The sequence below is a fragment of the Diaphorina citri genome, unplaced genomic scaffold, assembly GCF_000475195.1.
Source record: "Diaphorina citri unplaced genomic scaffold, Diaci psyllid genome assembly version 1.1 scaffold4, whole genome shotgun sequence".
Lineage (NCBI taxonomy): Eukaryota > Metazoa > Arthropoda > Insecta > Hemiptera > Psyllidae > Diaphorina > Diaphorina citri.
Genome location: NW_007377443.1, coordinates 419990 through 532851, shown reverse-complemented (window position 1 = coordinate 532851; position 112862 = coordinate 419990). Strand labels below are relative to the sequence as shown.

General features: G+C 38.8%; 6 protein-coding genes and 1 long non-coding RNA gene across 8 annotated transcripts; 6 read left to right on the top strand and 1 right to left on the bottom strand.

The window, feature by feature from the left end:
• The first annotated feature begins 3923 nt into the window (after window positions 1-3923).
• LOC113470654 (serine/threonine-protein kinase MARK1-like) lies at window positions 3924-5366 on the top strand. The gene is made up of 3 exons (XM_026829277.1): window positions 3924-4063; window positions 4466-4574; window positions 4979-5366. Exons 1-3 carry the CDS (start codon window positions 3981-3983, stop codon window positions 5180-5182), a joined length of 396 nt encoding a protein of 131 aa, XP_026685078.1. The 5' UTR covers window positions 3924-3980; the 3' UTR covers window positions 5183-5366.
• Window positions 5367-6794: 1428 nt separating this feature from the next.
• On the top strand, window positions 6795-80541 carry LOC103522333 (dynein beta chain, ciliary-like). The gene is made up of 89 exons (XM_026829949.1): window positions 6795-6806; window positions 7085-7258; window positions 7830-7992; window positions 8255-8407; window positions 8869-9080; window positions 9519-9616; window positions 9923-10073; window positions 10462-10746; window positions 12277-12522; window positions 12974-13110; window positions 13519-13637; window positions 14470-14522; window positions 15028-15125; window positions 15611-15696; window positions 16566-16777; window positions 17215-17277; window positions 17858-17980; window positions 18245-18481; window positions 18808-18849; window positions 19707-19943; window positions 20361-20471; window positions 20931-21085; window positions 21375-21553; window positions 22000-22292; window positions 22774-22911; window positions 29849-29929; window positions 30318-30512; window positions 31093-31262; window positions 31671-32030; window positions 32436-32488; window positions 32947-33151; window positions 33535-33695; window positions 34278-34547; window positions 37058-37257; window positions 37687-37716; window positions 38134-38235; window positions 38635-38859; window positions 39242-39468; window positions 39811-39957; window positions 46390-46624; window positions 46970-47142; window positions 47388-47526; window positions 47881-48015; window positions 48590-48852; window positions 49481-49682; window positions 51551-51775; window positions 52086-52296; window positions 52646-52773; window positions 53182-53330; window positions 53759-53860; window positions 54362-54536; window positions 55010-55171; window positions 55643-55710; window positions 56212-56517; window positions 56842-56969; window positions 57690-57802; window positions 58470-58663; window positions 59610-59709; window positions 59763-59777; window positions 60762-60961; window positions 61569-61725; window positions 62372-62560; window positions 63153-63317; window positions 64305-64538; window positions 65079-65205; window positions 65649-65782; window positions 66279-66410; window positions 66855-67011; window positions 67291-67433; window positions 67942-68111; window positions 68768-68906; window positions 69106-69186; window positions 69433-69494; window positions 69657-69842; window positions 70412-70616; window positions 71183-71488; window positions 72055-72225; window positions 73994-74155; window positions 74445-74563; window positions 75031-75343; window positions 75476-75659; window positions 76607-76786; window positions 76907-77089; window positions 77642-77877; window positions 78173-78355; window positions 78728-78901; window positions 79286-79434; window positions 79848-79980; window positions 80248-80541. The coding sequence occupies exons 1-89, from the start codon at window positions 6795-6797 to the stop codon at window positions 80407-80409; spliced, it is 14562 nt and encodes a 4853-aa protein (XP_026685750.1). The 3' UTR covers window positions 80410-80541.
• Window positions 42398-44291, top strand: LOC103520358 (dynein heavy chain 17, axonemal-like). The gene is made up of 4 exons (XM_008485471.3): window positions 42398-42573; window positions 42996-43131; window positions 43486-43620; window positions 44025-44291. Exons 1-4 carry the CDS (start codon window positions 42464-42466, stop codon window positions 44289-44291), a joined length of 648 nt encoding a protein of 215 aa, XP_008483693.1. The 5' UTR covers window positions 42398-42463.
• A 607-nt stretch (window positions 80542-81148) lies between the features above and the next one.
• On the bottom strand, window positions 81149-85748 carry LOC103522240 (serine/threonine-protein phosphatase 2A activator-like). Its single transcript, XM_026829887.1, has 7 exons — window positions 85543-85748; window positions 84875-85092; window positions 84362-84486; window positions 84187-84296; window positions 83508-83638; window positions 83116-83155; window positions 81149-82747 (listed from the first exon to the last, which is right to left on the bottom strand). Exons 1-7 carry the CDS (start codon window positions 85720-85722, stop codon window positions 82451-82453), a joined length of 1101 nt encoding a protein of 366 aa, XP_026685688.1. The 5' UTR covers window positions 85723-85748; the 3' UTR covers window positions 81149-82450.
• Window positions 85749-85921: 173 nt separating this feature from the next.
• Window positions 85922-96161, top strand: LOC103522144 (manganese-transporting ATPase 13A1). Its single transcript, XM_008487281.2, has 15 exons — window positions 85922-86258; window positions 86725-86878; window positions 87348-87503; window positions 87919-88101; window positions 88558-88695; window positions 89114-89240; window positions 89643-89797; window positions 90726-90901; window positions 91320-91556; window positions 91971-92187; window positions 92618-92806; window positions 94379-94503; window positions 95143-95338; window positions 95472-95668; window positions 96014-96161. The coding sequence occupies exons 1-15, from the start codon at window positions 85962-85964 to the stop codon at window positions 96158-96160; spliced, it is 2694 nt and encodes an 897-aa protein (XP_008485503.1). The 5' UTR covers window positions 85922-85961; the 3' UTR covers window position 96161.
• Window positions 96162-98697: 2536 nt separating this feature from the next.
• On the top strand, window positions 98698-102038 carry LOC103522051 (zinc finger protein 33B-like). 2 transcript variants are annotated; one of them, XM_008487190.2, is made up of 3 exons: window positions 98698-98963; window positions 99520-100482; window positions 100619-102038. In XM_008487190.2, exons 2-3 carry the CDS (start codon window positions 99573-99575, stop codon window positions 101518-101520), a joined length of 1812 nt encoding a protein of 603 aa, XP_008485412.2. In that variant the 5' UTR covers window positions 98698-98963; window positions 99520-99572; the 3' UTR covers window positions 101521-102038. The 2 variants fall into 2 exon arrangements, with proteins under 2 accessions (XP_008485412.2, XP_026687686.1); XM_026831885.1 differs by having other exon boundaries at window positions 99520-100490; window positions 100627-102038.
• A 4100-nt stretch (window positions 102039-106138) lies between these two features.
• LOC113470638 lies at window positions 106139-111028 on the top strand. The gene is made up of 2 exons (XR_003393623.1): window positions 106139-106198; window positions 110949-111028. It is a non-coding gene; the product is annotated as an uncharacterized LOC113470638 (long non-coding RNA).
• The last annotated feature ends 1834 nt before the right edge of the window (window positions 111029-112862 follow it).

The following is a 112862-nucleotide window of genomic DNA, read 5'->3' as shown; positions in this document are numbered from 1 at the left end:
GAGAAAATCGCGTTTGAAGTTCGAAAAGGTAATACCTTAGCACATGAGTTGGTTTACAAAAACTCGTGTAACTCCGTGAAAAAAGGATCTATCAATATGATTCTTTCTGTGTTCGACGCAGAACAATATTGCTGATGCAAAAATGCAATAATCGGAAAAAGGGGCGAAAGTCGGCCTTCGCCCGTTTTTCGATCACCCTCTCAATTTACTTTACAATAGATTAGGGTGGAGAGTTGAGCGATATTGTAGTGAATGTCCGCCTCTGTGGAGAGATCCTATTCGAGACTTAGAGGTACTGGGTTTTCTTGATAAATTACATTGCTATGGTCCATGATAAAGATGGCAAATGGAGAGTTTTGGCTGCAATTCTAAAGTAATAAACTATGATAGAATAGAAGGAAACGCGAAAAAAGTAGGAATTCTGACGACAGTCTGAGCGTGGGTGGCGAAAAAATCTAGAGATCTACGTCCCCAGCTTTTCCGCCACACACGATCTGACTGTGAGACTGCGGTCTGTTGGACCAGTAGGATGGTCTGAGCGTGAGTAGCGGCCAAAACAGACTAACCCTGACGTAGGAATACATAAATAGGTAGGTAGTTGCTCTTACCTCTTTATTTTACTTGCTTACTTTCCGTGTCCGGTACAAAACATAAATTCTCAAATCTTGTATTTCCAGAATTCCGCAACTTGGATAGCAGCTTAGTTTGCCAGGAGTAGATCATTGTGGGTGCATGTGATGAGATGTGCAGTATAGTGCTTTAAAATCGATTCACCAGAAAAGGGGTACAAATTGTCCCCAATTTTTTCAGCGGTGGCCGAAGCCCGCGAAATCCACGGCTATCTGAAGCCGTTGAAACAGCAAATGGACAAAGTGGAGGGTGCAGACTTCAACGAAATGGAACCCTTCCTCTCTCCAATGATGCATACAGTATGTCTAGTGTGGGCCAACTGCAAGTACTATCAGGGGTACAAATAGTTTGAGGTCACGAAATCCTCGTCAAGCCCGTTTTGCGTTACTTTCGATTTAGTTCATTTTTAAGCCCTTCAACTGACTGACGTCAATCGGTAGGCGATTCCGCGACCCGCGTTATTAAAAGTTGCGCAACTCCACTTATTAATGTTCGAGGGGCCCCAATGGCAAGTAAATTATATGGGTCGCGTGTATTTATTACCTACATCGAGAAAGTTTGCAAGATTGTCAAACGATAAGCGAAATAAGCGCCCGCCCGGGTTTTGCTGTCGATTACCTACTCTCAAAGAACCGTTCAAATTTAAACGATAACGGCCCGTTTACAGTTTACACACGACACGACTTTTACTTTCTTTTCAAATGGCAACCGACAACCGACCTTTTAACGGTTGACTAAAGATCGATCACATAAAAAAAATCACCTCATTATCAGAAATAATCAGATCACATAAAAAAAATCGCCTCATGATCGGATCCTGATCATATGATCAACCAATCAAAAAAAGAAATCTAGGTAGACAAAAGCATACAGGCTGTGTATTTTTAAAATTTGTTTTTTTTTTTTTTTTTTTTTTTTTTTTTTTTTTTTTTTTTTTTTTTAATCACACGATATATACATGCTGCATGGACAATCACGTTGATTTAGATTACGAGAATTTGTATTAAAACCCCTGCCCCTTTTTTCTGACCCATATTTCTTAAAAGCCTTTGGTTTGGAGGGGAAAAATTGGGAATAGAAAATGCAGAAGTGCAAGCTTGAGATGCAGAAGGTGCTAGGTTCAATTCCTATTGAGGGAAAAACTGGAGGGTCCAATTAAGGATCCCCATTTGTGTTGAGTTGAGAAAAATAATGTTCTTTCTATTGTACTCAGCTACTAAGTGGCTAAATGTTATCTTCGTGGTTGTCCATTTTCTGTCTTTCTGCCAATGAAAACAGGATTCAATTACGTAGATTTTATTTATTTTTTTGCTCTTTTTGATTTTCTTAAAGCTTTAATTTGTTGAGAAACAAAGGTTAGGTACATGGTCTTCAGTCATCCTAATAGGTCAAATAATATGAAACTCTGAACATTAGTCGGTCTGGCTTCCAAATTTAATCCCTGAAATGAGAGTCGGTTTGTCTATTGCACAGAGATATTTTTCTTACGGGTATGTGTGTGACCCCCCTCCCTGTGTATCTGTCGGATTTGTGTGCAGTTTTGCAAAAGTATAAAATTTTGTATCGAAATTTTCTTTTAAAAAGAAAGATGAAAAAAATAAGGAATCGAAAATATCCTTATTTTAACTCTCTTTTTTCTCTTACTTGAAGTAAGAAATAGTCACTAGTAAAAATGCATGCAAAGAAAAGTAAATGAAAGAAAAGAGGTTGTACTGAGTAAGTTTTGTCAAAACACTGAAAATTCTCGTGATGTTTTTTCCTTTGTCAAATGAAATGTGCGAGTCAGTGAGCAAGTCAGAGGCATTAAATTATGTGATAGCAATCTTGACTCCTGCCCTGACTCTCTAACTCTAAAACATTTGATGTTAGGATGTGACTCACTTGTATGCAAAGTGAAAACAAAATTGCCAGTAAGTGTCGATGCAAGTGATTTTTTTTTTCTGTAAATTAGTTTTTATCTCTCCTGACGACCAGATTTTCAATTTCTCTTCCTCCTATCCTTAGTTGTTTTTAAAAAATATATTGAGGTAGTTTAAAAACAAAATTATACAGAAATCCTAAACAATACGCCTTACATTGTACATACTTACAATTGATTTTAATTATTATTATTTTAGTTTACAAACAAATATATCAAACAAGCCGCTTATATACACCATGTTTTAATATTTTATTTTAAAAAGGGAAAATTTGTAACTTGAATTTAGATGGAAAAGTGGTTATACCTCTTGTGATCAGTAGAGCAAGATGTACCATTTGGTTTGGTAGCAGAACTTTTGCTTAAGAAAGTGTATTTCATGGAAATTTAATTGTACATTTTAATAATCTGATTTGGTGTAATGGATTCCTTTTTCGTATAAATTGCATTGTTAAGTACTTATGAGGACAAGGAAAATTTAAAAGGAAGTTGATATGGAAAAAATCTATGAGGTATCTGGGTACTGAATTATGTAGTTTCTTGTATGCCTCTACAGCGGGACATATAATTAAAAGGAAGTTGATATGGAAAAAATCTATGAGGTATCTGGGTACTGAATTATGTAGTTTCTTGTATGCCTCTACAGCGGGACATATATGAATGGAGAATAATTATTTTTGATTCTTGTGTGATGAGTGATGAGGTGTACGTACATACAAATAACGTCTTCAGTTTGGATGTGCTAAACCACACTAGTTAGGTATGTCCTAAAAAAAAACACTAATTAGGTATGTCCTAAAAAAACGAGAAGCCGTTTGTAATATGTAGGTACTATGAGCGATTGAAATCTTTTTATAACTATACATACTATTAATTTTGGCCGTATAAAGGCATGAAACTTCTCCGATTTCTTTTCTTTTTTTGTAAAAGAGGTAACCGGTATTTTTTTGTTTTGTTGTAAATTTACAAATTTCATTACTCTATTACTAAAACCAGAAGAAAAACTCCTTTTGTAAAGTAAAAAAAAAAAAAACGAAAATATTTATTTAAAAAATAAACGATTATAAATATTGAGAAATATAAATTATTTCAATAAACTCTGTATGAGTAAGTAGTCTTTTATTTACCTATTCCATTTTTTTTGAAACAGCCCCTTAACTGCTAAGTGGTCATATCGGGCTTTTCTGCCTCGTCATTTCGCTGTAGTTACTACAAGCTACTCACATCTACCTCACCCAACTTGAGTGGGTCTGAAAAAATGTGAATGGAAAGTGGAAAAAAAATTTTTTTCCCAAAAAGGGGTTTTTTTTTTTTTTTTTTTTTTTTTTTTTTTTTTTTAATTTCATTGAGCAATTGAGCATAAATCGCTTGGAGTCAACAGACTTTTTCTTTATTTTTTCTTATTTGCTTTTATTTCTCAATTATTTATTTTATGTTGTGTTTATTTATTATTTCTTTATGCTTTGTTTTCAGGCCTATGGCAATGGAACCAGTGCCCAAACATAATGTAGTTAGGTACGTTTTTATTTCGTTTTCTTTTTAGTTTAATTTCGTTTTTTCTCCATTTTAAGTTTCCTTTGATTTTTTTCGTTTATTTTAATTTCAATGCTAATTTGAGAAAGACTTCTTCCCAGTTTTTTAGGAATCTATTACTAAGTAGTTTGGTATTTATAACTTTAGGAAAACTGAAAATATTTATCGTAGACATTGGTATTATTTTTTAAAGAATCTCGGGATTTTCTTTCTATCTCTTTTTTTAAAATGAATTTTATTCATCTAAGCGCACAGCAGTGTGGCAGGCCAAGTTCTAGTTAAATAATTACTAAATACCTGTCAATCGAAATACAGATCTCACAGATCTTTCAGTTCAATTTATGTTGTTTTTATATTTACATGGACGTCTCCTATACATTTCAGTAATGCTGTCAACGATGATCAGGTGAAGCCACGTTCACTTAGATTCACTTGGAGTATGAAAACTACATCATCCCGGGATCCCAACGAAATTAGGGCCGAAATCAGAAAGGTAAAGTTCTATACAATGAACAATTCGATTTTCAAGGTGTTTTTTTTTCCAAGAGGTTTAATAGAGGGAACTGTAACTGCTAAGGTCTTATCGTCCTGAAAGCGAAAAGAGAAGGAAGACACGATAGTAGAAAGCCAGCCGTTCCGATATCGAACCTTTTCCGTTCAGGATAAAATTCGCCCGTCTTTAAAAAATCTCTCAATATTGACGGTTCGCCTTGCACACGGGAGACCCGGGTTCGATTCCCGGCGAGGTCAAAAAATTTGTATAATGTAAACGATTGATTCCGTGACTGACTGTTGCGGGGCCCACTCACCCTCGTGAGGAAAATGAAAGTTGTGATATGATAACACAAAGAAACGGCATTCATTCATATTGACGGTTGTGTGTCCTATTCTATCCAGGTGCTAGACGCCAACAATTGTGATTACGAGCAGAGGGAGAGGTTCCTGCTACTGTGTGTGCATGGGGATCCGAACACGGACTCTTTGGTTCAGTGGGAAATAGAAGTGTGCAAGCTACCACGTCTCTCACTCAACGGTGTACGCTTTAAACGCATATCAGGTGAGTGGGTGCTAGTAGGAATTTTTTTGTGTTATAGGTTCTAGAATTTTTTTCCTAGAAGGAGTGATCAAGGACTTTTTTGAACTTTGGAATTAACTCCGACAAATACTAAAGCCCTCCATTGGTCAGAAAGGTCTATTAGGGTTCGAAAAACTATACAGTAAATTTTCCTATTAAGTCAAATATTCCTGTAAATTTCCATCTATGCTTGAAAATTCCATTTTGTGTGACATTGTCCTTGAGCATGTCAACCATTTGCGGTCACGTCATCCGACCTAAAAACCGACACATTTGACGGGCAATTCGTCTGGCAACACTGCCACTGTGGCAGCTTGAGGGTGTGTTTATGAACAGGGCTGAGATGAGCTCGGACGACGTGAGATAACTGTTCCGGCGGCAATTTTTAAAATTCATTTTATATTTATTTTTGTTTGCTTTGTAATTTGCTTGTTTTTAATAGCTAATATAAATGAAAAGTATAATATAAACGTGCAATCTAAAGATAAAAATTAAAAAATGAATTCAGATTGTACAAGTTGCGGAAAAAAAATCAAAAATTCGAATTTCCCGCCAACTTTACACGCAAAAAGGCCGATGATGGCCTACGATGGCCCTGTTCATAACCACGGCCTCATTGGTTGATAAATCAAGAGGAGAAATGTAGTAGAGAGGGGAAGTTTTTTCACTTCTCCAAGTTGCAAACGTTCGTTGATAACGAAGGGCGGGTAATTCAAATTTCAAAGTTGTAATGGGAAGTTTTTTCACTTCTCCAAGTTGCAAACGTTCGTTGATAACGAAGGGCGGGTAATTCAAATTTCAAAGTTGTAATAAGTTGCAAGCTTGCAAGTTGCAATGAAAAAGGGGAAAAAATGAAATTTGGAATCTTGTCGAATATTTTATTATTTTCATGTCAAAAGATCATATCATATCGAAAATCCTGTCTGTTTCTTAAAAAGTAACCACTTAACCAGAAGAAGGGAGTACTTTTTCGGAGGTAAGCATGGTCCCTGCCAAAACCCTGAAATCTTGACTGCAATGTTGCTAGGAAACCAGATTGTTTAGTCAATTTCATTTTTCAAGTACAAGAAGAACGTAATTTTCGTCTTATTTCGTTGTACTCTTCGAAAATGAAGCCTCAGGTAAGTGAGTGATGAGATCTTTTTTAATTCAAATACTTCACCTAGTTCTTATCTTCAATTGAGAAACAGCTAAAACCAACTTTATCTGATTCTTTTTGTAAGTAGAAGTAGACTACAGATTAATAATACCAAAAGGATCTGTAACATGTAATATTCTGATGTGTCTTTCTGCAAATGTAGGTAAGGTCCTGGTTAAAAAATATCCCTCTGACACCCCCTCATACAGCTTTTGAAGGATAACTAAAGATTACAGTAGAAAGCTTAGGAGCTAGTGGTAGTACCAATGGAGTTAAGCCTGGCTGGCCTCAGACTTAGGAATTCTTTGGTAGATGTGCCAGTTCCTGATAAATCACTGAAGGAATGTCATCCTGTTTGTCAAAATATTCTATGTGTTGAGTAAAAAGTGAGCTACTGGGGAAGGTTATTTATGGAACAGGCTTTTGATTTAAATCCCACATTCCACCAAAAAAAGCAAGGTGGCTTACATTTTCGTCTTATTTCGTTGTACTCTTCGAAAATGAAGCCTCAGGTAAGTGAGTGATGAGATCTTTTTTAATTCAAATACTTCACCTAATTCTTATCTTCAATTGAGAAACAGCTAAAACCAACATTATCTGATTCTTTTTGTGGGAGGTTTCTTCTGAAGAGGTACACTGAGCAGTTGTATACGTTGTACACATGTACATACATAGCGTTACATCCAAAGCACATAGGTACATATTACAATTTTATATTTATTGATTGAACAAAGGGAGATTCAAGTTTCAACTCGATGATTAAATCAATATCTTTTATTTCTGGACTCAGGTGTTTGTGCCCATGCTATCCAACCCGTACGTACACAAGAACTGGCCATCCATGGTGGTAACAGATGTAAAGAAGCATGTGACAGACTTGAAGAATTCCGTGAATCAAGTGCGAGGCCTCCTTAATGGTCAAACCCTTCTCCCAATGCCCGATGGAGTTGAAAAAGTGGATGAGGTAACGTGAATCAAGTGCGAGGCCTCCTTAATGGTCAAACCCTTCTCCCAATGCCCGATGGAGTTGAAAAAGTGGATGAGGTAAGTACTTAAAAACTATTCGAGGTTTCATAGAGGGAGCTGTAACAACGGAGGATTAATGTGTCGGAATTGAAGAGAGAAGGATCAACAACGCTTGAGTTTCATGTGGGACATGAATCCTACCGTAAGAGCGATTCTGGTGAAATTGATTCTGTACGCAAAAGGTTAAAAACTATTCGAGGTTTCATAGAGGGAGCTGTAACAACGGAGGATTAATGTGTCGAAATTGAAGAGAGAAGGACAGGATAGGAGAAAGCCATCCGTTCCGAAAACCAATCTTATTTGTTTAGGACGGAAATCAAACCCGCGACCTAGCGCTTAGAAGGCAGATGCGCTACTTTTCAAGCTAGCATAGATTTAAATAGAATAGAATAGAATATACCTTGTTTATCCTGGCAGAAGTTTTTTGAGTAAAATTATCATTTTCATCTCAACTTTTATCCGATTTTTCTTCAACTTTAAGGAAAAAATTTATTCTTTGTCCAAACAAGGTGGAGAAGAGAATCATAGCCAGCAAAGGGGAGGACGTCAACCTACATTTGAAGAGTGCCATAGAGGGAGCTGTCATCAAATGGGCAACTCAGATCAATGATGTTATTCAGGAACAGTCCTCTATTGCATTCAATGGGGGTGTGAATCCCACACCGAACTTTGGTAAGTACTGCTGATCAATAGAGGTATATCCTTGTCTTGCTTACGTTACTTATTTTCTGTGTCCGTTACCCTGAACTTGTTAATTTGTTCAAATAAGACAAAAAAAAAAAAAAAAAAAAAAAAAAAAAAAAAACACAACAAAGCAAGAAGGAGGGGAGATGAAAATATATCATGAAATCAGACGAAATCAAAAAGCACGAGACAAAAAAAGCCCCATTTCTCATAAAAATAAATAAATAAATAAATAATCCATTGCTTTCAGAAATACAATTTTGGTCAAACCGGCTGAAGAATTTGGAATCTATCTACGATCAGTTGAGAGATGAGAGGGTTAAGAAGATGGCATCCATATTGGAGCACACTGACAGTGCTTACTTTCCTTGCTTCAAGAGTGTTTTCAAAAATGTTGTTGGAGGTAAGATTCAATATAGTAGATATTCCTTCAAATAGGGGGGGGGGGAATCGGACCAAAACAAAAACCTTTTTCATCGTTTTACGGTTTTATCTTCCGGACTTTTTCGAAGGAGCTCTTCTATCCGATCAATTTCATTCACTGGATTCAGTTCATCACTATGTTGCACATTGCATACTTAATAATATCCTCAGGCGTTCATAAAAAAGTTGATTTTTTTCATGTTCCAGCGTTGTATTGATTGCATAGCAATGAAAAACTGCTACATTAGAGTATTGCGGTCTGTGTCATAGCATGCCCATCTCGTAGTATACCTCTCATCAGATGAGCGAGAAGAAACTTTCTTTAATTGAAATATTTTTAAACGAAAAACGAGCACAAATGTTCTGTCGAACCCGGACTTTCTGAATGGCACTGGTCTATTTTTGATGTCCCTTTTTCTATACTGTCCCCAATTTTTTCAGCGGTGGCCGAAGCCCGCGAAATCCACGGCTATCTGAAGCCGTTGAAACAGCAAATGGACAAAGTGGAGGGTGCAGACTTCAACGAAATGGAACCCTTCCTCTCTCCAATGATGCATACAGTATGTCTAGTGTGGGCCAACTGCAAGTACTATCAGGTCTCCAGCAAGATCATTGTACTCATGAAGGAGATTAACAACATGCTTGTTGAATTGGTAAGGCAAACATACTACAGGGGACAAATTCTCGGGCTATGAACTATTTTGAAAATTGAACAACTTCTTAAATAAAGCTGATAAATTAATTCTGTTTTGATAGAAAGATAGGAAAAGAACGGAGGTCTGGTACTCGCAGCTCAAGATTGGAAAATCATATCACGGAGATGGTGGCCTTCTTGCTAATTCGAAAATGACCCTGTATTTACTATACATGTGCAATGAGTGACTTAGTAATATAAAGGAACTACTCTTTTTAGTGAACGAAAAGGAAAACAGGATTAGGAGAAAGACAGCCGTTCCGAGAACGAAACTTGTAATGCTCATCCGGGGGAGGGAATCGAAGCCGTGACCTAGTGCTTACTAGACAGGACCACCTCCTTCCAGGCAGGCTGGCTATTTTGTTCATGACCTTATGAGTAATCTTCTGAATTACAGGCGTGCAAATATTTGGACCCAGCTACAATATTCGAGGGAGAAATGAGCGAGACATTACCTAAAGTCACGGAAACCATTAGGACTCTGAAGAAATTCAAGTAAGTTCAAATTAAATAGGAGTTTTTTAATGTTTACATTTTCTTTTCTTCAAGAGATTTGATGGAGGAGACTGTAACAACGGATGTCTTATCGTCCCGAATTTGAAGAGAATAATCTTTATTTTACTCGTAATTGTACATAGAACAGTATATCTGTGTGGTACAATAAACAGAAAAGGAGGACAGGATAGGAGAAAGCTAGCCTTTTAAAGTTCGCTTCACGGGAATTGAACCCACGATTTTATATTTTCAAAGAAAAAACAGTGATGATAATAATAAAAAACTAAACTTGGCATCACATTGCAGGCTTGTGTTTGAATATTGTCGGGCCAATCTGTCTTCCTATTTCAACTGCAAGAACTTGGGCCCTGAGGAGTGCCCCGTTCTGTGGCATTTCCATCAGAAGTTGATATTCCAGCGATATGATGCCTTCATTGAGCGACTTGAAGTTATTGAGGTGAGGATGGGTTTCACCAACCTTCTTCTTAGCCATTAACAGCTCTGTTAGGCCTATACAAATCAAATGGAGCTTAAAGGCTGTTAGCTTAACAGGCCTTCTTTTTCTTCTCCTTTTCCCGTGTACAGACGGAGTCGACGTTTTTCGTCAGCCTCTCAATCAGCCCTAACTAGGGCGAATGCTTTGGACTGACGTTTGGTTTTGGCTACAAATTTTACGAGTGGATCCCTTCGCACTCAACCTTTGTCATTTCTTTACCAAGGGAAATTCCGGTTGGTATACTCCCTGTTTAAAGTCCCCCAGCCAGACTAACCTGGTCTACTCCCTGTTTAACGTCCCCCAGCCAGCCAGAATTTGAAGAAACCTTTTATTTGCAATTATTTCCCAGGTTTTCTTCAAGACAGCTCTCGAGTACGGAAAATTAGAAAAGGTAGAGATTGGAGGTCTCATGGGCCGCATACTGGGTGGTCAAGTCTCCGAGATTTACGAGGAATATGTAGGGTGTCTCAACGCGTTCGCTTCCATATCCTACGACCCGTCAGATCCGGATGATCCTTCGTTTCTGAATGACTACGCCAAGTTTTCCGATCAGATCTTGGACATGGATAGGAGACTGGCGTCGGCTCTGAGCTTGGCGTTCGACGACTGCAATGATCTGGAACACATCGCTAAGGTAAGGAGAAAAACATGAAAAATAAGGAATTTCCCCGCTTAATACACTTATTAGGCTAAATTTTGTGACTTGGCTTGGACTCGAACCACCAACCTCGAGATCCGAAGTCCACTGCGCTAACCACTACACCACTTAGAAAAGATACATAAATAGAATAGAAATAAACAGTCTAAACATACAAACCTCCATGTACCACACTAAGCTTACACACCGTAGTTTTCGGGTTCAATTACCGTCGGAGTCGAAGTTTTTCAGCTCTTTGCTTGGTTTTTGGGGTACACTCAGCCTCATGAATAGCTCCTTAATCAAGTAGAAACCAGTGGCGATATTACTAATGTAAAAAAACTACTGAAAATGAAAATCGATTTCAAAGGAAGTACTTCATTAACCCACTGACTATTAAATCCACAAGTCGTTTCTATATTTTTCTACACCTGCGCTTGAATTTGTAATATGTGCACGGACATCAATTTTACATCCTATTGTTAGGATATCTATATCTTTCACTAACGACGAGAGTAGAATTTTGATAATGAGTATAATTTTATGTAGATAGGTAGGTATATTTTATCTAGGTACCTATGTGTAGAACTGTAGAGTCGGTCTACTCTGAAAGTAATGAGAAAACAATCGCGTTCTAAAACGCTTTGTTTGTGAAATATGGAGACAAAATTTTGCATAATAAATCTTACAGTCAAACAGTCATTAAGCTAGAATAGGAGGTAATCGTAGATAGTGTGTCCCAAAACCCAGTCTAGTTGACTTGGAAGGTCTCTCTGAAGCGCTAAGTCGCGGGTTCGATTTCCGCTCGAGGCAAGCTTTATCCTAAACAGATAAGGTTCGCTGTCGGAACGGCTAGCAGCCTGGCTTTCTCCTATCCTGTTTTTCATTTCTCTTCGATTTGCGGGACGATAAACCTCTGATGTTACAGTTCCCTCTATCAAAACAAAACTCTTCATTAAAATAATAATAATAATAATAATAATAATAATAATAATAATAATAATAATAATAATAATAATAATAATAATAATAATAAATGATAATGATAATAATTAATCGATCCTAATTCCTATCCTGACCTAATCTAATACACTCCTATCCTAAATTCCTCTCCTATCCCTTACAGCTGGTTCGCCATCATTAATGGGACCTCTGGATGACGAGTACATACAGGATCTCCTCACTACTGATCATGTCTCCCTTGCTCCTGCCCCTCCTTATCCTACCTATAAGGAGTGCAGTGAGCGACTCCTTGGACCTCCGAAGAGAAAGAAGCGACGCCTGAGTGAGCATCTACTTAGGTTCTGGGAGCTTATTTCTAAAAAAAATACGACTCTTTTAGGTTATAGCTCTCTAATACAACCCTATAACCTAATCTGAGCGACGCATGAGTAAGCATCTACTTAGGTTCTGGGAGCTTGAAAAATTCGACTCTTTTAGTTTCAAGCTTAATAAGCCCTGGATAGGGGTAATTTTTGAGTCACTTCCATAGGTCTGATTAACTTGAAACTTGGTAAACTCACGTAGACAGATGTATCTTGCATGATATTTCTCATTGCTTGTTTTGTTGACTTGGTTTCTATCTACAGAGAATCCGGGGACAAGATAGGGGAGAAACTAAACGACCTCCTAGTGTGTCTGAGCTCACTGGACAAGCAGCTGTTTGAGCAATGGAAGGCAGACTTGCCGGACACTTGTGAGCAGTGCTTGAACCAGCCTCTGTTCATAGTACAGCCAGAGACACATCAGCTCAATGTTAACTTTGATAAGAAGGTCGGTACTAAAAAAAAAAAATCGGACATTTTGTCTGGCTAGGGGACATTAAACAGGGAGTATACCAGCCTGAATTTCCCTTGCTAAAGAAATAGCAAAGGTCGAGTGCGAAGGGCATCCACTCGTAAAATTTGTAACCAAAACCAGATGTCAGCCCAAACCCTGGTTAGGGCTGAGAGGCTGATGAAAATCCCCGACCCTGTCTGTACTCGGGAAAAGGCGAAGAAAAAGAAGGAGGCAATTGCGTACTGTTGGCATTTCCCGACTTCACTCAGGCTGGGTAAGGTCATTGTGAGTAGGCGGGTAGTTTTGTCGTCGAATGGAGGGTAAAACCCCTATCACTAAAGACCTTAGCAGTTATACAGTGACGTCAAGCCGCCCCTATCAAACAAAATCAAAAGAATCAACTGATTAATTCTAATACTAAGTTCTTTTTCACTGTTGATTATAGTTGGAGGCTGTGTTACGGGAACTCCGCTATTTAAATCTCCTCGGTAGAGATGATATCCCACAGGAAGGCAAGGATTTGTTCGAACGAATAGAAGAACTCAACAAGTTCTTTGTCTATCTCAAACTAACCGTGGATTGGTAAGTAATGGTGATTTTATACTGTACAAAATTGAGAAGACCTTGTTCATCCTGCTGGAACATAAGATGAAAAGTCCCCTTATCCTCGTAGTCTAACCCGGATCCAACACATTTAATATGAAAAAACCAAAGGGTTATTTTTTACCCGAAGAACAAGCTACTACCATTATTTCAGTTCAATTCTCAAATAATGTTGTGGGCTGGAATTGAATCCGCACCTTTCTGTTAACCAGACGAGTGCCCTAACCACTACGCCATATTAGACACAAATGAAGTCTTTTTCTACAATTTAAAATTGTTTGAAAGCAAAATCATCAGCATAACCAGCAATCGTTCCCGCAAGTATTTTGAAATGTTTTAGGTTTTCAGTAATATTGGAGCTTTTTAAGCTTTCTGTATTTTCCTCAGGTACAATGAAATTCGAAAGCACAGTCGTGAAGAAGAGTTTAAATTGATAGAACCAGAAATCTTGGCCATAGATGAATTGATTGATGATTGTCAGGAGAACATCACATGGAATTCACCAGGTAAAAACCCCCCTTGGTAGCTCGGAAAGTAGCGCGTTTGCCTTGTACGCACTAGGTCGTGGGTTTGATTGTTACCGGGGGCGAACTTTATCCCAAATGTCCCAAACCGAACTAAAGATTATGCTTGTACCTAATTTTCTATGAACGCCGTGTAACTATGTTTGAGTATGCAATGTGCAACATGTTAAAATTAGTGGAGAAGACAAGTTTACTCTTTTCATCATGGGAAACATGGAGGTTGCGCGTTCGATCGGGTCGGTGTCCTAAACAGAAAAGGTTCGTTCTCGGAACAGTTGGCTTTTTCCTATCCTTTCCTCTTTCTGCCTTCGATTTCGGACGACAAGAGCTCCGTTGGTATAGCTTCCTCTATCTTGTCTTTTTTAATTTTTATATTACTTTCTTTCTTTCTTTTTCTCTTCGACTTAAGGGGGTTTCTAGACCTCGGTAGTTTTTTTAGACAATATTTTTTACCTTAAAAATTAAAATAATAATAATAAAACGAAATAATAACAATATTAACGGCAATGAAAGAAAGAAGACTGAAGTATGCAGGACACATATGTAGCAAGAATGGGGGAAGATAGAATACCTAGGAGAGTGATGCTGGAAAATGTCGGTGGGCGAAGATCAAAGGGAAGGTCGAAACTCAGATGGATAGATAACATCAAGGAAGATATAACAGAGATGGGGTTGGATCCGGAGACATGGACGGATGCAGTTCAGGACAGACTCAATTGGAGAGGCAGTATTGAGCAGACTTATGGTCGTCTGGGCCCTGGTCACGGATAAGTGAGTAAGTATTAACGGCAATTTCTATATAACTCTATTTCAGACGCTTGGGACTACATCTGCAGAATTCGTGACGTGGTACAAGTGATGTCAGAAGTACTATCAGGTCTCCAGCAAGATCATTGTACTCATGAAGGAGATTAACAACATGCTTGTTGAATTGGTAAGGCAAACATACTACAGGGGACAAATTCTCGGGCTATGAACTATTTTGAAAATTGAACAACTTCTTAAAGAAAGCTGATAAATTAATTCTGTTTTGATAGAAAGATAGGAAAAGAACGGAGGTCTGGTACTCGCAGCTCAAGATTGGAAAATCATATCACGGAGATGGTGGCCTTCTTGCTAATTCGAAAATGACCCTGTATTTACTATACATGTGCAATGAGTGACTTAGTAATATAAAGGAACTACTCTTTTTAGTGAACGAAAAGGAAAACAGGATTAGGAGAAAGACAGCCGTTCCGAGAACGAAACTTGTAATGCTCATCCGGGGGAGGGAATCGAAGCCGTGACCTAGTGCTTACTAGACAGGACCACCTCCTTCCAGGCAGGCTGGCTATTTTGTTCATGACCTTATGAGTAATCTTCTGAATTACAGGCGTGCAAATATTTGGACCCAGCTACAATATTCGAGGGAGAAATGAGCGAGACATTACCTAAAGTCACGGAAACCATTAGGACTCTGAAGAAATTCAAGTAAGTTCAAATTAAATAGGAGTTTTTTAATGTTTACATTTTCTTTTCTTCAAGAGATTTGATGGAGGAGACTGTAACAACGGATATTTTACTTGCTTACTTTCCGTGTCCGGTACAAAACATAAATTCTCAAATCTTGTATTTCCAGAATTCCGCAACTTGGATAGCAGCTTGGTTTGCCAGGAGTAGATTATTGTGGGTGCATGTGATGAGATGTGCAGTATAGTGCTTTAAAATCGATTCACCAGAAAAGGGGTACAAATAGTTTGAGGTCACGAAATCCTCGTCAAGCAAAACAAGAAGGAGGGGAGATGAAAATATATCATGAAATTAGACGAAATCAAAAAGCACGAGACAAAAAAGCCCCATTTCTCATTAAAAAAAAAAAAAAATAAAATAAATAATCCATTTCTTTCAGAAATACAATTTTGGTCAAACCGGCTGAAGAATTTGGAATCTATCTACGATCAGTTGAGAGATGAGAGGGTTAAGAAGATGGCATCCATATTGGAGCACACTGACAGTGCTTACTTTCCTTGCTTCAAGAGTGTTTTCAAAAATGTTGTTGGAGGTAAGATTAAATATAGCAGATATTCCTTCAAATAGGGGAAAAAAGGGGGGGAATCGGACCAAAACAAAAACCTTTTTCATCGTTTTACGGTTTTATCTTCCGGACTTTTTCGAAGGAGCTCTTCTATCCGATCAATTTCATTCACGGGATTCAGTTCATCACTATGTTGCACATTGCATACTTAATAATATCCTCAGGCGTTCATAAAAAAAGTTGATTTTTTTTATGTTCCAGCGTTGTATTGATTGCATAGCAATGAAAAAACTGCTACATTAGAGTCCTGCGGTCTGTGTCATAGCATGCCCATCTCGTAGTATACTACCAAAACAAAAACCTTTTTCATCGTTTTACGGTTTTATCTTCCGGACTTTTTCGAAGGAGCTCTTCTATCCGATCAATTTCATTCACTGGATTCAGTTCATCACTATGTTGCACATTGCATACTTAATAATATCCTCAGGCGTTCATAAAAAAGTTGATTTTTTTCATGTTCCAGCGTTGTATTGATTGCATAGCAATGAAAAACTGCTACATTAGAGTATTGCGGTCTGTGTCATAGCATGCCCATCTCGTAGTATACCTCTCATCAGATGAGCGAGAAGAAACTTTCTTTAATTGAAATATTTTTAAACGAAAAACGAGCACAAATGTTCTGTCGAACCCGGACTTTCCGAATGGCACTGGTCTATTTTTGATGTCCCTTTTTCTATACTGTCCCCAAATCATCAGATGAGCGAGAAGAAACTTTCTTTAATTGAAATATTTTTAAACGAAAAACGAGCACAAATGTTCTGTCGAACCCGGACTTTCTGAATGGCACTGGTCTATTTTTGATGTCCCTTTTTCTATACTGTCCCCAATTTTTTCAGCGGTGGCCGAAGCCCGCGAAATCCACGGCTATCTGAAGCCGTTGAAACAGCAAATGGACAAAGTGGAGGGTGCAGACTTCAACGAAATGGAACCCTTCCTCTCTCCAATGATGCATACAGTATGTCTAGTGTGGGCCAACTGCAAGTACTATCAGGTCTCCAGCAAGATCATTGTACTCATGAAGGAGATTAACAACATGCTTGTTGAATTGGTAAGGCAAACATACTACAGGGGACAAATTCTCGGGCTATGAACTATTTTGAAAATTGAACAACTTCTTAAATAAAGCTGATAAATTAATTCTGTTTTGATAGAAAGATAGGAAAAGAACGGAGGTCTGGTACTCGCAGCTCAAGATTGGAAAATCATATCACGGAGATGGTGGCCTTCTTGCTAATTCGAAAATGACCCTGTATTTACTATACATGTGCAATGAGTGACTTAGTAATATAAAGGAACTACTCTTTTTAGTGAACGAGAAGGAAAACAGGATTAGGAGAAAGACAGCCGTTCCGAGAACGAAACTTGTAATGTTCATCCGGGGAGGGAATCGAACCCGTGACCTAGTGCTTACTAGACAGGACCACCTCCTTCCAGGCAGGCTGTCTATTTTGTTCATGACCTTATGAGTAATCTTCTGGATTACAGGCGTGCAAATATTTGGACCCAGCTACAATATTCGAGGGAGAAATGAGCGAGACATTACCGAAAGTCACTGAAACCATTAGGACTCTGAAGAAATTCAAGTAAGTTCAAATTAAATGGGAGTTTTTTTAATGTTTACATTTTCTTTTCTTCAAGAGATTTGATGGAGGAGACTGTAACAACGGAGGTCTTATCGTCCCGAATTTGAAGAGAATAATCTTTATTTTACTCGTAATTGTACATAGAACAGTATATCTGTGTGGTACAATAAACAGAAAAGGAGGACAGGATAGGAGAAAGCTAGGAGTTCCAAGAACGAACTTTTTCGGTTCTTGGAACGACTGGATTAATCTGTTTAGGATAAAGTTGGCTTCACGGGAATTGAACCCACGATTTTATATTTTTAAAGAAAAAACAGTGATGATGATAATAATAATGGTGGCTTACGTACAGCCTGATAGGACTTTATCCGATGTTTTTATATATATAGAGAAAATAAACTATCTACCTACCTCCCCACCTACTCTCTAGCACTTTTCTTTTCAGATTTATCAAATCTTTTCCTTTGTGAGAAAATGATAGCATACTGAGATACTCAGACTATTTCTCTACCTAAAATCTTGGTGAGTTTTTTCAACCCACCAAGATGGCAGATGAAGAGACCCCAGACATTGACCCCCGGCTCCAATTCATTTTGGGCTACTTGATGCGGTCCATGAAGTTTAAAATTGAAAAATGGCAGAAAATGTTGGTGACTGAAGAATACAAGGTGAGCAGAATTCTTATGTTGTAGGTACTTCGCACTTCAGTATTTACAAGTAGCTAGGTATACCTATTTATTATTACACCAATACCTTTGTACTGTTGGTTATTTACACCATCTCATCCAATCAACATTATTGGCTAATCAGCAGGTACAATAGGGTACAAACTATCTAAAAAAAAACCTAGATGTACCTACATATGTTCAAACTGCCCATTTTTGGGGGGGAAAAACCTCTGGTCTAAATTTCATAACCATCTCCCATTTCAGAAACCCATAAACGATTTCCTGGGCAAATCTCCAGTCAGAATGTTAATCATAACTCTGAGTACGTCAGGTGTACTACAAGCCATGTCCACATTTCCTTCCCAATGTAAGAACAAAAGTGCCTACTTTATCAAGAAAAAGCTGGATGAACCTGTATCAGATCAAAATGTTGAGGCCTCCATTATCTATGGAGACCTTTGTGCTAAGCCCATAGATCAACTGGCTGTGTTGACTGAAGAGGTAAACTTAAAATTAAATCACGAGTTATTTACTTATGGTAAAGCAGAACTTTTTCACAATACATTTGTAGATAATTACTGCATTACCAAGTCCCCATTTGCATCAATTCTCATTTTCCCTCATCTTTACTGGTTGTCACAGAGGGAGGTTTCTTACGAGTGGATCCCTTCGCACTCAACCTTTGTCATTTCTTTACCAAGGGAAATTCCGGTTGGTATACTCCCTGTTTAAAGTCCCCCAACCAGACTAAGCTGGTCTACTCCCTGTTTAACGTCCCCCAGCCAGCCAGAATTTGAAGAAACCTTTTATTTGCAATTGTTTCCCAGGTTTTCTTCAAGACAGCTCTCGAGTACGGAAAATTAGAAAAGGTAGAGATCGGGAGGTTTCTTCTGAAGAGGTACACTGAGCAGTTGTATACGTTGTACACATGTACATACATAGCGTTACATCCAAAGCACATAGGTAAATATTACAATTTTATATTTATTGATTGAACAAAGGGAGTAGGATTTGTTCGAACGAATAGAAGAACTCAACAAGTTCTTTGTCTATCTCAAACTAACCGTGGATTGGTAAGTAATGGTGATTTTATATAAACAAAATTGAGAAGACCTTGTTCATCCTGCTGGAACATAGGATGAAAAGTCCCCTTATCCTCGTAGTCTAACCCGGATCCAACACATTTAATATGGTTATTCTAATTTACTAACTTTTCAGTTTCTGGTGTTCTCGTGTTGACTCAGCACCTAACTGGGAAGTAGTGTGTCTTTTATCGTTCATCTGAGACCTCACGAGTCTAATATTATAGCAGTTGTTTCAATGCTACGAAATAATGGAATAGAATAGAATGGTTTTTGTATTTCAACATATTGTTTTCTTACAAGGTTGGCTTACATCTAAACTTATACAACTTTTACGTGTGATAAAAATGGCGTTGAAACACTTTCTTTTTTTTTTTAATCTGTTCTATCTCTATTTCCAGTCTGGTATACATTACGGATGAAATGTGTCACACGGACGTTTGTCAAAATATTCTATGTGTTGAGTAAAAAGTGAGCTACTGGGGAAGGTTATTTATGGAACAGGCTTTTGATTTAAATCCCACATCCCACCAAAAAAAGCAAGGTGGCTTATAGATTGGAGGTCTCATGGGCCGCATACTGGGTGGTCAAGTCTCCGAGATTTACGAGGAATATGTAGGGTGTCTCAACGCGTTCGCTTCCAGATTGGAGGTCTCATGGGCCGCATACTGGGTGGTCAAGTCTCCGAGATTTACGAGGAATATGTAGGGTGTCTCAACGCGTTCGCTTCGATATCCTACGACCCGTCAGATCCGGATGATCCTTCGTTTCTGAATGACTACGCCAAGTTTTCCGATCAGATCTTGGACATGGATAGGAGACTGGCGTCGGCTCTGAGCTTGGCGTTCGACGACTGCAATGATCTGGAACACATCGCTAAGGTAAGGAGAAAAACATGAAAAATAAGGAATTTCCCCGCTTAATACACTTATTAGGCTAAATTTTGTGACTTGGCTTGGACTCGAACCACCAACCTCGAGATCCGAAGTCCACTGCGCTAACCACTACACCACTTAGAAAAGATACATAAATAGAATAGAAATAAACAGTCTAAACATACAAACCTCCATGTACCACACTAAGCTTACACACCGTAGTTTTCGGGTTCAATTACCGTCGGAGTCGAAGTTTTTCAGCTCTTTGCTTGGTTTTTGGGGTACACTCAGCCTCATGAATAGCTCCTTAATCAAGTAGAAACCAGTGGCGATATTACTAATGTAAAAAAACTACTGAAAATGAAAATCGATTTCAAAGGAAGTACTTCATTAACCAAGAAAAATTGTGAATTTTGATTTCAGTTCCAGTTTGTGCTCGGCTCTCTGCTAGAAAGACCAGTGGTGGCGGGTGAGATTACACCCAAGTGTAGCAAGATATTCCGCATTACGAAACAAGAAGTTGAAACTTGTCAGGTAATGAAACTAGTAATTCAGTAAACTCACTGAGAGTGACATTACATTACATTGAAATGGAGATTTTTCTGACGAAATTCATGTGTACGGAGTCCAGTATTGCACCCATACTGAGAGTAAATGACTGACTGATCGAGTCCGAAATGAACAAATTTCCTTCGAGTTGAACATTTTCAAGACATTTAATAAAAATCGCATATTTAAATAGTTTGAGCTATAGGTTTTGCGCAACGAACAGTCAAACGGATTTAGGAAATGAATACAAAAACGTGTATTTTCTTTTTGAAACTTTCTTTGGTTGTTCGACCAGAAGCGATTTTTTTTTTTTTTTTTGCTTGAAATGCTTTTTTTTGAAACTTTTTTTGGTTTTTCGCCCAAAAGGGTTTTTTTTTTTTTTTTTTTTTTTTTTTTTCTTGAAATGCAGGGTGCTAAATGCAAATAATGGAACGTATATTTCAGAACATATTCGATACCCAAGTAGAGCATTACAATGAGACTGGATACATGATAGTAGATGCTTACTATCCCCCGGTAGCAGGGGCTCTGACTTGGATCAAGCGACTTTCACATCGAGTGTTGACTATCCAGCAGTTTAACAAAGTCGAAGAAAATTTGTAAGTATAGTGGAAGAGCCGTTTTTGAGTTATTTTTTACTATGCTACTAATACAAATTGTTTCTGGGTGAAAAGAGTGACCTTTTTCGAGCTTTTATTTTTTTTTCAAACTCTGGCCCTATAAAGGCCAAACCTTACATTTCTCGATCCTTGGCCCAAGGGAATTTTTATTTTTAATCTAAAGCAAGCTCAAACTCTTTTCAAGCTTAATAAGCCCTGGATAGGGGTAATTTTTGAGTCACTTCCATAGGTCTGATTAACTTGAAACTTGGTAAACTCACGTAGATAGATATATCTTGCATGATATTTCTCATTGCTTGTGGGACGTCTATGGAGCCGCCTCTGAGATGGGGAGTGAGGCGGCCCCCCTGCCCGATATATTGGAACATACGGAGGTGGCGGATATGGGGGAGAATGAGGATGATGCCTTGTCCGCTGTGCCTGGGATGCCGGATGAGTTTGATCAAGGTAAAGGCCCATTGTCCGATTTGTCGTTCGGAAAAAAATCGTGTCGTGTATATGTAAGTGGGAACACTCTGATTTAAATTACGTTGCCTACAAGGATATTTTGTGTTGTTCCGAAAATAAAAATCGTGTCGTGTATAAGTGGGAACATTTTCATTTAAATTACATTGCCTACAATTACATTATGTGTCGTTCGAAAAAAAATCGTGTCGTGTATAAGTGGGAACACACTGATTTAAATTACGTTGCCTACAAGGACTGCAAGGGCATTTTGTGTCCCGATATATTGGAACATACGGAGGTGGTGGATCTGGATATGGGGGAGAATGAGGTTTCCTTCCTTTCCTCCTGCCCCTATCTATCTTAATATAATCGTATCTTAATCTAATACAACCCTATAACCTAATCTCTTATAATCCTATCCTAAATTCCTCTCCTATCCCTTACAGCTGGTTCCCCATCATTAATGGGACCTCTGGATGACGAGTACATACAGGATCTCCTCACTACTGATCATGTCTCCCTTGCTCCTGCCCCTCCTTATCCTACCTATAAGGAGTGCAGTGAGCGACTCCTTGGACCTCCGAAGAGAAAGAAGCGACGCATGAGTAAGCATAAGACCTATCTGATGTTGCAGGAGCTACCGGACCGCTGGGCGAACACGAAGAAAATAGCGACCTCGGTGAAAACAGCGGCTCAGCCTCTCATAGCGGCCGAGGCTAGCAAGATAAGGAAACGAGTTGTGCTCTTTGATATAAGACAGAGCACTTACAGGTGAGATAAGCTTCAATTTATTGACGAGTACACTACAGAAAACTAGGTACATACCTATATTAGGACCAGTCACATTTCATATTCAAGAAGTTCCTCAGACAGACTTTCACAATGTTGTTTCAGGTACTATGATCATAAAAAAACACGTTGTTTGAATGTAGCGCATTTGCCTTTGTTTCAGGTTCGATTCCTGCCGGGCGAACTTTATTCCACACAAATAAGGTTCGCTCTCGGAACGACTAGCTTTCTCCCATCTTATCTTCGTTCTCTCTTCGTTTTCGGGATTAAGACCTTGCTCCGTAGTTACAGTTATAGTTTGATTCCCTCAGACCCATACCGAGCGTAGTTACAGTTATAGTTCGGTTCCCTATATCAAACCTCTTAAAAAAAAGAAAAAAAAAAATCTCGTGTTTTATCTAGAGAATTTCAAGCACAAATGTTTCTTCAAGTGGGAGTGTACAGACCCATACCGTGAGATAGACAAAGCCAGCACCGAAATGATAGAGATGGAAGACGTGCTCAATAAACTCATGGAACAGGCAGCTCTGTTTGAAATCAACAAACCTGACTTCAAAGCCTTGGCCAATGCTTTTTTGCATTTTTTTTTTTTTTTTTTTTTTTCAATTTCTTCAACTGTACTTCTATGTTCCAGCTACGTCATCCAAGACCCATGAATGTTTAACTTGCCTACGCATCTATCTAGAATACTCGACGCATTCATGCCACGGATATTTTTTCACACTGGAATTCCTCAATAGAAAACGTAATGATCTCATTGGTAGATACAGCAGAATACAGCCCAAACAAGTTTCTCTAGTTCTGAGGTGTTTGCATACCAGCCTATTATGTCTTTGTTTTGAGTTGATCAGTTTCTTTGTTTTAAACACAACATGTATGGTATAAAGCGGGCAATAAAATATGATTATAATGTTCCTTTTTTATGATCCTTTATTCACACATTGTCCTCTGGACTTATACTCAAGCACAATGGCGATACATAGGTTCAGTATAGGTACAGGTTTTCGGCCCATTGTTTTAACACCAGGTTTCAATATGATTGTGCCTAGTTAACTACCTAGGAAAATATCCTATAACGTCATCCCATATACAATAGCAGTCGCTATTTTCAAGACAAACAAAATTCACCGAAGATGATGAGCGGCAGAAAAGCTAATTTTCCAATCATTGCTAGCAGCATAATGGAACTTGGCCACAGAGAGACTATCTGACTAGACACTGGCACAACACGAGTATTGTTAGTCCCAGTTGGATACCCGTGGAAGGTAAGTAGTGGGTATAAGGTACTTATTAGTGAAATCAACCAAGTATGGCCTATAAAATGTAGCTCATAGTTCGCCAAATATAAATGAATAATTCACTACTCTAGAGGGGTTATTTCTGAGTTTTGTTTAGATCTAGGAGTAGGTCAGACTAAAATGTTTGGAGCTAGATATCCATTTCTAGATAATATTGGTTAGGAAATTTTGTCACTCATGTTCTTGTGAGTATTCAAAGGAAGTTAGGAAGTAGATAAATATGTCTGGTACCTCGAGGATCAGTTAACCACCATCAGACAACCACATAGTTACATATCTTCTGGTAAGTCTGTTATTTGCAATCTTGCGGTCGAATCGGATAACCACCACTAAGTTGGGAGAAATTTCGATCCAATCATTGATCTGAGAATCATTATCTGTGACAAGACGGCAGAATGACCATCCAGAAGTAACAACATCCGAGTGATTGTGTTGAGGATGCAGAAGGCAGAGTTGGGACAACGGAGAGTTTCATTTTGTTTACGAAAGACGGGTCCAAGCTAAAAGTAATAACAATAAAATTATAAACAAATTGAACTCCTGAAAATAAAACAAATATGTAGTCTATTATGTCTAATGTCTATAACAATATTTTACTCAAGATAAGTTTGATTAACCCAATGATTGTCTAGTATCCTTAGGTTTGAGTAATCAACTGTGTATCCTTTACTCGGAAAAGTATTATTCGAGTGTCATGATGACCGAAATGAATTCGACTTAAATGACCAAAGAATACGAACTGTTACAGAAACAAAATAATACCAATTGTTGCAGAAACAGAAATTAGAGGAAAACCGTTTTCCTCAATATTATTCCTGTTGAGGTTTTCTTCTAATCACCATCGATGATCAAGAGTTTTCTGATAGAACAATCAATGCAACAATGGTTAGATAATGTACCTACACACCTATACTTACCCTTTATCTAGATCTATTTAATATTATTGAAAAAAAAAATAGAGGATAACTACTTCAAATTACTGAAAATAAGAGAAATATAATGACTGTCAAGAGAAATTCGTATAAAAGTGAACCGACAAAAAGAAGAAATAGTATGATCATGTTGTCAATCATGCTGTGGACGTGATGCCAAAACCAACTGCAGATATACAAATGGAAGAATTGAATGAAGAAACTAAAGAAATCATTATGAGAAAATAAAGTATAAACCCAAGTGGCATACCTAACAAAACAACTTTGAAGATGTGAAATTGAAGATACTATAAGAGAAATAGAGACCAAATTGACGGTTCTAAGTCTGACAATAATTCGCCACTGGTGACCTGAAGTATCTTCTGAACAAAGTTACCATTTTCTTTTATTGTAATTTATATGCACCGAACAGTTATGAACAGCAAATAATGAATTTGAAAATTGAAGGGAAGATTGCTTTATAACGTAATTTTCTACAATGGTCTCTATTTTACACAAAGAATAGCCATACCGTACCAAGATGGTCGTAGGCAGTGAAACTCGCCATTGCGAATGGGTGCTGCATTGAACTTAACGGGTTCTAGAACTTCATGCTAGATATTACAGATAGGATCAAAAGATTCAATAGAACTATCGGAATACATTAAAAGTTGATCATATTCCACAAGATAAAACAATGAAACACAAATGGTTGTATCGGGATCTAAGAGTAATGTTCATATCCATGCTATGAAGTCCAAAGTCCATTCTCCAATTACAATAGATCTGATTGATAGCAAAAGTGTGTCTTGCTCCTTAACGGTAGATTCTCAAGTTCAAAATAATGCCAATATCAATTATTGGCACCTACCACACATTTTGGTAGTCCACGGGTCTATTTCATGTTCATTAGAAGCATCTGATATTTCAACAATGCCATTTATTTACTGGCATTGTTGAAATATCAGATGCTTCATGAGCTTATTTAGCTCATGAATCTTATAATTCCGTTATCCAAGATAGGAGGTAGGCAGGTAGGTATGTACCTCCATTATCATTTAAACTAAGTAATGTACCCTAGTGAACAGAGAACAAAGTGAAAAGAACCCTATGTAACAAGGATGCCCTAATAGCTTTCCTACATGCATGTCAGAAGACTCATGAGTGGAAGTTTACACTAAATTGCAATTGCAGCAATTACGTTCATTAGATCACAATTGGCAACTGCAGTATTACTTGGGTGGCATGTGAATCAGAAGTTTCAGCACATGTCCTGATTCAATAATGGATTTAATTGATTCGGAATTCGGATCCATTTATTGTTCACTAAGGCACTTCCTGTGGATTAGTCATTTGCTCATTGGCGTAACTGCGTAAGTGGTTCACAAGAACTGCTTGACAAGACGGTCATTACTTCTTGTACCGGTCATTACAGCATCACAGGTAATAGTGTGACAGTTAAACCTGTAGATGTTCTAATACTGTGTATGACACTGTGACATTACTTACTTCCAAGTAGGTGGGTACCTAGTACCTACTAGGATTATTTATCTCTCCAGTTCTTTCAGAACACACAAATATAACACAAGATACACACAAAATTAATAGTTGAGCTCGAAGGGGGATTTTGATAGTATTCGAGTTTGAATTGTCCTGGAATCAATTGGCTAAATCACTAATCTATGATCCATCGACCTGGGTCAAGAAGGCTTGAATTATTGGAACGGAAAGTGTCATATCCATGCTATGAAGTCCAAAGTCCATTCTCCAATTACAATAGATCTGATTGATAGCAAAAGTGTGTCTTGCTCCTTAACGGTATATTCTCAAGTTCAAGATAATGCCAATATCAATTATTGGCACCTACCACACATTTTGGTACTCCACGGGTCTATTTCATGTTCATTAGAAGCATCTGATATTTCAATAATGCCATTTATTTACTGGCATTGTTGAAATATCAGATGCTTCATGAGCTTATTTAGCTCATGAATCTTATAATTCCGTTATCCAAGATAGGAGGTAGGTATATACCTCCATTATCATTTAAACTAAGTAGGTAATGTACCCTAGTGAACAGAGAACAAAGTGAAAGGAGTCCCTAACAAGGATGTCCTAATAGCTTTCCTACATGCATGTCAGAAGACTCATAAGTGGGAGTTTACGCTAGTTGCAATTGCAGCAATTATGTCCATTAGATCACAATTGGCCACTGCAGTATTACTTGGGTGGCATATGAATCAGAAGTTCAGCACATGTCCTGATTCAATAATGGATTTAATTGATTCGGAATTCGGATCCATTTATTGTTCATTAAGGCACTTCCTGTTGATTAGTCATTTGTTTGGTCATTGGCATAACTGCGTAAGTGGTTCACAAGAACTGCTTGACAAGACGGTCATTACTTCTTGTACCGGTCATTACAGCATCACAGGTAATAGTGTGACAGTTAAACCTGTAGATGTTCTAATACTGTGTGTGACACTGTGATATTACTTACTTCCAAGTAGGTGGGTACCTAGTACCTACTAGGATTATTTTTATCTCTCCAGTTCTTTCAGAACACACAAATATAACACAAGATACACACAAAATTAATAGTTGAGCTCGAAGGGGGATTTTGATAGTATTCGAGTTTGAATTGTCCTGAAATCAATTGGCTAAATCACTAATCTATGATCCATCAACCTGGGTCAAGAAGGCTTGAATTGTTGGAACGGAAAGCAAACCCCAATTATTCCTGAAATGATACATGTATTATTGAATTAAATGATCATGAAGGAGGTAATCATCAAAAGAGTTGATCAGGCTGATCTTTGATCTCCCAGAAGATGCTCCCCATCCTACCTCCCACTCAGTTCGGCTGGTTAATAGAACACTACTCATATTACACAAATGAGGGAGTCTGTTGTTGTTGTTGTTGTTGTTGTTGTTGGTGTTGTTGTTGTTGTTGTTGTTGTTGTTGTTGTTGTTGTTGTTGTTGTTGTTGTTGTTGTTGTATTATTATTATTTTTTTACCAACCTTTTTTGTTGTTTACTAAAGTACATACCTACAGAAGTTAGGGAATACCTTATTATACCTCATCTTCTAACAACTCTTCTCTAACGGTTTTTCCTACCGATACAGAATAACACTTTGCAAAGTTATAGCAACATTAAATCGAAATGTCTTATAGCTGATAGCTCTTGTGTGTGATACCTATTATGGATTAGAGGTAGATACCTATTTCGACAAATTTTCTCCATGTCAAACTTCTACAGTCATGACATGTATGTAGGTTACATTGGGGTTTTTACATTTTAGTGATTTTAGAGTTCACAAAAAATATCCAAATAAGTGTTAACATAGTTTAGTCCACTAAGTGTATGTAGATTTTGCAAAAGGGGAGAGTGGATTAAGGCCAAATACAACAAGTAATTATACCTAGGTACTTATCACCAACCTACTCAAGAACAGCTATACACCTACACCTACATACCTACGTGAGAACATGACACATACTTCAAGTGTTAGTAATCTATTAGTAATGTTTGGGAATTTTGTCACATGTATGATTCATTTTGTGGAGGTTGAGTTATCACTATCACTAAGTCTTATCAGAATAGTATAGAGCTATATGTAGGCTATGGACTACCTATGTAGGTGTCTAATTTAATATCGTGTGCATTTTTTTATAGGCATCCAATATCAGTGACACCTAGGTATTACCTAACGAGAAAAAATACCTAGTTTTACTATATCGTCCTATAGGCAGATACATAGGTAGGTACATATGTAGCCAGGTACATAAGTAGTATTTCTACAAACAGCTCGTATCATGTGGGTATCTGGGACGGAAAAGTTAGGTAATCTAATTAAAATACTGAACAAAAGTTAGAAAGAAGTGACAAAATCAAAGATAACACAGGAGGAAAGGCAATTGTCATCAAATGTTCACATTATTGGTCGTCAAAACAAAGCAGAGAAACCTTGTGTCTTCGAGTATTGTCAACCAGTCAACCATGTTTGTGTTAGTGTTATCAAGTTGTCAAATTCATCAACATGATAAGGATGTTTGGAGACAATCTATTTAATGACATCGAGAAGGAATATCACATATCCATAGAAGTGGTAGGAACAAACCAAACAAGCACACCTTGAAATAATCTAGGAACGTCAACCAGTCAACCATGTTTGTGTTAGTGTTATCAAGTTGTCAAATTCATCAACATGATAAGGATGTTTGGAGACAATCTATTTAATAACATCGAGAAGGAATATCACATATCCATAGAAGTGGTAGGAACAAACCAAACAAGCACACCTTGAAATAATAACATTGTAAAGTAGGTAAATTGTGGTGATTACGAGTTGGCCTATTGTTGGTTTACTTGCAAATCATCCTCTGGAGAGATAGATAATAACTAATTTCTGCGTACATTTCTGTGCCTACATACAGTTCCGCGATTGTAAAACATTATTGAAGAGCTAAAAACGGTTGTGAACAGTTATATACTATAGATTTTCGTCTACATAGAGTGGGTGTAAGCTCATCAGCATTCATTTATACAAAACACTTTCTGTATCTCATGAGAGTGTTTCAATTGAAATAGGACACTTTTACCAAGAGTATAATAGACTTCACCCACATAACGAATACCCTACTGAGTGTAAGTGTTGGCTTCCTTGTTGAAGATTTCAAAACAGAGTAAGAATATCCAAGAATGACATCAACAACTTTACAAATAACAATAATAACCACAATTACAATGACCACAGAATTGAGAACTTAAAGATAATCCCAAGATAAGACTATGTAACAAAAGGTAACACCGCCAGGGTCACAATCAATATTTCAACTCCATTCAACTTTTGGATTAAGCAATTTGATTAGTTGGAAGGATAGATATCAACAAATCAGTTACTCCATCCAAAGTTTTTTTTTATTGACGAGGGAGGTCTTATCGTGCCGAAATCGAAGAGAGAAGGAAAACAGGATAGGAGAAAGGCAGTCGTTTCGAGAACGAACCTTATCTGTTCAGGACACTCTAAGAGGCTAGTATATAAAGTTTCCCCGGGTGAGAATCGAACCCGCAACATAGTGCTTACAAGGCAGTCGCTCTACCTTCCAAGCTAACTAGGCTGGCTAACCCACTGGACCTAAAATACCATACCTATTACCTAATGCCCTCTCTCTGTATTGGATCTTTATAGATATCAAGAAATCGAGGAGGCTGGTGATGAAATTCACGATCTACTGTGGCAGAATTACAAGCTGTATTTCCACATAGACATTTTGATTTTACATTGATTTCAGGATGATATACTAGAGAAATGCAAGGTGATTAATGAAATGATTCAACTCATTCTCTGCAGCGTACAAGGCGTATGTTCTAAAGTAAGTTAATATTTCAGAACTATTCAATTTGTTGTTGTTGTTGTTGTAATTCCGGACTGTTCAATTTAGGTCAGGCTGTTCAACCTTGGCTTGGATTGACTTTCATCGATATCCTCTTATGTTAGTACATATTTAATTTACGGTGAAATACACCTTTAATGTCCGATCTTATCACTGAGAGTTAACACAGTGTCAAGAGTTTTCTTTGACGTCAACGAATTGATTTCCCGGGCCATTGCTAATAGCATTCCCTACTGTATTCTTGTAAATTGTGTACAATGTTTAATGTTTTAAATAAAAACTGAATTGAATTGAATACAATACCTCCTCGATGTTATTTCAACACAATTGGTTTCTTTGACATTCTCTATTACCTTCATTATTTCAGGTGGTGGACTACACGGCAGAGTTTGAGCAGTACTCCTACCTGTGGTTAGATGACATGCAGGAGGTCCTGGATCAGTTCCTCACCTATGGCAGAACTTTGAACTCGGATGAGTTGGACACCATGGGGAAGGTGGGGGAGGACGGATTGCCCCTGCTCAAAGAGACGCCCCCCAACAATGACGCTTTCAGACAGAAGGTAACCTTTTTTTTCTTTTGGACAGGGGGAAATCTTCAAAAGACGCCCATTGCAAAACCTTTGCAATGGGGAGTGTGGGATTGATGTCCGGATACCGGGACATCCAGACCCACTAAAACCCAACCTCTCCCTCTTCCCAGAAGGTAACTTGAAGATTTTTTTTTTTTCTTTTTTAAGAGATAGAAGGAACGTCAACAAGAAAATAAAGGCGTGTCCGAACATAGTCGACCGGCCGTCGATCGAAGAGGTAAAACTATGTTGTCGAGGCAGTGTGGACGGTTCAGTCGACATCGATCAACGGCCGGTCGACTATGTGTGGACATACCTTAGGAGAGAATCGGGACAGGATATGAGAAAGTCAAGCTTTGCAGTAACGAACCTTATCTGTTTGGAAATTTTGGGATAAAGTTCACCCCGAACGGGAGTCGAAGCCACGACCTAGCGATTACAACAGTGACTATTTAGGTCAGTGATTCGACTGTTGTTTCTTTTCCTTCCCTTCTTTTTTCTAACATTGACTGTATATTTCTTTTTTTATTTATTTTTTTTTTTTTTTCCTCCCTCTTCTTTTTCCTATCAGATTGATCAATACGAAGCTCTATACAAAACAGTGAATGAAATAGAAGAGAGTAAGGTGTTTGATGAATGGCTGCTAGTAGATTTGAAACCGTTCAAATATTCCCTACTCAACGTTGTGTGTAAGTGGAGCATGCTGTTCAAGAAACACCTCATGGATTCCGTCATTAACAGGTAAACAGATTAGTTTTCATTGAAGATTTTCAGTTCGAATCCCACCAGGGACATTTAAAAGAAATTACCTATGGACTATGTAGAAAGGTTGTCTTCTATCACGGGAAACATATTTCTTCTGTTTTATAAAAAATGACAAAAGTTACCGTGGTCACTAACACAGGTAGAATATTTCATTATACACACCGGAGAACCTTCATTTTTGGATATGTTATAAAATCCATTAAACTAGTAAAAAAGTCACTTAAATGACAATATGTATCGTACTGTTTAACCATTATATTGATTTGATGAACCTTTCTCCGTTAGTTACATATATGTCTATGTTTAGATTGGAAAAGCAGTCAGTGTACGGAGGAATTAACAAGGTTTTATGTAACTCACACAAGTTCACTCGTACTCTTTCAGCCTCAACGAGTTGAAAGACTTCATCGAGGAGGCGGACAAAGGTCTGGCCACGCCCCTACACAAGGGTGACTACGAGGCCCTGGTTAAGATCATCACCTACCTCAAGAAGGTCCGGGATCGAACCCCGACCACGGACAATATGTTTGAACCCCTGGCTGCGATTATCCAGCTGCTGAAACTATATGATATAGAATTCCCGGAGGAGACCTATCTGATGTTGCAGGAGCTACCGGACCGCTGGGCGAACACGAAGAAAATAGCGACCTCGGTGAAAACAGCGGCTCAGCCTCTTATAGCGGCCGAGGCTAGCAAGATAAGGAAACGAGTTGTGCTGTTTGATATAAGACAGAGCACTTACAGGTGAGATGAGCTTCAATTTATTGACGAGTACACTACAGAAAACTAGGTACATACCTATATTAGGACCAGTCACATTTCATATTCAAGAAGTTCCTCAGACAGACTTTCACAGTGTTGTTTCAGGTACTATGATCATAAAAAAACACGTTGTTTGAATGTAGCGCATTTGCCTTTGTTTCGGCTTCGATTCCTGCCGGGCGAACTTTATTCCACACAAATAACGTTCGCTCTCGGAACGACTAGCTTTCTACCATCTTATCTTCGTTCTCTCTTCGTTTTCGGGATTAAGACCTTGCGAGCAAGTGGGAGTGTACAGACCCATACCGAGCGTAGTTACAGTTATAGTTCGGTTCCCTATATCAAACCTCTTAAAAAAAAGAAAAAAAAAAATCTCGTGTTTTACAGAGAGAATTTCAAGCACAAATGTTTCTTCAAGTGGGAGTGTACAGACCCATACCGTGAGATTCGAAGGAAAATCAACAGAATCTGTACAGAACGATCAGTCCAAATGAAAAAGAGCTTTCCAAATTCAAGACATTTGAAAACCTTTCCTTCTTATTATGCCTGAGGTGTGTCACTATTTAAGAACAAACTTCATCCTGTGTTGATGTTGATAATGGTTTTAAAGCTATCTTTATCACATACAACAATCACAAATGGTATTGTGCTTCTTCTGAAATAGTTGGTAACTTCGTCACCATTTCTATGTTGAGGTTTTCACTACTTTTCCTTGTGTCTTATGGTTATGGAAGGAAATTGGTGTTTCCAATTTCTTTCGTCAGAATTTCAAGGCATTTCAAAATCATTTGTTTATTTTCTGTTTAATAACAAGTTCTAAAACAGCTTTTGACTAACTTTCTGTAGATCCTTTGGCCCTTGGTTCACCAAAATATTAGTTAGTATCGAACTTTTGCAGTCTGCAGTAAGAATAGAATCAGATCTTTGTATGAAAGTACTCGGTATGTGATGTCAGAGCGGGTATCCAAAGCCAAAACAAACACGGAGCGTATCAGAGTTCTGGCAGAGACATGGAATGAGAAAGCTCTGTTCCGAAGGAAGGGGAGTGCTACCAAACCTGGCCTCCTTAATTTGGATAACCAGGATGAACTATGTAACAAAAGGTAACACCGCCAGGGTCACAATCAATATTTCAACTCCATTCAACTTTTGGATTAAGCAATTTGATTAGTTGGAAAGATAGATATCAACAAATCAGTTACTCCATCCAAAGTTTTTTTTTTATTGACGAGGGAGGTCTTATCGTGCCGAAATCGAAGAGAGAAGGAAAACAGGATAGGAGAAAGCCAGTCGTTTCGGGAACGAACCTTATCTGTTAAGGACACTCTAGGAGGCTAGTATATAAAGTTTTCCCCGGGTGAGAATCGAACCCGCAACATACTGCTTACAAGGCAGTCGCTCTACCTTCCAAGCTAACTAGGCTGGCTAACCCACTGGACCTAAAATACCATACCTAATGCCCTCTCTCTGTATTGGATCTTTATAGATATCAAGAAATCGAGGAGGCAGGTGATGAGATTCACGATCTACTGTGGCAGAATTACAAGCTGTATTTCCACATAGAAGACTCTGTTCACGAGAATATGGAAGAGGAGCAGACCATGGTGGAAGAAAAAGAGTCGGTAGCTCCCACCGCTGAACAAGAAGGTATGTAGGTTGTACCTACTTTTTTACTTCCTATTAAAACTAAAGTAATTATTTAAATCAAGTCCGCTTTCGCATTTCTTGAAAGCACATTCTTTTACAACCATGCCTATTCGGGAACGGACAAGTTTGATCTAAACATTTCCATTCTGGCCCTCATTCGAACCCAGCACACTACGGTTTCAGACCAGTCAACCACAAACTTGAGCTTTCTATTTAATACCCGCAGGTAACCTACCAGCTGAAAGCCCTGACCAAAATTATTCTATTTCAGTGTATTTTCTTATATTTTTCTTGCGTTTTCTATTCTATAATCTCTTACATAACTCTACAGGTAGAAACACACTACCGTCACGTCACGTGAACTCACATTGTGGCTATCAAATCACCGTCAATATTATGGGAAAACTTCAAACTACATCTTTCCGACTCCTCATGAGTTCACGTGACGTGATAGTAGTGTGTTTATTCCTTACGTCTCTCTTTTAATTGTTCATTCTTTTATGTATTTTCTTCTATTTCTCTTGCGTTTTCTATTCTATGTCTCTTAAATAACTCTTCATCTCTTGATCTATTGTTCACCAGAAGATGACGGTGGTGACAATTTCGACCGAGATGAGAGCGTGGATCTAGACATGGACAAGAAATCAGACGAGGATGATGAGCGTAAGAAACTCCTAAAGCCGCCCTCGGACGAGCCGATCGATATGGACGTCTATGGAGCCGCCTCTGAGATGGGGAGTGAGGCGGCCCCCCTGCCCGATATATTGGAACATACGGAGGTGGCGGATATTGGGGAGAATGAGGATGATGCCTTGTCCGCTGTGCCTGGGATGCCGGATGAGTTTGATCAAGGTAAAGGCCCGTTTCAACTTGTCGTTCCGAAAAAAATCGTGTCGTGTATAAGATTTAAATTACGTTGCCTACTGGCCATTCGGAAAAAAAAATTGGATAAAACTCACGACAAGTGGGAATGGGCCTCAAGATATTAATTTGTTGAAGACCCTTTTTAAACTGCCAGAGTGGACTTTTTTTACCAGCAGTTTCAACAAAGTCTTCACTTATTGGTTATAAGCCAGCCTAGTTAGCTTGACAGGTTAGATTCCCTCTCGGAGGCGAACTTTATCCATAACAGACATTGCTCGTTCTCTGAAAGCTTTCTCCTCTCTTGTCCTCCTTTCTTCGATTTCGGGACGCCAGAAAAAAAAAATTTAAAAAAAAAAAAAAAAAAAAAAAAAAAATGCAGAATCGTCAAGTCAAAACTTGAAGCTCACTTCACGCGTTCAGTTATTTGTGTCATGATTATAATAACCGTTTTATTTACATCCGATGTCATGTCATTATTAGGGTCATAATTTAATTGTCTCGCAATGTCAAATTGATTCCCACGATTTATTATTAGTGTTGTTATTGTCATTGTTATTATTTTGCGATAATTATAATTTTATTAGGAGCACTGCTGAGATGCGATTTAAGAAGAATAATGTGACGAAAAGGAAGACGAGAAGAAGAAGAAGAAGAAGAAGAAGAAGAAAAAGAAAAAGAAGAAGACACTAAATAAAGCCGGATGTGCAATTAACACGGTCTCCTTTTCTTCTTCTCCTCTCTCTTCTTTCTTCTTCTCTTTCGTCTTTTATAAGTCTTCTGATCATAATCATGTCGATTAATTTTATTTTCACAATAATTATGTTTACTTGTTTATCTCCTTATATTCAAGAAACAATGTTTTTTTGCATCCCGTGTAAAAAGTTGCGGCTATTAAGTGTTCTCATGTTGTTTCCTTCTTAGAAATCTCTTACAAAATAAACCGCTTGTTGACGTTCGAGGGAAGTGCGATTTCATTTATTTATTTTTTTGATTTTCATTTTTATATTAATTTAGATAACTGTTATTATTTTTGAAGTCTCTTGAGAAAACTGGAAGTGTGGACACGGTGTTTTTCAGTCCTAATTAACAAGATAATAAGACCAAGTCCACATGTTATCATATTATTACGAAGTCATTTGGGACAGGAAGTTGATTGTATTCAAATAAGACGGAGAACTGCATAAATAATTATGTTTATCGATTTGAAAAATTAAGAAAATAAAAATAAGGATGATGTGTTTAATTTAATTATTTGTTAATAGAGGGACAGTTTAATCAGTTTAATGTGTTGACTTCTCAGTTAAGTGTTTCATACTTAGGTAGTTTGTTAATAAAATTAATCTGCTGATGAGGTGATGAGTCAAAAATATCAAAAAAGAAAGTAAAAAATATTGGCTAAAAACACTCCTAATATTTTCTTTTTTGATATCTGAAAGGTAAACCCATCAGTAAATCCAACTGGATTATGAAATCGGGCTTAATTTAAGGTAGGTATTTGGCTAAAAACAGTGTGAACAGGAAATTAACCCGTATTTGTACTTACGGCTAGTTACCAGTTGATTCAATGGATGACCCAAGGACCCAGAAAGGGTCGATTGGGTCACCACAATTTCCAGTGTGGGATTGAAAACGGGTCTTACCTGAAAGCAGACAGAAAGGACAAGGTTTATGTTAGTCATCTCACTTAAAGAAGGTTCTTGAGGCAACGCCATAAGCTCAAAATTGGATATTGATCTAGTAATCAACAGTATTTTCACTTTATTAATAAACCATTTGTGCATTTCAATGGCAATAATTGGCAAATGTTAAATCACTCTCTAGTACCTAAAATGAAAGACATAGGACTGCTATCAATGACACATATAGAATATAGACCAGGTAATAAATCAATGGGTGTGGTGTCTGGAGTAGTAGCCTACTGCTGGAGTAAAGGGACTTTTCAGTCCTATGCGAGCAGTATAAATAAGCACTATTATTATTATTATTATTATTTCATCAGGACAAGACCCTTTTCAAACGTCCTCAAGATAAATATACAACAATCTCTATTTCCTCAACAATGGTTACTTCCAAGACGGATACATCTAGGCTTCTGTCTGCAGATATTCCACCTTCAGAGCCAAACACCTATGTATGATACAAATAGGTACAAACACCCCACGTCTTTCCTTAGAAGTTAATCACCCCGGATAAGTGGACTATACGGTTTCTATGCGACCATGACAGTAGCATCTCAAATATAAACATAAAACAAACAGTAAGTATTGTTTACAAACAATGATACAATGCTCCCATCCAAACCTATAAACACGGAAGTCTCCGTGTTGTATTGCAGAGATTTGCTAGTGTTGCATGGACCACAATAATAGTAGTAGCCTACTGCTGGAGTAAAGGGACTTTTCAGTCCTATGCGAGCAGTATAAATAAGTACTATTATTATTATACTATTATTATTATTTCCAGTCTGGTCTACATTACGGATGAAATGTGTCACACAGATTTCTCAAACAAGGCACCCCTATTCCGCGTCTCATTCTCTCTGGAAGAACCGGACCTGGTGTTTACTCCCACTCTCAACTTCAATGACGAAGCCGAAGAAGAAAGCCTATGCTCCCAGTTGAAGGAAATCATTGAGGACATAACAGATATGGGAGTGAAAATCAAACGCGTTGCTAAGCGGACTGAAAATACTTACAAGGTAAGTTATGCATAGAGATCCCAATAGTAATAGAGAGGGAACTGTAACAACTATACTATACTATTTTACTTAGGTTATTAAATTTATGAAAATGGATACTTCATAAATAACCTAAGTAAAATAGTATTTACAAAGGATGTCAAAATTAAATAAAGTCATTAATAGCAACTATACTATATTATTAAACCCATAAAATACACAAAACCTTCTTTATACTGTCATCCAAACAGGATAAACAAGGTATTCATTCCATTTCTGTCTCTAAATCGAAGAGAGGAGGACTGGACAAGAGAAAGCCAGCCGTTCCGAGAACGAACCTTATCTGTTTAGGTTAAATTTTGCCCGGGGCGGAATAGAATCAAGCGCTTACTAAGCAGGCGCACTTCTACACTAACTAGGGCATCTACCTCTCCTTGACCATTTTGATAGATGGAGAAGGTGTTGAAAGATTTCGACAAGGTAATATTTTGTGTCTTAGCAGTAGGAGATGATTGATGTATAACGCTAGAAGAATGTTAACGAAGCAAAGGTCAAAACGCATACACAGTTTCGTACTGAAACAGGCACTCAAAAATTCTTAGTCTTATTGGTGACCCCAACGGTCCAGCTTTCCAATCAATAATTTGAGGGACGTGTTCAATTGTAGCCGGTTGGGTGATAATAATAATGCAGGTGGTGACTGGCTTTCTTGGAACTGTTGATGGATGAGATGATAAATATCATTAGGAGTAGGTGTTAGGAGACAAACGATTTCTACTGTTGTAACTTTCCAACATGTATTTCAAGTCTAATTCCCTAGAACGCAAAGTCTCTAACTCTAATTCGTAATTCTATTGGTAGTGAGTTCTATTCTAACTTGTATTTTATCTACTCTAGGTTTGGTCTACTCTGGAGTTCGAATATGACATTCACGCTAGAACCAAGACTCCGTTGTTACGTTGTAGTGAGGAACTCATTGAGATGCTAGAAGAAAATCAAGTGAGTTTTCCCTCTCTTTTCCCCTCCTTCTGTCTCTCTCTCTCCTCTTTTTCTCCTCCTTCCATCTCTCTTCTCTCCCTCCCTCTCTCCTCTCCCTCCCTTTTTCCTCTCTCTCTCTCCTTCTCACTCTCTCCCTACAGACCCCATGGCCTACTACTGACCGAGTGGGTATCATACTAGGCGTGCACACCGGAGGTTCCCGGCTCGATTCCCGGTTAATCAAAGTTTTTTTTTTGTATTCTGTGCTTGGATTTCCATAAAAATTGTTTTAGCGGATTTAATGTCATAAAAAATGTGGAAAGGCTTACCTTTACCCCAAATAGTGATGATTTAATACTACCTTACCTTTACCCCAAATAGTGATGATTTAATAACCACATTTCATTTCTTTATCACCAGGTTCAACTGCAGAACATGGCAAGTTCCAAGTTCGTCGGTTATTTCCAGAAGGAAGTGAACGAGTGGCAGATCAAGCTGTCCAATGCAGATGCTGTCATCAGCATTTGGATCGAAGTGCAGAGAACTTGGCAGCATTTAGAAAGCATCTTCATTGGTTCGGATGATATACGACAGCAGCTGCCTGAGGATTCTAGGCGGTTTGATGCCACTGACAAGGCTTTTAGGGTAAGATAGGATTTTATTATAAACCTGCTTCGGTAACCCAGACTAGTTCGCTTGGAGGGTAAGTTCCTCGTACACAAAAAGTCCGCTCTAAGGCGTAGGTGGTGTAGGGGCAAACAGCCCCAAAAGTTGGGTTAAGCTTATACGAATCCAGCTTGGAGGGTAGCGCGCCTGCCTTGTAAGTGTTAAATCGCGGGTCCGATTTTCAGCCGGGGCGAACTTTATCCTAAACAGATATGGTTCGTTCTCGGTACGTTTGGCTTTCTAATATCCTGTTCTCCTTCTCTCTTCGATTTTTTCGGGACGTCCGTTGTTATCTTCCCTCCATCCAACTTTCTTTCTTCTTTCTCAAACATGATATTTAGAACGTTCATAACTTCCTCAGGCACTCGCTCAAGACATGCACAAAACTCCCAACGTAGTAATCGGCACCAACAAGCCTGGACTATACGAGAAGTTAGAGACCATACAGAAAGACCTAACCAAGTGCGAGAAAGCTTTGGCCCAATATTTGGAAACCAAGAAGCTGACTTATCCGAGATTTTACTTCGTGTCTTCCTCGGATCTACTGGATATTCTGGCGAATGGAAACAATCCAGAGGCGGTGTGCAAGTAAGTAAAAATCCAAGTAGGAAAAAGGGTCCCTTTTAAACAGGTTAGTCCAGTGGTAACGCGCTTGCTTGCCATGCAGAAGGTCCCGGGTTCGATGCCGACCATCGACAAAAATGTGCGCTCGTGTTGAGCCAGCACCTAATTGGGAAGTATTGTGACTATTGTGTCTCTTATCGCCCATCTGATGAGGGACATACTACGGGATGGACATGCTACGACACAGACCACAAGCGTTTAATGTAGCATATGTTTCATTGCTACGAAATAACGGCGGTGAAATAGGTAGGTACTCTTAAAAAAAAAATCCCTTTCTTCCCTCAACATTTACTTCCCCTATTTCAGGCACCTGACCAAACTGTATGATTCTCTGGCCAAACTCAAGTTCCGCCCAGGTAAGGATGGGAAGATCAATGTCAAGATAGCACAAGGCATGTATGCTAAGGATGGAGAGTATGTCGAGTTCAATGGAGATTGCGACTGTTCAGGACAGGCAAGTAATATCAGATCGTAAGCAGTATAAATAAGCACTATATATTTACCTACATATTTAGTTTGGCTGTCATTTGTTTGGTCTCCGGTCGGTGTCAAATGTGGACTCCCAATTTTATAAACTTGAAAATGTCCAATAAAGCCATTGAAACAAATTTCTAACCGTGAGATAGACAAAGCCAGCACCGAAATGATAGAGATGGAAGACGTGCTCAATAAACTCATGGAACAGGCAGCTCTGTTTGAAATTAACAAACCTGACTTCAAAGCCCTGGCCAACGCAAGGAAGGACTTGAAGATGGCTAAACTGATTTGGGATTACATTCTGGTCATCCAAGGTAAATCCCCAATTCAGTAGCTAAATCCCCATATTCATCATTTCATTCCGATGGATCTCCTAAAGGCCCATACCTATGGAAGTTTATACCCGAGATATAAGAAAATTTTGCAATGTGTTGAATATTAAATGCATAAAAAAATGGTCAAGCTCATTAATTTTCAATTTTTGCAAAATGGTGTTTAAAAAAAATTCTGGAACAAAGGAAAGTTAATGAAACCATGGCAGATATTGTATGTGTGTGTGTCTTCTACTTTTATTTTCAATTTGTTATGGTTTATTATTTCAGGCTGGATGTTGGATTGGAAGGAAACCTTGTGGAAGAAAATAGATTCGGAAGCTATGGATATGGAGCTCAAGAAATTTACCAAAGAGTTAAGAAGTAAGTCAAACCCCTTCACCTTCTTCTTCTCTCTCTCTCTCTCTCTCCTTCTCCCTCCCTCTCTTCCCAAAATATTCTCCCTTTGGAAAGAGGCTATAATAAAATACCTTTAAAGGACTAAAAATTAGGCCAATCAGTTATAAATCTTATGACAATATAATTACTTAAAATCTTACTTACTTACTCCGAGGTCTTCATAGATAGTGAGAGTCCCTGAGTTCTCACACCAGCCTTCTCCATTCTAGTCTGTCCTAGGTGTTGTTCTGCCAATCTTGTAGAATCCCCTCCTAGAAATTTTCCAGAGATATATATGTAAAAACCTTATTTTTATTGTTGTTATTTTCTACCCTCATCTCTTTCCCCCACAGCTCTCGACAAAGACCTGCGGAACTGGGACATCTTCCTTCAGCTAGAGAGCGAAATCAAGAACATGATTGCCGCTCTCAAAGCCGTCACTGAGCTGCAGAACCCCGCCATCCGAGACCGCCACTGGGAAGAGCTTATGTCCGTCACTAAAGTCAAGTTCAGCATTGACGACAGCACAACGCTCAAAGATCTACTCGACCTGGAACTGTACAAGTTTGAAGAGGAAGTAAAGACCATTGTGGACAAGAGTGTCAAGGAGCAACAGATGGAGAAGGTGTTGAAAGATTTCGACAAGGTAATATTTTGTGTCTTAGCAGTAGGAGATGATTGATGTATAACGCTAGAAGAATGTAAACGAAGCAAAGGTTAAAACGCATACACAGTTTCGTACTGAAACAGGCACTCAAAAATTACCGCTTGTACGAGTATCTAGGTCTTATTGGTGACCCCAACGGTCCAGCTTTCCAATCAATAATTTGAGGGACGTATTCAATTGTAGCCGGTTGGGTGATAATAATAATGCAGGTGGTGACTGGCGTTATTGGAACTGTTGATGGATGAGATGATAAATATCATTAGGAGTAGGTGTTAGGACACAAACGATTTCTACTGTTGTAACTTTCCAACTTGTATTTCAAGTCTAATTCCCTAGAACGCAAAGTCTCTAACTATAATTCGTAATTCTACTGGTAGTGAGTTCTATTTTAACTTGTATTTTATCTACTCTAGGTTTGGTCTACTCTGGAGTTCGAATATGACATTCACGCTAGAACCAAGACTCCGCTGTTACGTTGTAGTGAGGAACTCATTGAGATGCTAGAAGAAAATCAAGTGAGTTTTCCCTCTCTTTTCACCTCCTTCTGTCTCTCTCTCTCTCTCCTCTTTTCCTCCTTCTTCCATCTCTCTTCTCTCCCTCCCTCTCTCCTCTCTCCCTCCCTTTTTCCTAAAACTATTGAGAGGTAAATAGAAGCAATTCCTATGTCTGGAGAAGGTTTTTATTTTCTTAATGGTTTAATTTTAAAGGGTCCTTCTAAACAGATAGGGTTCGTTTTCGTTATCGAAAAGGCTGGTTTTCTCCTATCCCGTCTTCCTTAAAATTCACCAATCAAGTTGCTAAATGCATTAGTTTAAACTCAGAATATGGTGCTGGGTATTAATATAGGTACCTGGGTCAACACACGAAGATAAGTCTTACCTAAACATACTCTCCCCCTCAGTCCATGCTTTGTTTAATACGTATGTAGGTACATAGGTGGGTACCTACTTACCTTATCTAACTTTCTGGATTCTTGATCTAGATTTTATGAACTTTCATAGCTAATGACTTCGTTCCTCCCTGTTCCCTTTCTCAGATCAATCAACTGAATGCCCTCATAGTTCTATTGCTGGGAGAATTAACAGTTGGGGACAGACAAAAGATTATGACCATATGTACCATAGACGTTCACTCCAGAGATGTTGTAGCCAAGTTGATATTGCAGAAGATAGAATCCAGTGGTGCTTTCATGTGGCAGTCTCAGCTTAGACACAGGTATAGTAAAAACTTAGTAGCCTCCGTGGCCGAGTGGGTATCACACTAGGCTTGAAAATCAAAAGCCTCGCTTTCGATTCCCGGCGGAGTCAAAGTTTTTTCGGCTCTGTGCTTGGAGTTCGGGGTGCACTTAGCCTCGTGAGGACAATTGAGTAGTTACTTCAGTCGATTGGGGACCAGTGGCGGCATTACCAGTGTAAAATGATGATATTAGTAGATTAAAATTAATAGTAAAGGAAGCACTTAGTGATACCCACTAAAGTTGTGAAGAAATTCTCTGCTTTACCACAAAGATTCACGATTTGATAGTAAAGGAAGTACTGAGTAATGCTGGGATATCCACAAAAATTGTGAAGATGAGGTTCTTTGCTTTTCCACAAATAATTCATTGATTTTGATTGAAACTTATAAAAATGTTTCAGATGGGACAAAGAAGTGGGTGATTGTTTCGCGAACATTTGTGACGCGGAGTTCAAGTTTGATCATGAGTATCTTGGCTGTACACCACGTCTTGTTATTACACCTCTCACTGATAGGTGTTACATTACTTTGAGTCAGGTAAGACCTAATAGTTCCAATGACGGTAAGACTGCGCTTTGAATCTCGGTGGCGACATAAAATTTGGTCTTCATTTAAATTAGTAGCGACACAGGTTAGTTATGACTGTCTTGGACGTTCCTTTGGTCTTTGTCCATTATTCTTCCTTCAAATATTGAGTTGATAAAGTTATTGTGTCTGATGGGGCGATTAATCGATTTTGTAGTCCATAGGTATCATTTTTTTTAATGGCTTTCTTTTAAATGGCAGGGTTCTCCTGGAGTAGCTCTTCCACCAAACCATTATCATTCTCATTTGCGTAGGCAGTGTTTTAAATGCCTAGGCACCGTATTTTATTATGTTGTTTTATTGCAGAGTCTTCATTTGAACATGGGCGGTGCCCCTGCAGGCCCTGCTGGAACAGGCAAGACGGAAACTACTAAAGATCTGGGTAAAGCTATTGGCATTATGGTGTATGTGTTTAACTGTTCCGAACAGATGGATTATAGGGTAAGTGTAATCTCTATTGATCTCTTTCCCACCCCTCTCTTTCTCTCTCCCCTCCCTTTTCTCTCTCCCCTCTACTCTCTCTTTCTCTTTCTCTCTCTTCCCCTCAAACCTCCAGATTCTAACAACTCAGACTACTTAGGAGGAGGGAGATCATCTCAGTTTCCGAAAGGAAAATACACCTAAGGCCAGCCAATCTCTATTAGGTAGAACTGACAGGTACACCCGATCAGGTCCGTCTGTCAAGTCTACCTGATGAGCAGACACACTATAAGGTACACCTGACAGGCGGGCCTGACAGGTACACCTGATCAGGTCTACCTAATAGTGAGTGGCTGGCGTAAATTAAACGAAAAGTCATGGAGTTAAAACTTGTAACCTCACTCCGTTCGTTCCCTCCCCTCTAGTCTTGCGGTAACATCTACAAGGGCCTCGCTCAGACGGGAGCCTGGGGCTGTTTTGACGAGTTCAATCGGATCTCGGTAGAGGTACTATCTGTGGTAGCCGTACAGGTGAAGTCAGTGTTAGACTCGGTCAAAATGAGGAAGTCCCGGTTCAATTTCATGGGTGAAAATATCAAGCTGGTTACTACAGTGGGGATGTTTATTACCATGAATCCTGGGTATGCGGGCCGCGCTGAGCTACCTGAGAATTTGAAAGCTTTGTTCAGGTAAGAACTTGGCCTCGCCTGGTAAAGAGGAGGGCGTGGGTTCAATCCTAGCCTTGATAGATAATTTTGTACTGAAATATGAATTGAGAATCTAACTAGAATAATAGTGCATTCTCGGGCCTGCCTTGGTGGTGTAGTGGTCAAAACGCTCGCCTGGTAAACAGGAGGGCTTAGGTTCAATCCCAGCGGAGGTATGGAATTTTATCCTCAATATAATTTGAGAATTAAACCACAGTAATTGTAGTAGCCTACTGCTGGAGTAGAGGGACTTTTCAGTCCTATGCGAGCAGTATAAATAAGTACTATTATTATTCTTACTTACGTTCCGTGTTTTTATCAAGATAACTCATTTTCCAGACCTTGTGCCATGGTTGTACCCGACTTCGCTCTGATTTGCGAAATCATGTTGGTGTCAGAAGGTTTCCAAGAGGCACGTCTACTCTCTCGCAAATTCATCACTCTCTATTCTTTGTGTAAAGAGTTGCTATCCAAACAGGACCATTACGATTGGGGTCTGAGAGCCATCAAGTCTGTTTTGGTGGTGGCTGGCTCTTTGAAGGTAAGTTTTAGGCCAGCCATTCACTATCAGGTAGACTTGATCAGGTGTACCTGTCAGGTCTACCTGATAGTGAATGGCAAGCCCTATGTGATTGATCTGAGGGCTATCTTGTATAATAACACCACCTGCCTTTGTGGCGTAGTGGTCAAGACGATCGCCTGTTCGAACCCAGCCGACACATGAAATTTTAGCATTATTTATTTGAGAAAGTAACCACATGATAATGGAGTTCTAAGGGTTAGGTGGTAGAGAACGCCTCCGGCGTGGCGTTAACCTTAGAATTGGCTTACAGGGTGTCTACCAGACTGGAAAACCGGGAAAACCGGGAAAAGTCAGGGAATTTCATGGAGACTGGAAAAGTCAGGGAATTTCACGAAAAAGTGCCAAAAATCGAAAAAAGTCAGGGAATTTTTCAAAGCCTAAAAAAAGACAAAGAAAGATTTCAATTAAAAAAGTATGCAACCATGAAGGGGCAACATATAATCTCTCAAAAATTTCGCCTGCGGCGCTGAAATTTTGTCTCTTCATGAAAAAGTTTTGGGAATATTTCAAAGCCTATAAAACGAGAAAAGACTTTGGTCAGTAAAAAAAGTATGCAACCTTGAAGGAGCTACTTAAATTTTCTCGAAAAAAAATTTCGCCTGCGGCGTTGTCATTTTGTGTTCTATAGAAATGTATTGGGGGGATAACTATAGGCAATCTTGAAGGAGCTACTTAAATTTTCTCGAAAAAAATTTCGCCTGCGGCGCTGTCATTCTATGTTCTATAGAAATGTATTGGGGGGAATATCTATACTCGTCTTTTACACGTATTTAATTACATAAAAAACTGACACATGACAAGCTACAGGTTATATACTTACTGAAAAGTTTCGCCTGCGGCCCTGAAGATTACACCTTTGACAAGTCTGCTTCTCTTACTATTGTAGACCAAAATCTTCAAAAAATTCGCCTGCGGCGCCAAATTTTGTGTTTTTGAAGACTAAGTTTTTTAAAATTAGAGACCAAAATTTTCGCCTGTGGTCATAAAAAATTCAATTTCGTTAATTCTGGTTTCTATAAATTGTAGTTCCCAATTTTCAAAAATTTCGCCTGCGGCGCTGCTCATTTCCCCCTTTTTTGTGTTAACCTTCATCCCCCCAGGATTTGTGAATGTGTACACTGTATAATGACAAACTTCAGGTTCATGCTTTTTTAAAAAATTCTCCTGCGGAGTGAAGATTAGGATTTCGTGAATTTCTGAAGATTTTAGACCAAAATGTTCAAAAAATTTCGCCTGCGGCGCTGTTATTATATTCTATATTCTTATTATATTCTTAAAAAAATGCCAGTTCACTTATAGTAAATACCTATTAGGGGCCCAAAGCCAGATCAAAGAGAAATGGCTGTAGTAGTCTTGAGGTCATTATCTTGGTCAAAGGTCATTTATCTTGAAAAAATTTGGCCTGCGGCGCAGTTATTTCATGGTGCAAATGGAGGACTCAAGACCTTACCCTAGTCGGATAAAAAAGATTGAAGAAATTAACAGGCCTGAGCCATTGCTTGGTTGAGAACTGGCTGAATAACGTGACTGACTCCATGCGACGTACTGGTATACATTGTATGTCACTAGCAGTAGCTGCATATGATGAGAAGCCGAGAGAGCAGTGGCTATTCGACTATCCAGGACAGACTGCATTGTGTGGGACTCAGATTTGGTGGACCACAGAGGTCTCCATTTGTTTCGCCAGACTCGAGGAGGGGTATGAGAATGCGCTCAAAGATTATAACAAAAAGCAGGTAATTAAAACTATTGAGAGGTAAATAGAAGCAATTCCTATGTCTGGAGAAGGTTTTTATTTTCTTAATGGTTTAATTTTAAAGGGTCCTTCTGCTGGTTTTCTCCTATCCCGTCTTCCTTAAAATTCACCAATCAAGTTGCTAAATGCATTGGTTTAAACTCAGAATATGGTGCTGGGTATTAATATAGGTACCTGGGTCAACACACGAAGATTAGTCTTACCTAAACATACTCTCCCCCTCAGTCCATGCTTTGTTTAATACGTATGTAGGTACACAGGTGGGTACCTACTTACCTTATCTAACTTCCTGGATTCTTGATCTAGATTTTATGAACTTTCATAGTTCATCATAGGGTTTGCAGGCACGGGGAAGTCGTGTGTGTGGAAGACCCTATATAAGACCTATGTGAATGCTAAGAAGAAGCCCATGTATAATGACTTGGAACCGAAAGCTGTCACCAATGATGAACTGTTTGGCATCATTAATCCTTCGACGCGAGAGTGGAAAGATGGTAGGTATAGTGATAGTGGATTCTTGTTCATACCCATGACACTTATCAAGGAACTAGCGCTTCGCACAACTTTACCTTTAGCCACAGGTCGCTCAAATTTTGCAGACAGCTTCCATAGTTAATGATGATCAAAAGTGTTCGCTTTTGATGTTCGCTTAGGCCTTTAGATTTCAGCCAAAGTCGCTCGAACTTGGCATAGAGATTCGATAAATTATCTAGATCAAAAGTATCCTTGGGCCTTGTTTCCAGAAGTTACGGTTCATTGTTGGGTGATTGTTTCGCGAACATTTGTGACGCGGAGTTCAAGTTTGATCATGAGTATCTTGGCTGTACACCACGTCTTGTTATTACACCTCTCACTGATAGGTGTTACATTACTTTGAGTCAGGTAAGACCTAATAGTTCCAATGACGGTAAGACTGCGCTTTGAATCTCGGTGGCGACATAAAATTTGGTCTTCATTTAAATTAGTAGCGACACAGGTTAGTTATGACTGTCTTGGACGTTCCTTTGGTCTTTGTCCATTATTCTTCCTTCAAATATTGAGTTGATAAAGTTATTGTGTCTGATGGGGCGATTAATCGATTTTGTAGTCCATAGGTATCATTTTTTTTAATGGCTTTCTTTTAAATGGCAGGGTTCTCCTGGAGTAGCTCTTCCACCAAACCATTATCATTCTCATTTGCGTAGGCAGTGTTTTAAATGCCTAGGCACCGTATTTTATTATGTTGTTTTATTGCAGAGTCTTCATTTGAACATGGGCGGTGCCCCTGCAGGCCCTGCTGGAACAGGCAAGACGGAAACTACTAAAGATCTGGGTAAAGCTATTGGCATTATGGTGTATGTGTTTAACTGTTCCGAACAGATGGATTATAGGGTAAGTGTAATCTCTATTGATCTCTTTCCCACCCCTCTCTTTCTCTCTCCCCTCCCTTTTCTCTCTCCCCTCTACTCTCTCTTTCTCTTTCTCTCTCTTCCCCTCAAACCTCCAGATTCTAACAACTCAGACTACTTAGGAGGAGGGAGATCATCTCAGTTTCCGAAAGGAAAATACACCTAAGGCCAGCCAATCTCTATTAGGTAGAACTGACAGGTACACCCGATCAGGTCCGTCTGTCAAGTCTACCTGATGAGCAGACACACTATAAGGTACACCTGACAGGCGGGCCTGACAGGTACACCTGATCAGGTCTACCTAATAGTGAGTGGCTGGCGTAAATTAAACGAAAAGTCATGGAGTTAAAACTTGTAACCTCACTCCGTTCGTTCCCTCCCCTCTAGTCTTGCGGTAACATCTACAAGGGCCTCGCTCAGACGGGAGCCTGGGGCTGTTTTGACGAGTTCAATCGGATCTCGGTAGAGGTACTATCTGTGGTAGCCGTACAGGTGAAGTCAGTGTTAGACTCGGTCAAAATGAGGAAGTCCCGGTTCAATTTCATGGGTGAATCTAGTCTTGCGGTAACATCTACAAGGGCCTCGCTCAGACGGGAGCCTGGGGCTGTTTTGACGAGTTCAATCGGATCTCGGTAGAGGTGCTATCTGTGGTAGCCGTACAGGTCAAGTCAGTGTTGGACTCGGTCAAAATGAGGAAGTCCCGGTTCAATTTCATGGGTGAGAATATCAAGCTGGTTACTACAGTGGGGATGTTTATTACCATGAATCCTGGGTATGCGGGCCGCGCTGAGCTACCTGAGAATTTGAAAGCTTTGTTCAGGTAAGAACTTGGCCTCGCCTGGTAAAGAGGAGGGCGTGGGTTCAATCCTAGCCTTGATAGATAATTTTGTACTGAAATATGAATTGAGAATCTAACTAGAATAATAGTGCATTCTCGGTCCTGCCTCGGTGGTGTAGCGGTCAAAACGCTCGCTTGGTAAACAGGAGGGCTTAGGTTCAATCCCAGCGGAGGTATGGAGTTTTATCCTCAATATAATTTGAGAATTTAACCACAGTCATTGTAGTAGCCTACTGCTGGAGTAAAGGGACTTTTTAGTCCTATGCGAGTAGTAAAAATAAGCAGGGCGTGGGTTCAATCCTAGCCTTGATAGATAATTTTGTACTGAAATATGAATTGAGAATCTAACTAGAATAATAGTGCATTCTCGGGCCTGCCTTGGTGGTGTAGTGGTCAAAACGCTCGCCTGGTAAACAGGAGGGCTTAGGTTCAATCCCAGCGGAGGTATGGAATTTTATCCTCAATATAATTTGAGAATTAAACCACAGTAATTGTAGTAGCCTACTGCTGGAGTAGAGGGACTTTTCAGTCCTATGCGAGCAGTATAAATAAGTACTATTATTATTCTTACTTACGTTCCGTGTTTTTATCAAGATAACTCATTTTCCAGACCTTGTGCCATGGTTGTACCCGACTTCGCTCTGATTTGCGAAATCATGTTGGTGTCAGAAGGTTTCCAAGAGGCACGTCTACTCTCTCGCAAATTCATCACTCTCTATTCTTTGTGTAAAGAGTTGCTATCCAAACAGGACCATTACGATTGGGGTCTGAGAGCCATCAAGTCTGTTTTGGTGGTGGCTGGCTCTTTGAAGGTAAGTTTTAGGCCAGCCATTCACTATCAGGTAGACTTGATCAGGTGTACCTGTCAGGTCTACCTGATAGTGAATGGCAAGCCCTATGTGATTGATCTGAGGGCTATCTTGTATAATAACACCACCTGCCTTTGTGGCGTAGTGGTCAAGACGATCGCCTGTTCGAACCCAGCCGACACATGAAATTTTAGCATTATTTATTTGAGAAAGTAACCACATGATAATGGAGTTCTAAGGGTTAGGTGGTAGAGAACGCCTCCGGCGTGGCGTTAACCTTAGAATTGGCCTTTTTAAAGCTGTGATACCCACAAGGGTTTGTCCATTCAAAGTGAAAAAGCCACATATCTTGATAACCCGCAATGATGCCCACAAAGTTGTAAAAAGACTATCTGACTATTTACCACCTGAACCGCAGTCAACCATCGTGAGGACTTGTGCTTATTCTTTAAAAGCGGAGCGAACCCTTTGAAAATCTGCCAGCTAGCTAGGCTGGTCAGGGTTAGCTGTTCTCCTTCCTGTTTCTAGACCCACAGTTAGACAAATCTACTCTATGTCTCTCTCTAAAAAAAAAAAAAAAAATGAAATATATTTTTTCTTTATTCTGCCATCACCATTCGGCTACAGCTGAAGCCGCTAGAACAACAACAACACCACCCACAAATAATTCATGATTTGATTTCATGTATTCCACTCTCCTCAGGTATGAAATCTACTTCGTGTTCGCGTGCATTTGGGCGTTCGGATCGGCCACGTTCCAAGACCAGTTGGTAGACTGGCGTAACGAATTCTCCAAGTGGTGGATTAACGAGTTCAAATCCGTCAAGTTCCCGGCTACGGGGCCCGTGTTCAACTATTTCATTCATGAGGAAACCAAGAAGTTTTTGCCGTGGACGGATATGGTGTTGGAGTTTGAGCTGGACCCGGACATACCCCTGCAGTCCCAGATTGTGGACACGGCTGAAACGACCCGGGTCCGATACTTCATGAATCTGTTCATACCCAAAAGGTAAAACAAATGCGAATCGGGATTTGCTTGTGTGTTCTGTTGTATAAATGAGGTCTTCTCGTCCGGATTATTGAACATTAAACGGCCAGCCTAATTAACTTAGAGGGTAAGCGCTAGGCCGCGGATTTGATTCCTGCCCGGGGTGATTTTTATCCTGAACGGATAATGTTCGTTCTCGGAACGACTAGCTTTTTCCTTTCCTGTCTTCCTTCTCTCTGCGATTTCGGGACTTTAGCAGTTTACAGGTCCCTCTATCAAACTGAAATGTAGCTAATAGAAATTGAAAAAAACGATAAAGAATACATTATGTATTTTCTCTCCCCAGGAAACCAGTGATGTTAATCGGTAATGCGGGGTCCGGGAAAGGAGACTGGAAATTTTGAAAAATTGGACTGGAAAACCGGGAAAAGTCAGGGAATTTTATTTTTCCATTTTGGTAGACACCCTGGGCTTAGCTTCGTCTTAGAATCAGCCAAACTCCATACACAAAAAGCCCACTTTCAGGCTTAAGTGTAGAGGCGAACAGTCCTAAAAGTTGGGTTAAACTTACACGAATCTATGCTCTTAGAATCCAGCTTGAATAATCACTTACTATAATTGGTAAGTGATAAATCATTAGTAAGGGATGGGAAAAAAGTGCAAAAACGTTCAATCCAGCTTCCAAAAGGAATACTTCACTGCTACTGTTATACGCCTGTTCCCACTTTTCGTGAGTTTCATCCGATTTTCCCCCGCTGAATGTTCTGTAGGCAATGTAATTTAAATGAGAGTGTTCCCACATCACACGACACGATTTTTCCCCGAACAACAAATAGGAACGGGCCTAATTACCTTACCAACCTCGTCCACACTTGTTTCCTAGCGCGGAGACAGGCAACGTCCAGAAGATCAAGTCCTCATGCGTGCTTTGCGTGACTTTAACATACCCAAGATCATCACAGAGGATTTACAAGTGTTCATGGGACTTATTGGAGATCTGTTCCCCGCTCTGGATGTGCCTAGGAAGCGAGATATTGACTTTGAGAAGCAAGTTAGACAGGCAACTATCGATATGAAACTACAACCTGAGGACTCTTTTATACTAAAGGTAAAGAATAGAATAGAATATACCTTGTTTTTCCTGCTGGGATAGGTCTGCTGAGAAGAAGACTCTTCTTAATATGGAAATGGAAATTTTTGATGCAGATGACAGAGGCTCAATAAGGGAAAATGATAACAATTTGCTTTTTGTTTAACAAAATTAGTGTTGTGTCTATTCTTAAAACCTACCCAACTTAACATTTGTTAGAACCTAGCTATTTAGGACAAAGAGCGCTCCGGGTGGGAATCGAACCCGTGACCTAGCGCTTACAAGGGGCGCTACCTTCCAAACTAACTAGGCTGTGATTTCATTTCAGGTTGTACAACTGGTAGAGTTATTCGCCGTTCGTCACTCGGTGTTCATCATAGGGTTTGCAGGCACGGGGAAGTCGTGTGTGTGGAAGACCCTGTACAAGACCTATGTGAATGCTAAGAAGAAGCCCATGTACAATGACTTGGAGCCGAAAGCTGTCACCAATGATGAACTGTTTGGCATCATTAATCCTTCGACGCGAGAGTGGAAAGATGGTAGGTATAGTGCTAGTGGATTCTTGTTCATACCCATGACACTTATCAAGGAACTAGCACTTCGCACGACTTTACCTTTAGCCACAGGTCGCTCAAGTTTTGCAGACAGCTTCCATAATTAATGATGATCAAAAGTGTCCGCGGGCCGGACCTCGAGAAATGTCCGGTTCGGCCGCTATCTAACGCCAAATCTTTGAAAAAGCTCAAAAAGAGTTCGCAATGCTCAGGCCTTTAGATTTCAGCCAAAATCGCTCGAACTTGGCACAGAGATTCGATAAATTATCTAGATCAAAAGTATCCTTGGGCCCTGTTTCCAGAAGTTACGGTTCATTGAATTGTATGATTGCAGGACTATTCTCCTGTCTTATTAGAGAGCAGGCTCAATCTACCGGAGACGGACCCAAATGGATGGTCATGGATGGAGACATAGATCCAATGTGGATCGAATCTCTCAATACTGTCATGGATGATAATAAGGTAGATTTCAGCTACTGAAGGCCGGGGGCTACAAAGTAATAGTAATATTTGTGCTTCATTTATTATTAAATTTTGAAATAACATGACAATAAAAAAGTAAATTTAAACGTGTGACAGCACTACCACCAGTGCACCCAACCCCCCCAGGGCCAACAGAAGGACGCGTGGAGGATGAGGGTGTCCCCCTCATATCCCCCCCCCCACCCATCGACCCCAAAAGGGATGGGAAGACTAGAATTACCACACTAAAGAGTGAGTTTAAACTCTGTTTAAGTTTTAATCTCGGTTTAAGCAATCTGATTGGGTGTTTTTTATTTATTATTATTATTATTTTTTTTTTTTTAATTTTTAATAAATCAACCAATCAGATTGCTAAATCCGAGAGTTAAACTTACCGTTATTCTTTAGGTCCTCACTCTAGCTAGTAACGAGAGAATCGCCCTCACGCCTTCCATGCGGTTACTGTTCGAGATTTCCAATCTGAGGACCGCAACTCCCGCCACGGTATCCCGTGCTGGTATTTTATACATTAATCCACAAGATTTGGGATGGAACCCGTAAGTATAATCTAATTAGAAATCAATTCAATTATAATGTCTTTTTATAGGTTTAACGCTATACAGTAAAGCTGCCAAGGTTTTTAGTGACGGGGCTTGTACCTTCCATATGGTTACAAGTTGTTTGCCTCTTTATATCAACCTCACCCAGCCTTGAAGCCTGTTTACATTTGTCGTTCGGAAAAAAAATCGTGTCGTGTGTAGTGTGAACACTCTCATTTAAATTACATTGCCTACAGGACAAAAAAAAATCGAATGAAACTCACGACAAGTGGGAACAGGCTCTTCGTGGGGCCAGGAAAAGCCAGCAGCACGCCTTTGTTAATATAGTCACCCAACGTTGCTTAACCTCAGTGATACATTGAGGACTGGTGCATTCAACGTTCTACCTCCGGTGGCTCTAAAAGTTAGGGTTCCTTTTATTTCAGCTACGTACTGAGTTGGACAGATACTCGGGAGAGCGAGTCGGAGAAGAACATACTCATGGGTCTATTTGACAAATTAACACCGCGGACCTCGTACTACAACTAGCCATAGGAATGCATACCAAGCTAGCTCAGACATTCCTGCCCACAGCTGTCAAGTTCCATTATATTTGGAATCTGCGTGACTTGGACAATGTATTCCAGGTAATATGTTTTTGATTGATCGGAGCGAGATTTCTCACTGGTCAAGTTACCACAGGATTTAGTTTATGGGAGCATTGAGCTATTATTATTTAAGTCAACGCGACGATACAGCTTAACTCCATAGACAAAAAGCCCCCACTCTGAGGCTTAGGTGTAGGACCAAGAACCCTAAAGGATGAGTTAAGCTTCTACGAAGTCGAAGATAAAATGAGATCCAAGTTTTAACTTGGTGATATTGTATTTATTCTAACTAGGTATATATTTTTTCCCCTCCCAATGCTGAGTCCGACTTTGATGACATTTGATAGGTAAGAAGGTTTTCTACTAAAAAATTGCACTTTTTACATCGATCTCCTCAGATTTTCAACACAAAGGATTTTTTCTCAATGTTAGGTGAGAAAGTTACCACTGGAGTCTAGCTAGGCGATACTTTTCCACGTGTGTTGATTTTAACACCGCGGACCTCGTACTACAACTAGCCATAGGAATGCATACCAAGCTAGCTCAGACATTCCTGCCCACAGCTGTCAAGTTCCACTATATTTGGAATCTGCGTGACTTGGACAATGTATTCCAGGTAATATGTTTTTGATTGATCGGAGCGAGATTTCATTCTGGTCAAGTTACCACAGGATTTAGATTATGGGAGCATTGAGCTATAATTATGTAGTTTACCACGTTTTAAGTCAACGCGACGATAAAGCTTAACTCCATAGACAAAAAGCCCCCACTCCGAGGCTTAGGTGTAGGGGCCAAGAGCCCTAAAGGATGAGTTAAGCTTCTACGAAGTCGAAGATAAAATGAGATCCAAGTTTTAACTTGGTGATATTGTATTTATTCTAACTAGGTATATATTTTTTCCCCTCCCAATGCTGAGTCCGATTTTGATGACATTTCATAGGTAAGAAGGTTTTCTACTAAAAAAAAAATGCACTTTTTAAATCGATCTCCTCAGATTTTCAACACAAAGGATTTTTTCTCAATGTTAGGTGAGAAAGTTACCACTGGAGTCTAGCTAGACGATACTTTTCCACGTGTGTTGATTTATAGGGAATGTTATTTGCATCGGGTGATTGTGTACGGAGCAGCAGTCAGCTAGTCAGGCTCTGGATGCATGAAGCATCGCGTGTCTACGGAGACAAGATGGTAGATAAGAAGGACATTGAAACTTTCAACAAAATGCTTGTTGAAAATATAAAGAAGGTTTTCGCCGTAAGTAGATATTTTATTCTTTTTTTAAATACGAGTTCACCCCCCAAAAATAATACTTTCTTGTTGAAAATTGAACGCCAAAAACTGATTTCTAAAAAGATAATTACCAAAATCACATTTGAGCCCCTGCAGATTGTCTCATTTTGTCATAAAAATTTGATACCTTTCGCTTCTTAAACTATGAATATTTTCTTGGCGTTTAATTTTCAACACGAAATGTTCTTTTGAGGGATATCACTATTTTTTCATCAAAACTTTTTTTTTATCTTTGGATTTGTTAGTTCTGTGTTTTGAATGAAGTTCAGTGTTGAGCCTATTTACTCCTTATATTGGTGAGTACAGGTTTGTGGCGCAATATTAAACGAAATGGGAATTCAATTCTTTGAAAATGTCTGCTTTGACAAAATCATTTCTTTCCTTTCCCACATTGGAAAAAATAAGGGAATAAAATAGAATAAAATTTAGAATAAGATGTTATGCTCTCTACTGGAGTGTCTACTGGTACCTCCTAATATCACCAAGGATTGTCCTAAAGATTGGTAAGTCTTGTTTAATATACTACCTTCTGATCTTAGTCAGTCGAAATAAAGGATAAACAGATATCTTTATTCTACTCAGGAAACTCCTTGAGTGGGTATCACACTAGGGTCACTTTTTAAAGCTGTGATACCCACAAGGGTTTGTCCATTCAAAGTGAAAAAGCCACATATCTTGATAACCCGCAATGATGCCCACAAAGACTATCTGACTATTTACCACCTGAACCGCAGTCAACCATCGTGAGGACTTGTGCTTATTCTTTAAAAGCGGAGCGAACCCTTTGAAAATCTGCCAGCTAGCTAGGCTGGTCAGGGTTAGCTGTTCTCCTTCCTGTTTCTAGACCCACAGTTAGACAAATCTACTCTATGTCTCTAAAAAAAGAAATACGTTATTTCTTTATTCTGCCATCACCATTCGGCTACAGCTGAAGCCGCTAGAACAACAACAACACCACCCACAAATAATTCATGATTTGATTTCATGTATTCCACTCTCCTCAGGTATGAAATCTACTTCGTGTTCGCGTGCATTTGGGCGTTCGGATCGGCCACGTTCCAAGACCAGTTGGTAGACTGGCGTAACGAATTCTCCAAGTGGTGGATTAACGAGTTCAAATCCGTCAAGTTCCCGGCTACGGGGCCCGTGTTCAACTATTTCATTCATGAGGAAACCAAGAAGTTTTTGCCGTGGACGGATATGGTGTTGGAGTTTGAGCTGGACCCGGACATACCCCTGCAGTCCCAGATTGTGGACACGGCTGAAACGACCCGGGTCCGATACTTCATGAATCTGTTCATACCCAAAAGGTAAAACAAATGCGAATCGGGATTTGCTTGTGTGTTCTGTTGTATAAATGAGGTCTTCTCGTCCGGATTATTGAACATTAAACGGCCAGCCTAATTAACTTAGAGGGTAAGCGCTAGGCCGCGGATTTGATTCCTGCCCGGGGTGATTTTTATCCTGAACGGATAATGTTCGTTCTCGGAACGACTAGCTTTTTCCTTTCCTGTCTTCCTTCTCTCTGCGATTTCGGGACTTTAGCAGTTTACAGGTCCCTCTATCAAACTGAAATGTAGCTAATAGAAAGTGAAAAAACGATAAGGAATATATTATGTATTTTCTCTCCCCAGGAAACCAGTGATGTTAATCGGTAATGCGGGGTCCGGCAAATCCATTCTGATCAACAAGATGTTATCCTCTCTTCCTCCTGAGACGTATGCTTTGACATCTGTACCTTTCAACTTCTATACTTCGTCAGGTAAGTTATATCCGATTGATACTTGACCGAACCGAGAACCGATTGACCACTACACCATCTGCCTCGGTGGTGTAGTGGTCAAGACGATCGCCTGGTATACAGGAGGGCGTGGGTTCAATCCCAGCCAAGGCATGGAATTTCATTCTCAATATTATTTAAGAATTTGACTACAGTAATAGTAGTAGCCTACTGCTGGAGTAAAGGGACTGTTCAATTCTATGTGAACAGTATAAATAAGCACTCCTATTATATATAATATGTACTTCTAGAAATCGGTAAAAACTAAAAACCACTAATTTAGCAATTCATATGGAACTTCACAAAGTTACTGAATCCATCATACTTCGTCAGGTAAGTTATATCCGATTGATACTTGACCGAACCGAGAACCGATTGACCACTACACCATCTGCCTCGGTGGTGTAGTGATCAAGACGCTCGCCTGGTAAACAGGAGGGCGTGGGTTCAATCCCAGCCAAGGCATGGAATTTCATTCTCAATATTATTTGAGAATTTGACCACAGTAATAGTAGTAGCCTACTGCTGGAGTAAAGGGACTGTTCAATTCTATGCGAACAGTATAAATAAGCACTCCTATTATATATAATATGTACTTCTAGAAATCGGTAAAAACCACTAATTTAGCAATTCATATGGAACTTCACAAAGTTACTGAATCCATCTAACCACTAATTTAAAACAATATGATTTTTATTTCAGAAATGTTGCAGAAAGTCCTAGAGAAGCCGCTGGAAAAGAAAGCAGGCCGAAACTTTGGTCCCCCGGGCAACAAAACCATGATTTACTTTGTGGACGACATGAATATGCCAGAAGTAAGGAGCTCCATAGGAAACCTTTTATCTGACCCAACAGTTCACTCAAAACTAATTTATAGATTTTGAGTGCACTCAAAGCCAAGGCTTATATTTTGAGTGCACTAATAGCTAAGGTTCGAGTTTAAGTGCACTTCAAGCTAAGGTTCGAATTTGAGTGCACTGTTATTCTCGGTTTGTTCGTGGTATCCGTGGATTGTCCGCGTTGTATATTTATGTTTCTGCGGTTTGTTCGCGATATCTGTGGTTTTGGTCGCGGTATCCACGGTTTTTTATTTAGACTCCTGGGGTAAAGGGACTTTTCAGTCCTCTTCAGACAGGTTAAACAAGACATATCCTATTATCTCGTTTTCGGAAACCTTTTATCTGACCCAACAGTTCACTCAAAACTAATTTATAGATTTTGAGTGCACTCAAAGCCAAGGCTTATATTTTGAGTGCCTAATAGCTAAGGTTCGAGTTTGAGTGCACTGTTATCCTCGGTTTGTTCGTGGTGTCCGTGGATTGTTCGCGTTGTATATTTACTGTTTCTGCGGTTTGTTCGCGATATCTGTGGCTTTGGTCGCGGTATCCACAGTTTTTTGTTTAGACTCCTGGGGTAAAGGGACTTTTCAGTCCCCTTCGGACAGGTTAAACAAGACATATTCTATTATCTCGTTTTTCCAAGGTGGACGCCTATGGCACAGTGCAGCCTCACACTGTGATTCGTCAATACATGGACTACCAGCATTGGTATGACCGGCAGAAGTTAAGTCTGAAGGATATTCACAACATCATGTTTGTCTCAGCTATGAACCCTACATCAGGATCCTTCACTATTGAACCTCGACTGCAGAGACACTTCTATGTGTTTGCACTCAGGTAAGCATATGTTTGCTTCCCGGCTGTTCAACTTTTATGCTGGGTAAACCCGAAACCCTAGGTCCGTCCCAATATTTTTAGTCCATTCAATTCTATAATATTTTGTTAAGATAAATAAAATATATTTTTTTCTTTATTCTGCTATCACCATTCGGCTACAGCTGAAGCCGCTAAAACAACAACAACATCTTTGGTTAAAGAACCTTGAAAGTGGTTCTATTCTACTGGCGGACTTTGAATCCGGAGGTTGGTGTTTGCTTTTGGTTGGCACATTAAAAAGGATCCTTCACTATTGAACCTCGACTGCAGAGACACTTCTATGTGTTTGCACTCAGGTAAGCATATGTTTGCTTCCCGGCTGTTCAAGTTTTTTTATGCTGGGTAAAGCGAAACCCTAGGTCCGTCCCAATGTCTTCTTTAGTCCATTCTATTCTATTATATTTTGTTAAGATAAATAAAATGTATTTTTTCTTTATCCTGCTATCACCATTCGGCTACAGCTGAAGTCGCTAAAACAACAACAACAACAACAACAACATCTTTGGTTAAACAACCTTGGAAGTGGTTCTATTCTACTGACGGACTTTGAATCCGGTGGTTGGTGTTTGTTTTTGGTTGGCACATTGAAAAAATCCTTCTATGATCACTTTCCTTCTTGGCAAAATCGTAAATAACACCGTAAATAGTTAATACAGCTTACGCACCTCAATAACGTAAACATCCGTGTTACGAAATCGCTTTGCGAAATACATATTCCTAATTTGGCTATTTTTTCCACATTAAAAAAAAAATCCTTCTATGATCACTTTCCTTCTTGGCAAAATCGTAAATAACACCGTAAATAGTTAATACAGCTTTCGCACCTCAATAACGTAAACATCCGTATTACGAAATCGCTTTGCGAAATACATATTCCTAATTTGGCTATTTTTTTGCCCCCTCGTAGTTTCCCTGGTTCGGATGCCCTGTACCAGATCTACTATTCAATCCTATCCCAACATCTGGGCCAACCAGCTAACAAGTTCCCCGTATCTGTTATTAACACCGCATTTAGAATATTTTTGCGACAAAATTCTAATCCTCCTTATATTTCACACAGGCAGGTGTATTTGAGGTAAGACTGAACACCCTCTATCTGTGTGTGTGGCCTGTACATAATATGCTTCGACTTTTAGGTGTTCACACTCCCTCATTGTAAATATCATATCTTTCTTTTGTTCTATTATCATTGTTCAAAGAAATCATAAGTCTCTGAAATCATGCTGTCATGCCTATCTCTTGAACTATTTCTACCAATAATTCTATCTTTTAATTTAAACAGACATTAATGTACCTTCTAATATGAGATCAGTCCATCATGTTCTTGTATTTTCATTTGTCTAAATGTGATTTGTAGATTATCAAAATTATAATTATTTTTTGACCCATATTTTACTCATATAGGTAATATTTTTTCCATGTCAATTCTTTGTGTTGTCTTATCACCTTTTCTCTCTCTTGGTAACTTAGTAACTCTCTCTGTCTGTCGTTTGCAACCTCTTTAAAAGAACAATTTATAAAAACTCCCAGCAATTTAAAACACATTTTGTGTAAATAACTAAACAGCAGCATAAAATAGGCGTACGTTAACCCATCATGATTCTATTAGACCACATGTCTGATACAATGCACATGACTTCTGTTGTAAATATCCATTCTTTTATATGTAAAGCAGTCTTTCTGAATCTCGTAAGTATCTTTCATTACAGTTTTCGATTGTCCATGTCCTATATTTAAACTGATAACCAATGATAAGGGTAAAGTCGCTAATCAAGGCGGGAGGCCCGCGAACGTCAAGAGTTCGAAGCGCCGCCCGGCCTATATTAACACGAAATAGAGTTTCATGTTTTTCGGGATTTTCATATGGTCTCAGGAGCTAAAAAGGTTGTCTCACATGATAAAGTAAAAAAAAAAAAAAAAAAAAAAAAACGAGTTTATATGCGCGAAATTCTTCTTAACATTAAAGTTCTTTATTTGGAAAGGGAGTTTTTTTTTTTTTTTTTTTTAGATTAGGGCTTTTGAGGATAGGGTCTATCTATTAATCCCGTTTCTCATTTAGGAAATGCCCGAGAACGAATATATGGACAAACCGCTCATCTACTGTCACTTCGTAGAGTGTGTGGGAGATCCCAAGTATATGAAAATGCCAGACTGGGCCACCCTACACAAGATTCTATCTGAGACGATGACCTCTTATAATGAGATAGTAGCCTCTATGAACCTGGTACTGTTTGAAGATGCTATGTCTCATATCTGTAGGTAAGTGCTACCGAGAAAAATCAACTTGAAACGTTTCATCAATTTTCACAGCAAAAAAAAGAGGCCTTTTATTTTTATTACTGGTACACGTAACTCTAACTATAGACTCTTGAGTGGAAGGTAACTACCAAGCGAGGTTAACGCCGGAGGCCTTCTCTACCACCCTACCTTAGTTCTAAAGCGGTAAGAAAAATAAATTTTAGGTAAGTAACTCACACGTGTCTCAAGTCATGAAGCCAAAATGTCTACCCCCTCCCTCCACGCCACGTTTCTCATACTGTCTTGGTAGGTAGTAAAATCTATTGGTAGATTTGTTAGAGCTATTCTTTTAAACGACTTAGGTCCAGTTTTACTACCGTGGATTGTCTGAGGATTGAGTTCAATCCGAGGTTAACCTGCTTATTAAGTACAGGGGGTCTAGGTTTTCCTTGCCCTTGGGATCAATTTAATTTGAAGAAACCATTTACTGCTAAAAATTTGTCATGAAACAATAATCCTCGTTTCATCTCAATTCCGAGTTGGTAAATCACAGCATTAATAGGCCAGTCTCTCTCTCTCCCCCCCACCTCAGAACCGTTTTCGCCTTACTTCAAATATTGGTTTGCAGGATCAACCGTATCATGGAGGCACCACGAGGTAACGCCCTACTAGTCGGTGTAGGAGGAAGCGGTAAACAATCGCTGAGTAGATTATCAGCCTTTATATCAACCCTGGAACCATTCCAGATACAGCTGAAGAAGAATTACGGTATTCCTGATCTTAAGGTAAGAATGACAGCTGAAGAAGAATTACGGTATTCCTGATCTAAAGGTAAGAATGAATCGGTCTACTCGCGGTGTAAAGGGGTTCTTTAGAATGTTCAACTGAATCCTATTCGTCATAAATAACGGTGACGATAAATTGTGTATAATTTTAGTATTGTAGTTGTTTCTGTAAAAAAAAGATGAAATTCCATTGAAGTAGGCAAATTCTACAGCCGTACCCATTTTGCAAACTATGCTACTAAGGTAGGCAAATTCCAAAAGCCACAACCCTCTTTTTCACATGCCTCTCCTAATCTCCTATTTGAGGTTGGAAATCAATGGAATTTTTGTCTTTGTTTCGTGCGATCCTCATCAAAGCATTTCTTTTTGATCAGTACATTCATACCAGTCACAGATTACTCTCACAATATTATTTAATATATTATTGTATTTTTTGGATGTAATTTAGAGATTTACCTTGGAACCGCTTTCGCATAATTTCAATGCACATGCCTATCCAGGAACGAAAAATTCCGGTTCGAAAATTTCCGCCCTGGCCGTGATTCGACCCCAGCATCTTCAGGTTGAGAGTCAGTGCTCTTGACCACTTAGCCACAGGGGTGGGCAATTTCAGATACTTATTATTGATAAAACCTTTGTATTTCAGATTGATCTAGCCAGTCTGTATCTGAAAGCTGGTCTGAAGAATGCTGGCATCATGTTCCTCATGACAGACTCGCAGGTAGCAGATGAGAAGTTCCTGGTGATAATCAACGATATGTTGGCGTCTGGAGAGGTGCCTGATTTGTTCACGGATGATGAGATTGAGAATATTGTCAATAATATTGCTGCTGAGGTAAAACTTTCCTCTTTCATAGATAAGTGGTTCAGTGAACTTTGGATCCTATAAAAAGGGCCCCTAGGGAGCCTCCATAGGTAGATTCGTATAAGCTTCACCCATCTTTTGGGGCTGTTGCCCCTAGTCTTAAGCCTATAATACTCGGTCAATGAGTCAGATCTTAAAGCATGAAACTCACCCTTGAACTCGCCAGCCTAGTTAGCTTGGTTGGTAGCGCGTCTGCCTTGGAAGCTCTAGGCCGCGGGTTTAATTCCTGCCCGGGGTAGATTTTATCCTAAACAGGGAAAAAAACGGGTTCGAAACGGGTCCTACTCGATCCTACCGACTAGATTTACTCAACAAATTCTGGCTTCCTACCATCAAGAAATCCAAGGTAAGAGTTACTCTTCTCATTCGAAACAGACTCTTGAGTAGAAAAAAAGTTATGTCTAGTAGAAGGTAACCACTAGACGAAATCAATTTTCGAGGTATTTTCAATTATCTTTTGTATACCTAAATAATTTTTTCTACATTTCATCAAAACCGATCAAACAAACAGAAAAACTAATGAAAAATTGCCGAGTTATAACATTAATTTCATTTTGTTCAGCCCGAGATTCCTCTGACGGCAGACCTAGATCCCCTCACAATGTTAACGGATGATGCTACTATAGCTTTTTGGAATAACGAAGGTCTACCTAACGATCGTATGTCTACTGAGAATGCCACTATTCTGGTCAACAGTCAGCGGTGGCCTTTGATGATCGATCCTCAGGTATGAAAAAAGGTCTTTGTGCATTGTGTCTAACGTCTAAAAGATGTCACAACTGTTTTTTGGTATCATAGTATCTTTTACAGGTAACGCTCGTAATATAAGCCATCTGCGCTGAATTAAGCTCCAGAGTCTTATTCCATGTATGTACATGTAGACATGTTACACCACTGAGTTTGGTTAGTTCCTGAAAGTGCTAGAAATAACATTTTCTAAAATTACTCCGTGAGCTCTGTGGCACCTATCAGGTCGTTTGGTAGGATCTCGTCAGTACCTAAAGACGAGATTTTGTATGAACGCCTAATATTATCTTAAGTATGCAATGTGGAAAACATGATTACGAAATATTCATTTCCCCGTCACTATTATGAGTATTGACCAAGGGGACCAACCTCAGTGCCTACGCCACTACCAGAAGACTGTACCTACCGGTAGCGATTCCACAGACACGAGGAACTTAAGTGACACCGACTCCAGCGCCTCCTGCGGCCACTCATGGAACCAATCTATCTGAGTGCAGTTCACAATGGCCGGGAATTTCCTAGCTCGTACTCGTAGCGTAGAACCCACAGGAGAGAAACATAGGATGCATTTGATCATCTTACGACATCGCTCGATGAAGAACTTCCAACAATTATCCTTCGTGTCCTGTTGACCTGCGGCTTTTACCTAAAGGGAGAACCGGGATGAGTGACTGGATGGTAGAAATATCTAACTAGTTTTTGAAGAGGTTTGATAGAGGGAACTATAACTACTAAGGTCTTATCGTCCCGAAATCGAAGAGAGAAGGAAGACTAGCACGGTGGACTCTGGATCTCGAGGATTTAGGTTCGAGTTCAAGTCATGAAATGTAGCGTGGTGTATTTAGCGTGGAACGACATTTTTGTGACAAGAATTACTTATTTACTTTCCGTGTCCTCTTCTTTCTCATCAAATCTTTCTTCTCCAGAAATTTGACACGTAGATTGCTCTCTCATTTTCCGATTTCAGGAAGTCCTGCGAAAGCCATGTGCTGTGTTCATGGCCTATGTTCACTCTTCGGTAAACCAAATCTCCGTGTCCTATCTACTGAACGAGCGTCGTTACAATTACACCACACCCAAGTCTTTCCTTGAGCAGATCGATCTGTATGCAAAACTGCTGAAGATCAAATTCGACGATAATAAGTCCGGCATAACGAGATTCCAGAATGGATTGCAGAAACTCGTGAGCTGTGCTCAACAGGTAATGGCATAATTTAATTTGTAGTGGTATAATTTTGACTGCTTCGCTGTCTCTATCGCTTTGGACTCAAATCTTCTCCTATTCGTCCCTTTTTTTATTCCTTAAATATGTGCCTTTAATTTGTTTGTTTATTATTATTTTGTTTAAGAGGTTTGATAGAGGGGACTGTAACTGCTCGGGATAAAACCAGCCGTTCCGAGAACGAATCTTTTCCATTCAGTACAAAATCCTCCCCGGGCGGGATTCGAACCCTTGACCTAGCGCTTAAAGGCAGACGCGCTACCCTCCAAGTCCCTCCAAGCTAACTAGGCTGGCTAATCAACAGAGTAGAGAGCTCAAGGAATGACATAAAATTAAAATATGTGGCCAGCGCAGCGCTACAAAGGGTTGAGAACAAGGGGCACTAGAGCGCTCCGCCCCATTAATTCAAAATTTGACAGCGCTGCAAAGGGTTTATATCAAGGGGCGCTATAGCGTTCCGCCCCGCCAAGTTGAAATTTGACAGTGCTACAAAGGGTTTTATTCATTTCCTCAATACAGGTCGATGGACTTAAGGCAGATTTGGACGTCAAGAACAAGGAAGTGGCTGAGAAGACTGAGAAGGCCAATAATCTGATCAAGATTGTCGGAAAAGAACAATTGAAAGTCACCAACGAGAAGTCTTTTGGTGAGTCCTTTGCTTTGTCGGATGAAAAGAAATTAAATAGAATATACCTAGTTTATCCTGTCCGCAGACTGAAAACTAACTCCCTTTACCCCAGCAGTCTAAAAAAAGGAGGAACAGTAAAAAGAATAGAATAGAACCAAGGTGCAATCTCGGAAGGAAAAGCCCTAGGTTTACGTGGTACACTTGTTTATACTTCCACCATAGGACTGAAAAGTCCCTTTAGAGATTTGTCTTATTGGGAAGTTTATACACCTACTTCTGGATTACTTTGCACATTTTGAATAGAGTTTCAATGTTTTGCGGTATAGAAATACGTTGGACATTAATGAGTCTTAATAAAATAATAATAATAAATCCAGCTGATGGAATATATCGGACACAAATAGGTCTTAATAAACAAATTTCCATCTCATGCAATACTTCCTTCAATTTGACATTTTCAGTGGGGAACGAGGAGAAAAAAGTGAGGGCCATAGAAGAAGACGTGAGCTATAAACAGAAAGTGTGTGCTGAAGATTTGGAGAAAGCTGAACCCGCTCTGGTGGCTGCGCAAGAAGCTTTGGATACTTTGGATAAGGTATCTATTTTTGTCCGGGTCCTCGGCTATTTAACTGTGAATTACCAACCGGAAACATCTGTTTCTCAACAGTTGAGCAATTGGTGCGAAATAAATGTCTCGAAATTTCAAGATGAAATCTATTACCCACATAATAAATAAAAGCCACGAAAAACGTTTTAGAAATAAGTCTAGAGTGAAAAAAAAAAGAAAAAAAAAATGCTAAATTGTTGCAAAAATATTTCTGAATTGTTGAGAAACAATGTTTCTGATGAAAATGTTGCTGGTGGGTACCAGGCTTTAGAGTTAGACAATAAGCTAGCATCAAATTATATTATTGGTGAATACTGAAAATCCTTTGTCAGATCTTTATTTCAATATTCTGTTTGTTTCCAACGACAACGTCAAGAGAAATATTAATAGTTCTATGTTGGGAAGGGGCGAGGGACTTTTGTCATGTTTTATGTCGTGCTCCAAACCAATTTTGCATTGTAATCATATTTTCATATGATTTTAGAACAACTTGACCGAGTTGAAAGCACTGAAGGCACCTCCTCAAGGTGTAATAGCGGTGTGCGATGCTGTAGCCGTGCTCATGGCTTCTAAGAAAGGAAAAGTGCCCAAAGATCTTGGCTGGAAAGGATCCCAGGTAATTTTCTCCTTTCAATGGTATCCTTTTGCTCTACTACTTACGAATCTATACTTCTTCATTCTCTCTCTCTCTCCTTCCCCCTCTCTCTCTCTCTCTCTCCCTCCACAACTTGACCGAGTTGAAAGCACTGAAGGCACCTCCTCAAGGTGTAATAGCGGTGTGCGATGCTGTAGCCGTGCTCATGGCTTCTAAAAAAGGAAAAGTGCCCAAAGATCTTGGCTGGAAAGGATCCCAGGTAATTTTCTCCTTTTAATGGTATCCTTTTGCTCTACTACGAATCTATACTTCTTCATTCTCTCTCGCTCTCTCTTTCTCTCTCTCTCTCCCTCCCTCTCTCAAACTTCACCTGAAACATCTTTAGTAGCAACCTCTCTGTTAGCCAATTCTATTCATAAGCCAAGTCAGGCCAAGTGACATTTCTTTCTCTTCGGTATATTCCAGGCGATGATGGCTAGTGTGGATGAGTTTCTGAAGAACCTGAAGCGATACGACAAGGAAAATATTCACCCAGAAATTGTACGATATACTACTAAGGAGTTTTTGAGCAAAGATTTCTTCAAACCGGATATCATTCGTAGTCAGTCGAGTGCTGCGGCAGGTATGTAGACCTTATGCTCTTTGCCCACCTCTGTGGCCGAGTGGTCAAGAGCACTGACTCTCAACCTGGAGGTGCTGGGTTCGAATCCCGGCCAGGGCGGAAATTTTCTAACCAGACTTTTCCGTTCAGGATAGGCATGGATGTGAAAGCGGTACCAAGGTAGGTACATTTTTTTTTTTTTTTTTTTTTAAGACCTTATGCACTTATTTAAAGGGACTTTTCAGTCCTATCCCAGCAGGATAAAAAAGGTCTATTCTATTTTTCTATTATATTCCACAGGTCTCTGTGCATGGGTGATCAACATTATCACGTTCTACAACGTGTGGACATTTGTAGAGCCCAAGAGAAAAGCTTTGGCCGCAGCTAATGCAGAACTGGCGGCTGCGTCCCAGAAACTTGCCGAACTCAAGGCCAAAATTGCGGTAAGGCTCCCGGGGATAAGTTACTTGGAGCGGTATTGTCAATTTGGATTCGGTGTTGAAAGGAGAACTTGGAAGTTTAAAAGGATAATGTCCAAGTCTTATCCTATAAGTGCAACTAAAGTTGACAGATACTCATATATCTTTACAATCTCACGCTATTGTAATTGTAATTTGTAATTTGTTTATTTGCATCAATAATTATAGATTACAATGCAGCTTAAAACTCTGCAGCGCAGCGGTCATGGATATATTGCCAGTTTCCTGCCTCTAAGTTGGAGGAAATATGAGCTTTATACTCAGTTCTATGTGATTTGAATTTGTCACTTCCCGCTACATACTTTAGGCCTGTCGCTGATTGGAAACTAAGTCGCTTCCAACTTTCTATCATTTTCATAGTTTGGTTTTTCAGGCTACGTTTCCAATGTGCGACGGGCCTGATATTCTATGCTCTCCGCTCCGTTTTTATCCGAAGTTAGCTTAGTTATATTCTGTTTTATTTCCTCCCCAGTCTCTGGAAGCTACTCTACAAGAGTTGACGGATAAATTCGACGCCGCGGTGAAAGAGAAATTGTTCTGTCAGAATCAAGCAGAGGAATGTGCTGAGAAGATCGATCTAGCTGACAGATTGGTCAATGGATTGGCCTCCGAGAATGTCAGATGGAAAGATAGTGTGCTGGGGTAATGCTGCACCTTTTGATAATGCTGCACTGCTACAGTTGATCAATATCGATTATTTGGTCTATGAATGCGCTTTAAACTTGATGCTTTGCACGCCCCCCACGCTGTCAATATCATTAAAAACAACTGAAACGCTTCTGAATTTGCTCCATAGCATCAGATCTTTATTACTTTATACAGCGAGATCCATTCACACACTGATCGCTCTTTCTCCAGAACCCAAACACCTAGAAAGCTAAAATTTGGTAGGAATGTTCCTAACATGTTCTAAATGTGCAATAAGAGAGGATTTTGCCGAAATCTAAACCCATCTCGGGTTATTATCAATTTTCCATGGAGAAGCACGGGCAAGCGGCTACTACCAGATAGTATTTTCTATTAGGACTTTTTTTTAACGTTTCATCACCACTTTCTTACAGTTCATCTAGCCATATCTGTTAAACAATGTGCAATAAGAGAGGATTTTGCCGAAATCTAAACCCATCTCGGGTTATTATCAATTTTCCATGGAGAAGCACGGGCAAGCGGCTAGTACCAGTTAGTATTTTCTATCAGGACTTTTTTTAACGTTTCATCACCACTTTCTTAGCCATATCTGTTAAACTTTAATTTCTCATATTCTCATGTTAGTGATATCTTTAACTTTTATTTTCCAGACTCCAGCAATCAGCTCTGACTTTACCCGGAGACATTCTATTGGTGACAGCATTTGTCTCGTACGTAGGATGTTTTACTCGATCCTACCGACTAGATTTACTCAACAAATTCTGGCTTCCTACCATCAAGAAATCCAAGGTAAGAGTTACTCTTCTCATTCGAAATAGACTCTTGAGTAGAAAAAAAATGTTATGTCTCGTAGAAGGTAACCACTAGGCGAAATCAATTTTCGACGTATTTTCAATTATCGTTTGTATACCTAAATAATTTTTTCTACATTTCATCAAAACCGATCAAACAAACAGAAAAACTAATGAAAAATTGCCACTGCACTCAGATAGATTGGTTCCATGAGTGGCCGCAGGAGGCGCTGGAGTCGGTGTCACTTAAGTTCCTCGTGTCTGTGGAATCGCTACCGGTAGGTACAGTCTTCTGGTAGTGGCGTAGGCACTGAGGTTGGTCCCCTTGGTCAATACTCATAATAGTGACGGGGAAATGAATATTTCGTAATCATGTTTTCCACATTGCATACTTAAGATAATATTAGGCGTTCATACAAAATCTCGTCTTCCTTTAGGTACTGACGAGATCCTACCAAATGACCTGATAGGTGCCACAGAGCTCACGGAGTAATTTTAGAAAATGTTATTTCTAGCACTTTCAGGAACTAACCAAACTCAGTGGTGTAATGGTTAGCACGGTGGACTCTGGATCTCGAGGATTTAGGTTCGAGTTCAAGTCATGAAATGTAGCGTGGTGTATTTAGCGTGGAACGACATTTTTGTGACAAGAATTACTTATTTACTTTCCGTGTCCTCTTCTTTCTCATCAAATCTTTCTTCTCCAGAAATTTGACACGTAGATTGCTCTCTCATTTTCCGATTTCAGGAAGTCCTGCGAAAGCCATCGTTACGGAAATAAGCTTACTGTGATTCGACTGGGTCAGAAGCGAGTGATGGACCAAATAGAGAAAGCAGTCATGTCCGGATTCGTACTACTTATTGAGAACATAGGAGAGAGTGTGGATCCGGTGCTTGATAATCTGATTGGACGAAACTTGATCCGGAAGGGAAAGTAAGTGAGAAGAAAGGAGCTAAAAAAGGGATTGTGTTATTTGAATTTATGTTTAACCTAAGGAGGTCAGAATCGGAGAAAGCCAGCCGGGCTTTAGAGTTAGACAATAAGCTAGCATCAAATTATATTATTGGTGAATACTGAAAATCCTTTGTCAGATCTTTATTTCAATATTCTCTTTGTTTCCAACGACGTCAAGAGAAATATTAATAGCTCTATGTTTGGAAGGGGCAAGGGACTTTTGCCATGTTTTATGGCGTGCTCCAATTCCGAGAACGAACCTTATCGTTGTAGGATAAAGTTTGCTCCGGGTGGGAATCGAACCTGCGACCTAGCGTTTACAAGGCAGGCACGTTTCCTTTCAAGTTAACGCGGCTGACATCTCTACTTTTTTTCCCCCTCTTCTTTTTTTTATAACCAAGCAAGGTCTTCTGCTGTAAACATTTAATGTATTATGTACTATGTTAGTATACCCATAAAATATATGAGACTTTGTTTAAACTGCTGGGGTAAAAGGACTTTTAAGTGTCATTCGAGCAGGATAAACAAGATATATTCTATTCTTACAGGGTGGTCAAAATTGGAGAGAAGGAAATCGACTACAATCCAAACTTCAAGCTAATTCTGCACACCAAGCTGGCTAACCCTCACTACAAGCCAGAGATGCAGGCGCAGACTACACTCATCAACTTTACTGTGACCAGGGATGGACTTGAGGATCAACTGTTAGCTGAGGTGGTCAAGTTTGAACGCCCTGATCTGGAATTACTCAAGGTGAATATCTACTCATCTCTTTAAGCTTAACTCTATACACAGAAAGGCCACTCTGAGGCTCAGATGTAGGGCCAACTGCCCCAAAGGATGGGTGACACCTGGGTAGAAAAATGCTCCAGGCAAACTACTAAAGTGTAAATGAAAGTAATCTTGTTTTCTTACTGGAAAGATGAAGGATGTTCCTAATAGTGTATGAAGAATAGTAAAGAAAAGAGTATCGTGAATTTATTTTAACACAAATAGGGGATCCTTTTCACAACTTTTGTGGGTATCACAGCATTACTAAGTGCCTCCTGTGCAATCAATTTCCATATTTCAATAATCTTTTTACATTGGTAATGCTGTCACTGGTCGCTAGTCAGTTAAATTGTTCTCACGAGGCTGAGTACACCCCGAACTCCAAACACAGAGTCGAAAAACTCCGACACCTCCGAAAATCGAACCCATCGACACTCCTTTTAAAGCAAGGGTACTTTCTTTGTAACTTGTCATACGTACATATAACTCACCAATTTTCTTACTGGAAAGATGATTCCTACTTCACCAATTCCCTCATTCCCCCTCAGGCTAACCTGACCAAGGAACAGAACTTGTTTAAGATCACTCTGAAAGGTCTAGAAGACGACCTTCTCATGCGCCTGTCTTCATCCGGTGGTGACGTCCTCAGCGACAAGAACCTTGTGCTTAACTTGGAGAAGTCCAAAAAGACGGCAAAGGAGATCGAAATCAAAGTGAAAGAAGGCAAGAAGACGGCCAAGAAAATAGATGAGGCTCGAGAACAGTATAGACCTGCGGCTGAGAGAGCCTCGGTGATCTACTTCATTATGAATGAACTGTTCAAGATTAATCCCATCTATCAGTTCTCACTCAAGGTAAGTAGTTCCAGAGGTACAAATTTGTTATTTAGGGCCAGGGCCACAAAGTGAGTTTAAACTCTGTTTAATTTTAACTCTCGGATTGAGCAATCTGATTGGTTATAAAAGCCCATCAGATTGGCTTAAAATCCGAGATTTAAACTTAAACCTAGTTTAAACTTACTTTATAGTTTATAGCCCCGGACGTAAGTAGTTCCAGAACTTGAAACAAAAGTCATGTTTCATTATTAGATGTAAATGTGTCCATGTGACCCAGGTTGCTTTTTTATCGAGCTACACCTGCGTTGTAAGCGCTCGGCCGAAGCCATGGGCTCGCCCGGAGCGGATAAGGTTCGTTCTCGGAACGGCTAGCTTCTCTCTTCGATTTTGGGACGATAAGACTTCCGTTGTAGTTGGCTCTATAAAACCTAAAAAAAGTTGGAAAAAAAAAGAAAAATAAGGAAAGTAAAAATGAGCGAAAAAAAGCACAGACAGACTTTCTTTTTTCTTCCAAAAATTTTCGACTTGGTTCGTGTATTTCCTTTTCCTCGGTCTAATATGGTGGTGTTTGTTTTGTTTCCCAGGCATTCACTGTAGTGTTCCATAACGCTATGACCAAAGCCAAGAAGTCCGATAATCTCAAAGGCAGAGTGGCTAATCTGGTGGAAAGCATTACATTTATGACCTTCCAATACACAAGCAGAGGATTGTTTGAGAGAGACAAGTTGATATTCATGGCACAGATGACTATTCAGGTAAAGTATTCGTGGCATAAATGACCATTAAGGTAAAGTATTCATGACATCATCAGATGAGCGAGAAGAGTTTTTTTTTTTTTTTTTTTTTTTTTTTTTTTTAAGACCTTATGCACTTATTTAAAGGGACTTTTCAGTCCTATCCCAGCAGGATAAAAAAGGTCTATTCTATTTTTCTATTATATTCCACAGGTCTCTGTGCATGGGTGATCAACATTATCACGTTCTACAACGTGTGGACATTTGTAGAGCCCAAGAGAAAAGCTTTGGCCGCAGCTAATGCAGAACTGGCGGCTGCGTCCCAGAAACTTGCCGAACTCAAGGCCAAAATTGCGGTAAGGCTCCCGGGGATAAGTTACTTGGAGCGGTATTGTCAATTTGGATTCGGTGTTGAAAGGAGAACTTGGAAGTTTAAAAGGATAATGTCCAAGTCTTATCCTATAAGTGCAACTAAAGTTGACAGATACTCATATATCTTTACAATCTCACGCTATTGTAATTGTAATTTGTAATTTGTTTATTTGCATCAATAATTATAGATTACAATGCAGCTTAAAACTCTGCAGCGCAGCGGTCATGGATATATTGCCAGTTTCCTGCCTCTAAGTTGGAGGAAATATGAGCTTTATACTCAGTTCTATGTGATTTGAATTTGTCACTTCCCGCTACATACTTTAGGCCTGTCGCTGATTGGAAACTAAGTCGCTTCCAACTTTCTATCATTTTCATAGTTTGGTTTTTCAGGCTACGTTTCCAATGCGCGACGGGCCGACAGCGCAGCGCTCATGGATATATTGCCAGTTTCCTGCTTCTAAGTTGGAGGAAATATGAGCTTTATACTCACAGTTCTATGCGATTTGAATTTGTCACTTCCCGCTACATACTTTAGGCCTGTCGCTGATTGGAAACTAAGTCGCTTCCAACTTACCATCATTTTCATAGTTTGGTTTTTCAGGCTACGCTTTCAATGTGCGACGGGCCTGGTCCCAGAAACTTGCCGAACTCAAGGCCAAAATTGCGGTAAGGCTCCCGGGGATAAGTTACTTGGAGCGGTATTGTCAATTTGGATTCAGTGTTGAAAGGAGAACTTGGAAGTTTAAAAGGATAATGTCCAAGTCCTATCCTATAAGTGCAACTAAAGTTAACAGATACTCATTTATCTTTACAATCTCACGCTATGCAGCTTAAAACTCTGCAGCGCAGCGGTCATGGATATATTGCCAGTTTCCTGCCTCTAAGTTGGAGGAAATATGAGCTTTATACTCACAGTTCTATGCGATTTGAATTTGTCACTTCCCGCTACATACTTAGGCCTGTCGCTGATTGGAAACTAAGTCGCTTCCAACTTTCTATCATTTTCATAGTTTGGTTTTTCAGGCTACGTTTCCAATGTGCGACGGGCCTGATATTCTATGCTCTCCGCTCCGTTTTTATCCGAAGTTAGCTGAGTTATATTCTGTTTTATTTCCTCCCCAGTCTCTGGAAGCTACTCTACAAGAGTTGACGGATAAATTCGACGCCGCGGTGAAAGAGAAATTGTTCTGTCAGAATCAAGCAGAGGAATGTGCTGAGGGAACACCAGAAAGTAACCCGTTGAAATATTTGCAATCGAAAAACGAGTACAAATTTGTGTCGATGGTGGGATTCGAACCCGGGACCTGTATTTCAAGCAAGTAATATGTGTTTGAAATTGAAATTAGAGTGCTTTTTATGTCTCTGGGAATCGAACCGAGGACCTTCTGACCGTTTCCTTTGGCTTTGGTTTCAGATTTCCATGATGAAGAAAGAGATAGCTCGTGAGGAGTTGGACTTTCTGCTCCGGTTTCCATTCCAGCCTGGTGTGTCCAGCCCTGTGGATTTCCTCACTAATACTCTGTGGGGTGGAGTCCGCGCCTTGTCCAACCTAGAGGAGTTCAAGAATCTGGATAAGGTAAGGAAAATCTATCCCTTTCACATTGCCCGAATATCCTTAATTTTCCGAGGATTTGGGTTTCGAGATCCTGTATCTCCAAAGCCAGGGTTTTCCAATTGGCTAGCACTTTTAGAGCGGCCCTTGGAGCTTTCTGAGATATCCTCTGTCTTAGACTAACTTTTCTGTTATATGCTGATATTTTTTTAAAAAAGTAGGTAATCTCTCTCATCTTATTTCGAGTATTTTAATAAAATCAATCTTGTCATACTGATTGATTTTGACGTCAATCTTTTTTTATGTTATCCAGGACATCGAGGCAGCGGCGAAGCGTTGGAAGAAATACATCGAGGGAGAAACACCAGAAAAGGACAAGCTACCCCAGGAGTGGAAGAATAAGTCGGCCCTGCAGAGACTATGTATTATGAGGTGAGATAGATAGTTAGACCTCTCCTATTTATTCAGCTGCCTCAGTCTGCCTGGTCAGCAGCCAACATTCATAAACCTCAGTGGTGTAATAAATAATAATAATAATGGACTCTTGAGTGGAAGGTAACCACTAGGTGAGGTTAACGCCGGAGGCGTTCTCTACCACCTAACCCTTAGAGCTCCATTACGTGGAAGGTAACCACTAGGCGAGGTTAACGCCGGAGGCGTTTTCTACCACCTAACCCTTAGAGCTCCATTATTATGTGGCGAGGAACGACATTTGTGAGACGCATTTATGCTTAACACTATAAAAATTCCTTATTTGTGTATTCCGGGTAATCGCGTGCATTAATATTAAGAGGCCGGTAACTTTGTTGTCGTATGGAGGGTGAAACCATCACTTAGAACAATAGCAGTTCTACTATTATGACGTTAAACCTCTAACAAACCCTCCCTCCTAACTCCAGGTGTCTTCGGCCAGACCGCATGACCTACGCTGTCCGCTCCTTCGTCGAGGAAAAGATGGGAGACCGGTACGTAAACGCTCGCGCTATCGAATTTGAGCAGTCCTATCGTGAGTCTAGCTCCACAACGCCCATATTCTTCATTCTATCGCCCGGTGTGGATCCTACCCGTGATGTAGAGGCGGTAGGGCGCAAGATGGGCTTCACCACCGACCTGAGGAATCTGCACAACGTGTCCCTGGGGCAAGGACAGGAGGTGATTGCCGAGGAAACTATTCAGATCGCCTCGACCAAGGGACATTGGGCCATCTTACAGGTATGTATATCACTCTCAACTTTACCTTTTTCTATTATGTTTTGTTATTAATCCCATAAAATACATGAGGCCTTGTTTAGACTGCTAGGGTAAAGGGACTTACCGGCCTCTTAATATTTTTCTACATTCCAGAACGTACATCTGGTGAAGAACTGGCTCCCTACTCTCGATAAGAAGATGGAGGCCTCATTTGAGAAACCACACAAGAACTATCGTCTATTCATCAGTGCTGAACCTGCTAGTGATCCAGAGTATCATATTATACCTCAGGGTGTTCTGGACTCCTCTATCAAGATAACCAATGAACCTCCTACTGGTGATTATAATATAATAAGTATAACGGCCAGTCTAGTTAGCTTGGTTGGTAGCGCGTCTGTCTTACAAGCGCTGAGCCGCGGGTTCGATTCCCGCCCGGGGCGGATTTTATCCTGAAAGGATAATGTTTGTTCTCGTAAAGACTGGCTTTCTCCTATCCTGTTTTGCTTCTCTCTTCGATTTCGGGTTGATAAGACCCTAGCAGTTGCAGTTAGGTCCCTCTATCACACCTCTTGAAACAAGAAAGTATAAGATAAAATATGTCCAACTGATGAGTCCAAATAAGGACGAAACACGTGCCTTGGGCTGCTTAGTGATTTGGTCTGGTTTCGTTGTATAACTCATGTAGTGATTTAAAGGATAAATGTTAAAATAATAATAATAATTAAAATAATAATAATAATAATAATAATAATAATAATAATAATAATCATAATAATAATAATAATATAAATATTAGTTCGAGATTATATTCACTTCTAGATCGAGCTTTGTTAGTTGTATAATTCGATCCTCAGGTAGCTTGTCGCCGAATGAAGGCTAAATTTAAAGCTGAGAACCTCTTCTTAGTTTTCAATCCTCGATTTATATCACACCTAGATAATCCAACTTGTAAGGTCTGACCTAACTGAGTACACTAAGGGGTTTCCAATAGAAAATAAGGAAACTTTTAAATCTAAATTATTCATTTATCCTTCTAAACAATAAATTCGAAAATTCATTAGAGATATTATGTTCAGTTATGCAGTGGTTAGCGTGGTGGACTTCGTATCTGGAGGTTGGTGGTTCGAGTCCAAGTCAAGTCAAAAAATTTAGCGTAGTGCATTAAGCGGGGAACGACATTTGTGACAAGCATTTATGCTTAACACAATTAAAATTCCTTCCTTTATGTTCGAAGGTGAGAAAATTCAAATCTTTCCTACTTACCCTAATGCCCTATTCCCACAGGTATGCAAGCTAATCTACACAAAGCGCTGGACAATTTCACTCAAGAAGACCTGGAGATGTGTTCTAAGGAAGCAGAATACAAATCCATTCTGTTTGCTCTGTGTTATTTCCACGCTGTGGTCGCAGAGAGAAGAAAGTTCGGACCTCAAGGATGGAATAGGAGTTATCCTTTCAATGTCGGTAAGTGTGTCTTGAATCCTTAAATAATGTCAGGCTTGCTAGGAATATTTTTTGGACGTTCTAATTCCAAGATGCTTTTACAATAAGTCTTTTGACATCGACTGGAATGTCCATTTTCAGGTGACCTCACTATCAGCTCCCTAGTGTTGTACAACTACCTCGAGGCCAATAACAATGTTCCCTGGGAAGATCTGAGATACCTGTTCGGTGAAATCATGTATGGAGGTCATATCACTGACGATTGGGACAGGAGATTATGCCGTACCTATCTGGAAGAATACATGAATCCGGAACTGTTGGAAGGTAGAGCCTCCTCACTTTCAGCCCTAGTTGTTAATTGATTCTGATGGTACTCTGGTTGGGGTTTTAACCTATATCTTAGTAGGGTAGGTACTTACTTAATTATACTGAGTCAACGCCGTTTATATGATTTATTTTTCGTTTTGTATGGAAGCCGTGGAAATCAGTATGCAATGTGCCGATCTTACAAAGGATTTTCCAGAGGCTAGGTATTTTTATTTCCCTTGAATAAAAATTAATGACAAACTGATTTTTACCTCTTTACACTGATAATGCTGCCAAAGGTCGCTACTCAATTGTTTTCACGAGGCTGAGTGCACCCCGAACTTCAAGCACAGAGCCGAAAAAAAAGATGATACCACTGGGAATAGAACCCGGGAACTCCGTCGTACAAGCCTAATGTGATACTCATTCGGGCACGGAGGTTGCTGTAAAAAAAATGATCTCATCGATCTATTTGTATGGAGTTTCTTCACATCTCTGCCAGGAATAGAACACCACTCGGCCACAGAGGCTCCTAAGTATATCAACTGTTCGATACTTTCATATTTCCAGGCGAGACCAAGCTAGCCCCCGGGTTCCCCGCGCCCCCCAACCAGGACTACCAGGGCTATCACACCTACATAGATGAGAGCCTGCCGCCCGAGTCGCCTATCCTGTATGGACTTCATCCTAACGCGGAGATAGGATTCCTCACCACACAGGCAGAGAATGTGTTCAAGATTATATTCGAGCTGCAGCCCCGGGACACTGCGGCCGCTCAGGGTAGTGGAGTTACTAGAGAAGAAAAGGTGAGTAGGGGTTTGTCCTTTCCCCCCTAGTTCAGTTACTCTAATTGTAATACAATATATTCTCCATAATATGTCAAAATATACGAGACCTTGGTTAGACTGCGGGGGTAAAGGGACTTTTCAGTCCTATCCTAGCAGGATAAGCAAGGTATTGGTATTCTATTCTATTCTAGTGTAGGGGTACTTCTATCTCACTTACACAAAAAGCCCAACTTGGCCATTGGGTCATTTTCCCACGAAAATAATCTCCCATTTCAGCAGAAAAACTAACTCCTCCCTCTTTCTCTCCCTCAAGGTGCGTCAAGTGTTGGATGAGATTCTAGACAAGTGTCCCGATGCGTTCAACATCAAAGACATGATGGGCAGAGTAGAAGATAGAACACCGTACATTATTGTGGCATTCCAGGAGTGTGAACGGATGAATATACTCATGTCTGAAATCAAGAGATCCCTGAAGGAACTCAACCTGGGTCTCAAGGTAGATTTTCTTTCTATCTGTTTCTTGTTTAATTTTTTCCACCTTTTCACTCAATTATTTGTTCTAATATCTCCTATTCATAGGAAATTTGCTTCTTAATTTTTGTGCCCCATAAGATCTTCGCGGACCCCATAGAAGATTTGTACCCATTTGTAAAATTAGTCATTAGCTAATTAAAAGTTCATTAACGGCTTTCATTAGGTTCAACTTCAATTTCATTGGCCTTTAAGCCAATATTTGTTGCCAGAATAACGTCACACCTAAGTTTTACGTAGATATTCCAATAATTGTAAAGGTATTTTCTTAGTCGATCGACGGCCGTTCGACAATGTGTGGACACAGCTTAATGCATATTTTCTTCCCTCCTCGCAGGGTGAACTAACCATTACCACCGACATGGAGGCCCTGGAGTACTCTATCTTCATGGACACCGTCCCTCCTAGCTGGGAGAAGAGAGCCTACCCCTCTATGTTAGGACTGGGGGGATGGTTTGCAGATCTTATGTTGAGACTGAAGGAACTAGAGAATTGGGTCGGGGATTTCCAGGTAAGAGGGAGGGAGGGAGAGAGAGAGGCAGAAAAAGGGAGAAAGAAAGAAGTAAACGAAGCACTAAGTAAGTGCGTGAAAAATAAAAAGACGATAAGATACAGATATCTGATAGATATATTTGATTAATTCGGTAGAAAATTCCTTCAAGATGTTCCAAAATTAGGCCATTGAGCCTTTTTTCCCCTCTTTTCAAGCTATCTCTCTAAAATTTCTTCTTCAGGGTTCTTCAACCCGCAGTCATTCCTCACAGATATCATGCAAAGTACTGCTAAGAAGAGACTGATCTATTATTACACAATTATATTGTCATTATTTTATTATTATACTTTACACTGATCTCATTGTATTTTATATTACACCACGTTATATTCTACTTCCCAGCTTCCATCTTCGGTGTGGTTAGCGGGTTTCTTCAACCCCCAGTCATTCCTCACTGCTATCATGCAAAGTACTGCTAGGAAGAACGAATGGCCTCTGGATAAAATGTGCCTGCAGTGTGACGTCACTAAGAAACAGCGTGAAGATTTCACGTAAGTCCTTAGGTTTTATTTTTATCATTCCCGAAGCAAAACATTGAGTTTTTTCGATGTTCCTAGCTATTATATTTTCACACACCCCTTTACTTCCAAATTCTAGTTAATTCTTTAGTCCCCATTTTTCTGTCCTTTTTGTACCTACTTTACTGTCATTTGTTACTGTTTAAATAAAGAGGCAAGATGCTTGTGATTGTATTTGAATAAATAAAACATTAGGCAATGGCAAGAAACAGCACAGGACAGAAGTGTGGAGAAACATGGTGGCTGAAGCCAAGGACCCTCGCGGTCTGTGATGGCTACGTAGTAAGTATTCCCGAACCAAAATTGTTTAGACTGCGAGATCAAAGGGACTTTTCAGTCCTATCCCAGCAGGATAACCAAAGTATATTCTATTCTATTTATTTTAGTCAAGCACCACGAGATGGAGCCTATGTGAATGGTTTATACATGGAGGGAGCTCGCTGGGACATTGCCCTGGGTGTAATATCAGATGCCAAGCTCAAGGAATTGTTCCCTATGATGCCCGTCATTTATATCAAGGTAAAAGAAAATTAAAAATTACATACTTAGGTACTCGTAGGTGCATATATCAAGGTGCACTCAGCCTCGTGAGGACAAGAGAGGAGCTACTTTAATAGAGTACCGACATTACCAGTGTAAAAAGATTGATGATGAATGAGAATTAATAGTAAAGGAGGTACTTAGTAAATGCTGTGGTTCTCGCAAAAGTTGTGAAAAAGCTCTCTGCTTTACCACAAAGAATTCATGATTTAATTTGAAAACTATAGTAGCCAATGCTTCTTCCAGGCTATCACACAGGATAAGCAAGATCTTCGGAACATGTACGAATGTCCGGTGTACAAAACACGACAGCGCGGTCCCAACTACGTCTGGACATTCAATCTCAAGACCAAGGAGAAACCGGCAAAATGGACAATGGCCGGAGTTGCCCTACTTTTGTGTACTTGAGTCTTATTCTTATCGGCCGCTTTTATGTTTTCTTTTCTAAAAATTTATAGTTTTCTAGTCAGATTCAATATTTTGTTATTTCCTTAGTCGAATTGATTAAATATAATCGCAACTTTCTAGTCAAATATTTAACCTTTTCTAGTCAGCTCTGAGCTTTGCGACAGTTTTTTCTTTAGTTTCTTTTCGCTCTTCTCCCTATACTAGTACACTTTGCTAGAAACATATATTTATCACGGTGGTCGAGTACTGTCCTCTCGAGCAGGAACATGTTGGGTTCGATCTCATCTTTGTTACCAAACAACCTATACTAGACATGTTGGGTTCTCTCTTGTATTTTTTGATTTGTGTACATAGATATTGGTAGGAAATTCTTCTCTCCCCCCCCCCTTGTATTTATCTTTAGGAAAATTAGGATGATATTCTTCTCCATACTGTTTTCCCCACCAATTCTTATATTTTTCCCCTTCACAAAATTGTACAAAGAAAACGAATGTATGTATTATATCTCGGAAAATTGAATACTGATGTAAATAACTGAAATGAAACTTGTCAGGCCCTACACTTCCATTGTAAATTGTTTTTTTTTTTTTTTTTTTTTAAATGAAAAAAAAACTTGTCGGGCCCTACCCCCTCTTTAAAAATTTTTTTTTTTTTTTTTTTTTTTTTTAGTATGTAACTATGTATGTACCTACCTATTTTGAGTAAGAGAAAAGGAATGAGAGTGAGAACATTAATTGAATTTCTTGTTAATAATAATAATAAGAAGTATGATTTCTATTTACATATTTGTACATAGACAACATTGCGATGTACATAGTATACTGTAACATAATATGAGTACATAGCATGGGCACCAAGGCAGATGAATACAAGGTAAGTGAATAGGTAATCAATTAAGAATAGTATCATTAGTATCATATGTTGAAGTTTGTACAGATGTCATTATTTGAATTTCTCATGAATGCAATTAAAAGAATTTATCTAAAAGAAGAAAAAAAAAAAGTAATTAATTATGTACCTTTGTGCATTACAGATATATAATAGTTTAATAGTGTACAGTAGCCATACGTAGTACCAATATCAAACTCAGGGATGTAGTGTGTAGCGCAGTAGATTTCGGATCTAGAGGTTGGTGGTTCGAGTCCATGTCTATGTCTAGTCATAAAAATTATTGTGGTAAATTATCGGGGAACATTTTTGACTAATTGTTAAGCTCGAATAGACCTTAACACAATTGAAATTCCTACCTACAGTACAATATTTGAAACCCCATGTTTGAGAAAATGGTAAATCATTGAGTATTATTAAAACTCATTAAGTATTGGAATAAGTTTGAATCTCAAAGTGGTCATATTAGAAGGTACCTATTAGGGACGTGATTTTAACCCATTAACGAGTTTGTTTTAATACTGTTCTATAGTTTGTTTTACCACCTAACGCCCGGATTTCATCTACTTTCTCCACAGGTAATGACGAGCTTACTCAGATAGTTTCCAATACAGCTCAGAAGGCGCGACCTTACTACAGCAAAGGAAAACCGACCAAGTAAATCCAAGAACGGTGGGGGAAATGAAAAGCCCATTCTTAAAGGGATTTAGATCAAATCAAAAATAGAATTAGCAATAACATGGTAATTTATTCTTAAAATTATGTTAGAAGTAAGGAGTTTTTTGGCCTTATTTAAGAAGCTTTTTCCACTATTGATTCAGTTGACCTAAAGTGCCTAGTAAGAATCAAAGTGCCTTATCTCAATAGCTGTAGTTCAGGCACTTTTCTTTAATTTCTCTAGTCACATTCATTTTAATACTAGTCAAACAAAGATGGCAATATTTTACCTTTTTAGAAAATAAATATTATATAATAGAAAGTTTTAGAAAATTGTTAATAACAAAAACTTGAGTTTTTTCTTTGGTGTATTATAGATTTTCAAATGTGATCATATTATTTTCGAGTATAGCACTGAAATAACACGTCACGTTGTAATATCAACACAAACAGTGTAAAAGACAATGTTCAACATAAAAGACAATATCTAACCTCATTAGGATTGACTAGAGGTATTAGCACTGGTTACGTCTCCATCACACAGAGGCTTAGTGAATTCAGAGGTAAACTTGGGTGGTAAAGGTCGCGCGGTCATAACAGGGGTTCTAATGTCATGCTGGAGGGGCTCAAATTTGATCAGGGATCCAAACAGGACGTGTTGAATGACGGGGAACTTGGCCAAAACCTCTCCCTTGTACATTTTGAGGAGCCCTTGGTTGATTTTGGACCAGGACGGAAGGGCACTGATGTTCCACAGCTGATTTGAGTGCTCGGAAAAGTGACCGGTCTTTACCTGGGAAATATTAAGATCATGAGTTTTTTGAAGAGGTTTGATAGAGGGAACAGTAACTGCTAAGGTTTTATCGTCCCGAAATCGAAGAGAAAAGGAAGACAGGATTCTTCCCTTTGTATGGAGATTACGTTGTATTGAGAATCAACCTCTGTTAATCTCGTTACTGACAACATTCGTAGCTATACAGTGACATCAAACCCCTTGGGGGAAAATACGAAAGCTCTCCAAAAAAAAAAAAAAAAAAAAAAAGATGACTGTTTCACCGCCCCTCGCTCCGATTTTATTTCGTAGCAATGAAACAACTGCTACATCAGACGCATGTGATCTGTGTCGTAGCATGCCCATCCCGTAGTATGTCTCTCTCTTACCTTCATAATGTACTGAATGCACGCTAGAAACAAGTCGATTCTTTGAGTCGAATATTTGAAAAGAATCGAATCGTGGTATTCGAATATTCAAAAAGAGTCGAATATCCCATCCCTAACTGCTACTGATAAGAACGTGTGTGAACATAGCCACGGACTCCTGTAATTTTGTGAAATGTAAACAAACAAAAAACAAACCCGTGAGCCGTGAGAAATTTTTTGAAGATTTCTGTGATGTGGATTCTTTTCTACTTGGAATTATGAAATAAGTAGGGTTTATCATAAATTTTCAGTTCAGGGGTCTTGAGAATGATCTCAGTTTGTTCTCAAGATGGGTAAGAAATCAGAGAAAATCGATGACTTGGTGCAGAGAGTTTCCTTATATCGCACGATACCGGCCTACCTCCATGGAACTGTATTCCCGTTCGTGATTCTGTATGGTAGTTGGGCGTATTTCTGGTTCATAGTACAAGGCTATGAAGTGTATGCAGAAGAAGGATTTCTTGGCTTTGGAGTGATAGGAGTTCTCCAAATATTAAGTGTCCTTTGCTGCTACTGGAGTGTTCACATCAGATGTTTTTTGTCCTGTAAAAAGGTGAGATGATTTGTGCAAGATATTACATTGCTATGGCTATAGGCATATGTCTCAATTTAGTTTTACAGACTCTTAAAAAATATGGAAATTCAAATCCAACTTGCTCACCTTCATGTGGGTAGGTACCCTTTAGATTTTTGACCTAAAAACAATACACACTAACTCAACACCTATAAGTCTAACAGCTGGGTCATCTATACCTTGCTCTCGGGCTCAACAATAATGGCACCAGTTTTGATTTCAATCATCATTGAAATTTCAATTTTTTAATGGTTTCCTTAACATTGATTTTTTCCCAATGTTTTTTTTTTTTTTTTTTCAATATCATTTGATTGGCATTTAGATGATCCAGACATGGAAAGCAAGCAAACATTAATTTAAATTACTCAGAATCTCTATGAATATTTCTTATTGTCTAGGCATGAGAAATAAGTTAATATTTTTTGGAAGACATACAGGTGTATATGATGCCTACTTACATGATAAGCTTCTGAGTTTTCCCATTGTTTCATATCACTGTCCTTCAAAACTTGTCTTTTAGGTATTGCATACACATGATCAGGACCCACCGCGTTTTTAGAACTGAATGCTGAAATTGGAAAAATGTTCTTGTTGTTAAAAATTATCAACACTTTATGGAGTCCAAGATACTACCAAACAATTGCGAGCTTCCCCAAATGAAAGGTACAAACTGATAGTCGTCCAAACTCCAAACGCCGTGACTACCGGCCGGTTCCATTCTGTATTCACATTGGAGTCGACGAACTAGGTCTAAATATCTGAAATACATGAGATCAACAATTAGACCGGAGGACCGGCGTGAACAACATGTTTTAACACATAGTTAAAGCGCCTAAAAGGAAAAGAGGGAGAAAAAAATTGGAATTAGGGGTTAAGCTCTACTAAAGACCAATTCCACTAAGCATAGTGCAGGTCAGTCATGTTCCAGTCACAGTAAATAAATGAAAATGGAAATAGGAGGAATAGGATGTTTCCAACTTTAGTACTACCCTTAAATTTTAGAGCAGCAATATGATGCTGCCCAATTCACTTTTTATGGCTACAATAAATCCAATCACCAGGAAGTAGCAGAATGAATAAAAATTAAATAAGGCAAGTGGGAGACATTTTCCATTTCTTTTATTTTGCTATATTGTAAACTCTCACCTGACAAAGATCCTGTTAACCACAGCAACCCTATCGTTCATACTAAAGGCACCAATTCGGAACAAGCACAGAAGAAACATACAGAACGCCATCTCATGTCCTGTGCCGTAGTCTATCCTGGTGCTATTGCCAAATGATTCCTTCAAATAAACACTGATCTCGGGGATGGCAGCATGGAATTTCTCTGGTAGAGCTTTCTGTAGTTCAGTTTCAACACACTGGACACAATAAAAATATGCTATTAATACACATAGACTCATGGACCTTTACTAATTTAAATTACCAATACGTGACAGTAATCCCTCAAGTACTATGCTATTATCTACCACCATAACTCTTGATTGTTGTAAATGTTTAGCTGATGCTGGGGTGTGATGGACTTCAGTCAGGTTTAGGTGATTTGTCCTGAATAACATAATTTTAGATGTGCAACCAAACATAAGGATTTGGGCTTTTTTTTTATCCATGTAGGTACATCTTCTTTTGTCAGCTAGCTAGCCTGATTAAGTAGGGGTTCACAGGTCAGCTCCATATGTCCCACAGCCAGACAGCCTAACCCTGGAGCCCTATTCAGTGGTTAAATTATCACTTGAACATATGAGGATGTAGGTATATGCTTCTGTTGGTATTCGAACAAAACACTGGCAAGCATAGTCAGTCATACTTACTTCACCTATCTTGTTCAACCACTGTGCAAATGCTTTGTTTCCAAACCTCTGTGGCTGATCAATTGGTGGAGTCTCGTCAATAAGTTTATTGAAGTGTTCTAGCATTTGAAATACACTCATTACATTATTGGATGGTTCCAGCCTGGTGTCTATAGCTTTGCCTCGCACAGCTTCATTCATTGATAAAATAAATCCTTGGTATTCCTAGGAAGGTAGGATACAGACATAATTAAGCACAAAAATCAATTAGGTAGGTACATTGTAGTAAACCTTTGGTGATTTTCAACATTATACTCTAAATTCAAGTGATACTTAATGTTTTTTTAGGGCTATGTATTAACCTGCTTAGTAATTATACCCTACTATGCTTTTCTTTTCAGGGTGTGGTGTTCCCTATTGACTACGATTACAAATATTACATGGAGTGCAAAGGATTCCAAGAGGATACTGACTTGATTGCAGCTTCAGATAAATTTGGTCGCAATGCTATGGACATGGTTGTACCAGAATTCATTGAGCTATTCATTGAACGAGCAACAGCTCCCTTCTTTGTATTTCAAATGTTCTGTGTCCTACTCTGGTGCTTGGACAAATACTGGTACTATTCAATATTCACACTGATCATGTTAGTGTTGTTTGAATGTACGCTGGTCACTCAACAGTTGAGGAACATGGACGAGATCAGGAAGATGGGAAATAAACCCTATAACATGCAGGTGAGAAATGTTTATTCTTTAATCCACTAGAGAGGAAAGTACATAATATAAATCTCTTACCCCTGAGTCTACAGTCTTATGTTGAAATGAAAATTGAAATTGCATGATGTCCAGACATTACATGTGTGCCCAAACAGTATCCAAGTTTGTTCATTTAAGAGTCTTTTCCTTTATGTTCATCCACAATGCAGTGCAATAGTCCTAAACTAAAATGGATGTGGCACACAAGGGATCAAGAAGAGACCACCTTAACATAATAATAATTATGTCCATCCAGACCAAGGACAGTCCTTTATGAATTACAAGATATGAAACACAATTTTTTCATAAATAATAGCTACATATCTAATTTACCAAGATTAGAGAACTAAATGAAAATTCACTATTCTGGCAGTAAGTTTGTAAAAATGGTTTTTTCTTGACTTTATTTAATTGATTATAATTTTCAAATCTCTCATTTGACCAGGTGTACCGGAATCGTCGTTGGAAGTCAATCCTGAGTGATGATCTAGTTCCAGGGGACATTATTTCTATCGGTAGATCTACCAATGATAATCTAGTCCCCTGTGATGTTCTGTTACTACGAGGATCTTGCATTGTGGATGAGAGTATGCTAACAGGTGAGAATTATGTTTGATTGATGGAAATTACTTGTTTTTTTTTTTTTACTCCATTTTTGGGCTGTGCTATTTTTTTTTTTTTTTTTTTTTTCCCCCTTTTTGGGCCCCTTTCAGGGAGCAAACACCATAGTGACATTTTTTTTTTTTTTTTTTTTTTTTAACGGCTTGTCTGGTGAAGGGGTATATATAAAAATTCCTTTTCAAGCCAAATTGTTTGGCCTAGAAGTAGTCCATATATAAGTACGTCATGGCTTCAAATCCCAGCTCAAAGATGGAATAATATTCTCAACTATTGTTCCACGAACCGTTTTAATAATAATGTATAATAAGGTCTTTACCTTTTTAATATTATTTTTTCTTTCTTATTATTACCACGTTTAATTCAATGTAGTATATAACTTGTCAGTTTTATTGACAAATTAACAATGTACCTAAAGAAATAAGTAACCATTATTATTTGATCTTGCAGGAGAGTCAGTACCTCAGATGAAGGAGCCTCTGGAGAATGTGGATGTTGGGAGTAAGAAGTTGGACATTGAAGCTGATGGCAAGCTCCATGTTCTGTTTGGAGGAACCAAAGTAGTTCAACACACTTCTCCCGCCAAGACTGTGCAGGGATTGAGGGGTGAGCTCTTAGTGTTGGTTTTTTTTTCTTTCAACAGAGTTCTGATTGTCCCGAATTAGAAGAAAAAAGGACAGGACGGGAAAAAGCCAGCCGTTCTGAAAACAAACCCTATCTGTTTTGAATTTTTAGAGTAAAGCTCGTCACTGGCAGGAATTAAACCCGCGAGGGTAGCGCTATAAGTCAGACGCGCTACCATCCAAGCTAACTAGGCTGGCTCTAACAACGTAAGAGTTAAATTAACATTACTCCTTTTCTTCTTAATAGCCTTTTCTTATTTAAATAGGGTCGGCGTTTCCTGTCAGTCTCTTCCAGGCAGCCCTATTGTGTACATCATGTTCTGATGAATTTTTCGAAAATTAATTAAAATTACTAACATGAAAAAAAAAAAAAAAAAAAATCGTTTTATCATCTCCAGCTCAAGACAATGGTTGCATAGCGTACGTACTACGCACCGGATTCAACACATCCCAGGGTAAACTCCTACGTACCATTCTGTTTGGAGTGAAGCGCGTGACTGCTAACAATTTGGAAACGTTTGGTTTCATTTCATTCCTGTTGATATTTGCCATTGCCGCCTCAGCCTATGTGTGGATCAAAGGTAATATTACGAACTTACGATCATTATTATGGGCAGAATACTCGTGCTCGGGTCCACAAAGTGAATTTAAACTCGGTTTAAGTTTAACTCTCGGATTAAGCGATACGAGGTTGATTAAAAAAAAAAAAAGCCAATCAGACTGCTTATCCCGAGATTAAAACTTAAACTGAGTTTAAACTCAATTTCTTTTGAATGTCTTTTGAAATATTGGGGAAAATGGAATTCTTTACATTTTCCTATGTTATTTATGTCCAGGTGCATAATCGGAGTTTGAACTATCTATTAAGTGTAACTCATACGTTAAAATCAATCTGATCTGATTTTTTTTTCTTCCTCAAATTAACCAATCAGATTGTTTAATCTAAGAGTTAAACTTAAGCCAAGTTTATTTTTTAGACTCCAATTGTGGTCCCGACCATTAATAAACAATCTTTTGGGTACATTTTATGTTTACAGGAACGGAAGATCCCGACAGGAATCGGTACAAGTTATTCCTGGAATGTACAATTATTTTAACCTCCGTAATTCCACCGGAGCTACCCATAGAACTATCATTGGCAGTCAATACATCACTTGTGTCCTTATCCAGGCTAGGTAAGATATCATGGTTTGAACTTGAAATTCTTTACCTAAAGTACCTACTTAACATCTTGCCATACTAGTCAACTTGGAGGGTAGCGCGTCTGCCTTGTAAGTACTGGGTCGGGGGTTCGATTCATAGGTACATAAAAAGCCCACTAAAGGATGGGTTAAGCTTATACAAATCTTGACTCGATTCCCGCCCGAGGCGAACATACAGTTCTTTCAGTTAGGGGGAATCTCAAACAGATGAGGTTCTTTCTCTGGACAGCTGACCTTCTTTTATCATGTCCTCTTTTCGATTTCGGGACGATGAGACCTCCGTTGTTACAGTTCAAGTTTCCTCTATCGAACCTATTCCCCCTAACTGTGAAGAGTAAAAGTTACTTGTGTTCTTATTTTCTTAAAGAATTCCCGCTTTTCCCCCCCACAGGTGTATTTTGCACGGAGCCATTCAGAATTCCATTCGCTGGCAAAGTGGAGATCTGTTGCTTTGATAAGACAGGAACCCTGACCAGCGACAATCTCGTTGTAGAGGGGGTAGCTGGCATTTCTAAACAGTAAGTTGTATACCATGTCATTACTAATACTTACCTTTTTATAAGGTTTATAGTACAAGTAAGTAAAGTATTTATAAGTAGGTACCTAGTCATAGAATGGGTCTCTAATGTGACCTAATAGCAAGCACAGGAGCTGATAAATGGGTTTTAATTTACATTGGACTCGGGATGCTGTATCATAGCTTGTATATCCCTTAGTATTAGTACCTATCTTTTATCAGATGGGGTAATTAATTATGGGTCGGTACCTATCAGTTGGGTATTCTTTTGTAATCTAATGAAATTTTGGAAAATCGAAATCGATGGTTCAAAATGTGGATTTGGATTAATTCCTCTTTATTTAATTTTTTCTTTACAATATCATTATTTTTTATGAAACATTTTATTTATATTCCATGATAGATTTCCTAAGCAAGTTCTGCCGATACAAGACGCGCCACCGGAAAGCATTCAAGTGCTGGCGTCATGTCACTCCCTAGTACAGTTAGATGATGGACTAGTAGGAGATCCTCTGGAGAAAGCCACACTCACTGCTATTGACTGGAACTTGACCAAGGGTAAGCAACTAGTACAGTCGACACTAAATAACTCCAAGTTCAAAGAGACACAGATGAAAAGAGACACATTATATTAACACATAAAACACATGAGATATTGGTTAGATTCCTGGTATAAAGGCACTTTTTATTATTGTGTAATAAACAAGAGACTGACAAAAAACGCTGATCCTATTTAAATAGGAAAAGGCTAAGAAGAAGAAGAAGAAGAAGAAGAAGAAGAAGAAGAAGAAGAAGAAGAAGAAACAATTAATTGTGAAAATTCATACAAATTTTACAAAAGCCGGTATTATTGCCTTAAGCAATCTTTACTATCCATCACAATCTTGTCTTTTTAGTCCAATTTGATCAGGATAACCAAGGTACATATTATATTCTAGTTGTGGTTCTCGAGATAGAGCGATCAGTGTGTGAACTATGAAATGTGAACTGTGAATGGATCTTGTTCTTATAATATAAGATATATCTACCAGAAAACATTTTTACTCTAAATTCAACTGTTTACTTAATGATTTTTTTAGGGCTATGTGTTAACCTGCTGAGGTATTTTTCAATTACTTTTTCCTTCTAAGTACAATCTGACTTCAAAAGAAATAAAATACTTACAACCTAGATACTGTTTTTCTTTTCAGGGTGTGGTGTTCCCTATTGACTACCATTACAAATATTACATGGAGTGCAAAGGATTTCAAGAGGACACTGACTTGATCACAGCTTCAGATAAATTTGGTCACAATGCCATGGACATGGTTGTACCAGAATTCATCTGGAACTTGACCAAGGGTAAGCAACTAGTACAGTCGACACTAAATAACTCCAAGTTCAAAGAGACACAGATGAAAAGAGACACATTATGGAAACTGACTACTGGGAGACTACATATTTTCTCCCTATCACACCTTCATCTCATTGTTCCTTTTCTTTGCAGCGGATGCCGTTATTCCCAAGAAGGGTAAATATCCGGGGATGAAGATTTTCCACCGATTCCATTTCTCTTCGGCACTGAAGCGGATGTCAGTGGTAGCGGGATATACTAAGGCTGGTAGCGCGGAGACTGTCTATCTAGCCACTGTCAAGGGCGCTCCAGAGACACTCAAACCCATGGTAAGTAGTTTTTTCGAAGATTTTTATTTGATTTGATTTATTTATACAATTTTCATTTCACACAAATAGCATCTCCTAAGCTAATATAAATAACTTTTGATGAGGACTTTGGTAGAGAGAATTGTAACAACGAAGGTATTATCGTACCGAAATTAAAGAGAGGAGGGCAGGATAAAAGAAAGCCAGCCGTTCCGAGAGCGAGCATTATTTGGATTGTTTCGAATAAAGTCCGCCCCGGGTGGGAATCAAACCCGCGACTTAGCTCTAAAAAGCCTGGTGCTCTACCCTCCAAGCTAACTAGGCTTGAACTTAGAATAAAACGTTGCCAAAACTGAATTGTGGCTAATGTTTTCAATTTTAATAAAATACATTTTTCCAATAAACTCAAACTAATGCCCTCTGCACCTATGTTTTCCAGTTCTCCAGTGTAGATCCAAGCTATGAAGAGGTCTATCTAGACCTGTCCCGTAGAGGTGCCCGAGTGTTGGCCCTGGGATGGAAACATTTGGGTCCCAGATCTCACGAAGAAATTCGGGACATGACTCGGGATGTATTGGAGTGTGATCTAACATTTGCTGGGTTCATTATTATCTCATGTCCTCTCAAACAGGACTCAAAGAGTGTTATCAAGGAGATCATCAACGCTTCACATACGGTAAGGAATGAGAGATGTGTAAAGAGCGAGTGAGTTGTAGAAAAAGAACTACCTAGGAAAAGTGGAAAAGAAACACAAAATTATTTCAATAAAGAGGTGCTCTATTAAACTGTTGGTATAATGGAACAACTTGTTCTAAGCTGACAGTCTAAATAAAGCACTACTTATACTTATAGGTACTCTTTTCAGTGGACTAGAAGGACCCGACACAGACCACATGCGTCTAATGTAGCGGTTGTTTCATATGAAACAAAAACGGCGGTGAAACTGAAACATTATTTATTATTAATATTATTAATTATTTTTTTCATTTTATTTTATTATTATTATTATTTTTACTCTTTTTAACATCCCAAAAAAGTATTCATTTATATTGATTGTTTTTATCAACAATATTCTCATATATTTCCTCAGGTGGTGATGATCACGGGTGACAACCCCCTCACGGCATGTCACGTAGCTAAGGAGTTAGAGTTCACCACCAAGCAGGCGGGCGTTCTAGTTCTGACGGCCGATTTTAAAGAACAATGGACCTGGAGGTCGATAGACGAAACCCTGTCTCTTCCTCTGGAGCCGAAGAACCTTTCCAGAGATCTCCTAGATGTGTATGACTTGTGTTTAACTGGTGAAGGTATGTATATTAGGGATGGGTTTCACCAACCTTCTTTTTGACCCCTAATCCTAACACCCTGTTAGCTTAACAGCCCTGTTAAGCCTATACAAATCAAATTGAACTTAACAGGTTGTTGGCTTAACAGGCCGGGGTGGACTTTATCCTAAACGGATAAGGTGTGTTCTCGGAACGGCTGTCTTTCTCCTAACCCGTCCTCTTTCTCTCTTCGATTTCGGGACGATAAGACCTCAGTAGTTAGAGTTAAGGCCAGCCACTCACACTCGGGCCGTCTGATAGGTCTAGATCTGCAAGTTTCTCGCCTAAACTCTAACTGATAGACTACGGTTTGTCAGATGGCCTGAGCGCGTTTGGCTGGTGGTATTATAGTGTTCCCTCTGTCAAACCTATTCAGAACATAAAAAAACATCATTTCTCTCTCCCTCTTTAGGCCTCACGTACTTAAAAGACGCTCACCCCAAGCTCCTGCGCCGTATTCTACCTCACGTGAGCGTGTTTGCCCGTGTGTCTCCTAAACAGAAGGAGTTCGTGATCGTGGTACTGAAGAGTCTGGGCTACGTTACCCTCATGTGTGGAGATGGTACGAATGATGTGGGAGCCCTCAAACATGCAGATGCAGGTGAGAACTCAATCTAAGAGGGACGATTTCCTAGCCTAGTGGTATGCAGAAGGTTCCTGGTTCAATTCCCACTATCGACAGAAAATTTACACTCTTTTTTCGATTTCAATTATTTTTAATATTTCAACAGATTATTATTATTATTTTTGTGTTCTCATGTTGACCCAGCATTTTTGTGTTCTCATGTAGACCCAGCAATCTTTATGAATGGGAAGTATTGTGTCTTTGTAACGCTTGTCATACAGAAGGTCCCGGGTTCGAATTCCACCATCGCATTGATGGAAAATTTGAACGAGTTATCTATGTATTTTTTTTTTTTTTTTTTTTTCTTTTTCTTTCATAGGGATGCCAAACCGACTCCTGCTGATGGGGAGGCAGAGGAAGCAGAACCATTCGAACCCAACATTCTAAACAGCACTGTATACATTATATCCCTATCGCTACAAATAGCAACATTCGCGATCAACTATAGGGTGAGTAATGAATTAAGTATTAAGTGTCGATTTTAGGTTTTGGTACAACTGTGTTTTTACTATATCTTTCCCCTTTTGGTCAGAACCAGAAATAGTGTAGCCAGCCTAGTTAGCTTTGGAGGATAGCCTTGTAAACGCTATCGGAGTATAGCCTTGTAAACGCTATCGGAGGATAGCCTTGTAAACGCTATCGGAGGATAGCCTTGTAAACGCTATCGGAGGATAGCCTTGTAAACTCTATCGGAGGATAGCCTTGTAAACGCTATCGGAGGATAGCCTTGTAAACGCTATCGGAGAATAGCCTTGTAAACGCTATCGGAGAATAGCCTTGTAAACGCTATCGCTAGGTCGTGGGTTCCATTTCCGCCCGGCGAACTTTATCCCTATCAGATAAGATTCGTTTTCTTTCCTTTTCGGAATGGCTTGATTTCTCCTATACCACCCTCCTCTCTTCGATTGCGGGACGATAAGACCTTCGGAGTTACAGTTCCCCCTATCACACCTCTTAAAAATCTTCAAGTGTCTTTGTTATGATTTAGTAAATGAAAAATCTACCTAATTAACACGGAACTATTTTCTTTTCTAATCAGGGGCACCCGTTCATGGAGAATCTGAATGAAAACAAGGGCCTCCTGGTGAGCTTGGGTCTGAGTTCGGCCCTGGTATTTGCTCTGGCCACTGGATTCTTGCCAGGCATGGCCTACCAGTTTGAAGTTGTGGAGTTCCCGGCAGATGTAAGTAGACATAAGTCTTTTATTATGCCCCTCTGTGCACGAAAAGGCAGCACAGAGGTCATTTTTTTTACTCTTTAGGAGTAATGGCGCCACCACACTTGCTGCCACGGGCCTCTTATGTATTTTCAATGGTTATCTGAAAGAGGGCCCCTGAGTGAAATTTTGCTATTTCTTGATGGAAAAAAAAAAAATCCAAGAAATAATGAGTCTGTCTCTCATGTGTTGTTTTCAAATGTCGGGACTTGGCCATTAGGTCATTCTCCATGTAAGGAGACGTGTAGGTTGCCGGCGAATGGAGGGTTTAACCACTGTCACTAAAGACCTTATTTTACTTTCATTTCAATAGATCCCCCCCCCCCCCCCAGGTGTGGCTATCATTTCTAACGTGCCTACTCTATTGAAGAAATCCTCAGACCCGAAAGAAGCAGAAAGAAAAGCACTGGAAGCTGAGAAATCTGCGGCACCTAAACCTTACGAAACCAACAGAGCGGTAATTTCATTTATTTCAAGTACATGGGCTATGGAGACCTTTTCAAGCTAAAATGTATAAACCTAGGTTCTATGAAATGAAAGGATGATTTATTATTATTATTGTGTTTTTCCTTGGAAAAGTGGTTGGGTGGAAGAGCTCCTTCAGGAGAACCCTTTCACTTAAAAGAAAATATCGAAAATAGTAGAATAATCGACTTAAAGTCGTCACTATATTCCATACTGATTCTAAATGGCAATGCTTCAAAAACATGCCTAAATGGGCTTAAGTCGAGATGTAGGTACCTAATAAATTAATTGATCTCAAACTTTTCAGTCAATAATATTTCTTAATCCAATAGTTAAACTTAAACTCAAATTGTGCCAGTCTAGTTAGCTTGGTTGGTAGCGCGTTTGCCTTGTAAGCGCTAGGTTGCGACTCGATTCCCGCCCAGAGCGGATTTTATCCAGAACGGATAATGTTCGTTCTCGGAACGGCTGGCTTTCTCCTATCCTGTCTTCCTTCTCTCATCGATTTCGGGACGATAAGACCTTAGCAGTTGCAGTTCCCTCTATCGAACCTCCTAAAAAAAAAAAACAAACAAGATTTAGTATCAAATTTATTGTGGTCCCGGCCATAAAACTCATTTCCTTATTACAGAACTCCAGTGGTCGTAATCAGATTGGCAGGCGGCCTACTCCAGACTTGAGAAGTGCGGCACAGATCCGCGCCGCCAAGCAGAAGGAGAAGCTGGAGAAAATGTTGAAGGATCTGGAGGAGCCTGCCCAGATTGTCAAGTTAGGAGACGCCAGTATAGCCGCTCCCTTTACCAGCAAAATGTCCTCTATCAAATGCAGTAAGTATTTGCCAACCTCGTTAGTTTGGAGGGTATACCCTGACAGTCCCTCGTTTACAAAAAGCCCACTCTGAGCCACTTTTCTTCGGTATTGTTCTCATTCTAACACCTTGTCACCTTGTTTTCGTTTCAGTTTGTCACGTGATCAAGCAAGGCCGCTGTACTCTGGTCACCACGCTACAGATGTTCAAAATTCTCGCCCTAAACGCGCTGATCCTGGCTTACTCCCAGTCAGTCCTGTATCTAGATGGTGTCAAGTTTAGCGATACTCAGGCAACCTTACAGGGAATTCTCATCTCTGCCTGTTTCCTGTTTATATCTAGATCCAAGGTAAGTCGTGGTTCTTGTAAATTTCCGTGCTGTCTCGATTCTTTGATCCATATTTAAAATAATTTTGAGATTTATTTTTGCTGAGCATACCTGTTAAGAGCGTTCATTCATTCAATGGTGCCATATTAAAGGCCCACTTTTTTTTCCAACGTCACTTTTTTTTTCAAGTGGGAACCCCTTCTCAATAACTTCACCCAGTCTCAGAGGGGCCGGGAAAATTGTAGGTGCTCGGTCAAAAAGGTGAACACCAGAAAGTAACCTGTTGAAATATTTGCAATCGAAAAACCGCGTGTAAATTTTCTGTCGATGATGGGAACTTTATTTTTGTCTTCTTTATTTCTATAGCCACTGAAAGTGCTGTCCAAAAAGCGTCCACTGCCCAACATCTTCAACCTGTACACAATCTTAACAGTGCTGCTTCAGTTTGCTGTACATTTCCTATGTCTCATTTATCTCGTGCAAGAAGCTACGGCACGGACCGTCAAGAAGTAAGTTGGCATTGAAGTGAGAAAAATCACGAGTTTTACGACTAGATTCATGTTACAGTCTTAAAAAAAAAAATAATCATAAAAAAAATAACCTATCAGATTGCTTAATTCGAGAGTTAAACTTAAACCGAGTTTAAACGAGACTTTTTCATTCTCTTTCGCTTTCCTTTTTTCCTGTACTACCTTTTTCACTTCATTTTATCAAATGTCCCGAGCAAAGCTCCCTCGCAGGCAACGCATTAATGTGTTTGTGCGCATACGTTTCTGCGCAGTTCTTTCTGCTCCTCCTCTAGCGGACAAAAATAGCAACTGCTTTAAGTCTGACGTCACAAATCTTTGAACTCTTTCATTATAAAAATTGAATTTTCGACCTTTTAAAGTTATTTTTTCGCAGTTTTGACCTCAGATTTGGATTTTCCCAACTTTTTACTTAGGAATCGACCATTTATTTTTAATTTTTACCCATTTGCAACTCCTCCATTGTAATCTCTTCTATTTCCAGTTCAAATTCACCCTGGTGATGGTACTTCTGGCTGACTTTGCGTTCTCCTACTTGGTGGATCGACTGTGTCTCTGGTACTTTGGCGAAGGCAAAGTCAGACTTCGTTACTGAAAACTTCCAATCTATCTAGCTGGTACCAAGAGCTGAGCGATCACACTGAAAATGGTTGAAAATGTTTTTTCGAGTGTTCACTGTAAATTTGAAGAAAAAAAGAGAGGGAAAATGCAATTTTCCGCCAAGAGTTGAACATGAAAAAAATGAGGGAAAATGATGACACTCTTGGAAATTTCCCTCTTGGTTTTTAATTGATAGTCAAATGAGTTGGGTGTTGTAAAAATATAGCTGAATTTCTTCTGGTTCTTTAATTCTTTACTAAAGTTAAGCTGAGTAGTGTTATCTGATGTCTGATCCGATTTTATCGAGCTACATTTACTAAGACAGATCTACATGGAACAAGGTGGTACATAATTTCCCAATGAAGGTCCATACCAAATTTGGTGCTTTCCTGAATAAATGCAGCTTTTGGCCAAAATTGTGACGTTAGGCCACCCACTAATTTTATCGAGCTACATTTACTAAGACAGATCTACATGGGACAAGGTGGTACATAATAAATTTAATATGTAAAGTACAACTATCCCTACTCAATTTGTGGGCACAGGGTACCTGGGTACAGGTACAGAGAGTTTTAGATCCTAGAAATACGTCTCGGAGATTTTCAAACTGTATATTTTACATACTACCAATATGTATAGGGATGTTGTTTAGCTCGTTTTTTTAGAGGGATGGCGAGTAAAGGACATAGGTACCTACTTATTCGCTCAGGTTTTAAGTACAAAGTCAACTTGCAGACAGTATTTTCAAAAATGAGAAATTGAATTCACCTCAGTTGCTGTTTGACACAAGTGTTGGGAAAAAGGGAAGTAGATAATGTAGATATTTGTGGTTCCAGGGTTTTTAATGATAATATTTTTAATATACTATTTAAACATGTGTGCTTATAAAGGTTAGTGCAGAGCCTTTGCACTGATTTTGGTACAGATGTTTCATTAGATTTTTTTTATTTATTTATTATTAATTTAATTAATGTGTACCAGTTGTACCTACAAAGTACGAAATTCTTTATGGAACAGTGTTTAGGGGGCTAATTTTTCTGGACTTTTCACTCCGAGTGCAGAAAAAACACCTCAAGTTCCAGATCTCTCAAGTTGTAAACAGATTATACCTACGTACACTCGATATCTTGTATGAGAAGCACCAAATTTTATCGTACATACAAAAATATACCTACAAGAGAAAATGATTGAACCCGTTTTGTTTTTTCAATAGATGTTATTTTTTAGGTACCTACCTAGATATAAAACCACGACTAAAGACTGATTTCAGTGATTTTGCATCAGGCACTAAGACATCTTCAAGCTGAGATCTCAGTTTAAATTTGGTTTAAGTTCCGTCGTATCTAGACGTAGGTACTTAGTGTAGGTAGTGAAGTTACCTAAATCACGTACCTACGAGACCTAAGTACACCAACTCGAGGTTTTCAAACCCTTATGCCCGGTCTTACCAAGTCGGATCCGGGTAGTGGGTACCCCCTAAAGCCCAAAACCAATCCAAAGTATACCTAGGGTATTTCCTCACCTCTGATTGTGCATTGTGCTTTAACACCCCGCTAGAAACAGTCTTTCTAGAGGTTGTTGATCCGGAGGTAAAAAAAATCCCTCTGTAAAGGGAAAAATCCCACACAAAACATTTCACAATTTAGGGTTTGGCAACAGTGTAAATTGTTTGGAGGGTAAGAGCGCCAAATTTTGAATTTTTGGAAAGTAGACATTTCTGATTTTTGGATTTTTTGATTTTTTTGGAGTTTCAGCCAGCTGAGCCAGCCTAGTTACTCTAGTTAGCTTAGTTGGTAGTGCGTCTGCCTTGTAAGCGCTAGGCCGCGGGTTCGATTCCCGCCCGGGGTGGATTTTATCCTGATGGGATAATGTTCATTCTCGGAACGGCTGGCTCCTATCCTGTCTTCCTTCTCTCTTTGATTTCAGGACAATAAGACCATAGCAGTTACAGTTCCCTCTGTCAAACCTCTTTTTTTTTTTTAAAAAAAAAAAAATTGGAGTACCTTCATAACAATCATAACCTTGATGGAGGTATAATGATATAAGGTAACTCCTTGAGTACCTTTACCTTTACCCTGATTACCTGAGTACCTAGGTATTTAGGTACCTACCTACTTAACAAGTTGCCTTCAGGTGTTTCCAGACCATGGAATACCCAGAAATTTCGATTTCTATTCACCAAATAACAGGTAGGTACTAGAAATAGCAACTCACTTATCTCCTAATGTATTGTCATATCAAGCAATAATTTCTCAAGAGTGAAATTCAAAATGGAGAAATGGTGTCTTTTGGAATGGCTCCTGTGTCTACAAAATTGGTAAGTTTTTATGACAAAACTACCTTAGAAATCCAATACCCATTTTGTCATTTTTCTTTCTGTGTCACTTTATACCTGCCTTTTGAGTGCTAGGTTGTGGGTTCAGTTCTTGCCCTGAGAGAACTTTATCTTAATTGGAAGAGGTTTGTTCTTGAAATAAGACCTGAATTGATTCAGAAAACCCTCAATTAAAAAAAAAAAGAATTAAACTGTTCTAGGCAGGGCAGGTATGTATTTCCAAAAGTTTTGTGAAAGGAAAACAAGAGAAAACCTTTTCCAACTAGAAACAGTCTCTAACAATTTGACCACAATAATAGTTAAGTTGTAATAGCCTACAGCTGGAGTAAAGGAACTCTTGACTCCCATTCATGCAGTTTAATTTTGTACAGTTAAGTACTTAATGCATTTAAAAACTTGTTTGTTTTCAGGCTTAGTGAAAGATCAGTATAGTCCAGTTGTGGATTAAATCCTATATCTCTACATGATTGGCTTTCAAAACTTTACAAAAATGATTATCAAGCTCCCACGGAACCAGGTTGAAATTGTTGAAGTAATTAAACAGACTGAAGAGAATGTTGATGTTGACATTGAGGGCAATGAAGACAAAATTATGTCTGACCTTGATTCAAAATACTCGAATCCAATCAGCTCAGAAAGCCCTAATGATAAGAATATAGATCAGAATAGACAGCAAATCCCTATGATAATTGAACATTGGAATGTCAATGAATCAGATGATTCTGTTGAGGAGAAACCTAATATCGATAAAATTACCTTGGAAAATCTCAACTCTGGTCCCTATGAGTCTAAAGCAGACAAAGAGTTTCAGTATGAAGCAGAGGATGATGAAGACGTAGACAAAGAATCGAGACCTGATATTGCTGAACAGTCCGAACATGATTCATTTGAAGATGAGTATGATGATAATGATGATGAGTGGAATCCTTATGGTAAAAGTAATTCCAGAAAATCAAGTGCTGTCAGAAAAAAGAAAACTCCTGTTATTCAAAAAACTAATAAAAAGCAGATTTCTTCCAAAGAACAAAATTCTCAGAAGGAACAAAAACAAAGTGAACCAAAAAGTACTTTAGTGAAAAAGGAATTTCTGTGTAATCTTTGTGAGAAAAGTTTTACAATGGAAAAGCTCCTTACAAGACATGTAGTCAGGTGTCATTCAGAGAGATTGTGCCCAATATGTGGAGCAAGTTTTGGGGGAGTCCGAAAATTGAATTTTCATGTGAAGAAAGAACATGGCCAATCTTTACATGATTGTCCTCTTTGTAAGGAGAGGTTTGCCTCTGTTGAAGACGTTCACTCACATACAAACAGTGCTCATTCTGTAAGTGCCTATGCATGTACTACACCATTCTGCTGCAAAGTGTATACTTCAGATTTATATCTGAGGACTCATTTAAAATGTTGTGGAAGCAAGAAAAAGGAAATATTGAGATGTGAAAAATGTAACAAAGTATTTGCTACTAAGTTTACTATGGAAGAGCATTTGGACTGGCACATGGGAGTTGTCAGATTTATATCTGAGGACTCATTTAAAATGTTGTGGAAGCAAGAAAAAGGAAATATTGAGATGTGAAAAATGTAACAAAGTATTTGCCACTAAGTTTACTATGGAAGAGCATTTGGACTGGCACATGGGAGTTAATTACACATGTAAGGACTGTAATGCAACATTTTCACATTCAAGAACTTTATACAGACATATAAACATGGAACATTGGGGATACAAATACAGATGTGAGCCCTGTAAAAGAGACTTTGCAGATGATCGAGGCTTGGTGAAACACAACAAAATAGTACATAAAGTAGGAGGAGGCATGCCTGAGAAATATCTCTGTACACTGTGCCCAAATAAATACTATCAAAAAATAACTTTGTTAAGACACATAAAGAATGACCATTATGGCCTAAGGAAAAAAATGAAACCGTTACGTGTCCGTATAAAAAAACAACGTAAACAAACTAATAAAAAATCTATTAAAAAATATTGGTGCTGTCATTGTAATAAAATATATTTCCGGAAATGTTATCTCAGATATCATTTGGAAAGTTTTCACTATGGGTTCAAATATTTTTGCTCACTTTGTGGCAAATGCTACTCTAAGAAAAAATCACTTGAACGGCACATTCTTGGTCATGAGAAATCATTATTTTCCTTCCCATGTAACCACTGTGAGAAGATTTTCATAAAGGAGAGCCTTCTACGTGCTCATATAAATGAGTGTACTGGTATGGGTGTGATTGGAACTCAACGCAGTTCTGCCTACTATATGTGTTCATATTGCTATATGTCTTTCGGTAGTAAGCTTTATTTAATTCATCACATTCAGGGATATCATTATTTACGTGTAAATCTCTGCCAAGACATCCAAAACACAAAGGTTGAACACATCAAGGTAGAGTTCAAAACCTAGATATGTGTAATACCTAAATAGATTATTGTCTTTGATCTTTTTTGTTACCCTCCTGATTGATCTATGATTTTATATTTTTAGGAAGTACCTACATACATATGTCGATTGTGATGCAATTTGAAAATACAGACATTTAAGTAAGAAAATTTGATAGAGCTGGGTCCCATTAAGACTTCTGAGGTTTTCTTCCTGAATGATTTTTGTTTATTGGAAAACGACCTCTACTGACTGAAATTTGCCTAACAGATTGTACTCACCATACAGCATACTCTACCTAGATATTTATTAAGGAACCTATAAACGGTGAGTAGGTCTTTTTAACAATATTAATAGATTTTATACCTATTCGGTATTTTTAATATATATTTTATTTATTTTTTGTTTACATCATGTACCTATTTAATTTAAGACCGTACCTATATTTTTACCATTGTATATCGAACTAAATATCTATTTATGTATATTTTCATGTCCGGGTATTGTATAATATTATAGCTTGATTATGTTTTGTAAAAAGATATCTTTTTATTATTTATTTTTATCTACCTATTTACGGATACGTTTTTCGTTTTACATAATTCTAGAGAGAGATGGAGAAGAAAAGGAAAGGAGGAGAAAGAGAGGGAGAGGTGGTTTTTATATTTTCATATTTCCCAACAGATCTTCAGAGCTGACGTCGAAAATGAACTGAGGTTAGTGTAGCCAGCCTAGTTAGCTTTGGAGGATAGCCTTGTAAACGCTATCGGAGTATAGCCTTGTAAACGCTATCGGAGATCTTTTGTTGGTCATCGCATCACGATTTACTAGTTCCTATTGGAATTGATAATCGATTACGGCGTGAATGATTCACTTTGATGCCGGTATTGTCGGTTCTAGCTTAGTCATTTTATAAAAGACGTGTATATGTAGTTGATAGTTGTAATACCAATGGAACGAATAATTGGTGCCCAAATTGAAGTAAATATACCTGAAGTTTTTGTAAATATGAATTCGTCAGTATTGACTGTGTAATACCAATGGAACTAATAAATGATAGAATAGAATAGAATAGAATATACCTTGTTTATCCTGCTCGAATGAGACTAAAAAGTCCCTTTACCCCAGCAGTCTAAACAAGGTCTCGTGTATTTTATGGGTTTAACATTTTACAATACATGATTAATAAAGTAGACCTTGCTTAATTATAAAAAAAAAGAAAAATAATAATAATAATAATAATAATAATAATAATGAGAAGGAGAAAGAAGACAAACTTTTTTTTCTAGCTGTCTTTTTTTCCAACTCAAAGTTTCCATTAGGGTTATATATTTCTTTGGGTATAATAATTATACTAAAATAGATACTGTATTTATAGATCTATACATATAATAGATACTGTATTTATTAATTATCTTTTATTATTTTAAATATTGTTTCTTATGGCCGGGCCACAAATGGTTCAATCTCGGTTATCTCTGTTTCTCTTGGAGCAATCTGAGATTTCAATATTTTCAGGCAATCAGATTCCTTCATTGAGTCCAGGGGCCACAAAGTGAGTTTAAACAATATTTTCAGGCAATCAGATTCCTTCATTGAGTCCAGGGGCCACAAAGTGAGTTTAAACTCCGTTCAAGTTTTAATCTCGGTTTAAGCAATCAGATTGCTTAATCTGAGAGTTAAACTTAAACCGAGTTTAAACCCTTGTGGCTCCCGTGTTTCATGGCGCTTTCTTCTTCTCACAAAAGTCGCCGTTTCTCGTCTCCCCAGACAGAACTCCCGTGCACAGCGAATGTAAAACGCCGTAAATCAATTCTTGCTTATTGCAAGAACATGTCAAGGGGCCTTTGAGATGTGCTAGCGAGACCCTGTGAGCTAAAGAAGCATTTGTCTCAACGCGGGGACATGTTTTATTCAAAATATTTCTGACTTATGAGCTTTTTATTTTCTATTACTACAGTATAGCGGAGCTATACTAGTAATGAAAGTATTGCAATCGGTCCAAATTTTCAAAATCGGGAAATGGTTGGAAATATCCGTTTTGGGATCCCCTGATGTCAAAAAAGTGATTTTTAGCCCATGGTCTGTACGTAACGTACGTACGTACGTAACGTACGTACGTACGTAACGTACGTACGTACGTAACGTACGTACGTACGTAACGTACGTACGTACGTAACGTACGTACGTACGTAACGTACGTACGTACGTAACGTACGTACGTACGTAACGTACGTACGTACGTAACGTACGTACGTACGTAACGTACGTACGTACGTAACGTACGTACGTACGTAACGTACGTACGTACGTAACGTACGTACGTACGTAACGTACGTACGTACGTAACGTACGTACGTACGTACGTACGTACGTACGTGCGTACATACATACGTACAGACCATGGGCTAAAAATCACTTTTTTGACATCAGGGGATCCCAAAACGGATATTTCCAACCATTTCCCGATTTTGAAAATTTGGACCGATTGCAATACTTTCATTACTAGTATAGCTCCGCTAAACTGTAGTAATAGAAAGTAAAAAATCTGGTGTGAACATCACACGACTTTCCTTATCCTATTGAATGATGCTTATTTGAGTGTTCTTTTACCCTAACTTTTACAATATCTCTAACCGTTTTGTCGCTATAGCTGAAAACCGCCAAAAAACGGTCGAAATCTGTCAAAAGCGGTCAAAATACCGCCAAGCGCAGCAAACATCTCAACCAAACGTTTTGTGTTGCATCCTTATCACATTTCGGGTTCGCTACTTCCCTGTGTCAACAAATTTCCCTTTTATTCGTGAACCGTTACCAAATGAGCAAGTAAATAGTTAATCCCATGTGATTTTTTACGCGGAATCGAATGGTGCTACTTTTAGCACTCTCTGACTTACATTTGAGAAGTTGCGGGTTCGATACTCCCCTGTGTCAACAAATTTCCCTTTTGTTTGTGAACCGTTACCAAATAAGCAAGTGAATAGTTAATCCCATGTGATTTTTCACGCGGAATCGAATGGTGAAACTTTTAGAACTGTCCGACTTAATGTAATAGAAAGTCGTGTGATGTTCACACCAGATTTTTTTCTCTCTTTTTTTTCCCGTGTACATTACTCAAAAAAGTCAAAAGTGAACATTGCTTGTTGGTTTATTTCGTGTTCCACCTACCCATGGGTAGGTAAGTATTATGTGTGTTTCAAAGCAAAGTGACATACTGTTCTAATCTCCTTTCGAGGTTGTCAAAGAAGTACCTACCTACATTCTAAACATGAATGAATTTAATTTTTCATCTTCCCTAATTTGACCATTTTTTTTTTTTTTTTTTTTTTTTTTAAAGTTTTACTTTTTCAAATTTTTAAAAAAAGGTTTCCCAAAATTTCCTTTTTTTTTTTTTTTTTTTTTTTTTTTTGAAAAGTTGAAAAAGTAAACCGAAGTGAACCAAACTTGAACGAAAATATCAGGCCAAAAAAAAAATCGAGAAATGCAGGATGTTGGTCCAGTGGTAACACACTGAGCTCACACTTTTCTCTTTTCCTTTGGGGAAAATCTCTAGGAAATACCTCCATATCTCCGTGACTCTTTATTTCCAATATAATATTCAAACCTCTCTCTGCCCTTTGCCCTGGCGCTGAAAAAGTCCATTGGATTTTCATTTAAAAGATTAGCATTTTTCTTCCGTCTTTCTCAATACACTTATTTACATATTTCCCCCGTGTCCCTCCTTCCTTCTCCTATTCCTTCTCTCATTTTTTCCCGTCTTCACTCTTTTATTTTCAGCCCTTTGCTTTGAAAATTTTATTTCTCTCGAATGGATATCTTGAAGGAGGTGGCACGTGCAGTGAGTGCCTTTGTTATTCGATCTCTTCTAGGTAGGAAAGTAGTGAAGGTACCTACCTACCTGTTTTGGATTATTTTTTTCAATACCTAAGTAGGTACCTACCTAAATTTCTTCTTTGACAGATTATCGCAGGATCGTCAGTTGGGTAACAGAAAATCTCGACTGGGACTTGAACCTAGAACCCTCACATTGAAAGGCAATATTCTTGTCCATTCAGTTACAGAGGCGGATTCAAGAGATTCTCGGATACAGGGCTACTTGTACAACATTCAAGTCATGTTTTTCTACTAGGTATCATTTTACCATTACACCATTTTTTTAATTTATTTATTATTATTATTATTTCTATCACCTAGTTTTCGACTTTGAATTTGTCTATCTACCGCCTACCCCACTTGAAGTTTCTAAAAATTTTCGCTCTCTATGCGGGAAACATAAACTCTCCTTCTGTCTCGCCTACGATCAAAAGCCACCGGTATTTTGAATACATTAAATTTCTTTCAATCATGTGCATGCAAAAGCTTCCAAATGCTCCCCAGACAATTTCGCCCGTGTATCTCTTCTCCGGCAACCAATGAAGATTCCAAAAACGTAATCTTTTTATATAACCGCTTTTCAAATCAACTTTTCCATATAAGTATTTGTTTTCTTCTTCCTTTTTGTTCTCTTATTCCTTGTTTAAGTACCTTTTTGTTTTGTTTTAGGTCGATTGCCCTCTGGGGTTCTCTTCAAGTGTTTTTCGTGTTTCTAAGCTACAAAACCCTCGCATAGGGGTACATAATACTCATATTTGCTAGTAGATATACATATACGCGGATAGTGAATAATGTAGGGATAAGAGACATTCGATTCGGGCACATTAGGGTAAGTGCCTAGATATTACACATAGATAAGTACATGGACTTTGGACTTTAATGATGAAGAAATGTATAGTAACTTTTTCCGAGATGTTTGGTAGAGAGAACTGTAACTGCTGAGGTTTTATCGTCCCGAAAGAAAAGAGAGAAGGGAGACAGGATAGGAGAAAGCCAACCGCGAATGAACCCTTTCTGTTTAGGATAAAATTCGCCCCAGACAACAGTCGAACCCGCGACCTAGCGCTTACGAAGCAGAAGGGCTACCCTTCAGGCTAACTATAATCCGGATGTCCTCAAATTTAGGTAGGTACCTATCTAAAGTAGGTACCTATACCTACCTAGGTATATGAAATAATCATTGTCGTCATCCTTGTAAATGTCCTTAACATATTAGATATATTATCAAAAGGAAAACTATATAGGTATTATAATAATATTGTTATTATGTTATTAAGTATGTAGGTACCTATAGGTAATAAATATTACCTGCTCCAACATAACTGTTAATAATTATTATTTAATTGATAGTAAGTGATAAAATAATATTAGGGTCATGAAGTAATAGGTCCATGTACTGAATTTTGACGTCAAATATTATCCTCGCCTAATACTTAGTATGCAAATGTTTTCCTGTTTGTGAGCAACTTTTACCTACAACTTATTATTTTTCTCGGGAACATCTTCACAGAAAAAAGACTGAAAGAATTCACGATTTTCAATTTTGGAGAAGAACCCAGAGATCAAAGAGAAATGATTAAAAAACACGACGAATTAAAGGATACGTGCAAAGAGGAAAATAGGTATTTAAAAAGTAATCAAAACTTTAAATTACCAGGTCCATGTACTGAATTTTGACGTCAAATATTATCCTCGCCTAATACTTAGTATGCAAATGTTTTCCTGTTTGTGAGCAACTTTTACAACTTATTATTTTTCTCGGGAACATCTTCACAGAAAAAAGACTGAAAGAATTCACGATTTTCAATTTAGGAGAAGAAAAATAAACCCAGAGATCAAAGAGAAATGATTAAAAAACACGACGACCTAAAGGATACGTGCAAAGAGGAAAATAGGTATTTAAAAAGTAATCAAAACTTTAAATTACCTTTTTTTTACATAAATAATACCCACTGAGGGAGAAAGGAAATTGGAGGAAAAAATTGCCTGTTTATTTTTTAATGTTCCTGTGGAGAGTAATTTGAAGACGTTGTACCAAACCACTCAATGCTGCAAGGAGTTTTCAGTTTTTCCAAGATGTTTTAAATTTCTAACTATGAAATAAGTGTTTTGCAAAGCGTAGACCCACACTGGACCAACAAATTTGACATGAGATGGTAGACTTGGCCCTACGTATTGAGAATTTGTGAAACAACAATGAAAACAAAATAGATTTCCAGAGTGCTGTCAGGTTTTATTAAAATTCAATGGCTCCCTAGTGGTTTGGAAAATATTTGACCCTTGAGCCGCGTGCCACGCACACACATCTCAATCTTGTAATAATTTTTATTCATAAACCAATTAAATAACACAAATCATAATCGTAATCTTATTAGGATAAGTGCATGGTGTGGGGATTCGCTGGGATTGTGTGCGGATTGTCCTTGCAGACAATGAGATGATAAATAAATCAAATAGTGAGAAGTCATTATGAAATTACCATCGATCGATTGCCATCTTTTTTTTTCTTCTTCTTCTTCTTCTTCTTCTTTCATTATCTCACACTGGTACTAATACTGGTACCTAGGTATACAAATTTTGCAAATAGATCACTTTATGCCAACAAGGGTAATCGGACTAACCTGAACTAAAACCATACCTACTGCCATTTCTTACCTTCTGATAATTACAGCTTCTCAATTTTACTGTCAGTTCAAAGACAGTTAGATGTGATAACGTAAGATGTGTTCATTGTTCAATTGGTGGAGATGTTCATTTGACCAGAAGTAAGGTGGGAAAAAAAAAATCGAGGAATACCAACCCATCTATCAATGATAAGAAATGCAGAGATATATCAATAAGTAATGCCGAGATATGAGTTGTATATCAGTAAAAAATACACAGATATGAATAAGAAATGATAGAGACGGACGTATGGAAAATATTTCGATGAAGGAAAACCCACAGTGGAGCATTAAAGTGATAACTGAAAAAGAGGAAAATATACAGGGTAATTTCGGCCTCAAAGTCCGGACCACCAACTTGTTCATACTCGTATCTTGGTCATCCGCAAGTTGCTACACCAATGGCTAAACCGTTGACTGCTACAATCTACAAGGTCTACCACTTACTATCAGGTAGAGGTAGACCTGACAGGTACACCTCATCAGGTCGGCCTGTCACGTCTACCTGATAGTGATTGGCTGGCCCAAGGCCTTCTTGGTACACATTTCAGGAAGATTTGAAAAAGAAAGAAGATTCTGGACGGGCTTAGTGCTAGAAAGGAGATGGGCCTACAATCGCAACTGTTGTCTTCTGTGTATAATTGTATACCAATCAACTTCTGTTAGATTTCTATCCTCCGTCCTGAGTCGATTCGTTCAGAACCTTACCTAGCTACTAGATGCACCCTGTTTGAAGAATTGAAGATACAAGGAAGTAACATTATGAAAAATATGAAGATCAACTTGAGGGACGTACGACAAGTGGAATCGTGATAAGTTCTGAACTAAGTGGGGCCCCGTTTCATTACAAATATTATGCTTGGAAAATCTCATGCCAAAGCGTAAAGGAGCCAGGACAAACAGTGTCCTCTAAGCTCTAAGCTGACTAACTTGTCAATTAGCAGAAATTTGATAGTCCCAGTAGGGCTGTTGCTGAGAGATTGGATTCATAACTGACAGGACTACGGTTCGAATTCCAGCAGCGACATAAAATAATAATTATTATTGAGTCAGAGGAAGACCATCTGTGACATCAAGTTAGAAAATTAGGTAGGTACCAACTTACTTTACACTTTGTTATGGGATATATGGAACTGGTACTAGTTTCATGTATTCCTTGTGTTCCTTGTATGAGATGTGTGGTTATTTCGGATCCAAAAGCGAGTTTTTAAATAGACAGCAGCAAATATTTTGAAAACAGGCCCACGCCCTGCAGCCTTTGTGGTGTCAAGTTTGGACACGTCCGTCAAAGGCGCTGAATAAATAATGGGTTCCGATATTGGATACATTCACCATTTTCATAAAGATAAGTTGGAGCATTTTTCTTCCCCACTTTTTTTTCTCCCACTAAAAGGTTCCGTCTACACGAGTGAAAATATTCGAAGAGGAGACATTAAACCCATGATAGGTAGGTAAGTATTAGGGCTCGGAATAATATATTAACCTATTGTTTTATTGACATTGAATTGATTAATGTAGGATCCATCGATTAGTGTCAGTCCAAAACAATCACCCTAAAGACTGATTGAGAGGCTGGCGAAAAACGCCGACCCCCGCCTGTACACGGGAAAAGGCGAAGAACACCAAACATACTCACGTGTAGCCCGAATTTTGAAAGGGAGGCAAAGGGTAACGGAGATCCCAAGGGACTGGTCTTCAAAACTGTTCTTAGGTATCTTCTTTTCTCCCTCAAAATAAAAAGGGGTCTGGTCGTCATAGGAATATTATCCTGGGACTAGTTCGGAGTCAGGAGGAAGTCCTGCCATTTCTTGAGTCGTTTTGAATTTCATGCGGTAATATTTCCATATTATTTGCATAGACTGTTGTAATAAGAATTTCATTTTTTTTTTTTTTTTTTTTTTTTTTTTTTTCTAGGTATACCTACCTAGGTATCTACGAGTAGATCTATCTTTTTTTTCGTACCTATTACAGTAATTTTGCCATATAACTATTTACAGCTCTTACTTAGCTGTGACGATCTGACGAACTTTTGAGTCGGTCCCATATCTATTTTAATTTGCACAACCGGTAGGAAGGCATTACTTTGAGACAAACTTTTTCATTACCATGATAACGGTAACCAATCTTCTGCGCTTCAGGAGAACCAAACTTAAATAACTGACATACCTAATTATTATCTTTGTATAGTTATGGTTAAGAAGTCCAAAATAGGTGCACGTGTCTAATATTGTCCTCACGAGGTGGCATCACGGTTCCTAGTCCAAATAACACTGAAACAATACCTAAGCTTAGGTACGTTTGCAACAGCCCCATTCAATTCACCAAGTCCCTGAAATCCTGATTTAGTTGTCTTTACAACTGATTATCCTGAATATAAATACTCGATCCTCAGTGATTAGATATTCAGTATAAACCAATTTCCTTATCAAACAATTGTTCAGAAATCGAGATTCGTATTCAGTCCGCTGATTGTGATTTTCAGCAGAGGAACAAGAGATTGTGATTTTTGAGAAGTGTTTAGCCATAACTTTTTTATTTTTATAATTTAAATTGTGTCTATTCTAGTCAGAAAGTTCTCTTTCTCGGTTTAACATGAGTTCTCCCGTAATTTTGTTCATGGTAAGTTTCGACCGCTTTTAGTGACTGATATTTCTTTAGCCAGCCTAGTTAGCGTATTTGGTAGCGCGTCTGCCTTGTGAGCGCTAGGTCGATTACCGCCCTGTTCGGATTTTATCCTGAACGGATAAGGTCCGTTCTCGGAACGGCTGGCCTTCTCCTATCCTGTCTTCCTTCTCTCTTCGATTTAGGGACGATAAGACATTAGTTATCAGTTACAGTTCCCTCTGTCAAACTTTTTTTTTTTTTTTTAAGAGCTTAGTCTGAACAGTTCATGATTGCCCCCGATTTTGTTTTTAGATGTTCATCGTGCTGTGTTGCTGTCTATCCCTGGGAGACGCTGCCCCCCTCATTTTCAAATTCGTTAAAGGTTTCATCGCTGGGAAAGCCATTGGACATCTCCTGCATCATGATCATCATTGATGACGTCACTTATTCACCATCCAGCCCTCATCTTAGTGTCAGTATTAGGTACCTACTTTACTGTTATAACGCCTTCCATTGTATTTAAATAGATAAATGTCTTAAAAAAAGTTCTTACTTATTCACAAATTTCCTTGTTTTCAAGTTAAGTTCAAGTAATTTCAGGGAAATGTCATTTTATAATTAATTGGACCTTAGGTGTATCCAAACATAGTCGACCGGCCGTCGATCGACGAGGTGAATTTATGTTGTCGAGGCAGTGTGGAGGTGTCAGTCGATATCGATCGATGGCCGGTCGACTATGTGTCGACACCTTTAGAGTAGTTTAGGAATGTGTCATAAATGTCATTAAATGTAGTTAATCTTTTAGTTAACCTATTAAGTGAGTAGAATTGTCCTGTCTTTTTCATAAATAAAAGCAAACAAAAATTTGTTTTACCTAATTTATGTACCTATTTTTTTCCTTTCGTTTTATTCGGTTATTTGGAGTCAGGTGGAAAGTATTAGGTAGGTACGTACTTATAACTTGTACCTCTCTATAAATATTTATAAAACTCACTCAATAGCTAAATAGCTATACTTGGGTATCTAATATGAGTATCTATCAACAAAGTGTCCAATTTCCAACTTGCCATTTATTTTGCCCTCCATGTTTGCTTATTCAAAACACGGTCTGTCCCATTTGTTTTATGTATTCAAATTTCATTTTGTCAATACGGGACGAACACAAACTTCTTCCTATACTCCATTACCTACATATTCGTGACCTTTCTCCCTCACTAAACTCTTTAAATTGAGAGGAAATTTATAGGACACAATTTTTTATGCTGTTCCAAAATATTGGCAATCCAAGAATATAGGTAGCTCTATCTATAGGTAGGTACTTACTATCTATTCTAGCTAACCCCTGTCACCAAGTAGGTGCTTAGCTTACCAGAAGTTAGGCAGCATACATGCTACTTACCTAACATGTAGGCCAGGGATTTTCATAATTTCAACTGGTGGCCCGCGGTTTTTTGGTCAAACTTTGACGAATGCGTGATCGAAATATCGCAGGCTTCATAAGTTCCTTCATATACGGACCTTTTTTTCGAATGCATTCTACAATTCACCGAAACACCAGTTCTAATCATACGGCCTTTTTTATGAATGAATTCTACAGTTTTCCACCGAAACACCGGTTTTAGATTTTTAATCTGTTTAATAAACGGAACGAAAGCAACACTTGTGTCTGCCTAGGTATACAGGATATCCGATGAAAACACTCTCACAATAGAAGTTGTATGAAAAGGGGGAGTTGGGATATTGGGTATGTAATATAATAAGACAGACACACTTATGTCGCGTGCCACCTAGTTCGGAGTCAGGAGGAAGTCCTGCCATTTCTTGAGTCGTTTTGAATTTCATGCGGTAATATTTCCATATTATTTGCATTTTTTTTTTTTTTTTATTTATTCGTTTCAAAATGGTTGCTGGGAAGGTACGTATTTTTTCCTGTTTTTCTATCTTCTTCTTGTTTCCTAGAGATCTTTCGTCGAATCTTTCTGTGTGCCTTATTACTTTGTCACTTTGCTTAGAGAGGATTAAAAAATCTTGAAAAGTTGTATATTATTTTTTAATATAAACCTGTTTATTTATTGATGTTTTCAAGGAAAAATACAATTTATTACTACCATTTTCCATATAAACAGGATGGCTTTTTCCTCGAGCCATTGTGGTGGAGACGCCTATTTCTCTTGAAAAATTCCCTCGATCCAAAACCATTTTCCATAATAAATTTCCCCCAAACTC

Excerpts from the sequence above, each read along its gene's own strand:
- LOC113470654 (XM_026829277.1), top strand. The coding sequence starts at position 3,981 with ATGTTGTGTTTATTTATTATTTCTTTATGCTTTGTTTTCAGGCCTATG. Across the intron at positions 4,064-4,465 it reads CCCAAACATAATGTAGTTAG|TAATGCTGTCAACGATGATC; the intron begins GTACGTTTTTAT and ends TATACATTTCAG. Across the intron at positions 4,575-4,978 it reads TTAGGGCCGAAATCAGAAAG|GTGCTAGACGCCAACAATTG; the intron begins GTAAAGTTCTAT and ends TATTCTATCCAG.
- LOC103522333 (XM_026829949.1), top strand. Across the intron at positions 9,081-9,518 it reads ACAACATGCTTGTTGAATTG|GCGTGCAAATATTTGGACCC; the intron begins GTAAGGCAAACA and ends TCTGAATTACAG. Across the intron at positions 17,981-18,244 it reads TGGTGACTGAAGAATACAAG|AAACCCATAAACGATTTCCT; the intron begins GTGAGCAGAATT and ends CTCCCATTTCAG.
- LOC103520358 (XM_008485471.3), top strand. The coding sequence starts at position 42,464 with ATGACCATATGTACCATAGACGTTCACTCCAGAGATGTTGTAGCCAAG. Across the intron at positions 42,574-42,995 it reads CAGTCTCAGCTTAGACACAG|ATGGGACAAAGAAGTGGGTG; the intron begins GTATAGTAAAAA and ends AAAATGTTTCAG. Across the intron at positions 43,621-44,024 it reads CCGAACAGATGGATTATAGG|TCTTGCGGTAACATCTACAA; the intron begins GTAAGTGTAATC and ends CCTCCCCTCTAG.
- LOC103522240 (XM_026829887.1), bottom strand. The coding sequence starts at position 85,722 with ATGAATGAAGCTGTGCGAGGCAAAGCTATAGACACCAGGCTGGAACCA. Across the intron at positions 85,093-85,542 it reads GGTTGAACAAGATAGGTGAA|TGTGTTGAAACTGAACTACA; the intron begins GTAAGTATGACT and ends TATTGTGTCCAG. Across the intron at positions 82,748-83,115 it reads GCATTCAGTACATTATGAAG|GTAAAGACCGGTCACTTTTC; the intron begins GTAAGAGAGAGA and ends AATATTTCCCAG.
- LOC103522144 (XM_008487281.2), top strand. The coding sequence starts at position 85,962 with ATGGAGTGCAAAGGATTCCAAGAGGATACTGACTTGATTGCAGCTTCA. Across the intron at positions 87,504-87,918 it reads GACTGTGCAGGGATTGAGGG|CTCAAGACAATGGTTGCATA; the intron begins GTGAGCTCTTAG and ends TATCATCTCCAG. Across the intron at positions 92,188-92,617 it reads CTTGTGTTTAACTGGTGAAG|GCCTCACGTACTTAAAAGAC; the intron begins GTATGTATATTA and ends CTCCCTCTTTAG.
- LOC103522051 (XM_008487190.2), top strand. The coding sequence starts at position 99,573 with ATGATTGGCTTTCAAAACTTTACAAAAATGATTATCAAGCTCCCACGG. Across the intron at positions 100,483-100,618 it reads CTGCAAAGTGTATACTTCAG|ATTTATATCTGAGGACTCAT; the intron begins ATTTATATCTGA and ends GGGAGTTGTCAG.